This window comes from Rutilus rutilus, assembly GCF_951802725.1.
Source record: "Rutilus rutilus genome assembly, chromosome: 10".
In the NCBI taxonomy this organism is placed as follows: Eukaryota; Metazoa; Chordata; class Actinopteri; order Cypriniformes; family Leuciscidae; genus Rutilus; species Rutilus rutilus.
In genome coordinates this window covers 5,932,941-6,077,119 of record NC_140215.1, presented here as the reverse complement: position 1 = coordinate 6,077,119, position 144,179 = coordinate 5,932,941, and the positions used below count along the sequence as shown (strand labels likewise).

The 144,179-nt window shown below is 37.5% G+C and overlaps 4 protein-coding genes across 5 annotated transcripts in view; 1 reads left to right on the top strand and 3 right to left on the bottom strand.

The window, feature by feature from the left end:
• LOC311298191 (lactase/phlorizin hydrolase-like) overlaps positions 1-7,976 on the bottom strand; it is a gene marked incomplete at its 5' end in the record, with an annotated part of 9,043 nt that extends 1,067 nt beyond the window's left edge. The window contains 14 exons of the mRNA XM_084420915.1: positions 403-534; positions 624-730; positions 819-1,021; positions 1,136-1,334; positions 1,429-1,719; positions 1,850-2,118; positions 2,618-4,171; positions 4,579-5,224; positions 5,315-6,005; positions 6,087-6,171; positions 6,256-6,355; positions 6,535-6,618; positions 6,713-6,783; positions 7,385-7,976. Coding sequence (XP_084277041.1) covers positions 403-534; positions 624-730; positions 819-1,021; positions 1,136-1,334; positions 1,429-1,719; positions 1,850-2,118; positions 2,618-4,171; positions 4,579-5,224; positions 5,315-6,005; positions 6,087-6,171; positions 6,256-6,355; positions 6,535-6,618; positions 6,713-6,783; positions 7,385-7,976 — 5,024 coding nt within the window. The remainder of the gene's footprint in view (positions 1-402; positions 535-623; positions 731-818; positions 1,022-1,135; positions 1,335-1,428; positions 1,720-1,849; positions 2,119-2,617; positions 4,172-4,578; positions 5,225-5,314; positions 6,006-6,086; positions 6,172-6,255; positions 6,356-6,534; positions 6,619-6,712; positions 6,784-7,384) is intronic.
• A 537-nt stretch (positions 7,977-8,513) lies between these two features.
• On the bottom strand, positions 8,514-18,144 carry gjc4b (gap junction protein gamma 4b). The gene is made up of 3 exons (XM_084420857.1): positions 17,913-18,144; positions 10,018-11,176; positions 8,514-9,769 (listed from the first exon to the last, which is right to left on the bottom strand). The coding sequence occupies exons 2-3, from the start codon at positions 11,144-11,146 to the stop codon at positions 9,756-9,758; spliced, it is 1,143 nt and encodes a 380-aa protein (XP_084276983.1). The 5' UTR covers positions 11,147-11,176; positions 17,913-18,144; the 3' UTR covers positions 8,514-9,755.
• Positions 18,145-50,774: 32,630 nt separating this feature from the next.
• Positions 50,775-122,682, top strand: slc4a3 (solute carrier family 4 member 3). The gene is made up of 23 exons (XM_084421963.1): positions 50,775-51,400; positions 65,120-65,273; positions 82,521-82,677; positions 86,716-86,963; positions 87,975-88,150; positions 90,322-90,542; positions 100,871-101,013; positions 103,151-103,331; positions 104,165-104,300; positions 108,809-108,974; positions 110,966-111,068; positions 111,264-111,448; positions 112,501-112,723; positions 112,806-113,024; positions 113,524-113,672; positions 113,824-114,018; positions 114,562-114,765; positions 115,060-115,149; positions 115,361-115,527; positions 115,655-115,908; positions 117,121-117,290; positions 117,785-117,958; positions 118,072-122,682. Exons 2-23 carry the CDS (start codon positions 65,220-65,222, stop codon positions 118,147-118,149), a joined length of 3,693 nt encoding a protein of 1,230 aa, XP_084278089.1. The 5' UTR covers positions 50,775-51,400; positions 65,120-65,219; the 3' UTR covers positions 118,150-122,682.
• Positions 122,683-126,878: 4,196 nt separating this feature from the next.
• Positions 126,879-135,573, bottom strand: LOC311298756 (uncharacterized protein). Of its 2 annotated transcripts, none has more exons than XM_084421961.1 (4): positions 135,435-135,573; positions 133,120-133,192; positions 132,745-132,916; positions 126,879-127,715 (listed from the first exon to the last, which is right to left on the bottom strand). In XM_084421961.1, the coding sequence occupies exons 2-4, from the start codon at positions 133,178-133,180 to the stop codon at positions 127,463-127,465; spliced, it is 486 nt and encodes a 161-aa protein (XP_084278087.1). In that variant the 5' UTR covers positions 133,181-133,192; positions 135,435-135,573; the 3' UTR covers positions 126,879-127,462. The 2 variants fall into 2 exon arrangements, with proteins under 2 accessions (XP_084278087.1, XP_084278088.1); XM_084421962.1 differs by having other exon boundaries at positions 126,990-127,715; positions 135,440-135,507.
• Positions 135,574-144,179: the final 8,606 nt, after the last annotated feature.

The window sequence follows — 144,179 nt, the reverse complement described above, 5'->3', positions numbered from 1 at the left end:
TTTAAAGCTTGGGATAACAAGAAAGATTATAAAAATAACCAAATAAGAAGAAGTACAAGTGTCACCTTGTTTTAGATTATTTTCATGCTTGTTAAAAAAAATTATTTATTTTAAATAATTTTTTGTCATCTTGAGGCTCCCTTAGAAGTTTGTTGAGGCCCCCACGTTGAGAACCACTGCTATATATAGGAAATCTCAACAGTGTGATTGCTTGTATCATAACAAAATTTAAACTATATTATCGCCCAGCTCTACTTTGCTAAATGTGACTGTAAGGCATGAAGATATTAAGATATTATAAACATTAACATCATGATTTTCTGTAAAGCTGCTTTGATTGATTGTTTTAAACAAATTGGGCCTGAAAGAGTTTGACAATGTGGATTAAAACTAAAAGGCTACCTGTCTGCATCATAGTGCTGGAGGTTTTCGTAGTCCATGTTATAGGCTAAGACAGTGGTGTAGTGGTTGAATCCAAAATAATCATGAGTTCCCTTAATCCTCGCCACTTCTGCAGGGGTGAATTCTGGAAGCCTGTTGAATGCAAATGTAAAAGCATTTATAAACACAGAATCTTTTGAATGCAAAGCTTCAAATTACTCACAAACAAGATAACATCTTACCTCGACTGAGGCCGGCCAGCTGCTAAACTTCTCTCTCGAATTATGTCTTTCATTAAATCACTGTAATCTCCATTGAACACTGGATGAGCAAACCAACCAATCTGGAACTGTTTCGAGAAGAGAAGTGGCTTATTGTTTATTTAATGCACATGGCTACTACAGACATGTTTATGTGGTCGAACTACAAATCTGTACCTGAACTACACGCACGGCAGCATCCACATCTTCCTGTTTGTATGGGTTTCTTGGTTCAGCCCAGTCAGAGTTTATGGTGATGCCAATAATGCCACCATGTTTTGCACGATACTTGTCATTATACAGATGCCAGGCCTCAGCATGAGCCTTGATGAGGTTGTGTGCCACAATATATGGTGCAGTGCCCGGTCTGAAACTTATACCTGGACACCAATAGATCATCAAGAACCTTATGTTGCATTATTAACGGTTAACACTGAAACTGATAAGTCATATAGTACAAAGAGTAAAAGTATAGTTCTTAAAGCGAACAATACCTGGTGCTGCACTTCCATAGCCATGGCCGACCATTGCAACATTGTAGGGTTCATTTATAGTGATCCAGAACTTTACTTTGTCCCCCAGACTGTTAAATACAACATCAGCATAGTCTCTGAACCTGTCGACAATAGTGTCATTCTCCCAGCCACCAACATCCTGGAGTGCTTGTGGGAGATCCCAGTGGTACAAAGTCACCTGTCAGATGATTAAAAGACTGTCAGAAACGAGTTAAATTCTTTTAGGTTACCAAGGCAATTTTTTGCATGCAAATTATTTCAAAACAGTCTACCTGTGGCTTGATATTGGCTGCCAATAGAGCATCTACTAGTCTATGATAGTAGTTAAGTCCAGCTTCATTCATTTTTCTGTTTGTTCCATCCGGCATTATTCTGGGCCATGAAACAGAAAACCGGTAGTGGTTGACCCTCAGTGTTTTGAGATTTTTGATATCCTCAGTGATCTTGTTGTAGCTGTCACAGGCAATGTCACCATTTTCATCCAGCGATATCTTTAAAGCAGTGTGTGCAAACGTGTCCCAAATGCTGAGACCCTTTCCATCTGCTCTCCAGGCACCCTCTATCTGTGGTGTTAGAGCATAAAATGAAACAAAAATGTCCTCATTTGATAATATATATATATATTAAAAAAAAAAAAAAAATGTAATGAATGTTAAAATGTAAAAAAAAAAAAAAAAGTTTGTTGAATTGTACCTGATATGCAGCTGTTGCTGTGCTCCATATAAATCCCTCTGGGAAATGTCCATATAACATTTCTTCCTCCACTGGCAGTGGAAAGCCGTTATTTCTCATTATATCAAAGTAGAGGTGAGCTGAGCGTTTTGGAGTTCTCGGCTGATTTGAAAGTTTAAAGTTCACATGGTGAAGTCCATACCCAACAGTGTAGCCATTCAGCCACTCAAAGGAGTCCATTAGAGAGCTAGCAATGTAACCCTTAATGCGTACTCCATCCAAGTTGTGCGCTAAAAAGTGAATACATATAAATGTGCGTCAAATTAACAATTTAACACTATTACAAACATTAAGCCTCATTCATTATTAATTTTGTACATTTTTTGTATTAATAGCGCAGAAAATGTTTATGCAAAATTCCCACAGGATTAACAGGTGCAAACGCACATAACTTTGTTTTTACCCTCGTTCGTTAATATGTTGCTGAATCTGGATTATTCTAAATGTGGGAGTGTGTTCACACATCTAGTAATTTGCAAACAGTTATTCCATTTATACTTCTCATAACAAATATTTTTAGAAGAACAAAAACAATACAATAATATTTAGTTATAATATAAATAGAATATAAAATATTCTTATAATATTCCATTTTTTTTATTTCATTTTATTTTCCCATATGTATTTGGTTCAACATTTAGAATACATTTCGAAAGATTTGTAAGTAGATTACATGCAAAAAATACATATGTATGCACTGTTAGAGAAAGATAACCATTGTTAACATACCTTTAAGAGCCTCGTCAACATAGGTCTTCAGGAAGAATATTCGATCAGTATCATCAACCGTGATGGCAGTGCCTGTGGCCACACCATTTTCCGTTACATAAATCTCAGGGTCTCCATACTCTTCCTTTAACCAGTTAAGAAGTCTCCTGAGTCCCCAAGCAACAGCCTTCTGCTCATCAACAGCTGTATTTTCAGAGCCATCTGCATTGTCCTTCTCAACATCCTGATCAGTCTCATAAGACACAATATTAAGTCTGCTGGTCACATGGCGCACGACTTTGGTTGTGTATGTGTTAATGCAGAATACATCAGCTGTTCCTTGGATAAAGGCTTTGTCTTTGTCAGTGAAAGAAGGCAAGCGGGATTCTGTCAAGCCTTGAAGTTCACTCTTGCTGCCAACCTGCCACTTCATGGCGTCAGGGTAGTCACCATTTTTATATATAGGATGTGCAAACCAGCCTAGTTGGAACTGAAGGGCTCGATCAGCTGCCACCACCTCTCGAGGAATGTTGACATCTTGGGGTTCTGCCCATTCAGCATTTAGACTAATTGATACCAGACCTCCTTGAGATGCCCTGTATTTCTCATCATAGGTATGATACGCTTGTGCATGAGCTTTTATTAGGTTGTGTGCAACCCTGTATGGAGCATCTCCGGGTTGCTTCACGTTAGGTGGAATCTGACCTAGTCCATATCCCGACCATGCAATTGTCTGGGGTTCATTAAATGTGATCCAAAACTTCACCCTGTTTCCAAATGTTGCATAACAGAAGTCACAATATTCATTGAATATGTTAATCAATTCAGGGTTGTCCCAACCGTTGATGTTCTGTAAAGCCTGTGGCAGGTCCCAATGGTAGAGAGTCACCATGGGTGTGATATTGTTTGCTATTAGACGGTCTATGAGCCTGTTATAGTAGTCCACCCCCTTCTGGTTAAGAGAAGATTTATAACCACTGGGAAAAATTCGAGACCATGACAAGGAGAATCTATAAGTCTTCACTTTTAGGGCTCTCAACATGTGTAGATCCTCATCTATTTTATTGTAGCTGTCACATGCAACATTACCATTGTCATTGTTTGGTATATTACCAGTTTGAGTAAAATTATCCCAAACACTTGGTCCTTTTCCATCTGCATTCCAGCCACCTTCAACCTGGTATGCTGAAGATGAGACACCCCAATGGAATCCCTCTGGAAATGTTCCATAGTGATAAAGCTGTCTCTCAAACTTGGTCTGAGGGGAGAACTTTCCCCAAACAACCTTGGATTTTGAAGGAACTTCAGATGGCGGCAGACTAGGGAGTCTTGAGCTCTCAATTTTATTTCCATAGGTTTGCATCTTAGGGCTTGCTGCAGTCTCAGCAAATCCGTTACTCTCAATCACCTTTGAATAGTAATATGCTGATTCTTTGGGGGTTCTTGGCCTGTCAGGATCATCAAAGTTCACATAGTGCAATCCAAATCGTTGACTGTAGCCTTGAGGACCCTCAAAACCATCCATAAGAGACTGGACTGTAAACCTCTGGACGACAACATCATCCAAATGCACAACTGTTTAGACAGAAAGAAGTAGTTAATGGGCTTTAGATAGTGATCGTGTAATACTGTATATAGTCTGATGTTAAGGTTTGGCAAAGGTTATGTGAAATTGGTAGAGGATTGCTTTAAGGTCAGTCTGTGTCAAATCCGAAAAGGCTATGAACAAATCCCCCCATGTTTGTTCATAGCTTGCTGCTTTGTTGTTGGTAAAATTATTGCAGATTCTAACATTTCCATATTTTCAACCCCCCTGAAGAATTCATTATTTCCAGATCAAAATCTTCTTCAATAAATATCTTACAGACCTTGGTTTTAGGCCATGCACTAACCTCTGATTTCACACAGACTGACCTGTTATCTCTAATAAGACTAACATGGTCTTCGTTTTAAACACTGACCAGTTCTCTTAAAATACTGACCTTTCATTGCTTCATTAATGTAAGCTTTGAGATAGTCGACACGCTGAGTGTCATTGAACACATCACCATTGTAATCAGTTGGCATTCCATTTCCTGTGATATAGATGGGCACCTTTGTTATGGATGTGTACTCTAAAAAGATGTAGTTCAATAATCGCCGAAGCCCCCACGGAACTGACTGGATCTGGTCAGAAGCTGTGGAGGGCCATGTGGGGTCAATATGAGCCTGAAAGTCCCCAACATGATTTGGTCCAGCATCACAGCTATTCAAGCTCTCGCTAATCAGTCGGGAAGTGTGGTGGTTAAGTCCGAAGAAATCAGCTGTGCCTCGGATTCTTTGTTTCTCAGCCTCAGTGAAGACAGGGAGTCTTGCCAGCTCTTTACCACAGTCATTTTTCTTTTTCTCAATTTGTTCCTTTAGCACGGCTGGATAGTCTCCATCTACAAATATGGGATGAGCAAACCAGCCCAGCATGAAGTTCAGATAACGCTCAGCTGCTGCTATATCCTGATCACTTGAGGGATTCAACGGCTCTGCCCAATCAGAGAGAAGAGCAATGCCCACTTTTCCACCATGCAGTTTCCTGTATTTATCATTATAAATATGCCAGGCTTCAGCATGAGATTTCAGAATGTTATGCGTCACCTGTGAAAACAAGCAAAGCTTTAATCATATCAATATATACTTTCTAAAACCATGAAATAGATGTTTTTTTTCTCAGATTGACTGACACACCTTGTAAGAGGCTATTATTGGGTCATTCATACTTGGGGGATGTTCCTCTGTTCCATACCCCAGGTTGCTCACTACCCAGGGGCTGCCAAATGTGATCCATGTTTTGACTCTGTCTCCATAACGAGAGAAGCAAAAGTCTGAAAATTCTTTGAAAGCTTCCACAATAGAGTCATTAATCCAGCCTCCTGAGTCCTGCAGAGTTTGAGGAAGGTCCCAATGATGCAGGGTAACAGTGGGCTTGATTCCTGATTGTAGAAGGGTGTTAATCATCTTGTCATAATAAGCAGCCCCCTTTTCAACCAAACTTTCTCTGCGTCCAGTGGGAAAAATGCGAGCCCAGGAAATTGAGAACTGATAATTTGGTGCCATCATGCCCCTAAGCAGATACACATCATAGTCCACCTTGTGATAACTATCACAGGCCAAATCAGTGGTCTGGTTGTCAAAGACGTGACCCTCTTGGCTAAAACGGTCCCATATGGTCTCACCCTTTCCGTGTTCAGCCCATCCACCCTCCACCTTGAAACTCTCACTGGAGACGGACCATTCAAAATCAACCTGGAATGAACCACTCAGGAACTGATCACGCTCAGCTTCGGTTTGACTTCTGAATTTCTCCCAGACCTTCTGGTATGAGAATGCAGAAGCTGATTCCTGATGGACAACAGCTTTAGTATTTTCCTCCTGCAAACTGGATGAGAACATTCTTATTTTCACTTAAAAAATGGTCATTATATACTGCATATATGTACCTTTTTGGTCTCAGCTTTACCTTGTGAGTGTTTCTTCCTGATCTAGCTTCTCAAAAAGCTGTGTGATGTCACAGCCTATGATGTGAAGATCTTTGTTCTGTAAAACTGACATCAATAAATAATACTAGGTTACCACATGGCATTTTTAGACTTTGGACACATAACTTAAAGAAATAAGCTAACATTTACCTTCAAGAATTGTAGTAAGTGGCTGGAAATTATTTTCATTTCCATCACAGTCCTTGACTGTCAACTGATACATAAGAATGGACTTTTGACCACTGCCAATCTGAAACAAGAGTGTCAGTGTAATTTTGGCGACCTGAAATGTTTTCTGTCACGTCAGGCAATTTGAATATTAAAAACCAGTTGAGTTATGAAGTCTAATGAAATCTGATGGCTATTTACTGGGCTGATCTATTGCGAAGATGATTATATAATCCTTCAAGAGCCATATAAATCACATACCTGTAACTTCTTCAATTCCTCGGTAAGAGCTGTCTGCAATTTGCAGTTGTACTGCACGTGTACAGTGAGGAAATCCACATATGCCTGACGGTGAGATAAGAGAAGTATGTGATAAATTACACAATATTAACTATTACATGTAACTATATATATATGATAATCTGCCTTGAACTTTTACCATGATTTTTGACCCCGCTTGAGAAATCAAGGTAACATCATTGGCTCTGATCCCAAGAGACAAATTAAGTGCTAAAAAAAAGAAAAGAAACCCACATCACTATGAGTGACCATCATTGCACTATTATAAAGAACTATGTAATATGGAGACAGAGGTTAGTTGCTACACTTTTGTTCCAGTGAATATGATTAAAATAATATAAAGTTTATTTTGAAAGTCTTGCCTACAAAAAGCTTTTGAACATTTCCAACACATTTCCATTGACCATGCACATGCTTCAGGTTAAGGTTAAATTGTCACAATGGACCATAAAATTAGCTATTTAGTGGTTTTCAGCTACATTTAAACTATAAAACAATTTTGCACTTGCTATTTATGCATGCTATGCTACTTTTGTATGCACCATACAAAAATAACAAACCATTATATTGTTTTACAGAAATCATAATAATTTGTATAAAACTACATTCAAGATGCATGTGACAACCTGATTGGGGACTTGAGGAAAAAACTTGCCCTAAGGAACTTTTCAAGCTTTCATAATAGTGTGCTTTTATTGAGTTGTGTAAATTGGACTTTTAACTCAAAACCTACAGAGATACTGAGACAACTAACCCTGTTCTGTTTTGTGTAGGCCTACATATTAAACAAATTAATAAACTCAAGTCTTACCTTCAGACATTTGATGATAGACATTGTAAATGTTTGCATGGGACTGGAGCGCATTTTGAAGTTGCACTTCATTATGTAGCTCATGGAGGTGACTGAACGTGACAAATGTGTCCACAAGATCCCTAAATGTATTGAACACAAATCCTGCATACTGCTCAAACATCTGCACCAGTAATGGATTCTCCCAGCCTCCATATCTGGCTCTGAAGACTTCTGGTACAGCAGAGTGGTGGAGAACCAGCAGAGGTTTGATGCCCAGTTCAGTCAGCTGCTGCACAAGTGTCTTGTAGCATGTCACAGTGTCCTCATGTGGCTGGTTGGAGTCACCTGTGGGAAGGATGTGTGACCACGAAAGGGGAACTTTAAAGTGGGTCACCCCTCTGCTCTGAAGATACAGAAAGTAGTCTCTGGATTGTTGTGGAAGTGGACCTCCGCAGTTAAACGTATTGTCTTCCTCTGAAGACCCTAAAGGTAAAGTTTGTCCGGTGGTCAGAGGGCCTGCGAGTAACATGAATTCCTGTTGCTCTGCATGGCTGCAGCTCCAAAAAACAGCCAACCAACCTAGTGAAAGAAATCCTACCAGGACCTTCATCGTGACAGCGTTACAAGTGGAGAAGAGTTCTTTATAACCAACTCTGCTAATCTAATAGTGAGGCATTCAGTGTTACAATCATGCAATTCAACCCTAATCCAATTTATGGCAGTCATTAAGTTATCACATAGACTCTGGACTAAGATAGGCGTGATAATACTGTAAGGTTATTTCTAAAGAAACACTGGGGTACTAACATTTAAATTAAGTCTTGAAAACCCTCACCTCTACATCAATCTTTAAAAGAAATTTCTCCTTTCCATTCGTGCAAAACTGAGTAATTGTGACAATGCCTATCAAAACATTAGGGTAATCACAAAAAAAAAGCAATATATTCAGTGTGGGCAAAGACATACCAATCCTTATCTGGCAAAATCGATATCCAAGTACTTTGTACTAGAGTGACACGAAGAGGTTTACAGATGGCTAGTGGATGGATTAATGGGACATATACACATATGTGTATCTATCTATATCTATATCCATCTGTCTATCTATATCGAACTATATAAGAAGCACAGAAAAAATAAACAATGACACATGAATGCAGTTTTTAGACCAAAGGTTTATTTTGGCATATTACAAAATACATTTTTACAAAACCTTACAAAAACATTAGAAAATGTAACAAAATTGAGATGCTGGGAAAAAGTATCAAAAGATGGAAAACCTGGCTGTTAACAGACATGGGTGGATTATACTCCTATACTTTAAACTGTTTCAAGATGACATTGCATTGGTACCATGTATAAAACTTTAGGCTTTATGGCTTTCCTTATTGCTATTCAACGTAAACTGCATTTGGACCAACTTACGGTTCGCATTTGCATAAAGGAGGCAAAGATATACACTAATCTGAACAGAAACTATTTAGAGAAAGGATGAAAGTGAAAACCAAATGAAATGAAACGCTCTTTATTAGTGCTTTCAAATGTGTAAAGAATCTCTGAAAACTGAGTTTGCCTCTCTAACAGTTGGTCAAATTAAAAGCCAAAGAAAACCAAATTAACTTAAAGCCTCACAAAATGTGAAAAACTGAAATGATAGTCTACGGAGAAGCTTCCTCAAGTTAAGAGGGGTATCAAAATACTATTCATTTACATCGAAACCACACAATATGCAAATAAAATATCAAAAGCATCTTTGTAGATCAATAATTGATTCACAAGTATTCAAGCATTTTCCAGGTTTCCATTTTGTTCATTACAAACATACACTAATTGTGGTCCACTACTCAAAACACAGCACTATTCTAAATAACTACACTACATTTCTGACGTGGCTTTATACTGGCTCATCCATCTCTTTTTGGAATGGCAAAGGTAATATGTAAACTCCAGTTTAAGGCATTTTTGAGATGTAACCCTTGGCACTTCATTAGAAGTGTGGTAAACAAATGGAAGAACCACTGATTTCTTTTTCCTATGAAAAAAAAAAAAAAAAGAGAAAAAAAAAAGGGAGAGATAAGAGTATCAGGCAGACTGGCTGATGTCAAGTATAACTGGCTGGTGAGATGCTGCTTCTGAGATTTTTGACTCAACGTTCACTTGCCATAATACTGCACAACACATTATCACAGATTCACCAGTGTGCATACAGACACAGGTTCCACTCAGTCTCACGATGCTTCACACAATGTTCAGCAGCCAAAAAAAAAAAAAAAAAAAAAAAGCACAATACACGCATACAGACTCTTTCCACTTTCCAAGATGAGCAATTCCAACCCCACTTGGGCCGCTTTGTTGAACAGGAAAGCAGTTGATAGTCTCTGAGTCTCAATCAAGCACGGATCCCTATGAGAGAGAGAGAGAGATATATAAGACAAAAAAAGAATTAAAACACGTACACATCTTAATTCTAAGAATATGACAACATTAATCTCCATTTGCACACTTTTCTTGAAATGTAAAAAATAAAATTAATTCAAGAAAAGTGTGTGTGTGTGTGTGTGTATGGATGGTTCACATTTACTCTATTTCTTTGAAACCAGAAAGCTATTGTGTGTGAAAAAAAACCCTTCTCTTTCACTTTTCAGTCTTACCTTTTTCACATGTGCTCCCCTGCTTCTCCTGAGCGAAGTTGAGTCTGTTTTGCTCGACAGCGGTGCCGTTGGACTCTGGGCTGCTGCTGCGTAAAGGACTGTTCTCCCCGTTCTGATAGGCCATATCTAGATGCTGCTGGGCCAGTTTCAGGTGTTTACGCAAGCGGTCCATATCTCGCGATGACGACTCATCACCAAAAGACTCTCGACAAGAGTCCAAGTTATACTCCGGTTTGATTCCCATGGACAGCTTGTCTTTTTTCAGGGCAGTGTGGTACCCTGGCGGGGCAGTGGGCACCTGTCTGCATATGGCACCACGTTGGCGTGAAGCGCTTTGTTGGCGCGCACGTCGCCGGAAAGCATCACGGATTCCACTGAGGCCCAAATGAAGAATCTCCAGCACCGTGAGAGACAAGCAGAGACAGCTCACGGCATACATGATCAGCAGAAAGATCGTTTTTTCCGTGGGACGTGACACAAAGCAGTCCACCGTGTGCGGACAGGGGCTGCGAGTGCACACGTACGAGGGGGCGACCTCAAAACCATACAGGATATACTGGCCGAAGAGAAAGCCCACCTCAAAAACAATCCGTGCCAAAAGCTGCAGGATGTACACCTTCATGAGCCCATCGCGCTTTATTCTCCGTCGTCCGTCGTGTTTAGGGGCTGGTTTCTCTGGCGCTTTCTCTTTCTCTGGCAGGATCTCCTCTGTCATCATGGGGTCTTCCTCACCATTGTCCTCAGCCTCCTCATAATCCCGGTTGGCTCCGCGGTTGATCATGGGCATGCGTTTCCTGTTCCTCGGCCTGTACTCGTCATCATGCATGCGAGCGATCTTGTGCATAGCAAAGCCCAGGTACATAATAGTAGGGGTTGTGATTAGAATGATCTGAAAAATCCAGAACCGGACATGAGAGAGCGGTGCAAATGCATCATAGCAGACGTTCTCGCAACCAGGTTGCTGGGTGTTACACGTGAATTTGCTCTGTTCATCGTAGTATATTGATTCGCCGCCCACAACAGTCAACACAATGCGGAAGATGATGAATAACGTAAGCCAGATCTTGCCCACAAAGGTGGAGTGGTTGGAGATTTCATCCAACAGCCGTGTAAGAAAGCTCCAGCTCATGGTGCTCCGAGAAGAACGGCTGTCTCAGTCCTGCACGAGAACAAGACATTAACTGTTAGTAATTGAAAACAAACTCAAAACTAGAACTAAAAAAATATATATATAATAATAATTATACATTACATCCAATGATAAACATGTCATGAAAATAGCGTACCTTCCTATAACATGACTGACAAAAGCTGTATCACTAATGAGAGGAAATGAAGTGCTAATTCAATAGTAAGAACAAATTAAATGGTAAACATCAGGAACAAAGCAAATGTATAATTTCCCAAGGATTCTAGAAAAAATGTTGAGACAATGAAGTCTGTTAAAGGTGCCTTCCTCCATCAGGAAAAGTTGAAAGGTCACGTGAGCACATGAGCCTGGATTAACCAGCTAGATCCTCTAGATGGAGCTAAAATGTTACTTTTCTAACAAGCTCTTTCACAGAAACACCAAGTCGGCTAAGACCAAGTAAAAAAAAATTTTTTTTTTTTTTTACAAATTAATAACTACATTTAAACCATTTAATAAAAAATAAACTTTTGCTCTTACATGAAGAAACATTTAAGATTAAATGTGATAAAACATTTAAAGTTTGATGCTAAAATTCACCTCACTTTGTATACAGGCCTTCAATTAATTAACTCCAAAATAAAACAAATTAACCTAAATTAAATTTGGATAACATGGATTAAAAAAAATAAAAAAATAATAAAAACACACTACAGTAAAACATACTTTAAATATATAATTTGAAGGAGGTATTTACTACCTTAGTGTTAACTGACCTCTAGTGTGTAACACCTACTTGTCAGCAAATACAGCAGTGGTTCCCAAACTTTTTAGATTGGCAAACCCTCTGAAGCATTTCCACTTGAGCCCCTTTCACACAGAGATTCCGGAAAATACACGGATAATGTGTCCCGGGATCGTTTGAATTTGGTTCATTCAAAATGCCAGTGATTTTCCGGAATCTGTGAGTGCGTTCACACACATCTCGTGAAGACATGTGACGTCAGGATGTGACGTGTTACATACGCGTCGAAAACATGTACACTAACGCATCGCGTACCATTCCACAAAGCTGGCGAACCCTCAGCTTCAGTGCGGATAGTAAGGAGCGGGAACGTGCGTCACTAATGTTACTAGGTTCACATCCCGGCATCAATCGCGGGACGTGTTTGCGTTCACACAGAAGGCACTCTAGCAATTTTACAGCAATTTCCCGGGATCAACGCGCTGTGTAAAAGGGGCTTTAGACTGCAGTCACACCTTTTCCATTAAAAATATTTGCACCCTTAAATTGATTTTGAGGTGCATTTTTAACCTTTATAAAGACCCTAGTAAATGCATGTCATGTTTTGTCAAAATCTGAAAATTCCACTAAATTATTAATATAATAAAGCAATAAATTAAATCAAATTTCAATCAGTATCAACAAAAGCCATCTTTGCACTGGCACAAGCTGCATTTAGACTCATTTACACAGTATAATGCTGCCTCATAGGTGCCCTGAATGCAATTACAATGGCATAACTGTTATGAGATATTTGAAATAAATAATAATGGTAAAAACAAAGTGATACTTTTAAATTAAACTAAACTTTGCACGCAACCTACCAAATGCACGCTGCTTGGGTGGATGCAGTCAGTTTCGACCACAAAAGATGAGGCAATTTGTTTAGAGTCATGTATTTGCACTACAATTTTCCCGTTTTCACACTAGATGCTGCATTTTTTCTGTTAGAAATACACGCTTGGTGTTAATGTTATTTTAGGGTGGGGTAGAATTAAATGAATGCCAAAACTCAGCATCTTGTTGTTTGCATACCTTATCACCTAACGTTCCCCCAGGGGTATGTGTACCCCTGTTTGGGAACCACTGAAATGGAGCATGGGTCTTATGTAGACCTCAGACTCAGAAAGAAAATCATTTTCCCATTTTGGACAACCAAAGGCCTGTGGAATTGGCAGCTCTAACAATGTAAATTCGAAACAGGCAACCAGTTGAAAATGGTTTGGTCACAAACTTGAGTAGAGCTACTTTAAGAGAGGATGGGGTCATCCACAGGTCTAATCAAACTGTGCAATCCTCACCGGCTACAAGTAAACAAAAGATGCTTCAGGCATGGCTGTGACTTGATTTTTCCACAAAGTTGTGTGTGTGAATTTACCAAAACATCTGTTAAGACACTCTGGGGTTCTCACCACTATTGATCATTGATTTTCTATAACTTGATTACTGGATGTGGATTTTAAAAATTAAGCACTACATTAATTTATAAATGTACACATTTATAGATTTTACTTGTTGTACTTTACAATGCTGCACTATAGAAATGTCTCCAAGAAGACCCCCCACCCCCAAAACAAAAACATACATAAAAAAAAAATATTTTGGCAATCTTGAATTTATGGCAATCTATAGGAACTGGTGGATGACATGTTGACAATAGCCACAACTTCTGTCCAAGGGCTTATTAGAGACAGTTGCATAAGTGAGGGCCACGCTGTTGTGGTAGAGAACAGAGATTAAGAGTGGCATTTAAAGGCATCAAATCACTGTAATTTGTACTCAGTACAAAGGGGTCATATCCGATTGCCAGCAGAACAACAACCGTGTGGTTGTCGTTTTGAACATTCCACAGCTGGTGCTCAGTTGGCCCTCAAATTACACTTTAGCAGGGCCCCAAAAAGGCTCTACACACTACACTCATAACACACCTAGCTTAGAGATCTTATAAAGGTGTGATGTTACAACAGAGTGCATGCAATTTTACATGCCACATAAATATTAGACAATGACTTTACACATACACATATACATATATACATATATACATTATATATATATATATATATAAAATGTAATGTATAACATTTTTAAACAAAAGTACACAATCAGTATGGTAAGGTTTTTTTTAAAGACTAGCAGAACTTAAAAGGCTGTCCATGTAGTTAAAAAAAAAAAAAAAAGAAAAAAAAAAAAGGAAGAAGAAAATTCTGTAATTATTCAGGCAGTCCCTGACTCAACTTTTCTAGATGACTACTGCTCATTTAAGCCATTAGTTGGGCGTTTATATTATTCATTTAATTACTTAAGCTCAAGCGCATACAAAAAGCTTGCAGCAAAACTAATGATTATGAAATGAAAAAAAAAAAGTGTCTGAACATTAACAATTCATTAATAAACTAGTGATTTCGGAGCAAGTGCCGGCTGCAAAGATGAAGTTGACGATGCTGGCTTGTCATCTCCACAGATGGACGTGCATTTAGAGAGAAATGCACATTAAGTTAATGTCATGCAGTAAGTGTGGGATAGACTTGCTGTGATAGTCTGTGTCATCGGTGTTCAGCCGCAACACTGGTCACATCACATGCCCACTGCGGCGCGGCAACGCTCTCCGTCATTTTGATTTTTTATAGTAATAAAATTTACTTCAGTTAGAGAACAGACACTCCAATTAAAAACTGATGCCGTCTGCTCAATTCAACGTGAGGCGAACAAGAGTCGCAGTACAGATCAGCCATCGACAAGTTAGTGTGTCTTTTATGAGAAAACGCTTCCCTGCCATTGACGAGATTTTACAGCTCTCTGTGTTATCACTGTTATAAAGTAGGGGGCGCTATTACTGATCTCCTGAATGAGTACAGCATCTCCAGATCAGGCAAAACAGGCAAAGAAGCAGCAGAAAGGATCTACATGAAACGGTGCACAAAACTACACAACAGGATTTCTTATCATCTGTCGTCATCTTGTCTTAACAACACTCATACCACACAACACACAATGCCGATGGGGCAGAAACTACAAGATCTTGGCCAAGTGGCAATCCCGAACAACTACAGAAAGACGTTTTCTCATACAAATTCACATAAGACATTAGAGAGCTGCTCCTGTTAGCTGTCCAAGTCATATGTGCAGAAAAAAAAGATGAGACAAAAAAAGAAAATTGGTCAGAAATACACATGGGCTGGCGGTCCATGTCTGTTCAGCAAAAACTGATGGTAGAAAATATATCAATGTTAAAGTAGAGTGCAAAGACCACTTATTTATATTTTCAAAATATATATTTTTATTAGCATAAAATAATTATGATCAAATTGTTGCCTTGCATTCATATACATGAAGGTGCATGATATTATTAGAGCAGTTTATCATATTGTCTCATCGCTCGCACTACAAGATCACGTGGCGATAATAATCAAACAGGTTTGAAAATATGACAGCGTTTGTGACTGCTCGAGACATGCTCATCATGTCGAGCACTGATTTGGCCACGATTCAAGGGTTTTGTCACAGACCTTGGAAATCTGTCTGTGACATGAAAATCCAGCCGATAGCTGTGTAGTGTGTAGGGGTGGAACGGATCGCAGTTGATCGGTACGGACCAGGCCCCACGGTTCGGCACGCATGTGATTCGTGGATTAACTGCTAAATTTAACCATCATAGAGTGAAAGTTTAGAATTTGGACATGTTATGTCTTGCCAATATATACATCCAAACTATTTTAAACGTAGAAGCGTCGAGAAAATCGGGACTCGCACGTTATCGGTTCGCACAGTCGCAGCGCGCGCAGAGAGAGAGAGCTTGAGAGGCACGTTTCAGACAGCTTTAACAAATATGAAACTTTATTTAAATTTCTATAGTGAACAAATAGTGTTATTTTACACTTAGGCTTAATTAATGATTTCTGTACCTGAATACTATAGACTTTGTAACTTTGTTATTTAGTATTCATCTCTGCTTGTAATTTGTGTATTTGTTCTTATTTTATTACTGACTGTTCACTTGTTTCAAATAAAAGTGTGAACTTTATTTTTTACTGGTCCGATAAATGATCCGATCCGAGGCTCAAAAACCGTAAATGATCCGTACCGTGATTTTTGTGATCTGTTCCACCACTAGTAGTGTGAGCCTGCCTTAAGCCTACTCTCATCGACTAACATTTAGTCGACTATTAGTGGGCAGCCCTAGTAATTAACTGAATCTGTACGACTTTGGAACAAAAGATGTTATTTTAAAGAATTAACAACATTGGCCCAAATTGATTTTCATTGTATTGACATTAACTTATAAAAAAAAAAAAAAAAAAAAAAAAAGAAGCTTTTGTGTCTTTTAGCTAACACAAGTCCCATAGCTATATCTTTGGAATGACGTGAATGGGAGAACTATCCCTTTAAGTTGTTAAAAGATTGGGAGACCCTCAGCAATACCTCAAACCTAACCCTGACCTCCTCTTCAGTCAAGCAACTCCACACAGAGCAACCATTACCACGTCAGACATTAACTTCAAGAGAGAGAACAGAGTGGCTTTGTGGAGACATCTGAGAAAGAAGTTATCATTCCCATCCAGATTCCTTCAGCTCTGGTGGAAGGACAGGAGGCTGGTACTTCAAAACAACATCTCAGTTTCAAAGACACTTAAAAGCACTTTGAAGCAGCCAGACTTACCTGGCCCTTGGAAATGAATTGATCAAATGATAGCCACAAACATGCATTCGGTGTAAAATGAATTTCTCCCATGCTTGTCTTAAGTTTCAAAATAAATCACACATCACTAGCCACATCCCCAACACCAAAAGAAATTCACTGAACATGAGCTTATAAAGCAATGTGGCAGGATGAAGGGTAACTTTGGCTTTTAAAACATGGCTTTTAGTGTAATATCTGTAATATTCTTGATCAAATAAACAAAGTTTTAAAACAAACACTTTAACTGTCCTTATATGATAGGGTTAGCAGAGAAGTATATAATTAAAGGCCAGTGTAAACCAATGTCCATAAAAAGATTGGTCCATAAACGGTTTGACATACAGACAAGCATTATATAAAACCAATATTTTACGTTTTTTTTATCAGTAATTTAATCTTTAATATCAACAAATGAGTAGATTTAAACCTAACAACATAAAAGGAGGCTAACTTATTAAACAGTTAGCCTACATCATAAATTGCATTAAAACTTTAAATAACCAATCACTTTAAGGAAAGAAATTATTTAAGCAAATACATTTGCATAAAAATAATATAGGCTAAAGATAGTTTTTAAAGTTTGTAGGTTAATTATGCCATCAAAAAGTAGTAGGCTACAACAACTATTGAGTTACAACTATTTCAGTGTAGGCTATCGGTTAAGGGGCAAGAGCAAGATGCAAAATTATCTGTATCTTGTATTTTATTTGATAAAAATCGACCTATAAGACATCATTAAATACTGAGCATATTGTTTTGAGGATTCTACTGAGAAAATTGTTCGAAATATTTGTCTCTCGTCCAACGCAACGTGTCGACGTGAACGCGCGAATGGTGGCGCGCTTTACCTGAGGTGAATCTTTTTCTCCTGTCGAAGCAAGTACAAAAAAATCCAACATCCCAAAAAAAAAAAACAGCGTGGCGGTTCAACGCCGCTTACAGAAGAACGTGATGCCGACTTAATATCGACCACAGAGACGTTTCATCGTACAGTTACGAAAGGTTTGTCTGTTATCCATCCACATTTCCAAGAAAAATCCCATCCAGCTGTGCTTAAGTTTACTATTGTTCTCCGCCTGACGCAAGAAAGACGCGACAGTTCCTTATAAAACAACTTAAAGGCACTAGTTAAACACTAATTGTCTTGTTATTTGAAAAATACGCGTATAAACTTCTCACAAAGCAACCGATAAATAAGATAACTAGTTATTTTGCTGTGTGTGAGCAAGATGTCACCAAAAATCCGTTGGCCGAGCCACTGTCGAATTTCAGTCAATTGAAAAGCGGGGGAAAACACATACCTCGTTGAGTAGATTTCCACACTTTTCCTCAGCTAATGTTACGTCCTTCGAAATAGTTTGTACGAGAGCATGAAAGATCACCACATCTCAGCTATCTTTGACGAAAAAGCCACACTCTTTATTAACCCATTCGGAGTATGGCTGGATGTGAGTCCTCCCCTCACGCCGTCGTCGGGGTTCATATAGAGTAGGACAAAGGCCCCCGAAAAAATGCGCTGGTCCCGCCTTCGTCTGGGCACCCCACCCCCTTTCAGGATTTGAGTATGAAATTTGTCTGATTATGCTTTCCACGATTTTTTATATTTTTTATATATCATACCCACTATCACATCCTTGATTTGCATCCCATCACATTTTTGGATAAATGTAAATAAATAAATAAATAAAATTAACAAATTCACTGCGAGCCCCTAACTGGATATGTGAAAAAAAAAGAAAAAGAGATGAGATGGAGGAAACAATATTTGGCTGCATCCGAAATCGCATACTTCCCTACTATATAGTAGGTGAAAAACAGTATAATAAAAGAGTAGGCAAAAAATACCCATGACCTACTTCTTCCACCGAGATTCTGAAGTGTGCATACAATGGACATTTTACTATCCCATGAGGCCATGGGAGAGGATTTATGAATGGCAGTGAAGCAATGTAACTAATGCTGGTTGGTCACATGATAATGACAACACTGTTAATGTAGTACGTCTAGATAACATTTATACTATAGCCTACACACTATAAAGGAGTGTAGAATAGAACATACTTTTTAGCGGTCATGAAGTAATTACTTATAAGTAAGTACCTACTCAAGCGATTTCAGACGCAGCTTCCGTCGATGCTTTTGTGTTCTCTCGCAAATGTTTTGCATTCCACCGCGAAACTTTGCGTTCCCTTGCAAAAACGTTTGCGTTCTGCAGAGAAACTTTGCGTTTGCTCGGAAAGAGCTCAAAAGCGAACGCAAAGTTTCTCGGGAGAACGCAAATGTTTTGCGAGTAAATGCAAAGTTTCTCAGGGGAACGCAAAACATTTGCGAGAGAACACAAAACCATTGACTGATTTTCCCCTGCCATCTATAGGAACTATACTCTCATTCCTGCGTAGTAATCAAGAAACATTGCTGCAGTACCATGGGTAAAGCAGGCGTAATGATATGACGCAGCACCTGATAATAGTCCCCAGCTCAGTAGCCTATTATCAGGCGGCATGTGCTGCGTCATATCATTACGCCTGCTTCACCCATGGTACTGCAGCAAAGTTTCTTGATTATTACGCAGGAATGAGAGTATAGTTCCTAGCCACATCAGCCTAGAAAATCGCAACTTTTCATTTTCTGTCGGTCTTTGTACACGATGTAACTACAGAAGAGTCAAGTTTTAAATAGGAAAAATATCGAAACTCTTTGTTCATTTTTTTGAGAGAGATGCTAATGGTCTTGTCCGGTTCAATTCATTATGCTAAGCTATGCTAAAAGTGGGACCCCCAGACCCGGAGATCGGCTGAATGGATTCGAAAACGGTTTGTAAAATGAGCCTATTTCCAAAAAAAGTGGAGTATCCCTTTAAAGTGACAAAACTTGACTTTTATGAGGTGGCCGTTTTGTATGAATTTGTGCGATGTGATTAGTGCGATTTTTAACAGATCACACAAAAACGTACAAATAACATTGTACGAATTAGCCACGAATTTGCTGAAACGTAATATAGTTACAAATTGCCATAAGAGTGTGTTGAGTTTCAAATTAAGGAACTACCTTGATTAAAATGTTTACATGACTTGGGCAAATATGTGTTCCATAGAAGAAAGGAAGTCAAATAGGTTTGGAATGATGTAAGGGTGAGTTAATGAATACAAAATTAAAATTTTTGGGTGAACGATCCCATCAATCGCAGTACTGTCTTAATCACATTACAAGGGTGTATGTCAAGATAGCCAGTATGACTATATATTTTACAGGTCCTAACTGTGTCAGTGTTTTAGTCATTGAAAAATTAGTCATTGAAAAACCAAAATTGTTTGACAAATTATCTGTTGCTTGGTACGTTTAATTCAATGAACCATTGTTAATGTGGGGTTTTTTTTTTAACGAGATTGCATGCAGTATTTTTTTATGTCATTCTTCCTTTTTCCTCTTAAGTTTTACTGTTGATGTAATTTTTGATTTTTGCTTCCTTCTTCACTTTGGCCCAGACAATAAACAAAACTGAAAATATAAATCTAGACGATCAATCACTCCTATTTCAATGTGATACTTTTTCCGTCAGTTTGTTATGTGATGACAATGATTATGGAACAACTTACTCATGCCACTATTCATTTTCTCAATGCATGTTATGTACAAGCAAGAAATTTACTGTCAATCCTTACAAACAAGTTTGGATTGGGAAGGGACTAAAGTCCTATTCTAAGAGCTATTTAATCCATTTTTGGTTTATTTTTATTTTTATTTTTTACATTTATTTAATACATTTCATTGTCAGTGAAACCCTGTTTATAAAAAGGAAGGATGAAAAGAAATATCTTTAAAAGCATTGCCTGAATGCAACGTGTCATTGAATGTAACCAACAGCTTTCCCTTTTCCTGCCGAGGATAGTGCTCGGAAGTTGTTGTTATTGAAGATCTTTCCTCCATTGCGTTTTCCACAGGATAAGGCTTTAAGGGGGGCTTCCCTTTCTGAGTTCTGGGTATGTTTTTAACATATCAACACATATTCAATACTACCAAGTGTGATTTGATAGACTTATAGTTGCCTGTAATCTTCAACTAAAACTTTATGTAGAAACAGTGCACCCAACTTTCGAAGACTATGGATAAACCAGCTGTGGCTTCTGGCAGCATTAACCACCAATCAGATGAACAAATGCAGACAATTTACATTTGTAAGGCAATGTGAATGTTTGTTTAATGCATTATTTTCATCTTTATCTTTGCAGAAAAACTACAGAAATATATTTAAAACACAAAAAAAGCTCAGACTTCATACTTTTTATCACAGTGCCATACCAACAGAATGACTGAGACTGAGCTAACTGCTCATCACAAACAACATTCAAGAAATAATTATCCCTAAACAAAATGTCAAGCCTTTTATTGAGCCTTTGTCATAATACTCTCTACGCTATATGCATCCGTTTCTGTTAACTATAGACCAGCAGTAATTTCATAGAAGATTCTTTGGCTCAGGGACCTTTTTTCTTTTGCCAGAGCAATTTAGAAATCTATTTCAAATAAGTCTCTTATAGTGCTGGGTCATAGAAGAATCTGATACCCTGCCAGTCAGATAAATGCAACTGTCTAATGTGGTTTGTTTCATGGTATTTTTTACTGCTAACCACAACGCTTTTGTCAATAAAACAAACTTCCATATTCGAAACATGTGCGGATCTAATCACTTGCATCCTAAAGTGAACCTCCACTGCAGTTTTTCCCAGAGGTTGGTTATTATTTAATAAACACAAATGGCCTAAAACACCTTAAGTTGCAGTCGCCATTCAATGCTAGTAATTAACTTATGCCATAAACATACACACAGTTGTTAGAGCTTAATTTACAGTTCTGCAGGGAAGTGAAATAGGTGCCAACTGCCGTAATGTTTACCACCTGTGTTGTTAAGCCTAATTTGTGCTTTACCAACTACTGCTTACTTTACTGTAACATAAAATACTTTTACAGGTCCCTCAGTCTTACACCTGTAATTTTTCTGATGTGAAAATTTCATATTTTCTTCTTAAAATAAGAATTATGACTTTTTTTTTTTGTAATCCACTCCTGAAATAATGAGTGTTTTATATTATGTTTTTAGTGCTGTTCACTTTGACATTGTGATTGTAATTGAAGTTGCTTTTATTTTTCTCAGTGGAACACAAGGATCAATTTTGAAGAACCCTTTGTGTGGGGATCAAACTAAAATGTAAGTGTTTAATCACTAATGATCTTCCATTCTGCCACAATCTCGTTTGTGTTTAAATTCAGGTTTATAAAATGCACATGGATTCATCAGGGTTGGGGTCTTTGATGTAAGATTGCATTGGTTTGAGAGGTGAAGATTTATATGAATGCCAACCTAAAAGTTCTATATTGTTTTTCATTAGAAGACTTTGAAGTGCATGGGATGAATGTTTTTTTAATCTTTTTTTTTTCTGTCCTTTTTAGAGCTTGACAGGTCAATTAACTGTCCTACCTTGTGTGTTAGATGGAAGAAGAAATAACATGATTTTGGAATGGGGGTGAGTAAATAGTTTTATTTTTGAGCAAACATTCCTTTAACCGAACAAAAGAATGTTAACATACTCATTAAGCTCTAAAACAGATAAGAAGGTTGGCCAAGCAAATGGTATAGTTCCCCTCTGGCAGGGATTTTCAATGTGACTGCTTAGCCATTTGGGGGTTGGGGTACAAACCAGTGGATGGGGGTTGGGCACTTGTGCTGTTTCACCCTTGTGTTAGATGACGAAAGAGGTGGGGGATGAATCTCCTATTTCAATAAAGGTAAAGGGAGGATAGTGTAGTGAGACAAGTACTTCTCGGATACAAGGTGGAAAAAAAAACAAGACTTGAAAGCCCTCAAACCCCTAAGTAAAAGCCATAGAAACAGACAGATCTGGTGTCAAACTCCCCCGACATTGTAACAGATGGTTGGAGGTAGAGTCGTTTGGGGGGGGGGGGGGGGGGGTTAAACCAGCAATTTCTCAAAGATCCCCATTAAAAGTTTCCTTCTTGTACAGCTCTTCTGCCATTGAGTCTAGTTACCTGTAAAAAAAGAAAGGGGAGGAACAAACTAGACAAATGTCCCATTTGTTAATACAAATGGGACATTTCAAAACCAGGACATTTGGTAAACAGTAATTCAACAATTTATTTGCATGAGCTACCCAATTTCAGTAACCATACTATTAACCTGGAAACACCTAACAATACATGTAATCTATCTCTGTCTTCAATTTCCTGAATCTTGTTTGTGATATGGAACAAATCTTATCACTTAGAAGAACATATTAGTGTTGACAATAATCTTTATTTCCTTCTTCCTTTTTGTGGTGAAAAGCAAGCTTTTAATGTTTCAAATCGCTGGTGTTTCTGACGTCACAAAATACCTTGTAACCAGTCACGTCAACGTGTGATCGTCAACGAGTGGATCTCTGAGCTGGTGTGAGTGAGTGGAGGCGGGGCTTGCATGTTCATAGAACCACGTATACTTAATGAGGCATGGGTGGAGAGTCACATTTCAGCTATTTTAAGGCATGAATGATGTTTTTCAAGGAAAAAACTTTTAAAGATGTAATTTTGGTGATCAAAGATTAGTTTTCAGGGATAAAATGATTGACTACAGGCCAGGGGAACTTTAACACTGCTTTTGAAATTTAGTAATGCTTAACCCTGCCCAAACTGTACACAACATGGATGTATTGTGGGATAATCCACTAATAGTCGCTAATAATGTTTTTTGGATGCCAAACAGCTTTGTCTAATCTGTAAGTAAATTATGTGGGCACCATCACAAAGTCCTGAAATTGTAAGGGATTCTTCAGAGTGTCCCGGCCCAGTGTGATTCACATCTCAGTGAAACAGTTGCACAATCGTTGTGAGATTTAGATCAAGAGTGGAAGTGTGCAATGAATTTACTTATGTAAAAGACACTTTTATTAAACGAAACTTACAAATAAGAAACATCACAAACATGTTATTATACAATGGAAGACAATATTGTGAATTCCTCAAGTTTTAAGAGAAGGCTAGAAAAGCCTTTTTTTTTTGGTTAAATTAATTAATATAACGTATTTGTGGGAAGTGATTGTGGCTGTGCGTTAAGGTAAGAATAACACACATCATGTTGAATAATGGTCAGAGATATGATGTATAGGGTAAAATAGTGTATGTTCATAAATTAAAGGGATAGTTCCCCCAAATAATTAAAAAATTGCCAATATTTACTCACTTTCATTCTTCTGTGGAACACAAAAGAAGATATTTTGAAAAAAAAAAATCTTTCTTTTTTATCATGTAGTGAAAGTCATTGGGATCCAGTATTATTTGAACCCCATCGATCTTCAAAATATCTTTTGTGTTCCACAGCGGAAGAACATCATTCAGGATTGGAACAAATAAAAAGTGACAGAATTTTCATTTTTTGTGAGAATTATCCCTTTAAGTGCCAAGTATACATAAAAATAGCATCAACTCGATAAAAAGTTTTGAAAACCAGACTATATGTAACTCATTTTTTCGTGATGATGTCAGGTTCATGCTTCTGTCAGTGAGTGGGCAGCGAGGGGCCTCACAGAAGCCTTTAGTTACACCGTGGTTTATAGGTCAGCTTTGACTGGAGAAAGCACATCCTAAGGAAAACATTCACACACACAAAGCACCTCTGTTTTAGGAGACAGTCTCAATTTCCAAAGGTATGTGGAATTTTTAGAGAAATGGTTGCATCTTATGGACAACAAGACAACAGTGTAGTGGCACATTATTTGCAGTTTAAAATGATGCATCTCAAAAATACTTGGACAGAGAAAGTGACTGTGCATGCAGGAATGGAAAAGTTGATGACTTCCATCTGGTACACAATGTGCCGAGAGGGTGGGTGTGAGTTTTGGGGTTGACTGGTTGTTTTGTCATGTTGCTTAAAATTTAATGTCAACCAATTTTGATATGAGTTAGTTGTCTTAAATATTTAAGAGACCCTGCTTTTTCTCACAAAGACTATTATTATTAAATAAATAAAAAAGATTATTACAAGATATTTGCTTTGGCTAAAAAGGTATGCACAAATGGATTTTTTTTTTTAAATGTCTGGTCATGTCTAAACTGTGAAAGAAGATGTGTTTTCATGCCAAAGTGCTAGGAGCACGGCCACTGTCTTCTCTACAGTGTTTTACGTAACCAAGCCTAAAGTTCATTAGTATTACAAAAGCTGAATGAACCTTGTCAGAGAAATGTCTGAAACAATCATGTTGTCCAACTAAGCAGCCATAATGATGGGAAGCATGTAATTGGGTTAAAGTATTTACACCTCAGTGCTCATCGTTCACACCTGCTTTGGCAGACAACGGCCCTATTTTATGCTTTCGCAGTTGAAAGGCTGTGCAAACACATACGCATAACAGAAAGCCACATGGTGCAGATGCCACACTTAGCAAACTTGAACTCATGAAAGGACAATGTTAGCACAGCATTCAGTGACGTGACCTGCTTTTGAATACACTGAATATGGAGGAGGAAGGGTTGACGTTTTAACAACACAAAGAATCTTGACAAATGTTGAGGACCCCTGTTCAATTGAAGAGGTCACTTTGGGTTGAGACTTCGCACCTTTTACCCCCACTCCTCAACCAGAGGGTTGAAAGCCATGTGGCTCCATAACTTTGCACCGTGAAAAGAAATACCTTCGAATTTTAGCACCAGACTGGAACTTGTAACAATAGCCTTTAGAAGCGAATTGCTTTGTTGCTTGTGTCGAGGTGGAAGAAGTTTATATCAACGAAATCACAACTACTGTTCATTGATGTTTGATTTTCAAATAATGTCTCAAGTTTGTCTTAAACTATGGGCATTACTCGTATCAATCAACACCATTAACCTTGTCATTTTAAGTGATAAAAGTTAAAGTTCAGTGCTCACAAACACATACCAATGTTTATTGCATTCTTACTTTGCATTGTCTGAAATTTGGGTCCCCTCTAAAGCCAATCTGCTGAACTTCCTTTCAAAATTCATGCAATAAAGTTTAATGATCAGTCTGCAAGCATCTAGATGATTATTGCTCTCCACAGGTCTTCTTCATTTAACTCCTTTAAGGACTTTCAGCTCCTAAGGCTTAAGTTCCCACTGTCCCAACAAATTCCAGTGGTTGTTAGGTTTTGTTGGATTAGTGTCTTAATCCAACAAAAAGCTGAGGCAGTGTAAACCAGCCTTTGGTCTATACACAGCGATTTCTGTGCGAAAAGGTGTTCCTTTTTAGTTTTTTGTTTTGTTTTGTCTATCGTGTTTTGATGAATATACTTTAAATTTAGACAAATTATTCAAAATTTTGAAATATTAAACAAATGTATCATAATTTAACAAACAAATGTCATGTGAAAATGTATGAATTTTTTAGGTGGCATCTTTTTGCAGTGTAAATAGTCAAAGCTTCTTATCAAAGGCTATTAAGAACTGATAAGAATGTAAATGTGTACCTTGAAATGCAATGTAAGTCGCTTTGGATAAAAGCATCTACCAAATGCATAAATGTAAAATGTAAAAGGTATTTCCTCAATCCCCGCTCAGTTTTTTGTCTTTAGTACAAATATTCTGTTTACAATTTGTGTGAATAGCATTTATCATTACTTGCACTTAGTGTAAACAAGATGCTATTTGTTTTTATTTGTACTTTGTGTAAGTATCTACCACTATATTCAGTATAAATATAATTGACCATTTTTTTTGTGTAAACAGCCATAACAATTTGAATGCTTTATTTATTCATTGTCCTTATAGATATGTTTTATTATCCTGTCACGCAAAGGATGTGACTTACACATTCTGACTAGCACATTCCTTAGTTCAAGTTTAAATGTATTTCTCTAATTTTCATTAAATTAAGTAATGTTTATGTTGTCTATATATTTGATTAAATTCATATGTGTGTTTAAGTGAGCAAATTAACCTTGTAGAAAAGCGCTTCAGTTTACCAGTGTTCATTTACATTTACATTTAGTCATTTAGCAGACGCCTTTGTCCAAAGCAACTTACAAGTGAGGACTAAATTAAACTAGTCATCGTGAAGAGGCAAAAACAATGCAAGGAGTGCTCAAAATACAAAGTTCAGGCATTGCTCAGAGTAGCATAAGCCAAGGGAGGATTAAAGGAAAAGGAGGATTTTTTTGTGCTCACGGAAGACCTGAGTTTTCAGTTGTCTTTTGAATGTTGTCAGGGATTCTGCATTCCGGATGAGGGTGGGGAGATCATTCCACCAGCATGGAACCGTGAATGAGATTGTTCTGGAGAGTGATTTTGTGGCTCTCTGTGATGGTACCACGAGCCGTCGCTCATTGACCGATCGTAGGCTTCTGGTAGGGATGTGGACTCGTAGAAGCGAGTGAAAGTAGGAGGGAGCTGAGCCTGTGGTAGTTCTGTAAGCAAGCGTCAATGCCTTGAACTTGATGCGAGCAGCGAGTGGTAGCCAGTGCAGAAAAATGAACAGAGGAGTGGCGTGGGCCCTTTTGGGCTCGTTGAAGACAAGACGAGCTGCAGCATTCTGGATCATTTGTAGATGTTTAGTTGCACATGATGGAAGTCCAGCCAGAAGAGCATTGCAGTAGTCAAGCCTAGAAATGACCAGGGCCTGAACGAGAAGTTGTGTTGCATGCTCAGTTAGGAAAGGCCTGATCTTCCTGATGTCGTGCAGTGCAAACCTGCCCGATCGAGCTGTCTTTGTAATTTGGTCTGTGAAGGTCAGCTGGTCATCAAATATTACTCTTAAGATTTCTGACCGACCTTGATGGGGTGATTGATGATGAATCTAGCTGGATAGTGAAGTCGTGCTGTAGAGATGGATTGGCAGGGAGGCAGAGAAGCTCAGTCTTTGCCACACTCTCAGAAAAAAAGGTACAAAAGCTGTCACTGTAGCGGTACCTTTTCAAAAGGTACACATTTGTACCTAAAGAGTGCATTTTAGTCCCTCAAAGGTACATATTGGTACCAAAAGTGTACATATTAGTACCTAAATGGTACATATTAGAACCCTTTTGAAGGGTACTGTCCCAGTGACAGCTTTTGTACCTTTTTTTCTGAGAGTGCAGGTTGAGCTGCAGGTGATGCTTGAGATCACCTTGAGATACGTGTAACTACTGTGGGATCATCTGATTGAAATGAGAGGAAGAGCTGTGTGTCATCAGCATAGCAATGGTAAGAGAAACCATGTGCCTGTATGTTGTGTCCCAGTGATGTGGTGTAAATGGAGAAGAGGAGGGGTCCATGAACTCATTAACTGTTCAATTACAGATCACACAGCTCAATCGGGTCAATTCCAGACATTTGACTTTGATTGAATTAATTAAAAAATATATTATTTCTACATTTTTCTTAGAAAATATTGTTAGTGCATTGTATTGCATTGTTCAAGCCCTTCACTAGTGACTTATGGTATAATTAATATTATTTACAAAATTGCACCTTTTTTCCACTATTGTCTATTTTAAACATTCCATGTTCTATATTATGACTGTATTTCAAATTATGTGTTTTTTTTGCCATTTATTTTAAACTGCTCCAGATTACTCTAACAGTCTTCTCCCAGGCATGATGAAACTTTAGCCCAAGTCTGGAGAAACAGCTGATCTATTTGCCTTGGCTGTAGCTTACCAAATGCTGAATGTCTCCTCAGTCCTTCAGTGCAAATTAAGATGCACAAATTAAAATGCACAAATTAAGATGACTTCATCTGAACAACAGCCAAAATGCATCATTTTCCTGTTATCACTGCAAAGCTGCTTTGAAACCATCTGAATTGTATAAAGCGCTAGATAAATAAAGGTTGACTGCATGTCAATTCGCTGTTTGCTGACTGCCTGCATATTGCACAAAAAATGGCAGAAAATGGCTGAATAAAGGTATCAATTTCTTTCAAAAAAACATTCTTACCAAACCTAAACATTTGAATGGTAGTGTAACGTTGGCTGTTTCGGAGGAATGAGAGCGGGATCCAGATGCAGCAAACATTTATTCAAACATAATAAAAGTAAATCCAGGCAAAACTGATGGGCAAGGGCAAGGGCAAGGGCAAGGGCAAGGGCAAGGGCGGCAAACCAAACTGACAACAAGCACACACATAAGACCAAGCCAGACCAAGAACAAGAGAAACACTTGGGTATACACTCAAGGGGAGAACAAGAACAAGACACGAACAAGACACACCTGGGAACAATCATGAACTAATCAACAAGAAAAACTACAAAGGACTACAAAACATGGCACAGAACAGTCCACACAAGACAGCAATCATGACAGGTATATATCTGTATTAAATCAGTTGTCTGAATTATAATCTGTACATATGACATTTGGATGGACAGAAATTCAAATAAAAAAGTCTACACACATTTCTGCTATAGATCCTGCAATGTTTGATTTTTGTGCAAACGCTCTGACACTGTCTAAACTATTTAGATTGATGGCTAATTCAGATTAAAGTCTATTTCATTGTATAGGATGGTGTTTAAATTGTAATCAGCACAAACACAGCGACTAAGCTGACAAGATGATGCAAAACTGCAATTGCTCATGGGAAACAGCAAATGCTAGACAATACATGCTTGCTTCATCAGTTTCAAGGGCTGGTGATGAATAAATGGTGTTGAATGCAAGGGCTCATATTCACTTTATCATGGATCTGAAGTTACCACGAGTGACAATGCAGTTGTAATAAAGGCTTTGTTATGTAGGGACATTAGTGACATAGGTGAGCTAAAATTCCCTGAAGCATTTCATCTGAGTACTAAATAAAGATGTAAAATCCACATCCACTGACCTTGCCAGTGAAATATTACCAACACATAACACAATGCTCTTGACTGAAAACCCACCCTCTCCTTTCTTCTTCTTTGCTGTGTTCCAGGTCACTGAAACCGAAACGAAGACTTGTACAAATGTTTCAAGAAATAATCTACCCCAAAATTTTGTCATCATCTATTCATCTTCATGTTGCTCTAAACCTGTATGTCTTCTTCTGTGGAACATAAAAGGTAGTGTTTTAATTACATTTTTTATTATAATAAAAGTGAAATAGGGCTGTCAAGCTTAAAAAAGGATGCAAAAACATAAAAGTTGTCCATAGTCTTCCAAATCTTCAGAAGTTATACTATAAATTTGTGACAAACAGACATTATTCACTGATAATATTCCCCTTTCCCTTTTTCTGATAACTGATGTGACCAGATCATTAAGTTTGTGAGTTAAATTTAAGAGCCAAATCAATTTGATTCATAAACTGCTACCTGATGGATGGTGGAGGTTGCAGGTGGATATGCAGATTTTCAATTTCTCCTGTGCTTTATTGTTGCTTTTGTCCTTTTTAGTGTTTGACAGCCTTGATCATTGCTAAAAGACCCATGCAATGTTCCTTCAAAATATTTCATTTTGTGTTCCACAGAAAATACAGCAGAATATGAGTGTGGAAAGCTATGAGGGACAGTAAATTATCAAACTATTTCTTTTAGATACAGTTGAGGTAAAAGGTAAAACAAATGAGCAACAAGAACAAGAACTTCTGCCCGCAAGGCTCGTACATATTACATTTATATTAACTTTCTTTTGAAGATGAGAATACTATTTTCTAAAGGATTTTCTCTGCTGGCTGAAGACACAAGGTAGAAGATAAAGAGATTGCAGTCAACCCTAGCCAAGTCTATTCTTTCTTGATGAAAACCGATACGCCCTGGAGTCCAGGAATGGGAGTAAAATAATAAAAAGTGATTCCCTGAAGAGCTTCTCATGAGAAGTGCATCGTGGGTGATATTATTCTAACCAGGTATGATTACGTCCAGGTCTACTTTCACAGGAGGAAACTGAAGCTGGACCAGAGGAAAGCAGCCGAGCGTGAGAGAGGGAAAAGTATCTAGCCAGGCATAACTGATCCAATTTAATTTCTTTTTAAGATGTACCATTTCAAGCTCACTGGTGCCAAATAGTAAGCACAGATCCTCAAAATACCTCCAAACCACCTCAAATGGTTCTTAACAAATCCAGGTCCCAAATAAATTTGTGAATATATTTAAAACAGGAAGGATTTATCTCTTTTAGAGTTTTCTAGCATTTGATGTTTACTGCAAAATGTACCGAATAGGCAGATCCAACCACTGTCGACTTTACTATCTCCAACCAAGAGGCTATTATTTGTCAGCCGACTTGTTTATCACGTTTAGGGTGTGTAACAACTCTTTTTGTCGCTTTGTATGAACGGAATACAAAAGCACACACCTGTGAAAGAAAAGAAAATAGAAATTCATTCTCATCAGTCGATACCAATTTGAATTTACTGTTAAAGTCAGCATGAATTTCCATTTGCAACTACTTTTACTTCCTTAATGTGATGTATTTTCCATTATTCATTAAGAAATGTTTGGATTGTGAAAAGTGGGCATTACAAACCAAAATTAAGTCATAGTGAGTTTGCTAAAACTATGCCTATGTATCATCCAATAATCTGTGTCACCTAAGTGACGTCAGGAAGAGGAAGAGACTACATTTTGATTAAAAACAATGAAGCCATAATGTGCACCAATTAATTGTTCAAAATAAACCAGAGATGTGCATTAAGGAAATAAATAGGTCTATTATGAGTTCATGATGACTTTAAATTTTGATTTAACAGAAACACCATGTTCAGCCAAATAGCTTACTTCTAATAAACTGTGGGGAATATACTAAAAGAAAGAGATTCCTCATTCAGGGAAAAAACAGACTAATTTACAGCCTCAATTTGATACCAGAGTTTTACATTGTTTTAATTTATTATGAATTTTATTACTCAATGACAAATAGATTTTTATTTTGGCTTGTAGAAATCCTCTGAAAACAAACCCTTCAGAATGATTCACTGAAAAGAACTGGATCTTTTTTAGTTGTTGGCAGTGAAGATATCCAGCACTGCCATCTTTGGATTTATCCCATTTGACTACAGCTGTTTGACTGACACTAAAAGCCATGGGAGGACAAGCTAAATAGGTTAAACACATGAATCTCTGCTTGTGTGCTAATCCCCCATGCCCTGCACCACAGCAAAATATTCCTTCCTAGTTCCTTATCAGTCGAGGCATTTTCCTGAAATCAGACCAAAAAAAGAAATAACACTTCCCTTTGGCCCTGAAACTTTTGCACCAGTCAGACAACATCTGCAAAGTATCACACAAATCAGGCAAACAGTTTTGTCACTGTCCTAATAGATAAATATCGTAACAGCTGCACTTTAACACCACTAGCATTCTGAAAATGCTACTCATGAATGCATGCTAAATTGTTTTGGGCAGAATGGTCACACTTAGACTACAGTAAATGTATACTGGCAGGGTTGTGCACCATTCATAATTGTTGTTTTTTTTCTTCCTAAATTTGAATTGAGGTAGCAAACTGAGTCCAATTGAAAAGCAACTATAGCAACGTGAAAAGATTGATGGTTTATAGGCCATAGATTGATAGATCTCTCAGTCTCCTGCATGAGCCTGTCAATAGCATGTTTTGAAAAGGACTGCTCACCTCCATGCCAGGTGATATGGAAGCTTGTGTCCCTCACAGAATAAACCATTTTAAAAGATAATTGCGACTTTTTATCTCACAATTGCGAGTTTACATCTCGCAATTCTGACTTTATTTCTCAGAATTGCGTCATATAAAGTCGCAACTGCGTGTTATAAAGTCAGAATTGCGAGATATAAACTCGCAATTGTGTGTAACAAAGTCAGAATTCTGACTTTTTTATCGCAATTGCGAGTTTATTTACTTTACTGACTTTTTTTCCCTTAGAATTGGAATTTATAACTCGCAATTGCGACTTTATATCACACAAGTCTGACTTTAACTCGCAATTGCGACTTTATATCACGCAATTCTGAGATAAAGTCATAATAGCGAGATAAAAAGTCGCAATTACCTTTTTTATTTTTCATTCTGTGGCGGAAACAAGCTTCCATAAAGTGATGCTCTATTGTAGTGAATTCAAAGTATTCAGTTAACAGTTTCATTGGTTTACTGGGAATCACTGGTGTTGCTCTTCAATGCAAACGCATCTACTATATGGCTACTTAAAATATGGTCTCAATTTCTTTTAGAAAGAAAAACAGCACATTCAGGAGTGTTTACCGGTGACTGGCAACCTCAATTTCCTTTTTAGAGGAACGTGGTCTGGAAGTTGTTCATGGACATGCAGGTTTTGATGGACTCTTACGTAAGCACAATTGTCTTCTTGTTATGCAGTTGAGTAAGAATCTATTCCTCATGTTGTCAGATGTGTCCACTTTGATTCAGAGAGAGAGACTAAACAGAAAAGTACATACAGCAGCATTACATGTAGAAACATGAAAAGTGTAACAGACAGCAGATAAGCAATGGTTTTAAAACATAAGACATGAAGATAAAATAAGATGTAACAAACATGTCTCCCGTCATTCATGTTTGGATTATAGTATTTGACTTCTTGTTTGAATTACCCTTGTGATTGTATGTTCTTGAAATAAAGACTGCTTGCTAAGATCCTCACTTCTCATCATCCCCAACCCCGTGACAGAACGACCGCCCACAAAAGCATGGATCTAGTAGCAGTTTATCTTTTTAGTCTTCGTCTAGGCGACCATGCCATAGAGGATTTTGTGAACGATTTTTGATTTCTGATATGGCGATCAGGTTGAATCCAGTGATCTTAAGTCCAGTGGTCTGAGCTCCACCAAGTCCGGTGGTCTCAGAGTTAATGCCACTGTCCTCTGCGCTGCATGTGGCTACCGCCATGTGTTTGGGCCACTCACAGGTGGTGACGACAGCTACTGCTCCTCTTGAGGTGCAGGCAATCGCTACAGCTCCTCCTGATGCAGCGGTGACCATTTAAGGTTCTCCTGAGGTGGCGGCGTCCGCTTGTGAACTCTCTGTTTTACCTGTGCTCCCTTTTATCTCTGTCACGGCCAAGGAGGCCGGACACGAACTTTCTCTCTGGCCTGTCATGGCCAAGGAGGCCAAATATGAACTCACTGAGTCTTCAGTCCTGTCTTCTCCGCAACTGTGGTCTTCTACTCTGCCTGATCTGCCGTGGGGGTCTTCAGTCTGGTCTGTTCTGCTGTGGTGGTCTTCTGCTCCGCCATGTCAATCTTCAGTTCTGTCTGCTCGGCCGGTCTTCCTTGAAGATCTTCGGCTCCACCTGCTCAGTTTTGGGGGGTCTCCTGCTCTGCCGGCTTCACCCTAGTAATAATAATAATAATAATAACTTATATTTATATAGCGCCTTTCACGGGACCCAAGGACGCTTTACAGATAACTACAGAGATAAAAAAATAATAATAATAATAAAAAAAAGTAATTCAAGGTTAAATGCCTTTTTAAAAAGGTGGGTTTTTAAAAGTTTTTTTAAAATGTCCAGAGAAGGGGCATTTCGGATGTCTGAGGGGATGGAGTTCCAGAGGGTGGGGGCTGCGACGCTGAATGCTCTGTCCCCAAAAGTCCGTAGTCTGGTGTGGGGGACAGAGAGCAAGCCCTTGTCAATGGACCGTAGATTCCGTGAGGGGATGTAGGGATGGAGAAGATCCAGTAGGTACTGGGGGGCAGTGGCATGGAGAGATTTATAGGTGAAAAGGAGGATTTTGTAGGTGATGCGAAATTTGACTGGGAGCCAGTGAAGCTGAGTGAGGATTGGGGTGATGTGCTGCCACGACCTAGTGTGTGTGAGAACCCTGGCCGCCGAGTTATGGACATATTGTAGCTTGCTGGGTACCCCATACAGGACAGCATTACAGTAGTCCAAACGACTAGTGATGAAGGCATGAATGAGTAACTCTGCCACAGAGTCTGAGAGAGAAGGTCGAAGTCTGGAGATATTTTTAAGGTGGTAAAAGGCAGATTTGGCAATGAGTTTGACATGTGACTGGAAGGAAAGGGTAGAGTCCAGAATGACACCAAGGTTGCGGACTTCTTGGGATGGAGAGATGGAACAACCATCCACTTTGAGGAGTAAATCACCTACCATCGAGAGCAGCGGCTTGGGAGCCACTACCATTAGCTCTGATCACTCTGATCACTCTAGTCACTCTTCCTTGGCTCCATGAAATGCCAGCTTCACCTTGGCCCACTTCTGCCACATGGGTCTGGCCCTCCTTACCTCCCCCTGTTGTAGACAACAAATCAGTTTTCTTGCCACTGCAAACAAACATTTTGGAAGGAAAAGTATAAATATAAATGGAATCAGTACATACAATGCTTGTGGCATTTCAGGGCCCAACCCACAATACTTTATATTAAAGATGAACGAGAAACAGCGAGTGCTCTTTGCCATCATGGCTATTTATCTGCGGTAAAAGCGCACATACCGGTGGTCTATCTGGATTCCCAAAACCATTCAGGCTTGGAGCGAGCATGGTGAGTGCCACCATATACGTACACAGAGATATATCATAAATTATAGGAAAGTTGCACTGCTAAAATTAACTTCTCCATCTTGCCTCGACACTTCACTACAGGATGTAGTGACGATCATGCTCTCCACTGACTTTACTCCTATAAGTTGTCACTCCCAAAAGTCGCTCTTCATGTGCATAAAGTTAAACATATCTCAACTTTGTCGTGTCACCAATGGTCACTATTGCTTGTGTCGCCAGAAATCACCAGCTTTCCATTGAAAGCTTTGTCGCTGGTAGTTTAAAAGCAGTTTTAATCTTAGAGTTGCTGTTAGACGGTGTAAAAGTATGTAAGAATCAAAGTATGAGTAATTTGCACACTATTAGTTCAAAAGTTTGGGGGCAGATTTTTTAAAGTCTCTAATGCCCATCAAAGCTGCATTTATTTGATCAAAATAAATACAGTAAAAACAGTAATATTGTAAATAACCATTAAGTGATGGCAAAGTTTAATATTTCACCATTACTACAATTATTTTCACTGTTGAAGACAGTTTTGCTGCTTAATATTTTTTGTGAAAACTATGGTACATTATTTTTCAGGGTTATTTGATGAACCAAGTTCAAAAGAACATCATTTATTTGAAATAGAATCAGAAACTGCCTGTCTGTCTTGACGTTTGAGGTCTTTGTGTGTGTGTTTAATTGTCTTGACTTGTTAGGCAGACATATGTTTCTAATCTACTGTAAAACATCAGTATAGGCAGGAAGAGCTGCAGTGACTCGTTCTGCATTCGTGTTGTCTGAGCCACCACAGATTAGTTGTAACATGTCAAATCTAAGATAACTGATGGCATTTTATAGAAAATCATCCGAACCATGCGTGATTCAGCAGTAATGCTCTAGGCTGAGCTAAATCTCTGCATTGCCTAAACTATATGCAGCATGGACTTGTGAATGAGAAAGCTGAGAGATAACAAGAGATAAGGTTAGATAAGGTGGAGAATTCATGTGTATTCATGTGGACATTATGTAACTATTCTGTACGTCCCATTTTATAATCAATCAATAGTGATTTGAACATTAAGGGCATCTTGTTGTATACAGTGCTAGAAACAAAGGGCAAACATATTTGAATATTATGAAATTATTCTATGAATTCACCTACAGACTTAGCTGTTGCAACAGTTTAATTTTTAGATGGATACTATGAGTCATATTTCGTTCTGAGCACCTCATTGTCACACTATTACTGGAGCTGAACAGTAACATTTTAGGTTAACAATACGTTAACAGACTTGTTGAACTGGAAGATCGTTGATTGCCTGATCAATCACATTAATCAGAGCACTATTTCTCATGCTCTAAAACAATGATGTTTTTGAATGACTACATTAATATGGATTAGGGTGACAGTATAAAATTGAAGATACATTTACACTAAACCCATCTTTTTATCCTTCAACTAAAGATATTGCAATAAGTTGCATAATGCCACACAGGGATGTATGCGCAAGTGAACTGTTACTTTTCGATCCAGTTCATTCACATGATCCGATTCAAAATAACAAATCTCAATCTTTGCACGCTTAGGAATTCTGCCTAGTACAATAAACATGCTCAAAGACGAGCGACTCAACCCTGGGAAAACAAACATGATTATTAAACATTAAAATTACAATCATTATCCACACCTTAACAAACAGAAAAGCTGATAGATTCCTATTAACTTGTTTAAGTGGTTCGTCATGTGTGTGTGTGTGTGTGTGTGTGTGTGTGTGTGAGTGTGTGTGTGTCTCTCTGTCTGTCTGTCTGTCTGTCTGTGTTGAATAGATGGTTTAAAGGGTTAGTTCACCCAAAAATGAAAATTCTGTCAGTAATTACTCACCCTCATGTTGTTCCAACCCCGTAAGACCTTCGTTCATCTTCGGAACACAAATTAAGATATTTTTGATTAAATCTGAGAGCTGGATCACTCCTCCATAGGCTTCTAAGACACTATAACTTGCTGGCCCAGAAAAAGACATCGTTAATATAGTCCAAGTGACTACAGTGGCTCAATCTTAAGTTTATAAAGCGACGAGAATACTTTTTGTGCGCAAAACAAATAGCAAAGTGTAGCAAAACAAACTACACTTTCACGTAGTGTTTAAGCGTAGCGCGTCTGTGTTGCACGTCACCACGTATCACACACATGACCAGCGTCGCCCAATAGTGAGCCTACGTGGTAACGTGCAACACAGACGCGCTACGCTTAAACACTACGTGAAAAGACTCGAGGCCCAGAGAGAAGGAAATGAAAAGTGGAATAAAGTCGTTATTTTTGTTTGTTTTTGCGCACAAAAAGTATTCTCATCGCTTTATAAACTTAAGATTGAGCCACTGGAGTCACTTGGACTATATTAACGATCTCTTTAACATTTTCTGGGCCAGCAAGTTATAGTGTCTTAGAAGCCTATGGAGGAGTGATCCAGCTCTCAGATTTAATCAAAAATATCTTAATTTGTGTTCCGAAGATGAACGAAGGTCTTACGGGGTTGGAACAACATGAGGGTGAGTAATTACTGACAGAATTTTCATTTTTAGGTGAACTAACCCTTTAAGTTAAGGAGTGACAATCTCAGTTTTTGGTACAATCTAAAAAAAAAATGGTTCTTTGCATGTAGTAACAGTTCTATTTAGAACCTTATCGTCCTGAAGAACCCTTTAGTTTATATGCTGAAATGATTATCTGTGTTGGGTTTTTATTCCCGCCTTTTTGTTTTTCAAATCTGTAACCGTCAAAGCCACCTCATTACTGGTTTTCTGGAGCTCAGCTATACCTTTATAGACTCGGAAGTGAATCTGGAGCTGCTATAAAGCCAAAACAATCTCCGTTTCTTTATTTTCCTATTATCAATGTAAAGCCGCTTTGGAACAATCTATATTGTTAAAATCGCTATATAAATGAAGATGACTTGACTTGACTTGATCTTATGCGCCAGAGAAACGAGAAATCGCTCTGTATATTTCTATGGCATCACTGTCCTGGAGTAATTAGCTTTTGAAGTGGATTTACTTAATGTAAAGTTAACAAAAGTTATCATGAGGATTGTAATGTTTCAAGCAGATGTCTTAACAAATGTCAGTAGACCGGGAAGATTTTAAAACGAGTCGTTAATTCACAAATAGGCCTACGCAAGATCGCTGTGAAAATACGCGCAGCGCTGAAAAGGGGCGGGGCTACATAAGGTCTATACAACTACAGACTGTCAACATACTCTCAACAGGTAAATTATTTCTTTCTTAAAATGTCTATAAATTAGAACTTTAAAAATTGTAACTGGTTTCCTACCAATAATGTCTTTTCTCTTTTTAGTTTAACTGAACATGTAGCCTAAGTGTGAGCAGCTCTGTTCAGTTAAGGATACACTCATCTTCTCTTCTCCACAAAGTAAGTAACAGAGATATGGAATTTATGATCCATAATGTGTTTTTGTTAGTTTTTTTGTTATTACTTTATGCCTAAAAAACATTAAAGCTATCCCATGACTCTATATCACTTTTTCCTTTTAATACGGTAAAGAGCTCATACTGTCCATTGTTTGCTAATTTTGGCCTTCATGAACATAATTATTTTTACATGATCAAATGGAAAAGTAACTCTAAATGTAACTCTAAACTCAATTGTATATTTCAGATGCTGTCACGTATCTTACCCTCATCATCTGCAGAGAGAAACTGCTATTTAGAATAAACACATAATAGAGGACGTAAAGACATCATAGGGGATTGTGAAGATATTTCACTGGAACTGGTCTTCATTAAATCTATATTGTGTTCAATGTCAATTGTTATTATTAATGTAGGGTTCTATTTAGCACCAAAAAGGGTTCTGCTATTGTTACAAGCCGAAGAACCCTAATTTGGTACTGTTTAAAAAAAAAAAAAAAAAAACTAACATTTTTCTTATGCAACCAGTGAATGACCAGGGTATTCTTTCAGCCTCGGCCTGAACAGCAATTGGATTGCTGTTTTAGGAAGTGTGTCCACAAGCTTATCTGATCTAATTGACTGAGCTAAAGCAAAGCAAACAGCTCTGACCGTGTCAGAGAGGGGACAACTCAGAAATGCTGCCAAATTGAATTAGATTTTATTCAAGAGCTGTCTGAACGGTGTTTGAGCTCATATAGACTGCAGCTTTTAAAGAAGTTATCTTATAAATTTCACAGAAAAGATGTCTTCGCGTCTGTTGTGCTTTTCTGTTACATTCCTGGCCCTGGAATAAACAAGTCTCCCATTCAATGTTTATTTAAAAACATTTTGTGCTACTAATGCACCAAGGAATGTATGCACATGGAAGTTAAGTAATAAGAGACAACGCACATGGTAAATACAGACTGGTTTAGCTGGTTCATATAGTCTACATTTAGCTTACATGTAAAATGTGAGTCTGTATAGTCATGGTGACTTGTAGTTTCTCAGGAACTACAGATTCTCAGGGTTATCTTTTGTAATAAGCCAGTCATCATGACATTCCTTTACATGATTTTTCATGAACTAGTTTTCTTGTAATATATTGCTGACTATATCTTAAATAGTTATCTTACAGTATACAGTTTGTATTTCAGATTTATTTAATATTTAATATATTTAATTACTGAAGTTTAATACTCAAGTTTAAGGGTAGAGATCTATAATTGATATTATTGGTTTGATTGTTATATTGTTTGCATAAATTATAATTATGCTTTGTACATAGTAGCCATTCATGCTTAAAGGTAGGGTAGGCAATTTTTGGAGAGGTTAGCAATAGCAAGCATAAGATCCCACCCTCCCTTCAGAGCGTCTCCAAAGTCACGCAGACTTTGCAAAGCACCACGAGAGACGACAATAAACAAACACATAAACAACTTAGGACCCTATCATATATCTGGCGCGATGTTGTGCCAGGTGCGACGCAAGTGTTTTTTGCTAGTTTCAGCCCGACGCAGTTATCATTTTCACGTCCTGTGCCATGTTGTTTAAATAGAAAATGCATTTGTGCCCATTTGTGCGCCCATGGGCGTGCTGGTCTGAAAATGAGGTGTGTTCAGGCGCATTGTTGGCGCGTTACTATTTTGAGGCAACTGAAATAGATTGCGCTACTGACCAACAAGTATTTCCATAGCGGTATACTTTATTTTGTTATTTAAAGAGCACGTTAGTAATATGCACATTGTATATGTACACTTCGTCCCGTAGATGGTCTGCTTGCGCGCTTTAACCTCGTGCATGAGGAGTTCCATTTCCTCGCTAGAGAAGCATTCAGTTTTTCCGCTTGCAATTCCACCATGTAAACAGGGAATCCGCCATGCCGCAAGCACAACTGGCTTTTAAAGGGAATGGGAGATAAGAATCTGATTGGTTTATTGCATATTACACCCAAAACACACCCATTATTCATTAAGAGAATAGGGACAACCCTTTTAGACAATGCGCCGGGCGCACCGTCCATTTTTCCCGTCGTTAAACTAGCCACTGTGATTTAAAAAACAACACATTTCAGTGCTAGATCGCCGTTTATTTAAAGGAACACTCCACCGTTTTTTAAAGTCTTTCCTACATTTAGATAGGTGGGCAAATGCATTTTTGTCTCAGTGCATGCATTGTTTTAGTTTGGAAGCGCCACCGCTAGCTTAGCTTAGCATAATGAATGGAATCCTTTGTTGCCAGCTAGCATGTCATGAGTAAAAGTGATAAAAAAAACGAATAAAAAAAAACGAATTACTTCTTGTGGCCTGCGTATTCACAACGAGTACAAATGCACAGGCGAAACACTGCTACTTGGGCGCAGAGATTCATTCATTATGCTAAGCTAAGCTATCGGCGGCGCTGCCAAACTAAAACAATGCATGCACTGAGACAAAAATGCGTTTGCCCACCTATCTAAATGTAGGAAAGACGGTGAATAAGCCCTATTTCAAAAAACGGTGGAGTGTTCCTTTAACAAACAAATGAAATTAATGCTCTGCTAGTTAACTGGATATGTTTTATTTATTCGATTAGGTACATCCGTGCAGCGAGATGTTTCAAAAAGTGGTGGGGACAATATCACTTCACCGTCCCACCCGCAAATTATGCCTATGCTTCCAAATGATAGTACTTATGGAGTGAACGCTGTTTTGGTTCAGGAGGAACTATAAAAGGTGGCTGCTGTTTCGGTGCTCAGTGACTGACGTCTGTCTAACACTGCAAAGAATGAAACGCGCTGATGACGTGTGATGTATGCGCGAGCAGGAATGAGAATACATACGTTGACAGGCAGGGACCGAATGCAATAATTGGGCGAACATTCTATGGTCCTACGCCAATATATGATATGATATGATATATATACATTTAGACCATGCACTTAACTTAGTGATTGACTTTCAACCAGCATAACAGAATATGTTTCTGGAACAAATCACCTACCCTACCTTTAATATAGCATTACCTAATGATTAAATATGAATTTAATTGATTTATTAACTATGTCATTTTAAACATTAAAAACAATTAAGATTGAAATATAAATAAATATTACTATTTAATTTTACTTTGATAATAACAATACTATTGTCACATTCACTCCAAGGTATGAATAAGGTAGAAAACATATGAAACACAAGTGAAACAGTGTGTAGGCACATACAAAAACCGGACAATGAGAAACAGAGGAACTTAAACACACAAGGTGATGAGCTAAAACTACAAACAGATGTGCTCTAATTAGGAACAAAATGAGTAACCATGACAACTGATGAATGACATCCAAACAGGAACATAGGCAGACTGCAACAAAGAGAAACATAATAAAAGTCCATAAAAATTGAACTAAAATAACTATTTAAAATGATTATTTTATTTTAATAATGCATGTTTTTATTAATACAATGTAACAATTATAAAATACTTTATAAAAAGGCAAAAAAAAGGCAAAAAAAAAATAGCACATTTTACTCTTTAGACTTTAGGTGCTCGAAAGGCTTGGGAAGCTACTCGGAATTTTTTTTTTTTGGTAATGCTAATTTGAACTTTTGCTCTCTCACGTGAACAGATCTTTGAATATGCCCTGTAAGCATGAAAATGAGGCGTGATCCAGGATGATTGTCTCAGTAATAAAACAGGGTGTGTGTTAAATTAAAGGTTGTATCAGTGATTTCAGGGCCAAAAAAAAAAAAGGATCACATTCATCTAATCTTTCCTAACGATCCGCTAACTGCCCGCCCCATAAGCATGCCGTCAAAAAACGCGTCTCTGTAGGCAGCCTAGGCTCTGAGATCTGCACACAAAAACAATTGGTTTCACCAACCACTCAAAACCAAAACAAATAGTGTTCCAACCAATCACCGACAGGGGGAGGGTGTTGTGAGGTTTTGTGCTCGTGCACGGTGTAATAAAATTATACTTTGTACATAGCCATTCACATCAAATGCTTGATGTAGCATATAATGGTAAAGATTAAATATGAACTGTATTTATTAATTAACTGTAATATTATTATTTACATGAATATATGATGTAATATAAATATATTAAATATTAGCCTACTATAATAATAATTTAACATTATTTTATTTTCATAATTAATGTTTTTAGGCAATATAATAATTATATATATATTTGTGCCAGAAATAGAAATAAAATAATTGTAAAAAATGGTTCAGTGAACTTGTGTGACCTATAGGGAAAGATTCATTTTGCAGTAAAATACATAAAAAAATAAAACCCCTTGCCTGAAGTAGAGCTTTTCTGAGAGAATTGTCCGGCTTTGTGTATATATTTAATATAAGAGGGCTGCACTAAATAAAAAGAGCCACCACAAACTCCTCATACTTGGTTGAACCCTCTGAACCTGTCTCTACTGGAGAGGATTCAGAAGCAATAAAGGGCCTCTGCAAGCAAAAGAATCACTGTAAAGCAGTTCATTTCCTGTTGTTGCTTCTTGATCCACACCGTGCACATTTGCCAGAGTGTGGATTTAGTGAGAGATGAAGCCAGGAAGACTTTGGATATTAGTAAATATCCAGGCACAGTCCCAGTTTCATGAGGAGTGTGCATGTCCCGACAATTCATTACAAAATGTAAAGTATCCTAAATTATGTTCAAGCTGTTATGTTTTCTGGTTCTAAACAGGAGTTTGCAGTTAAGCTTGCCAAGCTGATTTTCCGATACTTTCCTTCTAGTCTTTCATCATATCAGTTTGTAATGTATCTGGTTACCATAACAAAAAAAACGTCACACTCTTGCTGCTGCTCTCTGATGTCCACTCTTAGCTAGCTCGCTAAGCTGGAGAAATGCCCAAACAAAAATGTGTTTTCAACAATAAGCTGAAATAATCTTTCTTCACACATCATCGGAAACTGCATTTGAGGTTTTGCTGTCACTAAAAGTTAATGTTCTTGAAATTGCAGGTCATATTCGGACAGCTGAGCACAAGACACACTGTCCTTTTTTTCTTTTCTTTTTTAAGATAGTTAGCATGTTTTCATTTGGAATTACTTTGTAGTTTTAGGTTTCAACGTTGTGAATATTTTGTGTAAAAAATGAATGAAATGTGATGGAATGTTTTTAAATTTACCATACATTCACATGCAGAAACAATACATTTGTAACTTAACAAATGTATTTGCCTTTGATAATGTTTTAAATGTATGGAAAATTAAAATAGGGAGTTGCCTAAAGGGCTGAAACACACAACCTGCTGAATAAACATCTTAAACCAGCATAAACTTGTTTGCTGGTCTCCTGGTCTGGTTGGTTGGTTCCTGGTCGGTTTTTGGACAGTTAGCCACCCAGCTAAACCAAGCTGAGAGATCGTCTTAAACCAGCTAAGACCACCAAACCAGTTTAAGCCAGTTTAATGCTTAAACAGAAGATATGACACTAATATTATATGCTACAAAAACTATATTGTGAGACAATTACTCTTATTAAACGGCATCTTTTAGGATTAATGTTATTCCTATCATTGTTTCAGATGGTGGGCACAAAAACTCCCGGTTTGAGACCTCACCTGATCTGAGGTAAGCAGGAAATTACAAAAGAAAGGAGGCATTTTGTGAGTTCAAGTCTGAACAGGTTACAGCATATTTTTCATCCCACAACCAGCAGCTCGGGTTCAGATTGGAGGTGTGACAGAATATTTTGTCTTTTTCAAGATGCAGGCCTACCTAGACAGGCTACATAAAAGAATTTTAACAGTAAAAAAACAAACAAAGCTGACACTAATCATTTTATTCTCTGAGACTAATCATTTTACTTTTAAATTAGAAACTTAGTTTAATTGTAATACTGTGAATTTTAACATGGTATTTTCCTTCCAAATAACAAGCTTGCCCAAAAATACAAATTAAGTTGATTTTTTTGGCAAGCTGAGCATCCTGGACAAGAGAAAAAAAATGACATGTCATTAAAGCATTTCTGGCTTCTGAGCAAACACAGACTGTTTTTAGAGACCAGAACAACAAAACCCAGACTCTAGCTCTCAAGAAACCGTGATTTAAGTAGAAATTTACTCACAGATGATATCACTGACGACTCATCTTTGCATGACTTAAGGTTAGTCATGTTTGCCCTAGCTAAAAAACAAAACAGGATTGCTTATTCTAATCTGAGAACAATTCTGCCCTCTAGTGGAAAATCGGAAGTCAAACTCTGTACAGTACAGCAGTTTGTTTTAAACGAACCATAGATATATTGGTCCGACTGCTTTCTTTAAAACAAACTGGTAACCTTATCAAATTTATAAAGTATAACAAATGCTATCAACTTCATTAGTCATTGAGATGCCAAAACAGTCACAATTTGGATTAATTTTCTAAAGTAAAGAGTAAAACTCTCTTATAATTGTTAATACTTCATATTCTCAATATGAAGGTTTTCTCTTTCTTAAAGGGAACGGATGCATAATGGTTTCCACTACTGAAGTGCGCGTAATTATGAAACCAGTCCAGTTTACTTCTCCCATCTACTGCATGAAATTAAATCTGTGATGTAGTGATTTTATAGGAGCATATTTTTGACTGGTTTGTTGCCAAACAACACTTGCTGAAGCTCCTGATAATGAAACCTCAATCACAGATGCCTACAGGCCATAAATACCTGAAGCATCTGTGGTTTGACAAACTAAGACACAAACATCAAGACATTTCATCACCTGGATGTCTGCCTTGACTCTTCTCTGTTCAAGTTTTCTTAGTAACATCACCTCAGTTTTCATGCAGACCTCTCCGACAATGTGCCTACAGACTTTGACCTGCAGTGCATCACGATAGAAGGTCTGGCCTGTGACTCAAACACACAGTGGCTTTATTAACACAAACACATCAATCATGCGCTCTGAAGCGGTTTGAAAGCTGCACTGCAATGGCTCAGTCTCCAACATTTGCAGTCCAATGTAAACAGCACCAGCTGTGTGCAGAACACCCTTGCTTTGACTGACATATGCAAGCATTGCTTTGATTGACAAGCTGTATACTTTTTCAGGGCTCGGATCTTGGCTTGGCAGAAGGATGCAGTAATACCAACCATCCTCCTGCCCACAGTCTGTGCTTCACACTCACTGACGCACTGTCTGCCTTATTGTGGCTGAGTAATGGCAGGTACTGCTAATAGTGAGCGTCTACTCCTCCAGGTCTGTGCTGACGCTGCGTTCCGATGGAATGTTGGAATCGTGTCCTTCTGGGATTCACGTCGGGGGAGGAGGAGATCACCACCACCACTGACAGGCAAGAGACCAGTCTGGGCAATGAGCTCGGAGAACAGTGCTGTGTCACTAACAAGATCCAGATTTGAGACAGATGGCTTTGACAAAAGGAAGCAAAAAAACAACAACCTGTGAGCAGAAAAGAAAAGGATTTTAAATTTAGAATAATGGGTCTGGAAACTGCAGCTCCTCCACTGTAATATAACTGTACAAAATAACAACTGTTCAACGATGATAATAATAATAATAAATGTTTCTTTAGCAGAAAATCTGAATATTAGAATGATTTCTGAAGGATCATGGGACACAAGACTGGAGTAATGATGCCGAATAAAAAAAAAGAATTGCTGCTTTAATGTAGGCCTATGTTTGTGTAACAGTTAATCTGGTTTTGGTTCTGTGTATGTCTTTGTTTTGTTTGCTGTTTAGTTACGTTTTCTCATTATTTGATTAGTTTGATTCAGGTTTGTCTTGTGCTCTTGAGTAGTTTGCTTTGGTATTTAAGCTCTGTGTTTCTTTCAGTTGACTGTTTGTTCAAGTTGCGTTTTAACCGGTTCTTCTGGTCGTGTTTTATGCCTAGTGATTTGTTTGAATAAAGGACCGGCCACTCCTATCCTCTCATATGTCCTTACCATTATTGCAACCGATTGTGACAGTTTGATCAAATAAATGTTGCCTAAGCACAAGAGATGTCATAAACACTAGAAAATGTTAAAGATCTCTAAGTTTTGATTGGCAGTGTAAAACCTGTTTCAACCTCGGAATAATATTAGTCCTGTTTATGAGATCTGCAGTTGTGAGATACAAAGACGCAAACTCAAGAAATAGTCACAATTCTGAGATGTAATGCCAGTTTAATGAAAAATATTTAATAAATAATGAAATTAGTTTAATCCCTTTTACTCAAATGCATTGATCAGATGATGAGTCAACAATGATGCAAATTACTCAAACTAAATTTTTCACATGCAAGGCACACTCGTTATTTATTAGAAATAAAGGTTATTTATTGGCATCTGGTTCCATGAAGAAACTTTAACATCCATGGGAGCTTTCCATTGCACAAAAGGTTCTTGATAGTGGAAAAGGGTTCTTTAGATTAATAATGTTACACACACACACACATTCTTGTACATCTATCTTTATGAGGACATTCATTGACACAATGCAATCTCTAGCCGCTTACCCTAACCTTACCCATCACAACTAAGTGCCTAACCCGAACCCTTACCCTAAACCTACCCTTAACCTAATTATAACCTTATCCCTAAAACCAAGTCTTGACCCTCAAACAGGCCTTTAAAGGGGACTCAGAAAGTGAGGACCGGCCAAAATGTCCTCACTTTACTCTCTTTGTCTAAAACTCAAACTGGTCCTCACAAAGATAGTTGTATAAGTACTCTCTCTCTCTCTCTCTCTCTCTCTCTCTCTCTCTCTCTCTCTCTCTCTCTCTCTCTCTCTCTCTCTCTCTCTCTCTCTCTCTCTCTCTCTCTCTCTCTCTCTCTCTCTCTCTCTCTCTCTCTCTCTCTCTCTCTCACACACACACACACACATTTATGGTCTCTCTAGCTTGTTGTGATTTAAAGATATTTTGTGTCACAAGTGTCCCTGTCTCTCTTACATTGATTATGTACTGTGGGGCCCTCAGATTGCTGTAAAAGGATCTTGGCAACAATTATGCAAAAGCACTTTAGAAATAAAACTGAGTTGAATTATGTTCAATCCACAACTTAGATGGATCAGTGTTGAGAACTGCATCATAATATTAGCATAATCATGTTTTTTTAGTGTTTTTCTTTTTTTGTGGGGACGTTTGTTGATAACATATATTATCGGTCGTATCAGACAGGGCTTTCCAGCTCATCTTACAGACTGAAATATTCCCTGCACTGATGGCAAAGAAAATTACCATCCCTCATCTAACAAAATTTGCTCGTCTTTTAAAAGCTCATGAATATTTTAGAGATTCTGCTGACACAGGACATTCATCTTCGGAGAGTAAATGTCAACTAAGTTTTTTTTTCATTTTCCATAAAAGTGAGAGCTTAGCAAAACAGCACATTTCTCCTATCATTTGTGACAGTGCTGTGTATAAATTAGTGATAAGTCAATTTGAATGTTTAGGGGTTTGTTCAAATCTAAGTATGAGTAATAGTAATAGTCATACTTATGATACTTCTCTCTATATTTATCATTCCATATCATTACACTTTGAAAACATGGTATACAAATACAGTCATTCACATATATATTCCACAATCAAATCATTTCAGATTCTGCTATGAAAATGACAACGTTGTATCCACAAGGAGGCAGCGTGATCTGAAACTGTACTGAATCTTACAGTAGGCTGTGCATCTTTCATACTGATACTAATTTAGTAATTAATTTAAAGTCATTTACACAACTCACAGTGAATATGCAAAAACACACGATTATTTAAAGTTTGGATATCAAGAAAAAGGATTAGCTCAACCCTAGTTTAACCATTTCAAGTGTAAAAGGTTTGTCGGTTTAGTGAAATTAGCCATCAATAGAACAAACAGAACACAGTGGGACTCTGAGATCATAAAATAAAATAAGCATATCGGGGTCAGCATCTCCGTCTGAAATACTTTTCACAAGACATGCGAGCAACCTCTTATGACTTATTTATTATTGAATAACACCTAAATAAATAATCATCCTCACTCTAAAACAAGACTGTACCTTATCAGCAAAACTACTACATCAGGTTTATCCAAGGAAAACACTCTATTTCCATCTCTCACTTATTTGATAAACCAGCTGTTGTGTTACAGCATGAGACGAACATTCTGCCTTTGAGTTCTGCAGTGACAGAATGAGAGAAATCAATGACAACAAAACAAGTGATTAGGGACAAGAAAATAAGCAATGTGTGTGTTTGGAAACAGTCCAAGTCATGAATTTATCAGTCCAACACTGCATTCATTTCAGACCCTCTGATATGCTGGTTTCATTTCGCTGCAAGGCACTGAATGGGAAATGAGTGTTATAGCCTATGTCTGGCAGGAAGGAGTTGATATGTAGGCCTACAGGCTCTCATCAAATCTGACAGGTCACAATTTCTTATTTTCAAACAAGCAAATGTAGGGTACGGTTGAAAAGAAAGGCTCGCAGATCTCGAAATGAGCAAAAGGATCTGTAAGGTCATTTGCAGAAAAGCAAGACAGTTCAATATGGGCCCAGGTTATTTCATTTTAACTACTAGTCTATACTTGCTGTTCGTTCATTTAGTACATCAACTCCCATTTAACACCAGGAACTGTTCTTGGCGTATTTCGAGTAAAACCCACACTGTAAAAAGGTCCGTGAAAATATGGCACAATGTAGGCTACCGCTACTGTATAAATATGAATTTTCTGTATTGGTATTTTACAGGTGTATTTTGAATTACGCATTGCATTGTGTTGTGCTTTCAGGTTAACATATACATTTCCTTGAAATTACTGGATAATGTCCTGGCAGAAAATTAGGAAAAAAGTAGGCTACATTTTGTGCTTTTATTTTTTTTGCAGTGTTTGAAAGCTATAAACTGCTCTTTCATTCGTTCATATTAAGAAAAATGTTTTATTCACTCAAAAGAACCGACTCGGTAAGCGTCATTATTAGTACACAGGCGGCGCTGATGAGAACCGAATCACAAGAGTCCTTCAGTTGGGAGTCGGGCCAATGCTATCGCACGACCAATTCGTACGAATTCGTACGACCTCAAGCCGCCTTTCCATTGCACACAACATTCGCATTCGATTGCCGCATTTCGCTGTGTAAATGGTCACAATGGTAAAATGAATGATTTTAATGAATATAGCCACACAAAACAAATGACCCTCAATACATCTAATATAAAAAATAGTCGATTTTATAGAGCTAATCAATATAAATATTGATTTAATAATGATAAAAAAATAATAATAATCTGCCATAATTATTAATAACCGTCATTTTGCAGGATAATATATTGGTAATTCTAGCTTCGCATAGTTTTGTTCAGAATACATCACATCCGGTCGACCGGTCGCATATGGTCTAGCCGCAGAAGTTCAGATATTTCAACGAATCCGAAGCTCAAATCGGATCCGAATTTTCCGCATACGCATATGATCGGAACTCCCCGCAGCTCCCGTACGCAATATTTTTTTTCCCAGGATGGTAGGGGAAGACTCATGAATATTCATTAGGGAAGTCATCCCTAATTGGTTAACCCCAGTGACGGGTAGGTTTAGGGGCGGGGTTAGGGGTAGGTCATCAGACCCCCAGTGGCGGGTAGGTTTAGGGGTGGGGTTAGGGGTAGGTCATCAGACCAATCAGGGATGACTTCCCTAATGAATATTCATGAGTCTTCCCCTACCATCCTGGGAAAAAAAATATCGCCTCCCGTACGACTCTCCATTGGAAATGAATGACTTCCGGTCCGACGGCTGTCGTTTGTCGTGTGCAGTGGAAAGGCGGCTTCACTTGTACGAATTAGTACATTTGTCTAAACCCACGTGATGGTTAGGTTCAGGGGCGGGGTCAGGTGTAGGTCATTCGCACATATTCATACGAATTGGGCAACTCGTAAAATGTGTACGATTTAGCAAAAATCGTACAAATTCGTACGAGTGAGGTCGTATGAATTCGTACGAATTAACCTCCTCGTAAAATTCGTACGAATTGCCATGAGATCGGGTTGGTCCAACCACATCTGATTCATTTTATGTTTTGTTTCGCTAAAAAAAAAGAACTGGTTCACAAGAGTAGATCATGTGGGAATGTGACACTGGTTGAGCTGTATGTTTTTAATTTACTAAGAGTATGTTTACCACGACAACGATGCACTTAAAGCGGAAACGTTTTTTTCTTAGTACAGATAATAACAATGATATCAAAACGATGCCCATTCACACTGATCTGCAAAAACGACTATATTATGCATGTATTTATGCATACCAGGCCATTAGTTAGTGACGTCACTTTGAAGAAAGACTTCGCGTCTGCGTCACTGATCTATATAGAATGACATTGACATGTCATTATATAGATCAGTGGTCTGCGTACATCTCGCGCCAAATGTCCGTGCAATAATAGTCAAGCCTGCATCTATAAATTATTCATTCAAGAACGTTGTGCAAGTTTACTGCAACAATGGAGCCACGAATTTCACATACTTGAAAATCCAGCATTTAGTTGATCCTGGTAAGCCACGAGGGGGCTTGGCATCATGGCATTTGTTTCCATTTTGTAAAGAAATTGAACCTTTTTTCTCGGTTCCCAACCTTAATTGATTATGTTATAAATTAAATTTGACTGAATTAATAATAGAAAAAAAAATCTGAATAAAACTTATAATAAAAAATAAATAAATAAAAACAATAAAAAAACAGATTCACATACATACAAATGATTTCAAAAATATATTAAAATAATATGTCTTTTTAAATTTTAGGAAGGGGGTCCCTCACAAAAGGATGATCATATTTGACGGTCTGGCCCTGATGCGCGCAGCACCCATGACGCGCACAGCACCCATGACGCGCGCACCCCTCAGCATCATCTAGTGGTTGACGCGAGCATCGCTCTCGGATGAGAGAGAGAGATAGAAAGAGAGAGATAGAGCAGCTGGAGCGCTTCACTATGGACCAGCACGGCCGCTGCGCTCTCTGACCCATCGTCTACATTCTCGTTTTGCTTGGACAACTCTCCAAACACACAGGTAGGCGAGCACAACACTGCCCGGGTGCAGATCTTAAGCATCACACACATTCATGATGGCACAATGAGGAATAGCGCAGATCATCTTGGCTATCGTGGATACGGGTGCGTGCATGCGCTCCTTCCTCCAGAGCCTATGGCAGAAATGGGTCTCCCAATGGATATGATGATGACAGGGGTGTGTGCTGAACAACAAAGCCGACAAAACACTCGGTTCGGATGCGTAAAATGCGCGGACAGGTCATCCATATGGATAGGAAGATGCTCGTGCAGTCGTATAGTGAGGTGAAGCGTTTGCAGACGCATTTTACGGATTGGATACAATGATTCAAAGGCGATGTTGTGTGCAGAAATGTTCAGTCCTTTATGCAAAATTTAATAGTGAAAAGACATTCAAATTCATAGTATCAAGAAACCTGTAACAAAGAGCAGAGCGTTTGCGCTCCTGAAAGGGTTAATGCTTGAAAGATGCTGAAGTAGGTTATTTGAGCTAGTCATCCTGAGCATGCATGAAGTTATTATCGAAACCTCATCATTGGTTACTAAATATAGAATGAAAGATTTATGGCAGAAACTGTTGAAATGAAGAGTTCAGATTTTTTTTAAGTTACTCAAATATATATACATTTTCAGAAGATTTAATCTTGAATTAGCCATTGACCCTATCAGTAAAGGAATATAATAATGTTAGTGTCAGATTTTGTGCAATTATAGTTATTAAAAAGTTTCCTTCCTATGTCTCTTTGAAAAGTTGTGTAGTTATCTGGATCAAATGTAGAGTTTAGGATGTTGGTGATCTAATTAGCCTAGTTGTAATCGGGGCTAGTTGTCACAATTATTTTCTAAGTATTCCCCAGGGTGGTTTTATTTTTGAAATTCAGTTTCTGAATTGGCACATGTAGAAAGATACATTACATTTATACCATGCTGATGATGCATGTTGTAACAGTATATGGGGTAAGTTGTCACTGTGAGAATCTAACATTAAATAGCGTATTACAGATTGACATAACAGAATATCCTTGTTTTAAAAACGCAGTTTAAACATTTGGTTAAAATCTATCTTCAACTTGGTGTGTCAAAACCATTGCTTGGGTCAAAACCATTGCACAAATCAAGCATTTGTGCAGCTGGACTCATGTTAGAGATATGGGATATAACCCTGGTCTACGTCTTTACCACTTTTTAAACTTCATGATGATTAAATGTAATATGTAAATGTAAATGTAAATAACTGATGACAAATGAGAAGAGAAAATAATGACAACATTGCATAGTTGGTTTGTTGAAGGGCAAGAACTGGATTGAAAATGCATTTTCATCATTTTTACATCCTTAGATACTGACTCAATGCCACAACCCTGATATTTTACAATTCAAATTTGTGTTAACCAAATTGCACCTGGCCTAATCTTCAGCATGTTGGACTACTTCCTTCAAACAACACTATGAAGGTTAGCAGTGTAGCTAAAGTATTATGTTTTCTTCATGTAGGCCTACGTAAGTGTTAGATCTTTGCAGATGTGCCCTCGACATCGTTTCTCTTGCCCACACACACACATATCCAAATATAGATCCATACATCAACGGATAGGACCTTGTGGATCATGTTAAGTAGGCTGAAAATTATAGATACTCCCAGAAGAGGTGTTGCCCGTCAGAGCCTTTGCAACTGCCTAGATCTGTGCTACTATGGCATTATAGATTCATAAGCTCCAGTATGTATACCAGTGGTTCTCAAGTGGTGGGTTCGTGACTTACGACACAAAAATGGGTCACCGATCTGTTCTGATATAGGGTCGCTGAGAGCAGAGAAAAAAGGCCAAATGCTTTATACATAAGCTAATAAATATGATGATCAACTTTTGAATCGGAAAACCCTTTAGGGTCCTATCATATACCCGGCACAAATCGGCGGCAGGTGTGACGCAAGTGTTTTTTGCTAGTTTCAGCCCGACGCAGTTATCATTTTCACGTCCTGCGCCACGTTGTTTAAATAGCAAATGCATTTGCGCTCATTTGTGCGCCCATGGGCGGGCTGGTCTGAAAACGAGGCGTGTTCTTGCGCATTGTTGGCGCGTTGCTATTTTGAGGCAACTGAAATAGACTGCGCCATTGACCAACTGAAACCTGGTCTTAAGTCAATGACAATGGCACAGTATTTTTTTAGTTAAAGGGCGCATAAGTAATATGCGCCTATAGGCGAGTGCATAACGCGCGTACACTCTGCTTATTACACACACAGGGATGGGCAGCAGCACACAAACTAACCAAATATAAAAAATTGATTAATTAATTAATTAAAGGATTACAATGTAAAATAATAATATTGTGTACATAAAGATATGGTTAATCCGGCTTGTCCCGTAGATGGCCTGCTTGGGCGCTTTAACTTCGTGTACGAGCAGATCTGTTTCCTCTCTGGAGAAGCGTTCAATCTTTCCGCTTGCAAATTCCGCCATGTAAATAGTGAATCTGCCATGGCGCGAGCGCAACTGGCTTTTAAAGAGAATGAGAGATGAGACTCTGATTGGTTTATTGCACGTTACGCCCAAAGCACACCCATTACTCATTAAGAGAATAGGGACAACCCTTTTAGACCATTCGCTGGGTACGCCGACCATTTTTTCCCGTCGTTAATCTAGCAAAAGAGTCGGACACTCCCTAAGTGCACTTGCGCCGTACACTTTAGACCATGCGCTTAGATCATTAAAATAGGGCCCTTATTCTTTGTTGTTGAAGACAATATTTGACACATCACACTTTTTCTGTCCATGGATTTACAAAATTGTCCATTTTACTATTCTGCCTATAGTAGTTAATGTAGTAGTAGTTGCATATTGCTGAATGGATGCAGTTCATGATAATATTAATTCATCTTTATTTACAATAATCTGTTGTATTATGTCGCCACTTGATGTCCATTGTAATATCTGGATCCTGAATCAAAACCAGTTGAGAAGCACCGCTGTAACATAGACATGCTTGCCTTTTGAACCTCAGGTTTGATAGATTTGACGGCCACTAAATGATAAATGTAATTCAGTCAGTCACACTGTAATCATGCAGAAGAAACTGCTTTGTTTTTTCAAATCCTTAACATCCAAAAAGGGTTGAATGGTGTTGAGTCTTGACTCATCGATGCATCATAGAGCCAGCTGTCTACTTCCAACACAGCTGCAGCAGACAACGTACATTTGTACTGTCAGGATTGCATTGAAACATCTTCAACATCTTCTGCTGGAGTCCTTTAAATGATCAAAGCTTCAATTGTAATTAGGTCTCATCTGTTACCCGGATAAATGCCCAGGAATAGCTGCAGATGTGCTCGTTTTTAAACAAGCACAAAGTAATGCATTAATGAGGAATGAGTAAAGTAAAATAAGATGCAGGGAAGTTGGGCTGACGTAAGTGTGTGACATTAGAAGCGTGTCAACCGTGTATTGATTTTGCTACACACATTAGATATATATTCAGTTGTTCTTCGGCCTAATGTTTGTCATTCTTCAGCTGTCAGTGGTGTGTTTATCATCTGTATAGATGGTAATGTAAACAGTGTTTCCTCAGCTTGTTGTTTGCTTGTTCATCTGATGCTTAATAACTTAATTGTTATTTTGAGACAACAAACTGAAGTATGTCTGCTGGAGCTAGTTTCTTTCTAAATCAACACGCAATAGCTGTTTTATTAACAGTGTCAAAGCAATTCCTTGACATTTAATCACCCCCTTAATTATGTCAAACAAAAAACATGCAAACACAAACTAGAATAATTGTAGTAGAATGATTGTTTGCATTGATATTCAGCAGAGGCCAAGACTGCGGGTGTGCAACTGAAAGGGATAGATCACCCCAAAATTAAAATTCCATTATTTACTCACCTTAATGTTGTTCCAACACACAAAAAGATAAATAATAATAATAATAATAAAAAAAAGTCAAAACTGTCTAATGGTTTGGGGTCCAAACCATTAGACAGTTTTGACTTTTTTTTATTATTATTATTATTATTTATCTTTTTATTTATCTTATTATTGACTCTCATTGTATGGACAAAATAATTCTTCAAAAAATATTTTTTTGATGTTCCCCAAAATATAGAATGTCATACAGGTTTGGAGCAACATAAGGGTTAGTAAATGAGTAAAACAATTTTTGGGGAGGTGTACTATCACGTGCAGAGGTGGGCTGCGTCCGAAATCACATACTCTCTTGAGTAGGTATTATTTTGAATAATTACTTCACAACCACTAAAAAAGTATGTTCTATATAGTATGATTGCGTGTTGTATGAGTGTAAACCGGACGTACTACATTCACCATGTTGTCATTATCATGTGACCAACCAGTGTCAGTTACATCGCTTCACTACCATTCATAAACCCTCTCCCATGGCCTCATGGGATAGTAAAGTGTCCATTGTATGCACACTTCAGAATCTTGCCGGAAGTAGTAGGTCATCCGGGTACTTTTTGCCTACTCTTCGGTCTCATATAGTATTTTGTCACTATATATAGTGGGGAAGTATGCGATTTCGGATGCAGCCATGGTCTTATTAGTGGGAGATACGAGGATCTGGGGCTCTACCATTGGAGAAAGCATTACAGCCAACTTGGATCACATGTGCCTTGATAACCAATCACATTACAGCCGTGACGTCATTGAATTTCATTCAGAGTTGTGCGACAGTCAATCACTGTTTGCGGAAACCATAGAAACGAATGAGAATGGCTGTAAACTGAATCTCTTCTCTTTTTACCATTGTTTTCGGTGTAAACTAAAAAAATAGATCAATCTAAAACGAACGTCTAAGAGGAAAAACGTGTTGAAGATTATCTGATGGGCGGTCCATTCATTAAATGATAAGCTATTTCCTCCTGTTTATTCAGTGTAGTGAAGCCTCTCCTCCATTGACATCCATTAAAAAACGGCCTCTTGTCTCCTTCCCTGTGTACCGTAGCGTTACTGGCATTACGGCTAAGTTTGCAGGCTTGCCTTCAGGTGTCTTTGTCACATGGTTTCTGTCTCTGTCACAAGAACTTTCCGTCTTAGCTGGGTTCAGTGGAAGGTGTGTTATTAAGTGTAGACGGGCCGCAGTAATCTGTGATGTGAGGGTGCTGTGCTGCGATCACACCTGTTAGCACAATAGCAGAGGCTCAGACAGGCTGAGAACAAGACACTTCAATAAAACGGCCTCTTTAACTGATTGAGCCTCTCACGAGGGATGCTTTGGGTTTAGCATCGCCGGCTATGTGTTGCTTCACACATATAGAAGTCTGTCCCCGTGATGTAATTTCATTTTGTGAGAAGTTCATTTAATTCCTGAGGTTGGCTTACTGTCTGCACGCATAGGCTTAAGCATGTGAATTGACTCTCCTCTTGCAGACCCGGTTAATTATAGAAATAACTGTGGAGTTGGTGTGCTGAACCATGAGGTAAATAGCTCTTTATATATTATTGCATTACGATTGGTGGCATCAAATTAAATTTCTGATATCAAATAATGTTTGATTGAGTTACCAGACTACATCTGTGGTTTGCAGACCATTACATTTGAAAAGATGGCAGATGCATGGCAGTTATTATATCCAATTGTAATATTACTATAATGATTTCATAAATATAATGATTTAATTAATGATTATAGTAATTAATATTCATAGTACACACTCTGAAAATTCACCTGCGTAGATTTAGCATACATTTTTTATGATTTGGGATGCACTAGTACTATATAGTATGGATATAATCATAACTTTTTTCTGTTTTCATTTCACCACTATTGAAATATTTTATCATTATAGAAATATTTTGTAAAATAAGTGTTAAATATTTAGAAAATACTCAATTAAATACCAATATATATATATATATATATATATATATATATATATTGGTATTTAATTGAGTATTTTCTAAATATTTAACACTTATTTTACAAAATATTTATATAAATATATGCTTAGTTTTCATAATGTAATTGTAATGAATATCGATTTTTTTCAATGTTGTCCATTACTGAAACAAAAATAAATCACTTTAAGTTTTTGCAAACATTGCACAGGGTGGAATGACGCTAATATAATATAATAAATATTAAAATACTTAATAGAATATTTATGTATTTTTGGTCCACGTTCCATTCACACTTTTTTATTTTAAATTACAGTCTATAGTGCTGAGATTGGTGTATCGGTGACATTTTTTTTTAGTGGTGGTTGGTTTTTTGAGGGAACCAGGGTGATGCTAACTTTTGGGTTGGAATACAAAAATACATCATCACTGCAGAGCTCTATACAATATTAAAATATGCATGTCTAAACTGTTGAAGCATCCTAAGTGTTTTCTTAATGAATGACAACAAAACCATAATGTATTGAACTCCTGACTTTAATGATTTGTTCAAAACCACTGATTCGTTCATGAATTAAACATTACTAGTCTACTAGGGTTGAGACTAACGCATCAGTGACTTCTATTACAATACTTTAATACTCATTCTTACCAGTTTTACAAAAAAATTTCCTGAGTAAAAAGTTTAAGATTTATAGACCTTAAGGACAGACAGACAGATAGATAGATAGATAGATAGATAGATAGATAGATAGATAGATAGATAGATAGATAGATAGATGAATAGATAGATGGATGTACAGATCTACATACATAATTTCTGTATGTAAATTATATGTAAATTAGACTCGTTATGCAAGTTGCTTTGGATAAAAATGTCTTCCAAATGCATTTTATGGATTATAAATTTATAATATAGAAATTTAGGCATAAATGTAATGTAATTTTTAATTGTTTTGTTTAATTTCATTGTGTGCACTTTCTGTTGATCGTGGCAGCAGCTATTAATCAAATGATGATAAAATGATGGAGAAGAGCATTATAACCAGGTGTATATCAAGTGTAGAGAAGAAACATTTTAGGTGAATCAAAATCATTCCCCCATGCATCTTAAAAGCAGACAGAAAAGGAATGAGGATAGTGGATAGTTACTGTGTCTGCTGGTTTTAGAGTAGTGGAGGTAGGGCTCCGCAGAGTCTGTGAGCTGTGTGCATTGGGGATTTCTTTATTTAGAGCATGTTGGGTTTGGGGGATCAAGCATGCCTGTGATTAGCCTTTGGATGAGCTCTATTTAGACAGCCAAAGCTCTCTGTGGAACGACGCTGTAGTAAAATCCAGAACCCGGAGACAGCTGGAAGACAAGCTAACAACCAGAATCGCCCTTGAATACAGTGCTTCTGAACTCACCACTCTTATCTACATTGAGCTGAATGTTGGAAGCTGCAACTAAGCCTCTGCTCAGAACGTAAGCTAACTGTTCACATCCAAAGTCAGACTGGTGCTTAAAGGGCGCCTAAAGGTGGAGGCATTTGTGGTTACGAAGCTAGAAGCAGTTTGTTTCTATAGAGTCCATGGCCCCAGGGGCCATTAGCTAAATCTGCTTGGGCTCTGCGTGCCTAATTGTTTGCGATAAGAGGCTATTAGCGTTAATAATTTACCTAGAGCTCCCTCAGAAACAAACATCTGGTCCTGACGTACACTCATTTGTGCAGACCTTAATGTGACCCACACGTTCTCTGGTGTAAAAGCTGCATGTGGTCATTTGTTAATCCAGTAATGGGTGCGTGCATCAATGGTGATGGACCCTTAAAGACGAGACTCCAGATTTGAACACTTGTGCACACTGATTTAAATCAGGCTGGATGTTGTTGTTGTTATAACTTGTATGTTACATTTTTAGTTTCGTTTTCACCCTGTTTGCTCTGGTCCTGTTTGCCTGATTTCCTAGTTAGTTTCCCTGTTTTTTTTTAAATAATTAGTTTCCATCGTTCCTAATTCCACTCATTCCCTACAACGTTTCCTTAGGTCATTTGTCCATTATTGTCTTTGTTGAATGTGGTTGAGTTCTAGTTTATCTCCAACGATCCCTGAGTTTTCTGTGTGGATTCTAATAAAGACTGTTTTTGTATCTAGTCCTTCGTATATATATATATATATATATATATGTATATATACACTCACCTAAAGGATTATTAGGAACACCTGTTCAATTTCTCATTAATGCAATTATCTAATCAGCCAATCACATGGCAGTTGCTTCAATGCATTTAGGGGTGTGGTCCTGGTCAAGACAATCTCCTGAACTCCAAACTGAATGTCAGAATGGGAAAGAAAGGTGATTTAAGCAATTTTGAGCGTGCCATGGTTGTTGGTGCCAGACGGGCCGGTCTGAGTATTTCACAATCTGCTCAGTTACTGGGATTTTCACGCACAACCATTTCTAGGGTTTACAAAGAATGGTGTGAAAAGGGAAAAACATCCAGTATGCGGCAGTCCTGTGGAGGAAAATGCCTTGTTGATGCTAGAGGTCAGAGGAGAATGGGCCGACTGATTCAAGCTGATAGAAGAGCAACTTTGACTGAAATAACCACTCGTTACAACCGAGGTATGCAGCAAAGCATTTGTGAAGCCACAACACGCACAACCTACAACAGCAGAAGACCCCACCGCGTACCTCTCATCTCCACTACAAATAGGAAAAAGAGGCTACAATTTGCACGAGCTCACCAAAATTGGACAGTTGAAGACTGGAAAAATGTTGCCTGTTCTGATGAGTCTCGATTTCTGTTGAGACATTCAGATGGTAGAGTCAGAATTTGGCGTAAACAGAATGAGAACATGGATCTATCATGCCTTGTTACCACTGTGCAGGCTGGTGGTGGTGGTGTAATGGTGTGGGGGATGTTTTCTTGGCACACTTTAGGCCCCTTAGAGCCAATTGGGCATCGTTTAAATGCCACGGCCTACCTGAGCATTGTTTCTGACCATGTCCATCCCTTTATGACCACCATGTACCCATCCTCTGATGGCTACTTCCAGCAGGATAATGCACCATGTCACAAAGCTCGAATCATTTCAAATTGGTTTCTTGAACATGACAATGAGTTCACTGTACTAAAATGGCCCCCACAGTCACCAGATCTCAACCCAATAGAGCATCTTTGGGATGTGGTGGAACGGGAGCTTCGTGCCCTGGATGTGCATCCCACAAATCTCCATCAACTGCAAGATGCTATCCTATCAATATGGGCCAACATTTCTAAAGAATGCTTTCAGCACCTTGTTGAATCAATGCCACGTAGAATTAAGGCAGTTCTGAAGGCGACAGGGGGTCAAACACAGTATTAGTATGGTGCTCCTAATAATCCTTTAGGTGAGTGTATATATATATATATATATATATATATATATATATATATATATATATGTGTGTATATGCGGTGTGTGTGTGTGTATATATATAAATTATATAAATTATTTATATATATTCTTTATTTTCTTAATTTTTTTTAGATTTAATAATGTAATTGCAATAATTTATATATTTTTAAAATGTTTATTTTGTCAATTACAATGTAAGCTTAAATGTATGAGTTTCTTTCTTCTGTTGAACACAAAATAAGTCATTTTAAAGACTGTTGGTAACCAGACAGTTGACGGTAGCCATTGACTTCCATAGTATTTTTTTCCCCCTACTATGCAAGTCAGTGGCTACCGTAAACTGTCTGGTTACAAACAGTCTTTAAAATATCTTCTCTTTATTTCAACAGAAGAAAGAAACTCATACAAGTTTGGAACAACATACGGGTGAGTAAATAATGACAGAATTTTCATTTTTGGGTGAACAATCCCTTGAATAAATGACTTTTTACAAGATAAATATCTTATAGAAAAGTCATTTATTCACAAGGTCCAATTTACATACATATGCAGTATTCTATGCCGTTTTGTAGTATAAATAGTGTGATTAGTGCGTTCACACTGAAAATGTGCATTTTAAATACTCATGCACTTAATTAACCAAAGTAACGAAGTTATGCATGACATGAATATTAAAATACTTAATATAACATTTAAACTATTTAAAGTCTGACACAGTTTCACAGTTTATTATTATTTATTTTTTACCCAGCCTGAGTGGTACACTACAATATTGATTGTTGTTATGTGCTCTATTAATATAGGCAGTCATAACTGCAGCGAACATCAAGTGACCATTTCTTTTGCTGATCTCTGTTTACAAAGGACGACTCTGTGTGCCAGTGCAGCTCATAAATCATTTGTGGCGCTTTGAAGGCTCGGTGAAGGGAAGAGGAAGTGCATGATGAATGCTGGTTAGACACACAGGAAGCAGACAGGGATACTTATCAAAATGATTCATACATCTGTTAGATTCATCTTCACATGAGGTTGAGCGTTAACCTGACTTGAGTTTGCTGGACTCAGACCAACAGCAGGACGACAGTGACTAAACAGCTGAGAGAGAAGTGACCCTCAAGTCAGGAAGATGCCCAGGGTTTTCATGGATCAGACATTATAGAAGTGTTCACAAGCAACTGCTTTCCCAGGTGAGCGACATGTGGGACTATTATTTTCTCCCATGATGCCCTGTGTGTTCTCTCATACATTAATAGCAGTTTCCCACTTGGGTTATTTGCAGAAGGCAAGTGAATGATTTGATGAAATATTCTGCTGCTGCTCCATAAATATGTCAGATAGGCCATTTCCTGCTGATGTGTGTGTGTGTGTGTGTGAGAGAGAGAGCAAGCGAGAGAGAGAGAGGCGGTTGAAGACCCCAAAACATTGTTATGCTCCTGAAGAGTTGCAAGCGAACAAGATTATATAAGGCATCCTTTAAGCAAGTAATACAGTAAGAGTAAACATTTATTTTAACGATTTCCCTCAATCAACTAAATATTGACGTATTCATGCCCAAAGGAATAAAATAAAGCACAAATAAAAGCTCTTTAGTATCTCAGTTTTTCCCTAGACAGCAATGAGTTTAAAGGGATAGTTCACCCAAAAATGAAAATGTAGTCATCATTTACTCACCCTCAAGTTGTTCCAAACATGTATGAATTTCTTTCTTCTGTTGTCGAACACAGAAGAATATATTTTAAAGAACGTTGGTAACCAGACAGTTGACGGCACCCATTGACTTCCATAGTATTTTTTTTTGTTGTCCTACAATGGAAGCCAATGGGTGAAGTGAACTATCCCTTTAAGTCTCTTGAGAAAAAAAATCACAGAAATCTCACATCTCTTCTAGAGCAGTTTTTCTCAAACAAGGGGTATTTGCAAACTTCCAACGGTGCAATAAAATGACTTAAAAAAAAAGAAAAGCTACGAATAATGTTAAAGCCGCTCAAGATCTAAGCCTTAAACATCATGTTTCTGCAGCGCTGAGCTCTCACTCGGACACTTTTTCACTGTAGCGCAGAGGTCTGCGTGGATTGATTTTTTTCATCCCACTACTGCGAGTTTCATTCCACACCCGCCCACTACCGCCGAATTCTACTTTTGAGTAGGTACACTTGATCCATGTTTGCAGTGAATCTATTCTCACACGGTCCTGCTTAATTTAAGATCCGTAACTGGAGTCCTACATTTGATTTATTCATCACATACACAGCTGTTTATGCTTTGACTCAAAAGACCAGCGTCATATCTTTATTGCAGATACGTTTTTTATGTTTTCTCATATAAACTGTTGTTTTTAATTTAGAATCCTCTTGAATCCTGCCATTAATTATGATGAATTACTTTGGGGTTGGAAAAAAAGGACTGTCTGGTAATGGAGTCCAAAAGCTTGAGAAGCACTAGAGTTTCAGAAGTGATCTGAACAAACAGTGCTCTGATTTGCCAAGATATCAAAGTCTGCAATTGAAGGTCAGAGATCTCATTATGAGCTCAAACATTCCTTCCAAGACCAAATTATCTTAAGTATGCTATCCACATTTATTACTGTACATCAACAACTACTTTTAGCTAGTTCGTTCCGATTGCATGCTTACATGTGACTTTTGTTATTCCGACTGTGCAACTAGTCCAATGAATAACTATAGTCCAATGGATACAAATGGATTTTTAGGCTCCATATAAACGCAGATATTGTCTCATTTTTCATCTTTACCAAGGAGTTTTTTTCCCCCTTAAAACAAGGTAAATTTAATTGACAAACTGTGCAACAGAACAGGCTAAGACTTATTAGCTTTATTATATATCATAAAATGTATATATAATTGTTTTTTTATACTCCAATTGGCACATACTGTAGATTTGTCTTGTTTTAACACAATTTTAAAGGTCAAATCTGCTACATGATTACATGTAAATGTTTATGCTTAATATAAAAGCACATGAAATGTATTTATTTGTTTCAGCCTGAGCTATGAAGGAGCAACTGTTCCCATGGGAGATGATTCCAGCTCAATGATGAAAAACTAGTTCTTTTCATTTCGGTCTGATTGGGATCATTGTTCCTAGATTTGTGTGGATTCAAGACAGCAGAACTGTGACGTTTCAGGCCAGAGACAAGGTGTTTTAATCTCTGATGCTGGTACATGGAGATGCCACTGTCGTTTTGCAGCTGCGTTCCTGAAGAATGATATCCAGCTGGGTGCGGTTAACACGGCATAAATGAGACGTATGCTAGGGCTGTCTGCAGTGACGCAAACTCAAGACATGAGTCATCATCAGCGCTGGATTCCCATAAGAGCTGTTTATCATATAATACAGCAGACTCTAGACTTACAGTTGCAGAGCGAACACTGTCACGATCGCACAACCACACAGCAGACTCACACCATCCACACTCACATGTTGTATGGCGCGGTATTACATCCATGATCTTTGTATAACAATCAATTTATGAAAAGATGAACGAAGAACAGTTTTACTGCAATGTTGTTTAGTATGTTTAGCATAATAAAGCCCATTCATACGGAATTGGTTTATTTTGTGTTAATAATCTGCTTACTGTACCATATTATGTTTAATACATGACTGTTTATCAAGTAAATAAATACACAGACATGAAACAAGGATTCAACTTGAAATAACTGTATTGCCTGGCTTGTAGATTAGCTCAAACAGTCGGCCTTGCAAGAAAATGAGCACATTAAAAATATTTATTTTGTATTATTATTACTCTGAAATCCATGTTAAGTTTTCTCTGGACTAGTTTGCTAACTTGTTATTATAGTACAATGCGACATGTCTAAACTTTTTTTTATCAGCCGAACTATTATGAGTTAAAATAATTACTTGAAGTAGCCCTTGGAATTTTTACATTCATATTTCAATTATTTAACAACACATTTTCATATTCACGGTTCTCTGATATCGATTAATGATCACATGCAGGTAAACAAATAAAGGTAACACTTTACAATAAGGTTTCATTTGTTAACATCAGTTAACAGTGAACAATACTTATACAGCATTAATTAAGGTTAATCAACATTTATGAATACACTTTTAAGATCAAAAGTTGTATCTGTTATGAACTGTGAATTAGCATGATGTGTGTATATATTACTGTATGTGTATGAATACACATTTTTTTTTTTACTGTTTCATGTAAATGAATCGATCTTACCAACCGGGTACAGACATTTTTCTCATGATTAACATGGTTGTTTCATTGATTAACAGTTTAACACAATCAATATTATGTCAGTTGAGTTCATTGGCTATTGATGAACCCCTGCGTTGTAACTTAAGGACTAGAAAAGGATCTGTGTGTTTCTTCTTGATTTATTCCGGAAATTCTGCAACTAAGTATTTCTTTCCCACGTACCCTTGCTACTCTGTTTGTTTTGGGATCTGGTGGCCTAATCTAATCTAAAAGAGGGATCTCGCTCTTACAGGTTATGCCACCCCACAGGCTGACTGGAAATCCAGCCGTGAAAGAGAAGGGCTGATCCCAGACCCCCTCGTGTTCCCGCAGCTGCGCCCCTCCCTGTCCCCATGGCGACAGGAGGTCATGCCCCCGAGACAGATGTGTTGATCAACCTGCATCAGGTGAGAGATGTGAAGACCCTGCCTGTTGTTTTCAGGGTTTGTGAGTTTTAGTTATACTGCTTTAGGCCTGTTACACTCTAAGGTTCCCAAAGGTTTGTTGAAGTGCATGTTGAAGCAGAAGCACAGCTGCAAGTGGAGTTTCAGCATTGAGCCTATTTTTGCATTGCATGCTCAGCAGAAAAATGCACTAAAAATCATTATTTACACAGTGTTTTGCAGTACAAGCTTTAATGAAGCAATATAGAATAAACTACTCACATACTGGTTTTCATATATGTTCCACATATAATTACAGATGCACTCAAGCACTTCCTATTCAGTAAATATGACTGAATCCATATGATTCAAGCAACAAATACCTATAATTTGAGTTTTGTTTAGATTTATTACCATTTTGGATGTAAATGTAACCCCCTTCCTCATGTAACTATATTTCATGATGCACAAGTCTGTAATAGCTATCAATTTATCATTCTGATAACTTCTTTTTATGTGGACTATAGAGTGCATTAGGAAAGACTTTAGGTATAAAATGACGGTGCACTCATATTACTATGAATGGGAGAAAATGCAACGCGCAATATGGCGGAATAAGTCCCGCCTTCTAAGTAAAAGAGCCAATCGCCAATTGATAATGTCATTGCATCACTGCAGCTGACGTTAGAAGCTTGGTTGCTAAAGAAACAGTCAGTGTTCTAAGACGTGCGCATTGGCAGCCTGAAAAATGTTTTTTTTTGTCATGATTTGAGTGTTTAGAAACTACATTTATGAGACCATTGTTGTCAGATTTCATTGCTGATTTCAAATATGAAATTGAATCATAAGCTTGGTGAACAGCTTTGGAGAAGTTTATGTTTTCCCATTCAAAGAGATAGGAGCTGCATTTGCATGACTGAAATCATTCAAGAAACATTTCTTATTATTTTCAATGTTGAAAACAGTTGTGCTGCTTCATATTTTTTGTGTGGAAAATATATGGTAGAAAGACTTGTATATGGTTGGATTTGCAAATGGTTGCTATTTGGTTTCCTGAGCAACGGCAGGTTCGGGGCTGGTGGTGCAGTGCCAAGCAGGGAGGCGCAGGTGCTGGGTTACATGTGATGAAACACACGGGCCGTACACAGGACAATAGCATCAGTCTGACCTCCGTCTCGTTTGACACTTGGGATGCACGGATCTCAGGCAGTGTGTGTATATTTGAATGGCCCTTTTTGTGGTTGCCTGCATCTAATGTGTGTTTGTGTTGTGTGCGATAACTAATTTATATCAAGTTAATCAGCCAAACCTTAGTGAAAAATAAATGTATTTGAAATGCATTTATTTTATTTATTTTATACAAATACATTTGCATATTTATGTACTTAATATAAATACCCTGCAATTGTACTTTTGGTATACTAAATTGGTATGCAAGTCTGCTAAACTCATTTTGTTCTTAATGCAGTTTAGTTATCCAGAAGTAGTGCGGAGGTCCAACTAAAGATATACTTAAGTGTATTTGATTGTGCTGAAGTGGAACTATTGCATGTATACTTTAGGTACACTTTAAATATCTTGCATTTAAAGACTGACATTATACAGAGATTATACTATATTTATTAAAACACATTTTAGGCCTAATATTATGAAATGTGCATTGTGCAGTAATGAAGCACTCCAAATAAGTAGGCTATAATTATAATATTTATACCAGTAAGTGTCGAGCGATATGTCAGTAAATATGTTAATATATTTGTAGTATACTGTATTTTAAATACATTTTAGATTAGGCTTTTTTCACTAGGGCTTTTAAGCCAATAAACAGTTTGGCCTGTTTGCTCTCATATATGACACAATTTTCATATAATATTCAGACGTAGAGCAGTAGCACAAAAAAAAAAGAAAAAAAAGGTCAACCTCCATCGCATTGCTGTTGCTTACAATTTTGCAACCCAGTATATTCAAATAAAAATGAAGGCCGACTGTAACTGAGAAAATCTGTCATGTTGAGAGAAGTGTAAAAGAAATTCTTCATCTTGGGCTCAATAAAAAGGAGACGTTCTGCTGTTGCTTCTGCAGTTGTTCAATTTGTACTTGCCCCGCCAAAATTTGAACTATTTCACCAATATTTTGACCCATTATAGAGAAAATACACATTTTATTTTTTACAACACATTAGTCAACAACATTGTAATACGTTGTTTATTTTTCAATATACTATTATTCAAAATATTGACATTTTTGACAGTTTTTTTTAAACAGGTTTTTAGAAAGCTTCCTTGCTGCTAAAAGAAACAGACACGTGTGGTTTATACAGCCACATTCATTTATTTTGATACTGTACCATCATTTATTTAGCATTCCATTTAATCTAAGTGATGGCATTCCGATCCACGTAAACAGCAGAGCAATTGAGACTTATGAAGACCTTGAGACCACCTGCAGTAAAACTAGAGCCATTACTGATAGTTTACATGTTCTTAGATGTAAGCAAATGCAATCAGGGCCGGTGTTTTAAAAGAACTGTCTCGTCAGAGGCGTCTTGAGATGTGCTAATTGGTTGATGTTCACCGTCGTCCTGTGGTGCTGTCAGCTCAGAGAGCGGTGGATCCTCTCTTATTGATGTCAGTCTTTCAATGGGCTTTCTGAGGGGGAGGCACACGACAACATCTGGCATAAAGCCCTCCGATATTAGAGAAAAACACAGCAATGCTTACATTTTCTAAATGATTCTTTTATTTAAATTAGTTTGGTAATAAAATTATTACCATTTTCCACCCTCTTATTTAAAGTCCTCCTGCAGTGAAAATCAAGGTTTTAATATTGTTTATATGTGGTGTTTTTAATATGCTTTGAGACAAACCCCGTGTAAATTCATAAGTCAACACCCTTGTTGAGTATTTTCTCCTTAAAACTGCAGTGAACCAAAGACAGTCCCAAAATCATGGTTTGAAATTGCGTCAACATGTGATCATCAACGAGTGGATCTCTGAGCTGGTGTGAGTGAGTGGAGGCGGGGCTAATTTGCATATTCATAGAACCACGTATACTAAATGAGGCAAGGGTGTAGAGTTGCGTTCAAGCTATTTTAAGGCATGGATAAAAAATAAAAAAAATCACAGAAAAAATGCTTAAATATGTCATTTTGGTGACCAAAGATGAATTTTAAGGGATAACATGATTTACAGGGACTTAACCCTTAGAATTAAAGGTGCAGTAAGTGATTTCTGAGAAGCATTGTTGAAAGTGGATCGGACTGAGCACCACAACAAACTTGTAGCCAATCAGCAGTAGGGGCCACTCATGATGGGGGAGGAGAGAGAGTGAGTTTCTGCTCCATATGTGAGTAACATTGGTTTTGCTATGTTTCACAGAACCAATATGCTATTGTTGTAGCTATAGTTACAGGACAGTTTTGAGTGTCATTGTTTGGCTGGAACTGGTGTGCTTCTGGCAACTAACAGCCAACTATTGCTTGAATTTTTTGTCGTTCATTTGTCATCTTCACTTTATGATATAATAAAGAGAGATCAACTCTTGCATTGCATGTTCATGCATTTGGGGGCGAAGCATTGAAGGGAGAGGTGTTTGTTTGGGTTGAACAGTGTTTCTCAGAAATCACTTACTGCACCTTTAAATTGGTCATTATGTGATGTTCCTTTAAAGCATTGATGTAAACACCTAATTCACACATGAAATTATCATTTTACTCTAATGTGTTTATATACTTCCTTCATATTACCGCATGGTGGCTGGATTGGCCAAGTTTCTGAAAACTCTATAGATGTTGCTGTGTTGGAATATATTCATCTTTTGTATTGCAGAATTGTATAAAAGTTCATAATGAGTCAATTTAGCAGCTCAGTTTTAATAAATGCTCTTTTTTGGACTGGGTTGAGGTTTTGAGTTACAGTTTAGAGTTACATGTTTTCTTAGCACAATGAACTCTCACAAGATAGGGAAAATCTGATTCCTAATGACATGAGCCCTTTAAATACATCATCATTAGTTGTTAGAAAGGATTCGGAGCATACATCTATTAGTACCAATACATGGAGCCTCACCAGAATTTAGGGCCTGTTTCCATGAACTCTGCTGACATATTGTGAGTAAGTGTGGTTGGATCGTTTTAGGCAGCAATCTGCTCACCATGGCATCAGATACCAGATTAATTGCCTGGTGTCGACCTGCATGCGGATGGCCATTTGGTATGTTGTGCCTGGCTGTAAAGATCGCCATATCATGTTTCAGCAAAGAGAATTGAATGTTTAGTAATAAAATAGTGTGCAGGAGACATTATAGTACAACCCAGACAAAAGCAACATGTTAATGCTGCACATTACTTTCTTGTTTTCTAAAGCAATAATCAGCATTCCGTATGTTGATGCAGACTTCCCACAAGCAACACCTCCTCTTTGAATTGACAAAAATCAACAGAGAATAAAGAAATCAATAGTGGTAAGCGAGATGATTTGGCCAGTCTGAGTAAACAGAAAGTGTTCAGAGATTAATGCGCTGTTTCAGTTTAGCCCAGAATTGCACACTGATGTCCCACATGCAAATATTTGACCGAGTGTTATTTATACATCCCATAAAATCCAGTGGCAGCAGGACACACACTTCTGCATGCATACTGCTGCGCAATGTGGTTTTTGAACATTTAACAGAGCTTTTCTTTTGATGATGGTGATGAACATTTTCAAAAGTAGAAATAAATTATATGCCTTAATGTTTGGGTAACTCTTTATTGTGATGGTCCCTTTTGAACATTCTGTTGAGTAATTTTGCAACTACATATCAACTAATCTAATTAGAGTTAGTAGACATGTAGGTGCAGCATTACTTATAGTCAACAGAAAATAAAAGTGTAAAAGGGACCATCAAAATAAAGTAAAACCAATTTTTGCTGTGTGACTTCAGTGTGAACAGACAGGACAGACCAAATTACGTGCTTGATAACAAACTTATGCAATAATACGATTTTTTAAGTGTTTTTGAAGGAAGTATCTTATTATGCTCACCAAGGCAGCTCATTTTCAACATCATTACTCCAGTTTTTAGTGTCATATGATCCTTTAGAAATCATTCTAATATGCTGATTTGCTGCTTAATTATTAATAATGGTTCTTATTATATTAGGGCTGTCAATTGACAACAAATAATTAATTGCAATTAATAAAAAAATTTGTTATTGTATTGTATCTGTATTGTAGATGTTTTTATTTTATTTGCCAGGTGTTTTTCTATTTCTTCAGTTTCAGCGCGTTGAGCTTTGTGTTATTTGCAGCGTGTTTCTGTATTTGGTTGCGTTGTGAGTATTTGCAGAGTATTTGCAGCACGTTTCTGTATTTAGTTGCGTTGTGAGTATTTGCAGCACGTTTCTGTATTTGGATGCATTGTGAGTATTTGCAGTGCATCTCTGTATTTGGTTGCATTGTGAGTATTTGCAGCACATTTCTGTATTTAGTTGCGTTGTGAGTATTTGCAGTGTGTTTCTGTATTTAGTTGCGTTGTGAGTATTTGCAGTGTGTTTCTGTATTTGGTTACCAAGTTGTGAGTATTTTCAGCGCGTCTCTGTATTTAGTTGCGTTGTGAGTATTTGCAGCGCGTTTCTGTATTTGGTTGTGCATTGTGCATCTGCATTTGCAGAACATGTGTTGTCAAACTGATGAAGACGTTTTCTTAATTTACTGGTGTTTTTTCAATTTTCTTCAGCTGCAGCACATTGAGATCTCTCGGCAACCGCAGATTTAACTAAAACAAAGGAAAGAAATATTACAATGTGGCCGTGATTTAGAAAAGTGAGGGATTGAATTATTATATTATTATATCATTGTTTTACACAATGTTTAATGCAAATATGGATATAAAATGAGTTGTAAGTAACATTTCATGTTGACTTTAAGGAAATAAAACAAAATGATAAACTACACGTAACAGAGAGGATGGACAGAGAGTGATCAATGTACGAATCTAATCCTATTATGCATCAGTCTGTTGCATATAGTCATCTAACTGAGCAACAAACTACCACCCATCTTTTTCTGTACAGTAAACCACATGCTGTACATTTTTAAGCAGCAGATCAATGTTGCCCCACCCAATCTGAACAGGTGGCATCAGGATAGAGGGGGGCGGTTACCCCAGCTGTATACAGGACTATGATATCATCGTCACCATGACAACCATGAGCTCAGACCACTGAGAATAGAGATCCGTCTATCCTCGACCCCGTACAGTGCAAACACTGATAAAGCAGCGTCTAGCGGGGTCCTCAAGGGACCGATTAGGGCCAGACATCTATTCCAGGGATAGTCCACCCAATCTCTTATTTCGCTCATAAACACACTAAGGCTTGGAAAAATGTGCATGTATGTTCAGCAAACATAAACGAGCAACATCTCATCATTGACCTGCTATAACAAAAATAATTTATATAACTATATAGACTGACAGACTTTTACAGACACTAGTTTCTTCTACTGCACTGTAAAAACAAAAAACAAACAAAAAAAGAACCAATCAAAGCTGACAATAAAACAAAGCTTATTGGAGTACGTTTTACAGGAAAATCAATATTTTATACTTCAAAATTTCATTTTTAATGTAACGTGCTACTTATGAAAGCTAATGGAATAAAAAATAAATAAAAAGGTAATTGTGACATTTTATCTTTATCATTGATTTATTTTTCTCTCAGAATTGTGAGTTTATATATTGCAATGCAGATTTTATAACTCACAACTGTGAGTTTATATGTCAAAAATAAAAAAAGAAGAAAAGTCAGAGTTACTTGCCAGACCTTTCACATTGTTTGTGACATTTCTGTAAAATTTACTAGCAATTTCTGTTTCTACACCTTTTTTTTTTATTATTTTTTTATTGTGCTGCTGTCACGGTCCGGTGGTGATAAATGCAATGAAAGCAAATGAAGTTCAAACTCAGTCTTTACTTGATATTCCACAAGATATATAACAAAGAAGGCAGGAGAATGCACATCACGTGTATACACTGACAAGACAAGACAATGAACAAAACAAAACAGGGAGTACTTATGCTAGAACTAAACGAGGGAACTAAGTTAATAGTTAATAGAGTTAATAGATGAACACCAGGTGAGCTAAATGATTAATCAAACACAACAGAGAACTGGGTCAAACTAGCATACAAAGAAGGCAAACTAGCATACAAAGAAGGCAGAGTAAATACACAAAGAAACATGACAAAACAGAACATACTGTAACTCTGACAGCTGCATGATTCATTATTTTGCTATAATGTTCCCTGTGCTGCTACTGAACCTACATTGCTATGGCAAAAGAAATTACATTTTACCCATATTGCAAAAAACAGCAGAAAAACAAGCAAATAATAAGAAGACAATAAACAGACAACACATTTTATTAGTCGGATCAAATCACAAAGTCTGAGTCATAATGAATGACTGAATTAATCTGACTCACTTTTTGACTGGATGTTTTTAAGGCATCAATACGCAAAAGACCTTGTTGTAATAAATGCTAATTAAAAAAAAAAGAAAAATTATACAAAAACAGTATTGCGTGTGTGTTGTTAGGGCCATTTCATGTGTGTCAATAGAAACACTGTGCAGCTATAATACACTATTTATAAAATGTTCTGTCGTTTTTCAAGAGAGTTCAACAGTTTCGAGCAAGAAACGCACTGGCTCACACTCCTCCATTCACAGGAAAGCTTCGCACATTTGTCTGTATAGGGTGAAGGAGCATTTCTGACTCACCCTTTTGGACTGAAATGCAGACGCGGGTTTTAGACAGCTTTATTTGTCTTTGCATTTCTTGTGCATTCGGGAAGCACTGTTTAAAATCTGAGAAGAGAAGAGCATTGTTGCCTCTGTCCATCCTTGCCAAGGCAAGGTTTTTAAAGGGTTAGTTCACCCAAAAATGAAAATTCTGTCAGTAATTACTCACCCTCATGTTATTTCACGAGTTCACATCTACATATAATAGTACAATAAGTTTATGCGTATTTGGCGTGCTGTCCGGGGAGAGGGCTCCGAGCTCGGAGTTAGGCCCGAACCCAGAGTACTCCCCCCAGTTGGTAAGTGTAGATGGAACTGGAAGTGAGGAGATGGGGTGGAGGAGGGATGCTGACAAACTTTCAATGAACAGAGATAGGTCTGCTGTGAATTTATACTCTATCATTGAGTTGATTACTGATTAATCTCCAGCTGTGCATAATTTGGTTAATTATCTGAACCTGCTCCTCCCGAACTTTGTTAATAAAACATCATTTCATTTCCTTCTCTCTGGGCCTCGAGTTAGTTCACGTAGTGTTTTAGCGCGGCGCGTCCGTGTTGCACGTCACCACGTAGGCTCACTATTGGCCGACACTGGTCATGTGTGTGATGCGCGTGACATACAACACAGAAGCGCTGCGCTAAAACACTACGTGAACTAACTCGAGGCCCAGAGAGAAGGAAATGAATAGTGGAATAAAGTCGTTATTTTTGTTTGTTTTTGCGCACAAAAAGTATTCTCGTCGCTTGATAAACTTAAGATTGAGCCACTGTAGTCACTTGGACTATATTAACGATCTCTTTAATAACTTTTCTGGGCCAGCAAGTTTCAGTCCCTTAGAAGCCTATGGAGGAGTGAGCCAGCTCTCAGATTTAATCAAAAATATCTTAATTTGTGTTCCGAAGATGAACGAAGGTCTTACAGGGTTGGAACAACATGAGGATGAGTAATTACTGACAAAATTTTCATTTTTGGGTGAACTAACCCTTTAAGTAAGTTTTTCATTGCTTTATTTCATTAGTTTATTTTATTTTAACGTAATCTCAAATTCAGTTTAAAAAAAATAATAATTTTTAACAACAGCAACACTGCAATTAGTGAGTCTTTTTTACTTTTTCATTAAAAAGTACTGGCTCATTTGTTTGTGAACCACACCATACTGGTCAATGTTGCCGCATGCATGTATTGAAAAATGTATTGTCCATTTATTGAATTTATATAATTTTGGAGCACCTCATCTTTATCTCTCAGCCCATTTGGTCTCAGTAAATGAAGGTCACAACTAAATACTTTTATGGTTACATCCTTTATTTTGCTTTGTCACTGTATATTCAGTCAGAACATGTTATTTTTACAGTTCCCGAATGGCTCTCCATTCCCAACTCTATAGCTGCCTTCAACACTTCAGGAACGTACGTTTGACCTGCTATTGACACATATTTGAAATCCTGGAGAGAACGAAGCAGAACCTTTTTTTTTTTGCCTGTATTCACCTCTCTTTTCAAAAACATGCCATGAAATTTTTTCCATAGTGACAGTGAGTCATCGCTGGTACTGTGGGAAAGGGCAGATGCAGTGAATCCTGTCGTAGTGTGCTAGTGAAATGCCAGCTGTGAGCTGGTTGATCTGGTGTTTTTAAGCAGAGGAAGGTGTCTCTGCCTGCAGCTCTTTAATGACACAAATTGAGTTGTTTATAAGCCAATGACTCACGATTACAAGCTTAAACAAAACAACTCATTTACATCATTCCCGTCTCCCATCACTCCTTGGCAGCATCTGTGAGCTTCATTTCTGACAACAGTCTCTTATCCAGCTCTCGTGCAAGAGCCACATTTGTAGAGCAGCTCGCTTCTTCTTTCTGCTGCAAGGCAAGTTTATTTATGTAGCATGTTTCATACACAAGTTCTTTGTATTATTAATTTTTATTTGATTATGTCATTCACAATGCTTCATGGGATTGTTCTTTATTCCCATTTTTTTCAGTCGTCTAGGCCTTATAGTCTACAGGCCACATGTACATTAAGTTGTTGTTTGTTCTGGGAACATTTGTGAATGTCACTGTTGTTGTAGTGAGACCTGACACACATCACTGAGAGCATCAGTGGGGCTCAAGGGACATGTTGTGTTTTGTTCACCAAAGCTAGATGGAGAATGGTGATTTGACATTGTGGCTGAGGCTGCAGAGCTGTCACAACACTAGAATTTCAGTAGTCTTCGTTAAACTCAAAAAATGTAACTACGGCATATAATACATCAGCTCATCAAATACTTTCACTTCAAACCCGCTAAATCCCAGCATCTGCTCATTCAGGAACCAGAAACCTCTAAACACCACTTCCCTTGGCCAGCAAAAGCCTCTAAGTTCAGAGAACCAATCAGAAGACACGGATCGAATCATATGATTTCAAGATGAATGACATTGTGCGTATGAGCCAGTGTTCTGCTGAATAATGCTACCTATCAGATTGTGCTACCAGGTTTAGGGTAGGGGTAGAGATGGATGTTAATAAAGCCTCAAACTGTATGAATATGATGCTGGTAGCACAATCTGATAGGTAGCATTCTTTGCTGTTGAAAAATGCAGGTTGTGTTTAACACACACACACACACACACACACACACACACATATATGCAAACATAAAAGAGTGTGCGTACATAAACGAAATTGCTAGATGCAATCAATCACGATTAATAGATTGGACAGCAATTATATCCTATATATATAATATATATATAGATAGATATATGAAAACGTCAGATATATATATTTTAATATTTTTTTTCCTTTAATAGTTTTATTTTAATTGTTATATATTATAAAAATAATATATTATAATATAACAATATGTTATATTATTATATAACAAATAAAAAAATATAATCAAATACTAAATAATATGTATAAATATAATATATTATTACACACAAAGAAAATACCATATATATGAATTATTTATTCAATATAATACAAATGAAAGATTATTTATTTCAAAATAAAAATGATATAAAAAATACTGAAATATTAAATGTATTAATATTAAAAACAAAAATTAATTTCTCTGAATTTCATAATTCAACTTCCTTACATTAATTATTATAAAAAAAAAAAAAGAAATGTGTGTGTGCTACTTTAATTCCAGTTCAGTTCTGAATGGCGGATAACCCTGGTGTAAGTGTTAGTCAGGGATTGTCTGTCCCTTCTTGGCTGCCTGAAAAGGTCAGTACTTTTGGGAAATAGTGGGACTGTGAGAATGAATGAGTATCCTGTGCTTTCACAAAGAGCTCAGGTGGGCCTCCACAGTCACCTGATACCCAGGCCAGACTTAGCAGGCATACCTGCAGCTTTAGACGGCACTTCGAGCACCAGAATAGCTCCTTGAGCAGCCTCCAGACAAAGAATAAGTGTAACCCCATCGGTTCTACTCGCAGCGCTCCGGGCGGGATTTCCAGCATGGGACGCGGGCACACTAACAAGGACGCTGGAGACCGTAGCGTCTAGCGTCAGTCGCTGGTGTGCCTCTTGAGGACAGGGGAGAGAGGTTTACTCCCACAGCTCTCACTAGCTGGCCTAGAGAAGATGCAGTTCACTCTCTCTCAGCTGAGGCACAAATTTCATGCATGAGATATCAATAGCATGAGTATCTTTCGAGTTGATGCTAAAGTTAAAAATGTAATGAAACCACATTTCCTGCAGAGTCATAAGTACTTAATGCAGACTCAATTTGATACCTGAGGGCTGACTGCATATTTGTGTGCTTGCTCTTTGAAGAGTTTTTGGGCCTCGAGGAAAAAGAGAAAACCACGCAATGTGTTCTTTAATAATTATTACACGGCTCACGTGGAACACTTGATTCTGATTGGTCAATCGAGCCATCCAGTGGTATGTTATTCCCAGATAACAAACGGTAAAAAAACACAGGGATCATTGCGACGATTGTTTTGTACACTGTACTGGATTATAAGATAACAAACAGGCAATATTTTAAAACAGTTTGATCTCAAATCAGTATCTCCTATCCCCATAATTATTTATGTGGTGAAATGCCGTAGCCTATAGCTTAATAAGTGGTATGACTGTACCGTATGTCCGTATCCCTTAAATGTCTGTCTAGTTTGCATTTATTGCAACTGCTTTCTTCACGGAAGCTTAGCGTTTAAAGACTAATAAAATATTTGAACTGAAGTCAATATCTTGTGTCTAATTATTTACTTTATATAGCCATGTAATAAGTTTCGCTTTGGTGTCCTGATCCCCCTGTCAGGGTTTATTCTGTGAAAACAACCGGCTGGATGCACATTATCATTTACTTAATGTTTAAACTTAATGTAAAAAATTTTTTTTTTTTTTTAAATGTTAACAAACTGACCAAATTACTATTACAATTATTTTTTAAAAAGTGAAACGGCTTCTCAAACAAGAAACAAATGTTGGGCGGGACTTGATTTTTTCCATGGACAATTGATTGGACCGTTGGATTGTTTTTGCTTGTTGTTTCTGTGAGCTCATGTGGGAACTATTCATTACAATAACCATTTCATTAGAGTCATTATTCATTCAGATGTCAAACGTACACTGGCCACGCAGTATGTTTTCGATTCACTTAAAAGAACCGGTTCCTAAAAGTAATTTTTTTGTGCATTGAACTAGACTAGTCACACAATATGTTTTTGATTCGCTACAGAGAACCGGTTCATTAGATTCATTTGTTTGGGAATCAGACTGCACCGGACGCACTGTCTGTTTGATTCACGAAAAAAGAACCTGTTCCTTAAGAGTCATTTGCTTATGAATCGAATCAGTTACCATAGTTTGAATCACTAAAAAGAACTGACTAAAGTCATTTGTTTGTGAATCATACTTCATTGCTAACGTCGTATGTTTATTTTTGTTCACAGCCCGTGGAAATTCTATTGAGACAACTTAATAGAAAGACGTTTCTTCTCATTTTTGCAGCTCACACTGGTTTTTAAGTGCTTAACTCAAATTCACAAGATGCAACAGGAACGCTGCCTCTGAAAAGTGAGAGGAAAATACACGCCATTCATTTACTTTTGTAATGAACAGAATCCTGAAATTTCACTGCATTGGAATCGACTACTGAAATGTTGGTATCATGAGAAGCCCTTAGTATCTCGGCAGAGCGGGCAGCCACCTATGACGTATGTAACTCTATCTACCGTTTACCCAGAGCACTTTCTAACAGCAAGCAAACACATCTGCAAGTCCTCACTGAATTCCCATTGTCATTCTGTTCACCTTGCAGTTAAAATAACCCGTAACCTTTATTGGGAGCGCATGCACTCAGTCTCGTTCAAGCCATTAACATTTGCACAATCAGAGAACTGCAAGAGCAAATGCTGTTTGGGTCCTTTGTTTTACATTGAGTAGAGAAACAGTGGGAAATGCTGTTCAAATAGTACTATTCTAAAAACCCTGCTGTTGTTTGTTTGTTTTGTTCTTTTGATACATTATGGTAATTAAGAAGGGGCAATTACAGAAGAGAAACCAAATGAGTGAGGGAGAGGTGACTGAACAGAGAGGTAGAGAAAAGGGATAATATTACATTGCTGCTCATGAAAACATGACCAGGTTTCACCCCAATTTCATCCGAGTCTATTTGCCTGTTTTTAAGAGAATTTGCATTGGGACATATTTCCAAATTACTCCAAATTCTCATAATGCATCCTCATGTCTTCTGAGCTTATATAAATAATACAGTATATTTATTGTAGTAAAAAGGTATTACATTAAAATAATAAAACAATATACGGTAGTATATTCTTTATAGTAAAACATTACTGTAATATAATAAGGATGTGAATGACGTGAGGTTTGGGATGAAATCCCAAAAAGAGTCAAAACAAATAGGGATAGGGAGACAAATTTCAAACAGTTCAGATTTGTGACATAAACTCGCAATTCTGAGAAAAAAGAGGACATTTTTTTCCCCTTGCAATTGCAATTGGACTTTCTAACTCGCAATTGCAAGTTTATATCTCAAAATTCTGAGAAAAGATGTTACAATTGTGAGTTTACATCTAGCAATTCTAACTTTATAACATGCAATTGCGACTTGATGTAAACTCGCAGTTGTGAGATAAAAAGTCACAATTATCTTATAAAATGTTTTATTCTGTGGCAGAAATAAGCTTCCATACAAACAAGCCAGCAGACTGGTGGGACTGGCCTTGGACAGCAACATGCCCAGTGCATTATGGGTGCTGATGGTTTCCTACCTATTTGGCAAAATGGAAGACAGCAGCCTTTTTTCTATATTTTCTCTAGTCAGGTAGCACCAATTTCTTCTTTTTTTTACTTTTTTTTTTTTTTACATATCTGCTGTATAGGCAGCCAAGTTTTGTTGAAAGCCCATTTTGCCAGCAGTAAAGTACCCCTTTAAGAGGTTGGAAAAGCATCATGAAAGAGCAGGAATCGTGTGATACAGCAGAATGGACTTCTCCAGTGTCCCAAACTGGCTCATTTCCAAGTCTCCTGTACTATCAGAGCCAGCCGTTTATCATTTGACTTCACAGGTCTTCATTAAAGTCACCACTTCAGCAATGATAAAAGAGTGGCGCACAGCGTGCAGACACTGAGAGCTTAATGAAATGTTGTCCTCATTAATTTACGCAAAGCTGAGGGTCACAGACAACAAAGAAGACTTTGTTTCCTTAATTAGTGCCTCATTCGTTCATCTCATTTCAGTTTTGCCGAATTTGCCCCATCTGCTCTGATTAATTATGCAGAGGCCTGCCATTTGCCCGTGCTTATTTTCCTGAAGAATTAAAGAAAATGTATTTTAAAAGATTCATGTTTGTTTTAATGCTTCAGGGTAAATGATTTGTTGGCTTTTGTGCTTGCTGAGGTTCAGTTGGCCGTTCTGAATATTGGTACTTGTTGGACATGACAGAGGTGCTGTTGAATGCAGTTGTATTTGTTAATGGGGGCGCTGCAGGGCTGCTGTCGACTTCATGCTGACACCGTGACATTTAGTCTGACTGATCTGCGAGCCTTGTAGCCTGTCAGCATGCTTTATCCCACCCGCGCTCCTCAAAGCCTTCTTCTCACGAGCCAAACGTTAGATGCCTCCCATAGATGGAACTGTGGGCGGGGCCATATGGGCAGCTAAGATATGATTGGCCCTTCCAGTGTCCCATTCAACATTCATTCCCAGTAAATAATTACTGTCTTTCAACGTTGAAATATGGTGAAAATAAGTCGGTCCGCCTTGGCCTGGATTACGACGTGATTTCAACGATGTAGTTTCGGCCAAACTGTTTGACTACGTGTTTTCATCTAAGACAGGATAAGTCTGTTATACATGCTAAAATAACGGAGAAAAACAAACTACCAAACCATGTTTATTATTGTCTCAAATAAATTTAAAGAGTTTTACATATTCCATCAAGACGTTGAAGATCTACCTGTTTTCAACGTTGAAAAGTCGTAATTAGATGTTGAAGATTTACGTCTATTCAACGTCTAATAGACGACCTTTTGCTAGCTGGGTTGACGAAGAGTTTTGTTTTATTTTGATCATGATGGTAATGAGATCATTTTAATGAAGACATACTCTTGATACTGTAAGATATTAACAATGCTCTATATTTTGCGAACTATTCTAAGGCCCTGTTTACACCTGGTATTAAGATGCATTTTCGTCGATCGGATCACTATGAGGGAGACACATTCCCATTTACATCTGGTGTTTTAATTCGTCTCTTTTGTCCACTTTCAACCACTTCTGTCCTGATTTCTTCGAGGGGAGGGTCAATGTGTGGGTAAATGTATGGGCTTTTTAAGGATCTTTCGATCTAATGGATGAAGTAAGCTCACACAATTTATATATGAACATGCCTGGAGATGATGGAAAAACATACAGAGAGCATCAGCTTTCGTTTCTGTTCTGACAGCCGCAAGACCACGCCGAATGCTGTGAGTGTGTGTGTTAGAAATCAGGAATGGTGAGAGAACATCGTGCTTGGTACGTTTTTCGTCTTCAAACCGGGTCTTCAATCGACAAAGTTTAAATCCCGTCTAGCTAGCGCGCTTCCCATAATGTTCCCGCATTAGGCCAGTAGGCGGAGAGTAGACGGTCTTTTGTGGCTGTTCTGACTCATTCCACCACATGTGCGTTTACACTACGAAAGCAATCCAGTCGAATGCGTTTTTGACTACCTCTGGAAGTGGTCGAAAGTGGACAAGCGCTAAACATTTTAGACTCCGATTACACCGTCCACTTGTGATCCGATCGACCAAAATGTATCTTAATACCAGGTGTAAACTGGGCCTAACTCATTATCGTGAGTGCAGATGGGGAATCTGTTGAAGTGCAGTGGAGAAACAGACACATCGAATGATCGATGCTGTGAAACAGCAAATCCGTTTTTATGAATTAATGACTCTCTCTAACTGTTGTTCTGGTCTTCGTCAACACACGCTTGCACCACCTGCTGGTGAGGTAGATTTACAGCAGATGAAGATTATGCATCAACACTCTACTGCATTTCCTGCAGTTCCTGATGTGCAGTGTTGAATTTTCTGTCAAATTTGAACCACTGAATTTGTGTATAAGGGAATTTGTAAAGCGAAAGAAATTGACAAAAAATTGCCTGTCGAATATAATAGGTTGTATTTTTAAACAGACCAAATATTTTGGAAGTGAAATCTAAAGAGTGAATATGGATTATTGAATTTTTAATAATGAAATTGTGTGTGAAATTAAATATACCACCATGTTGAATTTCAGCCCATGAAAATGCAAGCCCTAAAAATAGCCTACAATGCATTAAAATACAAGCATGATCAATGCAATGCATATTTTTTCAATTAGTTCAATTCAACAAGCGTTTTTGTTTCAGATACATTTGGCATTATTTTACTTTCATCACAATCTGTGACGTCACGGGATTGGTTTGCTCCGCTGGATTAATGAAGATGAACACACGTTTCTATTCTGGTCTGATTTTTCTGTTCAAGCTGGGTTCACACTGTGCGATTTTGGCCACAAGTTTTGAGAATCCTAAAAAATTCTTTTGATCCTAAGCCAAAATCTGAAGTATCTCTAGTTTGACATGTTCGGCGACAGCTGATTAATGACGAAATTCTGACAGTGTCAGAAGATTTTGACTTTTCCAATAGCAGCGCCGAACCTGATGACACAACTAGTGAGACAACAACAAACCACCTAGAAAAAAAACATGCCTAGAATCTCCAATGATGCCTCTCAATCACCATGATGCCCTGTTCTTCATGGCTGATAACCCATCCAGAATTGCGGTGCACTGGGTGAGCGCTAATGGACGTGTGGTTGTGGTTCAATCTCGGAGAACATAAAACATCTGGCCGTAACTGCTCAAACTCTTCAGAGCATGCCAGAAGGAATCATTTGGCCTCAAGTTTATTTCCCATACTTCCTCAAATGTATTTTAGCATCTGGAACATCTGTCTGGCACTTACTGTGTGGTTTCAAATGATCTCATCTGCAGGTTTTGTTGGAAGAAGAGAAGGACTCCACAGCAGGACAAGAAGATGAGGAATGGGAGAAGGCCTTGTCTGTGGAGAGGTTCGGGGACATCATTACTGAGTCTGCCATCAATGGCGCAGACAAAATGGGCCGCAGCTACAATGAGAAAGACTTTGAGTGTAAGTACTGTCTGACGTATAACCATAATTATATGTGCTCTCCATTTTAAATAATGTTTAGAAAAGGTTTGAAATCTGACTTAGATGATCCGATCACTAGTGTAGTGGTCTGCCGAGAAAGATTTTGATTTAATAGACTACATCATGTGTTTTTTTTTTTAAAGTGTGAAAAATTTACACTGTTGTGTACAAACATATTTTAATATTACTATAACAGTGTTGTTAAGAACATTTCAAACTATTAAAAATCTATTTTGTTTGTACAATTAACTTAAACTATTAAAAATTATTTTGTTAATTGAAATAATCCTGAAATAAAATAAAATATAAATATTAGATGAAAAACTTAAACGTAAAAACTTAAAACGTAAAAAAATGTTGCCTTGGTAAACCGTTTGTGTTAATTGAAATAAAGCCTATACATATATATATATATATATATATATATATATATATATATATATATGAATAATAGCTGAAAAATGTTCAAAAGAAATGAACAACAAAATTGACAAAAAAATTTACTAAAACGCAAAAAACTGAAAATATAAAATAGAAGCTATTTCAAAATATTACTAAATACTATAATAGTAATACTATAATATAAAAGAACACTCTACAAACATTTCAAGTATAATGCTTGCTGTTATTCAAGTCCCTTTTTCAAATGATGGTTATGTTTCATGCATGCATTTTTTACGTTTAAACCTCTGAGGGAAATTGGCTTCAAAGTGTTTTGATTGAATTCTTATTGATCTGATATACATTTTCACACTACATTTTCTACAAACACCACACACTACAAAACCTGTCTGTCACATGAGAGATCACTCTCTAAGAGTCCCAATCAGTTTCAATGAGATGCATTTTGCCTTTTTGCATGGCAGTGTTAAGAGCTGCGTTTAGTGCTGACCACTTGTGACCGGATTCTCAGAAACGGATGTTAATACGAGGTGCGAATAAGGTCAAAGATATATTTTTTCAAACTTTAGGGGCAGTTTACACAACACCATTTTCAACTAAAAAGAACAACTTTGTGTGCCTTTTGGCTGTTCATTTACATGACAACGGCATTTTGGGGGCCTGACAACCTTTGAAAACCAGATTCAAAGTGGACGTTTTTGAAAACAATACCGTTTATCATCTCCTTGTAAACTACAAGAACGTGAATTTGTGAAAACGGTGACGTCATGCGCATGCGTGTTACGTGTTCAGTCTATAGGCGCAAAGTGTTTATTCGCAAAGTAACATCGCCAACTACTGGCCTGGCAGCAGAATACAGCGTTTTTAGTCGTTTTCGCGGATCTGTGTGAACGGGGATCGATTTGACAACGTTGTCATCTGTACGCGAAAAACGCAAAAACTTTTCTGTTTTTAGTGCATTATTGTTGCTGCTGTTGCTGAAAGTGTCAGACTGCTAGAAGATTCCATGTTTAGATACATAATTCTGCAGAAGGTGTACAGAACATGGCAGCTCAGAAGTACAGATAAGACTTTTTAATGGCTCTCTCACACTCCCTGGACTCCTGTGGAGCTGCGTCTGTGCCAGTCGCTTTCCAGACCCTGATAAATCAGGGCCTACATTTCCTTCTACATGTCGCGGCAGTAGTGGGAGGTGTAAACTAGCCTGTGATGCATTCACAACAGAGGCACCCTGAACACAGGACAAATCACACGTTAACCGCTCTGCAAGGGATGTCAAATTACAATTAGAATTTCGAACATTCGTAGAATGTAAAATAAAAATCAGAATTGCAAGATATAAACTCGGAATTGCGAGTTACAAGGTCATAATTATGAGATATAAACTCGCAGTTCTGACTTTTTTTCTCAGAATTACGTTATATAAACTTTCAATTGCGAGAAAAAAAGTCGCAATTACCTGTTATTGTAATGTTATTCTGTGGTGGAAAAAAGCTTCCATAGAACCCACTTGATGTTGTTCATTCAAAACATTGCAGAAATAAAGAAGCTCATTGCGTAGATCTTGGTTATGTCAAAACCGTCACCAAGCCTTTCACATTAAACGCATTTTCTGCGCTGCTTTTCTATTGTTTTCTATGTAAACATGCACTAGACAGACATCTTTGATGCATGTTTAGAGAGCCATTTAGGAAGCCATGTAAAGTTAAAAGGAGTTTAACTTTTAAAAAACATTTCTCAAGAGACATTTAGGTTTTTTTTACCCATTCCACTGCATCTCGTGTTTTTAAATGCAAAAAAGTACTCTGTGTGATCGGCTCTGTGTATTAAACTTTGCATAAATACATGATGCTGTTTTGTTCATAATTCTTTATGCAATTTATGAAATTATACTGAACAAAATTATAAACGCAACACATTTGTTTTGCCCCCGATACAGTAAAACTGCACATTTTAGAGTGGCTTTTTATTGTGGCCAGCCTAAGGCACACCTGTGCAATAATCTTGCTGTCTAATCAACATCTTGATATGCCACACCTGTGAGGTGGATGGATTATCTCGGCAAAGGAGAAGTGCTCACCAACACAGATTTAGACAGATTTGTGAACAATATTTGAGAGAAATAGGCCTTTTGTGTACATAGAAAAAGTCTTAGATCTTTGAGTTCAGCTCATGAAAAATGGGGGCAAAAACAAAAGTGTTGCGTTTATAATTTTGTTCAGTGTATATTTGATTTATAAACGTTTTTTTTTTTTTTCACAGACAAGACATGTTATCTCAGGGCTCAGTGTGCCCATTGTTATTTAAACTACTCACGTACAGTCAACGTGAAATTCACAAACACAAATTTACATTTACATTTATTCATTTAGCAGACAAAAAATAAAAAAATAAAAATTGTATTCCTTTTGTCCTAGTACACGTTCCTGATCGTTTTGTGCACGATTCATCAGTTGTTCCAAAGAAAAAAAAAGTGTCTTTGTGATCGTCCATCAAAAACATGCTCTGCTTCTGAAGCGACTTTCGTTTTCAGCTGATGTCACAAATCCATCATTATTTTCAACCCCTCCCTCTCCTCCAACCACACATTCTGATATGTAATTCCCCATTTTCAAATTACAGGTCAGTTAAAAAAAAAGGTATCTAGAACACTCACACTTCCATGTTTTTGATGTCACTTATGCTCTCCAAGGCTGCATTTATTTAACAAAATCCATTTATTTAACTGTGATATTATGAAATATTATTACAATAACTGTTTTCTATTATAATATATTTTAAAATGTGATTTATTCCTGTGATCAAAGCTGATTTTTCAGCATCATTACTCCAGTCTTCAGTGTCACATGATCCTTCAGAAATCATTATAATATGCTAATTTGCTGCTCAAGAAACTTTTCTTCTTATTATTATCAATGTTGAAAAGAGTTGTGCTGTTTTATATTTTTGTGGAAACCGCAATGTATATTTTTTTTTCAGGATTCTTGTGAACAGCAAATTAACAGCATTTATTTGAAATAGAAATCTTTTGTAACAATGTAAATGTCTTTACTGTCACTTTTAAACATAGTATTGTTTTATACAAACAATTTTATACAAAGTAATACTAAACAAGTATTACTTTATTTAAAAAAATTACTTGCCCCAATCTTTTGAACTGTAGTGTATAATACTGAAATAAGTCTGCACATCATATTTATGAATTGCTGTAGCTTGTTAATTTTATGTACATTTTAAATGCAACATGCAAGATTTAAGCCTGTGAAATAAGAGATACCTGGTAACAGAGAAATTTGAGTAAGAGGAACCATCTATCTAATGGATATGTTGCAATGGCAGCTTAATTATCTGTGACCTTTTAAAAGACCTTGTAATTGCTTATTACATGGTTCTCTGGAATATCTCTCTGGAAATTCTCTTGATTCTGATTGATGGTTTGATCAATGGTGGCATTCATTGGTCAAATGTGTTTGTATAGTGTCAATAAACTGAATCATTGACCTGTGCTAGTCTCTCGTATCACTCCGCAGTCTCTTTCTTTTGCATCTGTCAGCCGTTTGCAGTCTGAACATCATCCTTTACTTAATCTCTCTCTCTCTTTCTCTTTATGGACAGATCACCGGCACACCTTCCACCACACGCACCACCCCCTGTCCACCCACCTCCCCCCGCAGCGTTTCCGCAAGAGGGTTCTCAGTATGGACCGCCGGCGAAAGAAAAAGAGGAAGAAAAAGAAGACGTCCATGCCCCCGTCAGATGTCACGCCCACTATTCATGAGGTGGATGAGGAGGAGGCGGAGTCTGAGATGGAGGGCCAGTGCCAAGCAGCCACGCCCACTGAGCCATCTGAAGAGCTGCCACAGGTTACTTCAACTCACAGTACTATTATTTTTGTAGATTGAAGTATGTAGTATACATTAATGTTTAGTACTGATGTACCTGGATGACCTACTTCTGCTGGTATACTGTATCAAACAATGCAATGCACTTGACTAGACCTTCCTTTTAATATGAAATATGAAATGGAAATAATGTCTCTTTCTTGACTCTTGTGATTGGACCATCAGAAGTTAAGAAATTTTTTGATGGGGGCAACTGATGATTATTTTGATAATCGGTTAATCTTTTGATTATTTCTTTGAATAATCCAAAAATAATTATTTATTTTTTTAAAGAATTCTTATTACACATTCTGTCCGATGTTGTCCTCCAAACTAATTTGAAGGAAATGAAAAGAAAAAGTGAATGTATCTATGAAGGCTCTGTGCAATTAAAAATTATGTGAAAAAAGGTGGTTAAAATTAAACATGGTAAAAAATGCGTTTTATTACATAGTATTTTTGTCTTGTTTCCAGTCCAAATATCTAAAAACTCTTAAAATCAAGATTTACTAGATGAGTAAAATGCCATAAGATGTTATGTATTGTTTTCTAAAAAAAAAAAAGTAAAAAAAAAAAAATGATTTTTTAATCAAGCAAAATTATCCGCAAATGGTGTAAGAAAAATAATCTTAATTCAAACAGAAACAATATTATTTTTCTTACCCCATTGGCAGATCATTTTGCGTGTTTTTTGTTCGATAATAGCTTGCCATTTTACTTGTCTAGTATGCATCTTGATTTGAAGACAAAAAATAACCACCTGGACAGCACTTGCTAAATTAAGCATGCAATATATTATAATGAGGTCATGTAGAGTACTATTGCTTGAAGAGTTTGTCATTGCATTCAGTTGCACATACTATTAAAAAAAAATGCTGTATACAGTATATACTTTTAGCACAGTTTCCTTCTGCACTGCTGGATATGTATGGATATATGTGTGAGAGATTGCAGGATAATAGGGAGATGCTGACAGATGCTGTGATCTTACAGCTCAGTTTGGGAAGTGAAGAGGACTTGGCGGCCGACCTCTCTCTCACCAGTTTTCATCTGGAGAGCGAGAGACCCCCGAGCAGTGAGGAGACCCCACCCATCCCCGCCGGAATGGAGGAGCAGCAGGAAACACAAGAACGACCGGATGGAGAAGAGGAGGAAGAGATTTCAAACAGGTATTTCATTAATAAATGATAGATCTACACCTGAATGAGTCTACAACTTATGAGTTGAAATACAATCTTCATTTACTCACCCTCATGTCATTCCAAGATGTGTAGCCATCAAATGTATTCAACGCTATGTCAGAAATAATCATTGTAAGCAATCAATTGCGTGCATTTTATTTAGATCATATGCAGAGCTAGGTTTTATTAGAGTAATGAATAATACATAATACATTCAAGACATTAGTGTAAGTTCACTCATTTCTTAAGTGATTCATTTGAACGGTGTATTCACAGCAGGATGTGCTTTCAATGGAAAGGGCATCATGCAACTTTTTTCTACAATGTGCTGCTGTGAAAAGGAGATGACTGCTTGAGCGTGAGCTGGAAAAGTTGTATTTTATTGCCCTCTGCTGGCTATCCTGCTTCTTGCAGCTTATATATGCATATTTGGTTAAGGAAAATGTACTAATAAAACATCATTAGGCATGTATTTATAGCATTGCCTGCCTTATTTAAATTTTGCAGTGCTGTTGCTTTGAATAATGAGACTTTTGATTGTAAATTTTGTCTGGGCCTCCGACTTTAATTTAAATGATTGAAAATGCTCCAAGTGATGCGCAATGATACTTTAGTGAGTTTAATTGAACTTGGGTCTTTTTTTTTATATATATATATTTTGAACTTGGGTCATTTTTAATGTATATTTTTCATTTTTTGGCTCATTTAATTCGGTGTACAATTTCTGAACAACACACTGATTGGGATATATGGCCAGCATTAAATCAAATTGATGATATAGTGGCATTTTATTTATTGACATTAATCATGCTGCATTTCATTCTCAGTTTGATAAAATTATAGTCGCTGATGCAGCTTAGTTTTTTTTTAAACTGTTTAATGAGTGTATTTGCCCTTTAAAGTGCCCCATTATGCTATTTTAAAGGTTCCTAATTTTTTTATGGAGGTCTCCTACAACAGGTTTACATGCATCAAAGGTCAAACAACACTTTAATTTTAGCATAATATACATTGCAAATCATCAATTTTTTTTAAAGAGTCTCAAACGACTAGTCCGAAGATTCAGTCTCTCTAAAACCCTCCTTTATGAGAGCTACTCTGCTCTGATTGGCCAGACAGCTCAGTCTGTTGTGATTGAACACTTCAGCTCCCAAGGTTTTCTCAGTCCTCAGCGATTGTACACACTGTAAAGACAGTAACGATGGCGTAATTTTTACCATATCAATCCGAGCACGAGTCAGATGATGAAACATTGGAAGAACTAGTTGTTCAACCCGAACCTCCATCGCAAGGACGACTCGAGCAGGGCGTTTCTCAGTGATGCGCTACTCAGTTTGACGTACATTATGAGACGTTGCAACTGTAATTCCTCACCATCAGCATTAACAGATTACATGTGTATATTTCTAATTTATTGCGGTTCACACGTGGGAACTGTATCATTAACTGCATCACTAACTGCGCATACGTTAGCCTAGCATTAATGTGAATGACTGATGTGAGAACAACAGACAATCTGCATTAATGGACACAGTTTTAGGTAATAGTGGCCCACAGCTGATTAGCAGAACTATTTCAGTAAGACTGTAGTAACATGAGTTAGCCAGTTACTGGCTCTTCACATCCTCATCCTTTGGAAATGCATACAAAGAGAATTTGCTTTTGCAGAGCAAAAAAAACAGGGTCTTCTCGACATGTACACAACACCAACCAGCTACAGTGTTAGCGGGCAGCCAATGAATACCACAGGTGGGCATTATGCTAATGTAAGGTACAGAAGTAAGAATGGAATTATACCGACGACTCATTTCGGCGGTTCAGAATCGATTCTTTCTTTTGGGAGACTTTATTTATTTATCGTGCACTTTAATCTTTAAAACCTTTGCAGACCTTTTACATTCACAAACGGCTATATTACACACTGCATGAAAGGTAATATCCGAAAAAGCATAATAGGGGCACTTTAAATCAAAAGCTAATATTACTTTTAATTTGTTTTAATCCTTTTCAGCATAGATGTTATGTGGTTAACCCAGCCACCTATAATCATGCACATATTTCAGTCCCAATGTAGTCCTGTTCATTTCATCCTGCTAATAAGCATAGGTCAAAAAAACTGTTTTAAAGGCAGTGTTCAATTGTAGGTTTCTTTTTAACAGGTTTAGCCCTTCTCCAGAACTTGCCAGTATGACAACACGAGGCTGGTTTCGCAGGAAGCCCGTCCACCGGCTGGCTGGAGCCCAGCGGAACAGCTACGACCTACGAGAACGCATCTGCATAGGCAGCATGACAGCCATGGAGACTGCGGTCTACCAGAAAGTTCCTACAGACGAAGCAGAAGCGCAGATGCTCGCCAGCGCTGACCTGGATGACATGAAAAGTAAGCTAAATCAATTCTGAAGGAGTTGTGAAAATAGCGGGGCGCTACGTATTGAGTTTAGAGACATGGAACCAATCATCTAATCAACCTGCTATTAGTTTTGACATTTCTACACATATCAGAGTGTTATTATGACTAGAATATTCTAATGCACAATTTCATTTTTTCTCAGTACAACAAAATATTAACAATAAATAATTATTTGTACATACATTATCTTTATTTTGCATTTGCCCTTTCAGAATTTGGAGGATGCAAATAATTTATCATCATAATATTGGGGCCATCAAAATTGCAATTGTTTATTTTTGGCATTTTATCTTAATTATTTAGTCAGTAAAAATAAGATATATTTGAGATACTTGAGAAGCAACACTGCATGAGATATTAAGACTTATTTTTTTATGAATATAGCTTTAATATGATTGTATTTTTATGACTGCACTGGGAGACTTTTTCAAGTGATAAAAAACTAAAACCTAATACAGATAAATTATACACTCTCTAAAAACAAGTCTTAATATATTGTGCAGTGCTGCTTCTCAAGTAAACTGAATTTCTTTCAGGATTTTTTATCTGGAAAACAATACACGTATAGTCGTTTTTTGCAGTGTAGTAAGCATAAATCTTTCGTAGATGACTAGTTTATTCAAGAAAGCATTATTTCAGGCATAAATCTTTCATAGATGACTAGTTAAAACAAGGAAGCTTTATTTCAGGGTCTGATAACGACAGGCTGACTATATGACTATTCCTTAAAAATCTCTTCTTCAGTGCTTAATTAAGAAAGGACGACATTTTTATGATCTTATTTAAGGTTTCATCTATAAATTTTGTTCCTGGATTCTGCAAGGGGTGTGTAAATTTATGAGCACAACATGCAACTGTAGCCTTTTGTCTCGAGAATCAGTGCATTTACTGATTTGAGTTTTCAGCGTGTGTAGCCATGATGATTAAAACAAGGATTAAAGCAGACAACTTGCATGTTGTTTGCGGTCGTTCGATCTTAATTGAAATCAGTGCAGTAACTCAAACAAAATTAGATTGGCGTGTTTGATTGCATGTGTCATTGGAACCACACCAACGACCGAGTCTCGGGCCGATGGTTTAACTTGATCTTGACAAGCCAAAGCCTGTAGTCCCTCCAAATGCTCATTAAAATCTCACTCTAGAGGAGGGGAGTGATGACAGGGAGTGTTTGTATAGTGGACTTAGACGTTCACATTGGCAAGGTTTCTGGTAAGTTTCGGGGCGCTGGGGTATTCGTGTCCATACTCATAAATGTGTTTTGGTGGAAAGCAGAGCAGCAGGATCATTGGCTGGCCATGGTCAGCACTTGGCCTGCTCTCTGCTTCCTTTCCCTTGGTTGTAAACAAGACTTTGAGATGTTCAGATGTGGTCAGGGTCACTGGATCTACGCCATTCACCAGAGTGCTTCCCGCTGTTTTTACATTAATGATTATTCTTAATAAAGTAAGCTCTACTGATTACAGGGTATGACAGTCCAAGAATACTACTACTCCTTTAAAAACCCTTGCAAGAGTGTAATTGGCACTTTCCACAAATAGAATGTCCCATTACTTAAAAAAAAGAAAGAAAGTATTATAAAGACAAATCCAATGTTTTTATTTATTTATTTTTGGTTGGGCGAAATGTTAAATAAACTGTTATTTAAAGTCCCCCTGTAGTCAATAATTTTATCTTTAGTCACCAAAATGACATATTTAAAAGTTTTTCCCTGTGAAAAAAAATTCTTCATGCCTTAAAATAGCTTGAATGTAACTCTACACCCTTGCTTCATTTAGTATACGTGGAGATTCAGAGATTAGTATACGATCAGAGATTCACTCGCTCAACTTATTGAGGTAAACGCTGCACAATGATATCGCTCTTTGCAACGTTGGACACATAACGCCAATTAATATGATTAGCCTTTTATCAGCTAATAATGTGTTGCTAAAGTTACACAAACCATGTTCCCATTCGCCATTCCAGAGTCAGACAGCTGCCTTCTAACAATCATCAGAAACACTATGAACAACTTAGAATGCCATTGGAGAAAGGCATATAATTCATCATAACATCGTAATATACATCATACACCCGCTATATTGCTAAATCTACCCAATTTTTCATATCATAACTGAAAAATACACCAGAATAACCTTGCTTCTCTCGAGACTCCCCTGCTAGATTGCTGTTAATGATATGCTAACCTGTTGGTTACAGGTAGTTTGTGACGTCAGAAACACCAGATATTTCAAATCGCGTTTTTGAGACTGTCTTTAGATCACTGCAGTTTTAAGGAGAATATACTCAGCAATGGTGTTGACATGTGATTCATGGTTTGTCTTAAAGCATTATTTAAAAAAACAAACAAACACATAAGACATATAAACAACATTAAAAACTTGATTTTCACCACAGGGGGACTTTAAGATAAAATGAACATAATATAAAGAATAGGTATAAAATATCAAATGTCTTTCGAAGTGTTGACCGCAAAAGTAAAAAAACAACAAAAAACCCTGTTTCATTTCCAATAATTCATAACAATGTCAGGCTGAGCTGCAACCTATTTAAGCTATTATACCCCCCAGTATATAAAACGGTAAAATACAACCGTCAGTCAATACATCTTACTTCTAATACATAAAACTGAAAAGGAGAACTTAGTACTTTTACCGGAGTAATATTTTAATGGGTATCTGTACTTTTACTCTAGTACTTGATTTGTGTGCTTCGTCCACCACTGATAATATTTAGTTTGACCTGTGTTGCTGTGGATCAGTTTATGAAGGTTAGGCACCTCATGTCACTAGCATTTGATGAAAGATAAAAAAGTTTTTACATTTCTCTAAATAAAAATGATTAAAAGTAAGTTTAAGGATCTCTTTGGCACCCTATTTGTGGAAAGTGCAAATTAGTATTTTATCCTGGGGAACGTCACTGAAGTCATTCCCGTACAGTGTCTGGGAGGATCCCTAAAGATGTGTTGCGCATGACTATGTTTTCTTAGATGCAGCATTGTAAAGTTCTTCCTGACGCGAGGGGTTTGTTTTAAATGGGCTCCCATGCCCCAGTTGGCCTCCCAGCTGTTCCTCTGTGTCATGTGGTGATTTTTCAAGCCATGGGAATGGCTAGACACACTCTCTTTTATTGAGCCAGATGATTTTCACAGAGCCTAAGTTTAGTACCTTGTTCATTTGAGATATAAAGTCCCATCCATAATATTTGAATCCATAATGTTTGCTCATGAATGGTGCTGAAATGTGGTTCTTGTGATTTTCAGCTATCTTACTAGATGAAATGTACTGAATTTATTTATGTATATATATATACTACCAGTCAAAAGTTTTAGATAGGTACGATTTTAAATGTTTTTAAAAGAAGTCTCTTCTGCTCACCAAGGCTGCATTTATTTGATAAAAAAAAAAAAAACATTAATATTAATATTGTGAAATACTATGACAATGTAAAATGACTGTTTTCTATATATATATATATATATATATATATATATATTGTGTGTGTGTACAATATAGTGGATAAACAGGAGTAATTTTAAGTTGCTATCATTATTGGTTCAATTGTTCAGTATTGTTTACATCATTGTATATTATTTTAATATATTATATCATATAATTAATATTGTTTTTTATATTGATATATTAATAAGTTGATATTATTGGTTAAATTGTTCAGTACTGCTTATTATATAATAAATACTTTAATGCTAAAATGCCTGCAGCTGGTTGGGTTTTGAAGGATGCATAGATGTTTCCATCTGGCGTGCCGATACATGCTAGTTTCATGAATGATACTGCTGTTTACTCTACGTGACGTACAGTGCAGCTAATATGGCTAAATTAGTCCCTGTGAATGAAGGCCAGAGTCCAGCAGAGTGCTTTTAGGTGAGGGCTGCAACGGCTCTGTGGATGAGTCCCCTCCAGCTATAATTAACTTCACTGTTCCAATTGATTATCCTTCCCAGAGACCCGCCCGCAGCCTTTCCTGCTTTTAGAAAAGCGGAAGCATTGACTGCTCTACCGCAGCAAATTACAAATGAGGCCGCCACACTGGAACAGGCCATTGAATTTAAGCCTTGCATCACACTAGCTTGCTATAAACGGCTCATGTCTAAGTCTGTCCCGCTCCATGCCACTGTTTTCATATGTGTGACACCTTTATAGGGCATTTAGATACCATAAATGTCCGAATGCTCACTTGTGTAAACCCCATAATTGATTTTCCAACTTATTTTTTGAATGACCCCATTGTTTGGTTTTTATTTGTAGAATAGTTTGTAATTGCTTGTCGAATAATCTCAAATGGCATATTTTTCATATCTCAGTTGTTTCTCCTACAGCAATGTGATTACAGTACAATTACAGGGAGATTTTATTTTATTATTTGATTTTATTTAGATTTTTTGGAATATATATTCTATACATTTAAGTTTATTGAATGACCACAAATATTGTCTCACTATTCCAATTGTATCTCAAAACAATGTGATTATAGTGCGCTTATTTTATTATATATATATTATATATATATATTCATCTTATTTTTATGAGTTTATAACCTCAAAAAAAGTCTCAATATCCCATTGTTTTTTCCTAGTCAGCAATTACAGTGCAATTACAGTGAACATGTTGTGAAGTTTCTTGCATTCTCCTGAGAAAAAAAAATACCCCATTTTGTCCTAATATTTCTCATTAAATTCTCCCAAAAATCAGATGATCTGAGCGCTCTTTTATCTTATCTACATAATAGACACATTTGAGTCTACATTTGTTTCTTCTAATGAATTAAAATTAGAAAGTTCAAATCTAAATTAAACATAACTGAGATCTCCCTTATATCTCATGATGAGCTATGAAAGAGCAACCTCTGAGCAATAAAATGTCCCTCTGATATGCAGACAAATTTAGAAAATGTCCTGCTATATAGGCTATTGAACGCATCTGAACTGTGATTGGCTAATCCTTGTGCAGGTAACCGCTTGAAAACGAGACAGGGTTGAGCTCTAGAAGCAGCCATGGTTTCCATGGAGATCGGTCATGTGGAGACAGTGCTGTGCAATGTGTGGCACCATGTTGTGCACTTCATCTGCACCGATGTTGTTTCGGATGGAGGTTTTCACCTCTGCTTTGTGATAGGGTGCTGTAACCAGCTCTGTACCTGATGGGGGACAATCCGCACGGAGGACCGCATCTCTGTCCCTCATGCAGCCGCGGGATCAATCGACAACGTCATGGAAAGCACAGAGGCAGCCAATAGATCTGTGCGAGTCCTCAAAAGTAGTTCAGTTGTATCAACATTTCCTCTGGATCATCAGCCAATTCCAGTGATCCCTGCTGTTCGCTTGCGTACATGCGGACACGTCTCGCAGAACTACTGCTTGGAAACCCTGAGGCCAGACACCATTTTCTTATCAGGCAGCCAGGTGGATCTTACAAACTCTCTTTGGAATGAGGGCCTAGCTGAGAGATTATCCTTTTTCCTTCTTTTCTTCTTTAACTTGCCATTCTTGGACAAAATTTGATCGCAAACCACATTTCTGGTCAATCCATAGTTTTAGAAATTTGTGCTTCCAGGATATACTCGGGATTAGACAGAGTTTTTTTGAGTTCTACTTTGTAGAAGGTACAAAATAGCATCGCGGAAGAGGGTGGCATCCTGGATGATCCGGAGGCACCAGGTTTGGAGATGACAGACGTGGAGAAGGAGAAGGATAGCAGTGGCGACTCAGGGGAGGAATGCCCCGATGCAGATGCTGGAAAGGGGCATTGTGTGGATCAGGAAAACCCTCTGGGAAGCTTTGCATTGGTCGGCTTTGAGGACTTTGAGGAGTTTGTGCTGGATTTTGACGATTATGACCTTCTGGAGTCCATCCACTCACACCTTGGCTCCCCAGTCGAACCGATCCGTAAGTGTGCTTACTGTAAAAAAGTTGGAAGCGTGATGAAGGGTAATATTTTCCAGCCACCTTAGTTTTTGCAAATGTCACAGCGACCTCCACTTTGCTTCACACTTACATCATTTTTTGACAGAATTTTGCCATTGTCTTTGACAATTGTAGCTTAGGTTAATGAATGGCAAAAAGCCTTGAAGTACGCATTTGCACTTGAATGTGTAACAGAGAGCTCTTGATTAAATCCGATAGGATTTTCCGTTCACATGACTGCGGTTGTGACATTGTAAAAATGCACTCCACTCTCTATAGATCTTGCTCACATTGGAAATTGATTGCTGGGGATTTCGAACTGAGTTGTTTTATTGATCGCGTAGGGAAATACAAGATAATGAATGTCAAGCTGAGTCCATGCAAACAATTTGCTGACATGAAACATTATGGCCTCCGGTGTGATGTGGCATGTTTGAGTGGATGGCTTATGAAGTTCCATATCCACTCCTGTTGACACATATAGTACATGTGCAGCCAAGTCTCCACATGCACAAATCATCTCAGGGCAGAGTCATATTACGCAGTAACTTGATTCAGACATAAAGTATAGTGATTTCTATTGATATTCCTCATGCATTATGGTTAGAGGTTTGTTCGTCTGTAATTTATTCAGACTGAACCTTTTTTGACCTACAGTACCGCTCAAAAGTTTGGGGCAGTTAGTCAATTATTAGGTTTATTCAGCAAGGATGCATTACATAGATCAGAAGTGACATTACAGTTTTTAACATTGTTCCAAAAAGATTCTGTTTCAACTAAATGCTGTTCTTTTCAACTTTCTATTAATAAAAGAATCCTGAAAAATGTTTCACGACTTCCACAAAAATATTAAGCAGTCCAACTGTTAGGTTTCTTGAGCACCAAATCAGCATCATAGAATGATTTCTGAAGGATCATGTGACACTGAAGACTGGAGTCGTGATACTTACTTTTAGTTATCTTAATATTTCACAATAATACTTTACTGCATTTTTGACCAAATAAATGCAGCCTTGGAGAGCAGATGAAACTTATTTCCAAAAACATTAAAAAAGTCTTACCAAAGTGTACACTGATTGACACAAGTGGCATCATTACTGTATATTCATACTGAATTATGATTGGTCTTCGTTCTTACATCTATTTGGATACTGAATTGTGAATGCTCTTTTCTTTCCTGCATGTATAGCCACTGAACAGTGATTGTTCGATGAATCTGATGTGCCACCAAAAGAAGATGTCTTTGTTAAATTTGCATATGAATCTGTCATCTTTCTTATATCAGCCATAAGCCAAATCAATAATCAAGAAGCTAATACTGACTAACTTTCATATTTTAGACACAACATAGTTAAAAAAAATCCAAATTAAGTGTATGGCTTGCGTTTGTTTTTCAAGCTTGAATGCACCCCCTCCCCCCCCATTCACAATAATTGCATGCAAAAAGCAACCAATGCATTATCCATTCTCTTTTTTTGGAAGAAAATCAGTCATACTGGTTTGTAACAACCTGAGTAAATAATAACAAATGTTACTGTTCCTTATATAAAAAGTGATGGGTCTGAAACATTCCAGTTATCAATCAGAGTTCAAACACTGCTTTTCACTAACAGCCTTGTATTCTGATAAACAGTAAAACCCTCAGGCTTTAGCTTTTGTCTTTGTGTAGACTGTTTACTAGTGCGTTGCCCTCAAGGCCTTTCCCTGTCTGTGATTCTCTGCAGTCCCTCGGGAAAATATCCATCTTATCTCTCTGTCTCGCTGTTTCTTTTCAATAATACACACAAACTCTGTGTCATAAAGGTTTTATAACTGCAATTTGCCTGCATTTGGGTCAATGGCAAATCACCTAGTTTAAATGAGGCAAGTTCTTAGAAATTGTAATTATGCTAGTTTAATGTGTTTTTTTTGTTTTGTTTTTTGTAACAAAAACACACAAAAAAGTCACTAAATCTCAACCGGTATAACCATTAAGTACTATAGTATCCTTGTCTTTGTGAGTCATTTTGTTGGTCCTCATGAGGAAAACAGCTAAAAAATCATACTAAGTGAGTGAAAATATAAAAATGCTAATAGTTTTCTGTGATGGGTTTAGGGGATATAAAAATAATTATGTCTATGGAAAGAAACCCAACGTGTGTGTGTGTGTGTGTGTTTTATTCGGTGGATAGTTTTTCAAATATTAATGAAATTGTATTACATTATAATTATGTATTATTAACATACATTAATTATGATAACATTTTCTAATATTTTATAGTTTTCTTCTAGAGTTTCAGAGGTGTATTCAATTTATTGTCTGCATGAAATGCATTTTAAATGCATTTTTTAATAGATCTTGTGCCTGTGCCATTGAACCATTTCGAGAGTGTGTTTGAAGGTGGTAAATAGGTAATGCTAACAAAATAAGGGAGGACAGTTCAAATGTTTGAATTGAGATTTCAAATCAGCACTTTTGTGCGTCAAACACACATTTGCGGCCTGAGTTGGTTTCGTCCTGTGGTGTTTTGATGAAAACTTGGCTGTTTTGGTCTCCTCTAGGATTTTTGCTCTGCTGCCATGAAAAGCACAACCAGAGTACAGCCAAAAGGCACGGCCACCTTATTGTTACTCTACCCCTAGGTAAAGGCCCATCACCAGTGTGTGGACTTTTTTGTTTTTGTTTTTAAAGGGGGATGTGGGGGTTAGAGTCATGTGCGAGGCTAGGAGAGAAAGGGTAAAAAATTTACTTTGTTTAATGAACATCCCCGGGCTATAGGACAACACAAACCAGCTGAGGCCTTGGGCGTCCTGGCAGGCCTCAACCCTTGGAGAGTCCTGGCCTTTTACTTGGCACTCGGAACAGCTGGAGAGAGAGGGTTTCTCATAATACACCCCTTCAATTATCCCAAATTCAATAAAAACCTCGGTTTGTGGGCTAAAATGATACAATATTAAATCACAGCAATTTTTTTGGAAAGGCCTAGCATCCAAAGTACGCCTCTTAGTTGCACTCAGCTGAGAAGGCCTGGGATTCTCTTGTTTTTCTAGGCCCGTTTTTACTCTCAATCACACAAATGTATGTAATTTCATTGCTACAGTTGAGTAAAAGCTACGTGAACCCTTGGATTTACCATGTACTTTTGTATAAATTGGTCATATAGACAATTTGTTTTGCCATGGACATGAATATCAAGGCTTGTGGGTGTTTTTAACCCTTTTCAGCTTTATGCAAGTCAACGATTCTCAATGTTATGTTTTCTGAGATCTCCTTTTCAAGACATGGATCAGACAATACTTGATGCAAATAGAAAAAATCTAAATCTGTGAGTGTTTGTTATAGGGCAGTACAACTCTGACCAACACCTCCAGTCTGGCTTTTGCAGCCTTGACCACTTACATGACATTCTTTCTGTATTTGGCCTAAGTGTTCAAGTGGGTAGAACATTTAATTACCTGATGGAACACACTTACAACATATAGGCCCGGTTTCACAGACAGGGCTTAGATTAAGCCAGGATTAAGCCTTAGTTCAATTGGGGCATTTAAGTGGCTTTTATAAACGTGCCTTAGAAACAAACATTACTGGTGTGCATCTTGAGACAAAACAATGGCACTGACATATTTTAAGATATATCAATGCAAGTTGCTTTCAGTTAAAACAGCTCAATAATGCATTTTAATCTGGGACTAGCTTAAACCTTGTCTGTGAAACCAGGGTATAGTGTTGTAAAAATGCAAGTAAAGTTTTTACAGGTCATCATTTTTCACATATTTAGATTTTTAAAACTATGCACTTTAAAATAAACTCCTACATGTCTGTACAGTATTCCCTATTTAAGAGACGAAGCCATTTAGTTAGTGTGATGCTTCCAGTAAGTGATAACAATAAACATGCTCTGCACCAATACAACATGCAACACTTTACATTTACTACCAAATTACATGTGGAATGGAAAGTTTTCCTCGAAGTCTTGCGATTCCGGGACACATGAGTTCCTGGGATACACTTAACCTCAAATACCGTTCCAAAGTCAAAACTTTGACATTTATCGGACCTGGAACAGTCTTGTGCTCTTATTTCCAGTGGCTCGCAAGGGTGGGTGGGACAGGCCCGTTGTTTGGACTCCAGATTAGCTGACTCCGATTAATTCAGATCATTCATCTAAGGATTTCTAATTTTAGTTAATTGTAATTAACCTGCTATGAATGTTTACACAGTGCGTTCAATAAAGACATGAAAATGTATCTTTTTTTTGTGTGTGTGTGTGTTATTTGTTAAAGCAGACTGTTAGTTTATTGTTGGTTCACTTTTTTTTTCTGCATCTGCCTTTACAAAACTGACAGTTTCATTTATTTTATTTGCCTAACCTCTTCCTCTTTCTTTCACTTTAAGGTCACCGTTTCGAGGACAATCCTGGGGTTAGACGTCACCTTGTCAAGAAATCATCACGATGTCAAATACCACGATCCAGCAATAGCCCACCTCCTCTGTCCAGTCTGAAGAGGAGAAAGAGGATGAACAAGAAAACTCATGAGGTGAGAGCTGAGCTTCCTGACCGCATGGAGAAAAGAAAAATGAAACCTAGTTTCGTTCATCCAGACAGTTTGTTCCACATTATAACTTATTCTAAGACAAAAACTAACTAAAATGCAAAGTGACCAAACACAGTTTAGGTTTCGTTTATGAGCAGATTGATCAATAATAGAACAGCATGGACAAAAACATAAAATAATACCATGGCAGGCTCTCACAATATAGTAAACATTGAAAAACTAGCCAAAAATGCGTATTGATTTTGAGATCTGAATTTCAGTGTTGTTCCTCAAGAGGTAGCTCAAAGTAAAGCCTCCATTTTCCCTAGACTGACATTGATACTGATAAAGAGGAGGTGTTAATAGAGATAATCAATCTAGAGGAGCAGGAGAGACCCTTGATTCAGAGATATTTCCTCTGGTCTGCTGATACCTATTGATCCGTTTCATCCTGTGGGATTCACTAAACGAGCGAGATCTGTGTCTCTAAATCAGTTGGATTAATTACATAAGGCACTTAGTCAATCAACACTGGAGTATGTGCTATTCATGTGGCTTTATCTGCTGATCTATGAGCTCTGAATCAACCAATGGAGGAGAATCATTTGTCTCACTGGAGTACAGGATTCAGTCCTCCATAGAACGCAACAGTGAATTTGCATTTTTTAAGCACCTCAGTTCCAGAAGCTTTTTTCCTTTTTCCTTTTCTTTTTAGCCATTTTAACAGTTTATTCAGTAAATTGTTCTTCAGCCAAAGGAATCACCAGAGTTGTAATCAACATTACATTGCATTGATTCAAAGAAAAAGCTATTTGGAAATCTGAAAAAAAAAAGAAAAGAAAAAAGACAGTGCTTAGTGTTTTTTAAAGGAAATAAACTATTAATCTCTTTGCAAATACCAATCGAATCTGAATTTACAGTACAATTTAAAATAATTTACTTCTTTATTTTTCTATTATAGTACTACATTTTGAATTAGCTTTTTTTTTTTTTTTAGGTTTTGTTTTAGTAGGTTATTCATTTTAGTAGTTATGTACTTTTGTTATTTTTTATTAGTTTTTGGATTTCATCATGGTTATTAAGTTATTTTTAAGTTAAAGGAACTGTATGTAAGAAATGTATTTCAATTAATCATAAAATGGCCCTGATATGTCACTAGACATTAAGAAATCATGTTCATTTCAAATGCTTATATCACTGACAACAGTAGTCCGGCCAGGATATTGTCATTTAAAAGTGAAGTTGCAGCCCTCAACTGATGTTGATGTTGATGTTGTCATCTTGTGTTTCGGCCTGATGCTCCACCCATCTACCAATCACGAAGTCAGTAGTGTTTCAGCATCCGGGTTGCCAGCTCTGCTCTAGTTACCACAGCTGCAGCTACAAACGTTCCTGCTGGATCCTGCAGACTATCTGGCAACCTTGAGCCAGGGGGGAGGGAGAGGGGATACACCACTCTACAGTAATTTGAAAGTGATTGCAGTACCAGTTTTGGCCACAATCTTACATACGGTTCCTTTAAGTTTTTGATCTATGTTTTCTAATATTTATATTTTATTTCAGCTTTATTTCAGTGAACAAACATGATTTTTAATAGTTAGTTTTAGCTAACAATACTAACTCTGATTTATCTAAAGTCATAAGCATAAAATACCAAATGTTTCTGAATGCATTTATAAGGTTCAATATATACTGATATGTAAGTAGTTTGACTGTGTAGGTAGAATGATTCGATTGCATCATTTGCAATGCTTCATTCAGTGTGAAAGATCATGTAACAACAACTTCTCTAATTGGTTGATATCTTTTTAGGATCGTTGGTAGCACTGCTCTTAGCCCTGAGAATTTGGTTATGAAACTGTGCTCAAAGCTCATAGTAGGTCTGTGTTCAAAGGTTTTCATTTATCTTTGATAGATCCATTACCTGTGCTTTTACTCTTAAATAAAAAAAAATACTAAAACAAAAGAAGATTTATGATATTGCTGTCATATTATTTCAGTTTTGCTCCCCTTTTAGCTAGAGGTGTACTTGTTTGCCTGTTTCCTATATGAGCTGCCCTGGGAATTACCTTGAAGCAACTTTGGTTATGATCCTTTAAAAGTGCTTTATGACGTGCCTTTGACATTGTGATCACCGTAGGTGTTTGTGGAGCTCAACGAGCTGATAGTGGATAAGAACCAGGAGATGCGCTGGAAAGAGACGGCACGTTGGATCAAGTTTGAGGAAGACGTGGAGGAGGAGACGGATCGCTGGGGCAAACCGCATGTGGCCTCGCTGTCCTTCCGTAGCCTGCTGGAGCTCCGCAGGACCATCACACATGGTAAGAGTCGAACGCTCTGCCAGCCCACTCAACCCTGCGATCCTGGTCCAATCCTAACATCCATGCGCTGTTTCTAGTTGACAAAACCGTGTGACTGACAGAATTCAAATGGACACTTAAATGATATAAATGGATTAAACCCTCTTGGGAATATCCACTTTTTGACCATGAAAAACTGATAATTTTCCATTCAAGATAAACAGTTCTTTAGTTTTGAAAAATGCTTTTGAAAAAGCATGACTCCAAACTACAAATCCAAACACATGTCTATCAATGAGAAGGTTTTGGTAAGTTTCAGTTCTTGTGGTTTTGGAACCAACATGACAACCCTGACAAAAAAAACATCTTTAATGGACGGCAGTGATGAACGGACATGAGGGTTTGGAAAAACAATACTATACTGTGGTTATGTAGAGTTAGGCGGTGTGATCAGAATATGAGAAATTTAATATCATAGTTACAATATATGTCGTGATATATTTATTTATACTGAACATTTGATTGAAATGTGGTGCAGTGCTATTTTTGGATAATCCAGTGTATTAAATACTTTACAAATACAAGCTACTTTGAAAATGTGCATATATATATGTATGTGTGTGTGTGTGTGTGTGTATTGGTGTTGTTTTATAATATCCCATTGTATTATAAAAAAAACTGTAATACATAATGAGATTTGTCCACATTAGAGATTATTTGAATTGTGGCATTAGAAGTGAGAATATGTCTTTAGTCTTTAGAATGATCCCACAATTTTACATTATTTCATTATAAGCTGACAGAGGTGTATGATAAATGGAGCGATGTTACAAACACTGTGTTTTGTTACCCAGGTGCCATAATGCTAGATCTGGATCAAACCACACTGCCTGGCATCGCCCACTTGCTGGTGGAAACCATGATCATCTCGGACCAGATCAGAGCCGAAGACCGAGCCAACGTGCTGCGAGCGCTTCTGCTCAAACACAGGTGAGTGGAGGTCAGACATCATTACTCCAAACAAAGCTCATATTGATCTTCTCTGCGGTGGGCCTTGACGCCAATGTCCTGTGTCAGAGCTGCCTCTATTGGTTTCCTGCTAAATGAAGAGGCGTGATTACACAACAAATATACTTCGTATGACAGTGCGCCAGGCCGATGGCCAATAGAGTTTTTAATGGCGTTTTGCTATTGCAGCTGCAGAGACATCAGTGTTTAAAGGAATAGATTGTTTACTCATCCTCATCTCATTTCAACCTTGAAATAATTGTTGTCTTTCCTTTGTTGCAGCAAAATTGATTTAAGCCCCCAAAAAAGTCTATAAAACCACTCCAAATGACTTATTTTAAATGTCCATAGCTACAGTATATCCCATATCTCTCAAATCTAATATGCTGTCTAAGTTTTCCGGCACTTGCCACGCCGCAGTTGCATAATTTTTTTAAAATAAAAAACAGTGTTATTTTAGTATAATTGAGAAATCATTTAAAAAAAAATGCTTTTTATATGTTTTTCTTTCTTCAGTCAAAAAGAAATTAAGTTTTTTGAGGAAAACATTCCAGGATTTTTCTCCATATATTGGACTTCAACGGTTATCAACGGATTGAAGGTTCAAATTGCAGTTTCAGTGCAGTTTCAGTGCAGCTTCAAAGGGCTCTACACGATCCCAGCCGACGAATAAGGTTCTTAATCTAGCGAAACGATCTGTCATTTTCCCAAAAATAATCACAAATGCTCATCTTGCAGAGCTCTGCAATGCGCCACACTTTACGTAATCACGTTGGAAAGGTCAATCGTGACGTAGGTGTCGCTATACTGCGGTACTTTTGGTCATGCGTGACCTTTCCAACGTGATTACGTAATGTGTGGCGCATCGCAGAGCTACTGAAAGACGAGCATTTGTGGTTAAAAAGTATATACATTTTTATATTTTTTAGAAAATGGATTATTATTGAATTATTCCTCGGTTGGGATCGTGTAGAGCCCTTTGAAGCTGCATTGAAAATGCAATTTGGACCTTCAACCCATTGGTTGCAATTGATGTCCACTATATGGAGAAAAATCTTGGAATATTTTTTCCTCAAAAACCTTAATTTCTTTTCGACTGAAGAGAATGAAATGGGGCTTCCTGAGTAAATTATCAGGAAATTTTAATTATGAAGTGAACAAATCCTTTCATTTTGGTTTCATATGATTTCAGAAGACTTGGAAGTATAACGCACAAGTAACAGACTTTTTGTATGATGCTTTTAAGGTGCTTTTTTGGGAGATTGGCCATATAAATCATCATGCACTTTTTAGCTCACACATTCATCATTTTCAAAAACAATACAGGGTCAGAATGACAGTTTTCGATTTTGGGTGAATTATTCCTGTAACCCATTCCCTGTGTTTTTGTTACCTTGCTTACCTTACTTCTGGACTATTTTAAAGCTGCTGTCCGTAACTTTTTTGGGTTAAAAATGATCCCAAATAATTTTTTTAGCAAGTACATAACCAGCCAGTGTTCAAAACTATTTGTTTGCCTTAGCTTGATTCAAAACAGTAAGCTTGTAAAAAAATAAATTAGTTCCAGTGGTGCTGGTGGATTTCCGCGGGAAATTCGAACATGTCTTTGCATCATTACGTCACATCTGTACACATAAAGAAGGTGTCTCGGCTAGTAGGCTATATTGCGTGTGAGGATGTTGGAGGTGGAGATTTATAGCCTTTTCTCACAGCACTTGATATCATTAAACTTATCAATTTGATGGCGGATCCAGAAAGGTTCAAACGACAATCACCACTGACAACTGGAGATTCACCCATTGTAAAATGCAAAAGACTTCGGACTTCGGAGTGGCTACAGAAAAAAAGAGACTGCAACCGGGCCCATGCAAAAAGAAATAAATATCGGAAGGGCTTTTGAAAGGTACAAATTTGATTATATTCCAGTTTTAAATATACATCTGATTACAGATAGGTGTGTTTGTTTTTCAAAGAGAACCAGATCTAAGGAACATTAATTTGTTAGAAATTAGACTGCACAGAAATGGAAACTCAACTACAGGTAGCCCTTATTAAATGTAGTCACGCAATGCCGATGTTGTTAACATTAACAATTTGAGAACAAAGTATAATTTGCACGGTTTGACGTGATATGATAAGCGATCGTTAGATTTAATCAGCGTGATTTTCTGCAATGCTTTTTTTCCCCTTAGTTGGTTAGAACAAAAGTGGATGTTACTTACTTGTTCAGATGACATTTTCCGGTGAAAATTCTTATCTTGGTCATACTTCCAAAAAGTAGAATCTGTCATTCCGAATGACAGTATCCACACCTGTGACTGACGGCCACACATTTTCCTCAAAACATTGGATTCATCCGCGCTGTGCCGTGCCGAGGCACAACCCACGTAAAGATGATAATTCTGCGAATAACTGCAATTGCAGGTTTCGAACAGAGATGGCGACAAAGAGGAAAAACTACGGACTGCAGCTTTAAGTTTAGTGCTGTTTAAATGCAGTATTTAGTATGGCTCAGACAGGCCTCATTTCTTGAAGGATTGTGAAGTGCCGTGTGTTTTCTTTGTTAAGCTCTGCTCAGCCACAGGACCACACTCTGAGGTCAGAATGGTACTCTACCTGAGTGCTACTGCTAACAGAATTAATATTGCATGACCAGACATGTGGGTTGCATTAATGGTTTGAAGATGTACCTTTTTAAACCCCTTTGCATTAATATGACAAAAGATATTCATAAAGTGGCTCCAAAAAGTTTTGGGCACTCAAGCCACGTTTGAATGTCTTCTTTCAAAAACATTAAAAAACCTTAACTCAAACTTTTGAACGTTAGTGCATAATGCAAAGACATTCATATATTTTTTAGGTGTGGCTTGAATGACTAAATAATTTGTGGGGCGACTGCATATGTTTGATTAAAAAAAGTATGTTTTTGTGATTAATCATTTATTCTTGTTCTTAGGCTAAAACTAAACATCACTTTAATTTGTTACCAATACATGTTAAGGATAACAAATGTTGGCATCTCTTTTATTTTTTGGAATCTCTTTTGGCAACTTGAAGTGAGTGCCACAAAAGTTCAATACCAGTTGTGCTTGCTTCTTCTTGTTGTCTTTTTATATCAGTTAAGGGAAGTTGGAACTACTCAGAGATGCGTATTTCACTCTGCCAGGCTATAAAACAAACACACACTAACACATGATGCAGTCAAAAACTAGATTAAACCTCTCTACAGCATTTCCCATCATCTCAGATGCAGCTTTCCATGAGAATACATGTCAAATTAGTCACTAAAAAATGTCTTTGTAATGTGGAAAAAAATACATCAAGGTGCTCTATAAGTTAGGTCATTAGTTACTTAAGTTTTGGGAATGTTTTCAAACACAATTCAATGTCACACCTTGTGTTTGGGAACCTTTCGGTGACCAGTTTGGCTGGAGCGTAACAAGATCTCAAATTAAGCTTAATGAGCGTACCGATGTCAACCGCTGGACGCGGTCACGGTGACGTGTGTAACAAAGCCTGGCAGCCACTCTTTAGTCTAACTCTTTACTTTTTTTCAGTACACGTAGAGCACCAAGAGCAAACCAAGATTAGTCTTTTTGTGAAAAATAATAAAGGCATTTATTAATTCATTGGACTACCTCTGCAGTCAATTTTTTAGAGTTCGAATTCTGTTTAAATATTCCCTGATATCATCTAGCCGCATGTTGCTTTTCTGTTGTCTTTAGCATTTTTTACTGATTGCTTTGGCACGTGTTTTTTCAAGCGAACAGGGAATGTGGTTTGGTTTTGCAGTTTGGATTCTGATATCCTGACATGTTGGGTTTTATGTTTGCTTTGCAAATATTGCTAGCGAAGATGGAAAATTGCCTTTTTGGACATTGATAAGCAAGGAAATTGCTGTACCCGTGGAGCTAAATAAACACAAGAGCAGGGATATTTGTCTCACGGAGGAGAACAAATGGACTCGAGTAGCTTGACAGATTAAAGAAGTCATAACATTTCCACTATTAAAGACATATTTCACCCAAAAAGAAAGTGAAAATACTGTCATTTATTCACCCTCTTGTCATATGATCCATATGACTTATACTTTCATGGATGCTGTTTTTTGTTTCATAAAGATAAATGGCAAAAAATGAGGACACAATGAGGATGAATAAATAATGCGAATTTTCATTTTTGTGTGAGCTATCCCTTTATTGCCTGATGTTTATAGAATAGAGTTTACTTGAGACAAGTGTACTTGAGAAGAAAGAAATGTATATTATATTATATTATATTATATTATATTATATTATATTATATTATATTATATTATATTATATTATATTATATTATATTATGCTGTTTCACATTTATCTTGGTTTAAGAATGTTTACAGATTTAAAAAAAAACAATCAAGAAAATTATTTTATAACGTCAGTATGCTTTTAACATTCTCACATGAAAAATTGCTCTCTAGACTTCACAAATTACTTTCTCTTGTCCAGTCACCCCAATGATGAGAAAGAGGGCCTTTTCCATCGGAACCACTCGGTCAACAGCCTGGGCAGCTTCCGTCACAACCACAATCATGTTCATGACACCAGCTTACCTCTGGTGTCCCAGGACCACGAGGAGATGCATGACAGCAAAGCGGCAGAACACGACAAAGAGGTGTTTGTGGCATTGTTTGTGAGTTGCTTGCTTCCATTTGTGTGCATGTCGTAGTGAGCATCCAGGCTTCCAGAAAATTGCCACCAAATTTATTGAGCCAGTGATGTGTTTACCTGTGAGGACACCATCTTTGACCTCCATGAGGTAGTCCTTGGTCTATTCAGTATGCATTGCACTGAAGGCCTACACCCAAGCGATGTAATGTACACGTTTTGTTGGTTAGAACCAGATCTACTGAGAAAAAAATTCCTTAAACTAGCCTACGGTGGTTTGCCGGTCTTAGTTGACCACAAATCTGACCAGGCTGGTTTGTTTTATTCGTTTTAGACGTGTTTGGATACTTGTTGTCAGCTGGTTAGGCTGGGTTGACCAACAATACTAAATCAATCTAAACATCAGCTTGAGAAACCGGCTAAACTAGCTTTCCCAAAAAATGGGAACATCCAGAATTTCCAAAACTCTACTCATTACGTCATTTCTTTATTTAATATTTTGACTTATTCAATTATGCTTTCAGCTACCAATAAAAGTGTAGCACTGCATTACTCTGTGTAAATACACTCCAGAGAATCACACAGATTTTAACCAAAATCAGTGCAGAACACTGCAAAAAATTATTTTCTTACTCAGTATTTTCGTCTTGTTTTCCAGTACAAATACTTAAACATTCTTGAATGAAAAGTCTCGTTTTATGACACTGGGGTGAAATCTTTTTATCTTTTTTACCCCATTGTCATAAAACGAGACTTTTCATTGTCAGATATTTTATTGTTTTTGACAAAAACTTGATAAACTTGATAAATCTTGATACATTTTTCAGAAAACAAGAAATAATGAAGTAATTCTGCTTCTCAAGTAAATGTATCTTAATGGAACAATAGCTATGTTTCCACCCACCTGTTTTAATGTGCATTTCATCATTCGCATAGAAAAAAACGCTGGATGGAAATGCCAAAATGCTCATACATTCTAAAAATGCGCATAAAAACTCTATGCAAATTTCTCTATGCACATCAAAAAAGTCATGTGACTTTGCGATGGGACTGCATAATTGGACCAACCAGTGGACCGATCTCATTGCACAGCATCTGAAATGCTGTCTTGGTCGTTCTGATATGCCTGAGCAATGTCTGTCATCAAAGTGGTTCGGTATATTTACCTGCCAGAACTGCCTTATACAGCAGGCATCCACCTCTGAAAGCAAGATAACTTAAAGATAAATTAAAGTAATTTATTATACTGTATACAAAAATATTATATACAGTGGCTTCTCCTACTGCAGGAACTTCCATTTTTCTTAGTGATATTAGCAACAGTTTATCATGAAGTGACAATTTTGTTCTCTTCGACTCACTGGATGGAAACTGTGCTTTATTTGCAAATGTTTTATGCGACGTTCCAATTTTGCACATAAGTTATATTTGCAACTTTGGATGGAAACATAGCTATTGTTTAGTTATTTGTACTGGAAAACAAGACAAAATATTAAGCAAGAATACATGAAAATGCATCTGCACATTCGGTCTGGGTCTGGTTAACAGCACTGCTAATGCTTGGATCATGTAAGTTGCTCTGCCACATGTGCAGGATTAAGCGTAATAGTGAGTTTACAGGTGCTTCAAGTTAAACTTTTGATACATTAGCTGTGAAACTATGAATGTTCCCCATGGCTAAAAATGTTGGCACATTCGAAACAGCCCATATAAAAAGTAAAGATGTATTGTGTTAAATTGATTTGAAGTGATTTACCATTTGCTTTTCCACTTTGTCACCTGGAACTGTAGGTTTAGATTTGTGCTCGGTGATGCAAAACAGGCACAATGGTTCATTAAAATTCACCCTGTCACCCGAACACATGAACGAAATGGAACAATAAACAATCAGAGTGAGAGCAGCTATGCATGCGCTATCTGCCAAAGCTTTTCTGCCACAGCTTGAGGCTGATGTGTGGCGTTCAAATGGCACTAACTATTTTCTTCTGTCAACAAAAGAAAAACCTCCACCCTGTCTCAGCTGAGGGACATGCTGCCGCCAGATCTATGAAACTTTTGGCAAAGATTCCCAAGGATGCCGAGGCCACAGTGGTCTTAGTGGGTAAGCTAAGGAGCGTTTTGTTCCAGCGTTTGTTGTTTTCAGGTCCAGAGATGATGCTGAGTCATCGCACCAGAGTTTTCCAATAATGCCTCAGTCAGCTAAGCGAAGATTAATGCTTTCTGTTGTGTTTGATTTCTGTCTCTGGATCTCTGTTTGTGTGGTTTTTGATTTTAACCGCAATATATGTGTTTATAGGGTGTGTGGAGTTCCTAGAGAAGCCCGCGATGGCCTTTGTCCGGCTGAACGAGGCTGTCCTTCTGGAGTCCGTTCTGGAAGTCCCCGTCCCGGTTCGGTTCATCTTTGTGCTGCTGGGCCCCACGCAGACCAACATGGACTATCATGAGATTGGGCGCTCCTTCTCAACCCTAATGTCTGATAAGGTTCATCTTCCGAATCATACAATATGAATTATGGTTTGATAAGAAATATCTGGATTTTTAGTTGGTTTACCTTATTTTAAATATTTTAAATCCTACTAGACCACGGCCCCCTGGTTGAGAACGACTGCATAGTGCCATAAAAAGTGCATTTTATTTTATTTTATGATTCTTAGGTCAGTTCAGTTCAGATACATTTCTGGCTAGATTTTTGCCTAGGCAAACTAGGGTATCAATGCCTTCATGTATTAAGAGGGCTTACACAGTTACATGGCATAAAAATTAAATCCAAATGCCTTGGCCTAAAATTACAGTTCTGGTTTACTCATACTCCTTAAGTAAGTCAAAATATACCCCATTTGTCAAGTTTCACCTTATTACTTGGTTATGTTTTTTGGTAGTTCTGCTGCAAATTTTGTCCAATCTTCTCCAAAATTGGGTAAGATAATATTCGGATCAAACCACACAAAAATCACCGAATGGACTTTCGATATTATTTCCCATTCTCCAATAAATCTCTAACAAATTTTATGGCAAAGCCTTCAAACAGAATATGTGCATATATTTCACCATCACTTTGGCAAACTGAAACAAAACTTTATGGGTATCAATGGCATCATGTCCTAAGTTTTATGGCATAGAAATCAAATCATAACTTCAGAATGCCTTTTGATTCTGATTCTGGTTAACTCATATTCCTCCATTCTGTTATATGACACCCCATTTGTCAAGTTTTAAATTATGACCCGTCGGCCATATTGAATTTTATTGAAAACTGTATATTTTTGAGAAGATTGGACAACATTGGTTCAGATGATTTTTAGACCAAGCCTCACCAAAATAACCATAAAGATGTTTGATTTTCAACCCTTTCTACAGTAAATCACAAATAAATGTAGCAACAACGCCAATACATTTTTTTTTACATAAAACTTTGCATGTGTCATTAAGACCATGAGAAGTTTCAGAGCTGCAACCGACTTGTCAAAAGTTGCTAAACGATACTCGTAACTTTTAAACCACTCAGTTTCACTGTTTTTCATGACCTTCCACAGAACTTCCACGAGGTAGCATACTTTGCTGATGACCGTCAGGACCTGCTTAATGGAATCAATGAGTTCTTAGACTGCAGTATTGTAATTCCACCATCGGACGTCGAGGGAAAAGACCTGCTGAAGACCGTGGCCTCCTTCCAGAAACAGATGCTACGCAAGCGCAAAGAGAGGGAGTACAAAAAATGCGGCAGTACTGTTACAGGAGCTGAGCTGGAGACCAAAGGTGAAATACTTATTACATTTGAGATTCACATTTTCCAGTTTGTCTGTTTTGTTAATGTTGACCTGTACTCTTTGTGTTATAGACGCGAGTACGGATGAACAGGAGGAGGAAGATCAGTTTGATGTTGACCCTCTCAAGCGCTCTGGTATTCCCTTTGGAGGTGTGATCCATGATATTCGCCGCCGTTATCCACGCTACCTAAGCGACCTGAAGGACGCCATGGACACACAATGTTTTGCTGCTGTCATTTTCATTTATTTTGCTGCTCTTTCGCCCACTATCACCTTTGGAGGTTTATTAGGCAAGTGAAACAGTGATGCTCTCGTCCCTCAACTCACCTTCTATCTTTGATAGATGAGTCTGTATAATATAGAAGCCCTGAATGTGAAAGTCAGGGTCATAATAAGTCATAATATAGAAAGTCATGAATATGAGATACGAGTGTCATAATTTTGACTTTTATATCATAAATATGACTTGTGTCATATATATGACTTTTTATCTCATGACTGACTTTTTGTAACTTTGTTTTATCTCATAATTCTGACTTCATCTCAGTTATGATTAGCATCTCATAATTTTGACCTTTTTATATTATAATTTCATCATAATTTACTTTTATGTTACAATGACTCTTCATTTTGATTAGTCAATTTCCATTTTTTATCTCATAACTATGACGTAATAAGTAGAATAAGTAAAAAAAAATTACGATTTATCAGAGCATGATTTCTTTTTCTAGTGTGGCGGAAATGAGTTTCCATAGTATGATTTGATGCTTTATATTCTCATTTATTTAGGTGAGAAGACACAAGGCATGATGGGAGTCTCTGAGCTCATCATCTCCACGGCGACAGTGGGTGTGCTGTTCTCACTGCTAGCTGGACAGCCCTTGCTCATAATTGGTTTCTCTGGACCACTTTTGGTCTTTGAGGAGGCTTTTTATAAGGTACTTTTTTGTCTTTATGGTTCAAACATTATGAGAAAAAGGATGGAAGTTTCATTTCATTAACATTGGTCTGCCTTTCTATCTTCCTGTTTCTCTCTTTTTCTTCTGCTATCTTTCCTATTGCGCCTTCTTTGTTCTTTCTCATTATCAGTTCTGCCAGGCGCAGGGCTTCGAATATCTCACAGGCCGAGTGTGGATCGGGTTCTGGCTCATCTTCATTGTCCTGGTGATTGTGGCAGCTGAGGGGAGCTTCCTCGTGCGCTACATCTCCCCTTTCACCCAAGAGATCTTTGCGTTTCTCATCTCTCTCATTTTCATCTTTGAAACCTTCTCTAAGCTAATTAAGGTACAGATTTAACGCCACCAATACCAGCATGTGCAAAGCCATCGTAGGTGTGCTTCAGATGTTTAGACTGTTTTAAAAGGTCTTCTTTTTGCCAAATTCAAGGGCATCTTTGCATGTGCTTAGAAGGCAATCCCATAATACTCTGCAACAAAACTTCTTCCAAGGTGAATAAGAGAAATGTTGATTATGATTACAAACTGATGATCAGATAGTGTCAATAAAATAGTTAGTGTTGTGCCTTAGCTTAGCAACATGTTAATGGAAAACTCTTTTTAATCACAATTTAAATCAAGTCTCCCATGCTGCTCTTATATGGTTCACATTTTGTATGATGCACAGAATTTGGTGCCGGGACTGAAATTAACTTAGGATGCTACCTATGTAAGGTGGTAGACAGCAAGAAACAAAGTTATTGAATGCTATTGGTAGTTTGCTGTTACTGTAAGGTGTGAAGAAACCTGTTTATTTATTTACATTTATTCATTTATCAGATGCTAGAATCCAAATGATGGTTACATAAATAAATGTGTTATTTTTCCTCAGGTGTTTCAAGAGCACCCTCTGATGAAGAGCTACCCTACAGCTCCTGTAATATCTGTCTTCAAAACCATAGACAAAGGTGTGATTGGGGAACCCATCCTCAACCAGCCAAACACAGCCCTGCTATCCTTAGTACTCATGATAGGAACCTTTTTTGTGGCCTTCTTTCTGCGAAAATTTCGTAACAGCAGATTCCTTGGTGGAAAGGTAAATATAAAGCAAAATATAATTGTTAAAAGGAATATACAGTATTTATTTGAAGCAAATCAATCAAGAGAAGCAAGCTATCTATCTATCTATCTATCATTCTGCAACTTTGCTTTTCAAATAAATGAATTTCATTTTAATGATGTTTTTTCTGGAAAGCAACAAAAATGCTGATTGCAAACATGATTTTTTCCAGTTATGATTCCTTGTGAGCAAACATTTTGCACTGACTAAAAAGTTTGCCATCCTCTGTTTGTGTGTGTGTGTTTTGTGTATCATCTGTCATCATCAAAGGCCAGACGAATCATTGGTGATTTCGGGATTCCTATCTCTATACTGATCTCCGTGCTGGTGGACTGCACCATCCCTGATACATACACACAGGTAACCACACTCTTAAACTCTCACGTGCACCATACATTACCGCAAAGAAACTCTTCTCCCATGCAACGTACTCTTCTTATTAAGTAGGGCCTGTAATTGGAGCCAGGTTTCTTCCGAGTCTGTATTACTGTGTGGTTGGTTTGGCAGAGCGCTGTAACCAATGAAGCCTGGGATCTCTGGGATACGAGCGCTTGTGTTTTTGTGGTTGCAGAAGCTGAACGTCCCCTCTGGTTTCTCGGTCACATCTCCGGACAAACGGAGCTGGTTTATCAGTCCGTTTGGAGATAAACAGCCTTTTCCAGTTTGGATGATGGGGGCCTCAGTGATCCCGGCCCTGCTTGTTTTTATCCTCATATTCATGGAGACTCAAATCACCACGTGAGTAAGCTAACATTACATGTACAGTCCTTTGCAACACATCTTGAGATGTTAAATTTAACCTCTGGAAATGCAATCATATTTGTGGCTCATTGTATTCATTCCAACAATTTCATCCTGTCTGCAGCTTGATAGTGAGCAAGAAGGAGAGGCGTTTGATCAAGGGTTCTGGCTTTCATCTGGACCTGCTTCTGATAGTGACTTTGGGAGCTATCTGCCCACTCTTCGGCCTGCCCTGGCTGACTGCCGCCACTGTGCGCTCGGTGACTCACGTGAATGCTCTGACAGTCATGAGCAAAGCCACTGCCCCTGGAGAGAAGCCCATGATCCAAGAAGTTAAAGAGCAGAGGGTGACAGGGATGTGTGTGGCTATCCTAGTGGGTAAGAAACACTAAAAATAAAATACATAACAGATATTGATAGATTACTGACTCTAAATTCTACGGAGCCCCTAAAGGGACCTTTGCAAAAATAAAAAATACAGACTTTCACATGCTCACGAGAAACTTTTGCATGTGCACGAGAAAGTCTGTATATATTTGTTTTTGCAAAGGTCCCTTTAGGGGCTCCGTAAAATACTCATTATCACACATGTGACCACACATTCTATATAAACTGCTGTTCAAAAGTTTGTGTTCCTGAAAATAAGTCTCTTTTGCTCCCCAAGACTGCAGTTATTGGATCAAAAACATTTCAAATAAACTGTTTTCTTGTTTAAAACATTAAAAAATAATAATTTATTCTTATGATGCAAAGCTGAATTTTCAGCATCATTACATCAGTCTTCAGTATCACATGATCCTTCAGAAATCATCATTATTATCAATGTTGAAAATAGTTGTTCTGCTTTATATTTTTGTGGAAACCATTATATATTTTTTTCAGTATTCGTTGATGAATAGAAAGTTCAAAAGAACAGCATTTATTTGAAATAGAAATCTTTTATAACATTATGTAACATTATGCCTTACTGTAACTTTTGATCAATTCAATGCATCCTTGCTAAATAAAAATTTCTGAGCCCAAACCTTTGAACAGTAGTGTTGGTGCATTCATGTTCAGCCATGACTATAACCATGTTATTGATGACAGTGAAATATTTCATCAGTACATTAATTCCCCTACATATTAGGTTGAAGAAGTGATAAATGCAATAAAATAATCAAATAACACCAATGGTAAGTTTAAGTAATTAACTACCTGCTCGAGGCTAGTGCTGTATCGTGAATTACTCCGCTTCGCGTCGTGCCTAACAACGCCCTTCAGCCGTGACTTATTCACGATACAGCACAGCCTCTCGTTCCTTATTGCCTACTTATATGACATCCCCACAGCCAAAAGGAAGAAGTCAGAGCTTGCAGTTGCAATTATACGTTTTTACTACTTCAAAACGAATGAAAATGAACACCAGAAATGCGCCAAGATGCTGTGTTGATTGGCAACCATGAACATCCTGCATTTAGAGTAATGAACTGTTGCTCGGTAGAAGAATAGTTTAATCTGATTATCAATATATTAACTTGAAATATGTATTGAACTCTGGTGTCCTTTATCATATGATCAATTGTTATCAATCCTATCTCTTCTGTGCAGGGTTGTCTATAGTGATGACAGATGTGCTGCGTCATATTCCTCTGGCTGTGCTGTTTGGGATATTTCTGTACATGGGCATCACTTCTCTTACTGGTATCCAGCTTTATGAGCGAATCACACTCATGGTCACGCCTGCTAAACATCACCCTGACCACATCTATGTCACCAAGGTAATCAATTCTTCCCAAGAGTTTGAGCTGGTGGTGGTGTTATTTACAAATGCAATGATGATCATCTGTGTTTGTGTTTGATTTTGGTATATGCTACAAGTTTGTACTAAATTGACATCTGGATTCTGTTTGAAAGTTTTTTAAGCACCCACAAGGTGGCGCACAAATCCCCATTGCATTTTGCAGTTTTTCACAGAATCCCCAAAATTAAAATGACAAACCACTTTTAATAAAAATGAACACTGTATATAGTTTACATGCACAGTAAGGGTCCATAAGTCTGAGACCACATTGGAAATCTAGGCTTGAAAATCGATTTTTTTCATATTCTGCTCTATTTCTGTTGCTTATGAAATAAGCAAATTTGTGTCTGACAATATCATTTATGCAAAAATATGATCTATTATATTATAATAGAAAAATGCTAAATAGAAGCATTTTCACAAGTTTTCAGACCTTGTTGTAATTCTAGGCGTAACTTGTTTGACATTCAGGTGAAGACTTGGCGTATGAACATGTTCACCATCATTCAGTTGTTGTGTATCGTCCTGCTGTGGGTGGTGAAGTCGACCATAGTCTCTCTGGCCTTTCCCTTCATCCTAATCATGACCGTACCTCTGCGTAGACTCATCCTGACCAGGATCTTTGAGGAGAGAGAGCTTGCAGCGGTGAGTCCGCTAATTCATGTTGCATTCATGTTTGTCCAATCTCTCCTTTACACCTGATGATCCGATGAAAACCTGGTTTTGATTTCTTTTTAACACATTTTTTGTTCTTGCAGTTGGATGCTGATGAGGATTCGCCCAATTTTGATGAAGATGGACGCGATGAGTACAATGAGATCCACATGCTTGTCTAGATGCAGGTCACATGGCTCACCTCGTCACTGACCGATCGATCGCAGGTCTATGCATAATGGGAAAGGTGTACGGAATCTGAAGAACTCTGATGTACTGCCGTCTTTCAGAATTATTTCATGTGTACTTTGAAATCATATTTTGGATACTTACTATTATTTCTCTTTTTTCTCTTTTTTTTTTTTTTTCTCTCCCAAAAACGTGGCCTACATGTTTGACTGCTGCTGCCCAGTGACCTTTGAATATGATATAATATAATATATAGATATGGCCCGTGCACCTTAGACCTCCCAAAGTGCAATGATGGTGAGACAAATCCAATAAGTTGCGCCTGTAGATCTTTGTTGCCTTGTACTGTACTGTAGGCATTGACCACAGGGGCTGAATATTACAGTAGCATGACCTCTCAGTGCCCTTTAGATTGGTCAATCCCTTTGCTGTGCAGTCCCGTTGCTTGAAAACAGTAGTGCAGTCCCTTTTAGACGTACTTTATGCAGTAGTGAGATTACTTTGATTGATGTATGCAGTAGTTACAATACGTGTAAAGGTGCTATATGGAATAGCATGCAGAAAATGTCCCTGCTTCCTGACAGATATCACTCTCAGCCTGTCAGTCATTTTGAATTAAGTCGCTTTTTGGAGTTAGCGAAACGAACCTTCGAACATGATTTCCCTTTCAAACAGATTCACTGCTAAAAGTTTATTTTATTTTATTTAATTTAATTTAATTTAATTTAATTTAATTTTATTTTATTTTATTTTATTTTATTTTATTTTATTTTATTTTATTTTATTTTATTTTATTTTATTTTATTTTATTTTATTTTATTTTATTTTATTTTATTTTATTTTATTTTATTTTATTTACAACAGATTAATTATCTCTCAGAACATGATTTCCCTTCCAAACAGATTCACTGCTAAAAGTGTATTTTATTTTATATTATTTATTTATGTTATTTTAATTTTATTTATTTATTTGTCTTGAAGTTTCCCAGAGTGACTGATAAGTTTATTTTTCTTTGAGCTACTCAGCTTTATTTTGCTATATATAAATTTAGCATTTAGAACTTATAGGCTTTATTGCCCAAATCTGTTATTATTATAAATATTAGTTCATTCAAGTCCGTGTATTTTCAATATAGATCTTTTCAGAGAACTAATTCCATTCCTTATGCTGTTATACTGCAGTGTATTCGGGAACAGTTCAGCTGAAATAGGTTAAAGCCATAGAAACCTGGATTTCGTTGATTGCATAAATGCTAACTTTTTGAATCAATACGATTCCAAAGGCTGTCAACTGCCAGTGTGTATGGATGCACTTATTGCTACAGTTTAGACTGGAGGCCTTGATGAAACGTACTGCCAAATTGTTAGTCAGGGTCATAGGATAAGGTCAGAGGATAGCTACAATGTGCATGACCTTTTAAAATCCTTGTTAAGCCAACAAATCCATGTTTCCCTTGCCTTGATATAAAGCCTTTAAAGGTGATGTGTGTATTTTCTGTGTTAAAATACTTTCTCCCAACCTAACTTAATATGCAGCAACATATTGAAAACATTGCTCTGTTTGTTTGAGCATCCCAACCAGCCCGACTCAATCAGCCAACGAGTTTAGTTCAGTGCGGGACTAGCAGTTTGACGTTCGAGTCACCTGTTTGCAGTTCCATTTGGATTTTTTATTTTATTTTTTTAAACCTTTACATCTTCATCTCTTTCTTTGTGTTTTGATAAAGAAATTTCCTCTGATCAAAACAGCCTCATATACATAAGGCTCAGACGGACCTGAAAACAGGAAGAATCGTTCCATTACAGTCATGTTTTGAGTTCGGACAATTGCCTTTAGAGAAAGCCGCCCTTTTGGACTGTAAATAGCGTGCCGTCCATGCGTGTATTGAATTTGTTTGTGCGTAATACAGACTTCTTGGTCTTGTCACGGTACACTAGCTCATTTCATCACAAACACATATTCCACATGTGTTTCTTTTTGCTCGTCGTTTCCCCAGTTTTTTAGTGTGAAAACAAGGGGAAATTGTGCAATATAGGAATATCTGTCATGCAGTGCTTTGCTTCTCTGAATAGATGTTTAGTTTCTTGGAAAGCACAAAGCTAAGTGCTGCTTTCGAGCCTGAGAGCGGTAAGGGGAGATCTGTGGTTGCGAATGGCAGGTCTTTGAAGCACTTAATACGAAGCCACACATCTGAGGTGTTTTGCCGTGTATTCTTAGTTGAGCCATCGGATAGCTCTGTCCGGAAGCCAAAAGGGTAAACTGACGGTAAAATGTTGGTTTTCATTTTTTTTGCCCTTAGCATTTATTAGGGATGTAGCTGAGTGATGAAATTTGATGAGGACAAGCCAGCTGTAATTGCTTGAGAATCGGATTCCCGGTGTGTGAAGCCTTTGGCAGGCCCATCGGTTGGTAAGCTACAGATCTTAGTTTTAGCTACATATGTTAGCTGACCAAAGGCAAAATGTTATTGCTCAAAAATGGCTCTTTTTGTAGCTCAGGAGATTTATTGAAGTTCTGAGTGAGGTTTTATGTAAGGTAAATGGGAAATGGCATTCACATTCCTTTTTTAGTTCTGTAATGTGACATCTCTGATGAAACAGGATTTTTAGCCAAAATATAAGGTGGGACTTAATTTTATAAATTAAGAATTGATTGGATTGTGAAAAGTGAGCATTAAATGGCAAAATGGAGACGTGGAGACGCTCAAATATTAGAGTGCTTGGTGATGTCAGCAAACAGGAAAGTCGTTTCAGAGGTAGAGTGAGTTGTTACACTTTGTTTCCTTTGGAATAATGTGCACCGAGGCCAGGAACATGCATTAATGAAGTTAGTTGGATACATTTTGTCTCCACGTTGACTTGGTCTCAGATATTTTTCCAAAAATTACTTAGGAGAAGTTAAATAAAAATGAGATGATTGTGCTTGTTGTTGCTATAAAATTAATGTGGAAAGCAGCTCAGATACTCTGGTCTTGAAAACAAATTGATGAAAAATGTGGAGCATTTGCTCCATTTAATCTCGTTTTCAATTACGCTTAAACCATATGGAGATATTCAAGAGATATTCGGTGTAATTTTTCTTTCCAATCGGGTTGAAACAAAGCACCTTGGTTGCTCTCAGAGCTGATGTTTGCTTGGGGTTATTAGTTTCTTGTATATCTCGAAGAAGTTTAAAGCTTTATGGAGAGTCACTGCCACTGATGCTCATACTGCCGTCACAATCTCTGCAGGCTTGCTTTTGGTTTTCTGAGTTAGTGCGATCCAAGCAACAAAGGAAAGTGAAAGAAACAGAACGTTTTCCAGGGGCTTTTCGATCTTCATCTCCCACTGTGAATTAGCACTGTAAGTACAGTAGGAACGCTAAGTTGCACAGATCTGTCCATTGCACTATTTACATGATTGGCTTGATCCATGGATTGTGAGCATATAGGCCCAACTTTGTGTGCTTTCACCTCTAAGAGTAGTTAAGGTAAGCAGTGAAGATTTGGATGCATCTTATTGTATTTGTTGGTTTTCATACTATTATTTGTCTGTCTATGGCAGCCTTTTAACCAACTTCGAGCTTGTCAGACTTTTTAGCACCTAGTAGATAGGCCTCCATCTTCGATATTTGATGATAAATTGTGCTGCTCCTCTAACTTAATCTGAAGATCATTGGAGAAAATTCGTTAAAGGGACAGTTCATCCAAAAATGAATATTCTGTCATCATTCATCACCCTCATGTGGTTCCAAACACGTATGACTGTGGACCATAAACATAAATGAGATACAGTGGAAGTCAATGGGCTCCAGTGTTGTTTGGTTCACAAAGTTCTTCAAAATATCATCTTTTGTGATCTGCAGAAGAAAAAAGTCACATGAGGCTGAGTAGGCCTAAATGATTTTTCAATTTTGGGTGAACTATGTCTTTAAGGAAAACAGACTGAATGGTTTGGTGGATGGGTGACTTGTCAAAAATGTATTTGCTTACCACTTTTAAACAATTTGACCTAAAGTTAAACCATTTGGCCTCCTGATTCCTGTAGTTAGTTATCTACCATTCTGGTACCAAAACAAAACTTACCTTCAGCTTGAAAATGAAAGAATGGAAATACTAAACTATGGTAAACATCACTTGATACCCTGAGCATTTTTGGGCCAAAACCTACAGTGATCACCAAGTTTGCTGCTATTCATTTACATCGAATTCAGTTCTCTCTTAAATTGGCTCTGATTATTTTCAGAACATGTTGGATAAAAGCTATTAAATGAATGTTCTGTTTTCAAAACCTCTTTCCTGTAGCAGCAACAGCATTTTCTGCTTTCTACTATCAGTCGTGGCTATCTGGTTCAGCAGCAAAAGATTTATTCTAGATCAGAAGGGTGTTGTTTCAAACTGTTTTCAATGACTAACCTAGTTTTGCAAATGTGAATCATATTCCTTCAGTGTTTTGCCTCATAGTTGCTGCAACCAATGTGTTTGACATGGAATTCCCCTTCAGGTTAGGAAATAGCAGATCATTCCTTTAAAGGGTTAGTTCACCCAAAAATGAAAATTCTGTCAGTAATTACTAATCATGTTGTTCCAACCCCGTAAGACTTTCGTTAATCTTCGGAACACAAATTAAGATATTTTTGATTAAATCTGAGAGCTGTCTCACTCCTTCATAGTCTGCTAGGTAATCGATATCTGCCAGCCCAGAAAAGTTAGTAAAGACATCCTTAAAATAGTCCAATTGACTACAGGGGCCTCAACCTTAAGTTTATCATTTCATTTTACATTTATTCATTTAGCTGACGCTTTTATCCAAAGCGACTTACAATTGCTATATATGTCAGAGGTCGCACGCCTCTGGAGCAACTAGGGGTTAAGTGTCTTGCTCAGAGACACATTGGTGTCTCACAGTGGATTCGAACCCGGGTCTCTCACACCAAAGGCATGTGTCTTATCCATTGCGCCACACCACCCCCATCAAGCAACAAGAATACTTTTTGTGCGCAAAAACAAAACAAAATAACGACTTTATTCAACTATTAATTTTCTTCTGTGTGGGCCTCAAAGTTCACATAGTATAACAGCGCAGCGCTTCTGGGTTGTATGTCAGAACGTAGGCTCACTATTGGCCAGCATCACGTGCACCACACACGACCAGCGTTGGCCAATAGTGAGCCTACATTCTGACGTACAACCCAGAAGCGCTGCGCTGTTACACTACGTGAACTTTGAGGCCCACACAGAAGAAAATGAATAGTTGAATAAAGTCGTTATTTTGAGGGGGTTTTGGCGCACAAAAAGTATTCTCGTCGCTTGATAAACTTAAGGTTGAGCCACTGTAGTCACTTGGACTATTTTAAGGATGTCTTTACTAACTTTTCTGGGCTGGCAGATATCGATTTCCTAGCAGACTATGAAGGAGTGAGACAGCTCTCAGATTTCATCAAAAATATCTTAATTTGTGTTCCGAAGATTAACGAAAGTCGTATGGGGTTGGAACAACATGAGGGTGAGTAATTACTGACAGAATTTTCATTTTTGGGTGAACTAACCCTTTAAGCACACAAAAAAAGGTGTTTTAATATTGAATTCTTTGAGCTACAGATGTGATGCAGTGAATGTACATGGAGTGGCGTAGATTTCTTGCACCCACAGAACTGTTACAGTGGTTATAGACAGGTCACTCACCCAACTAACCAAGTACAAGTATCTGGGAGACTTTCACCTGATGTGGAAGTCCAGAAGCTCTCCGTAGTTGAAGTGTACACTTGTGCGGGTTTGCGGGGAGCTCAACAATGTCGGTACCTCACTTATTTTAGGGTCATATGAGAAGTTGAAAGAGGAAAAACACTTTGTGTGGATTTGGTTATTATGTGAAATAATAAAAAGCACTGCCATTTCCTGTTTGTGGTTTTTAGGATGAAAAGGAAACAGTATGAATTGTGCAACCGCAAAATGTGTGTCTGAATGACTACGGTTTTGGTGGATGGTGCCACCCTGTATGTGCAGACCACCCACCCGATGCTATGAAAGATGTGTTTAACTTCATGTCTGATGCCTTTTACACTTGCTTGCATTTTGTTTCATGTTGTGAATTTTAAATGTACACCATTCTTCTTCCTGTTGTGATGAAATGGATGACAATCAGAAATATTTGCAGTCAGATTATATTAATCTCATTCACACCCAACACATTTAACAGTTCACACAGACCACACAAAAGCCAGTGTTTTGGTTCTAACAAAGCATTTTACTCAGTTGTAACAGTTAAGACTACAAGCTGAAGATACTGAGACTCATTACCTCTGTTACATGCTAATTCAAACAGTGCTAATTTTAGATCCAGATGAGACAACCTCTAGATAACACACACACACACAAAAAGAGAGTCATGGCAAATCCTTTATTTTATGTAGTGGTATTTGAGTTTGCAGCATTTTAGACCATGTCAGAAAGACCTCTATTAGATCTCTAAAAGTGTTGCCTGGTCATAATTAAGACGTGTAGTTTGTCTGTCAGAAAATAAGACAAACATTTTGAGTTCATATGGTGAAAATTATGTATTACTTTAGCATTAGCAATACTGAAAATACTATGATGTTATGTGTATATTTAATAGCAGTTCCAATTGCTATTCTGTAAAAAGAAAACACTGTTTTCAGAGCACTGTAAAACAAATTGTTATTTTTTTGTCTCAAAATAAATATTTATTATGTGTTTCAAATGTCTTTGCATTGACTGTTTATATGACTGTACCTATCTGTATCTGTGTGTGTGTATATATATATATATATATATATATATATATATATATATATTATTGTTTGAATTTGAAAGTCTCAGGTTGGTAAAGTTTTTTTTTTTTTTTACTTAATACTTTCATTCAGCAAGGATGCATTAAATTGATCAAATGTGACAGTAAAGACATTTATTATGTATAATAAGTTCTGTTTCTGTTCTTAGTCCACTCCTGTACTGCCTCTACGGAGTGGAAACACACAACTCCAACGCCATCATAACGTTTGCTGATGACACAACAGTGGTAGGACTGATAACTGAAGAACGATGAAACAGTGTGTGCTCTGGTGCCAAGAGCATAACCTCTCCCTCAACATCAGCAAGACCAAGGAGATTGTGATGAACTTCAAGAGACAAGATAGAGAACAGAGCCCCATCAGCATCAACGGGACACCAGTGGACAGGGTCAGCAGCTTCAAGTTCCTCAGTGTCCGTGTCACATGGTCTGTCCACACAGAGGAAGTAGTAGCTCCTCTTCTTCCTGAGACGGCTGAGGAAGTTTGTCTTGAACCTCCGCATCCCCAAGGCGTTCTACACCAGCACCGCGGAGAGCATCTTGACTGGCTATGTCACTGCCTGGTCCGGCAACAGCACTGCCATTAACAGGAAAGCCCTGCAAAGGGTGTTGTGAACAGCTGGACACATCGTTGGAGGTGAGCTTCCCTCCCTCCCGGACATCTACACCAGACGGTGTGTGAGGAAAGCTTGTGGAATCATCAGAGACTCCAGCCACCTGAGCCATGGGCTGTTCATGGGGTATCACAGCGTCAGGTCCCTTACCAGAAGACTATGTGACAGCTTCTTCCCCCAAGTGATCAGACTTCTGAACTCTTAAACTCCCACGTTCAGCCTTTTACAGTCTCATATATACAGACCCTTATATACTGCTCTTTAGATATAGTTATCCTAATTCACCAGTTGACATGATATTAATTCAACTGACTTGAACTAAACGGACTGATCGAACCCACTGTTCATAATCACTTGTGTACTCGCTGCGACAGTTTTACATTATAAAGTATTTTACATTATATATTTGTGCTGGGGGAATATGTAAGGGATAATGTAGAGCGAGGCTGTTGTTATAGCGAATACAACCCCGACAGGCTGATCAGGAATCAGCCCCGCTACATTATCCCGCTTATTACATGGCTACCTACCAAATAAATCAATAATCTGACACAAAATATTGATTTAAAAAGGAGTTTATTGATTTAAAAAACGATTGTATTGCTTCAGTATAGTCCGTTCCGTCTCTACGGTTAGAATCCTGCGTCCATAGCAACGCTCTGTTTTTCATGGCAACGGTGTGTTATACTTCGCAGCGTTCTGTTATCAAGAAATAACAGACCGCACTTAGAATTCAACCAAGCCATGTAATAAATATATTTATATTTACCCTGTATATTTATTTATATATATTCCTGATCAGCCTGTCGGGGTTGTATTCGCTATAACAACCGCCTCGCTCTACATTATCCCTTACATATATACATATATTACATGGCTTGGTTGAATTCCAATGTAGAATGCGGTCTGTTATTTCTTGATAACAGACCGCTGCGAAGTATAACACACGTTGCCATGAAAAACAGAGCGTTGCTATGGACGCAGGATTCTAACCGTAGAGACGGAACTGACTATTTTCTTTAGCGGAAGCAATACAATCGTTTTTAAAACAATACATTTTATGTCAAATTATTGATTTATTTGGTGGGTAGCCATGTAATAAGCGGGATAATGTAGAGCGAGGCGGTTGTTATAGCGAATACATTATCCTTTACATATATACATTTGTATCTTAAGTGTATTTTGTATAATATGCAGTTCATTGAGTATATGTAGGCTATGTATATTCTGTATTGTTGTGCTATAACTTATGTATACCGTGTATACTATATATTGTCCTATCATAGGACTATAGAAAACTTAAAATTGTAATAATATTTCACAATAACACTGTTTTTACTGTTAAACAAAGTAACTCTTGGTCAAAATAAGTGTACATTTACATGAAAATGATGCATTAAAAACGGAAATATTTTTTCTTTGCTTTTTTCGCCCAGAGACAACTACTTTGTCTAAATGATCCACATTCACACGGATCCGTGAAAATAACTAAAAACACTGTATTATGCTGCCAGGACAGTAGTTGGCGATGTCACTTTGTAAAGAAACACTTCACGGCTATAGACTGAACACGTAACACGAATGCGCATGCCGTCACCGCTTTCACAAATTAATTTGTAATTTTGCTTTTTTTGCCTAAATGTTTGAATGACAGTATAGATAGTAAAACATTCCTGCAGCTCATGAACAGTAGAGCAGGAGAGCAAGGCCATGGATTCAGAGATAAAAGCATCTGCCGAATGCATAAATGTAATCTAATGTGGTCATTAGGAGACTTAATAGCCAATCAAATGGTGCTTTAAATATCATTGCAGATATATTGTGAGTGTCAGGCCTTTCAAAACATCTGAGAATACTTTGATTCATTCACATTATCCATTCTAAAAAGTAACACTCTGTCTGATCATTGGTTGTAGTTTGCCAGTCTACACTCATGCAGTTTGAAGTACTGCCAGAGGAACGGTATTATGAGCGGGATGATGGTGCAGGGGACAATGAGCAGCAGCAGGATGGGCACACCTGGATCCTTCATATAAAAGCACAGAGAAAAATACACCTTGTGGATTTCCATCACCACGTGGTGTCTGTAGGGAGCGTGGGTACAGCATGTGTTGTTAGCCAGAATCTCAATGCACATCATCAGGGTTACGTAGTGTCTGAGAGACCAAAAGAAACAGCAGGTGCATTACAGAGTAACTAACTTTTTTTTTTTTACTCTGACACTTCCATACAAAAATGCCCTAAAAACATCATTCAATGTTCATTTAACAATGTATTAATAGTACCAAGAAGTGCATGAACTATACACTGTTAATTAATGTCAACAGTAAAATATATGGGAAATGTTTACTCCCTTTCACAAATTGATATATGACTAGGTATAGAAAGGACAATATATATATATGATATGATATTATATGTCATTATATAAGTTGCATTTTATTGCTTGCTTAAAGCATTGTTTTTTCAGTATAGAACTGTACCCATTTCTTTAGGTCATGACCCACCAGTTGAGAACCACTCGTATAACCTATTCATTAGCAGAAAGTAGGGGCCAAACCATAAAAATGTTGTCCTGCGCCCCGTGAATTGTAGCGACAGCCTTGGCACTACAGAGAAGTCAAGTTGAAGGTACGCTGTAATTTGTTGGCTCATCGAGATACGATGGACTAAATATTTTGGTTTAAGACAACCCACATGGGCTGGCCGTCGTGAAGACTGAAGAGTGTAGAGTCATCCTCTGGGTTTGGCGTTACTGTTCATAAAAATCTGATGTTAAAAAGACCCCAGGGAAGCTTGACTTTCCCATGACTCTAGACGGCAGACTCTCTTTGAGGAGAAGTCATTCAAATCCCTACTGCGGGAAATTTGTTATTTTTGTCCCATTAGATAGATAGATATGTATCCATTCATCCCTATCTACCTATCTATCTATCTATCTATCTATCTATCTATCTATCTATCTATCTATCTATCTATCTATCTATCTATCTATCTATCTATCTATCTATCTATCTATCTATCTAATGAGACAAAAATGGATGGACGGACACATGGACGGACAGGTAGATAGATAATATATGAATACAATTATAAATAAATAAATTGCATGAAATGAAAAGATAAAAATATTAAATGAAATAATAAAATATATTAAAGGAACACTATGCAGCTTTTCAACCTTCATAAAATATTTCCAAGACCCTTGTGATGGTACATCGACTTACAATAGGTTGAATGACACATCTGCCATAGCCTGACGGGGTCTGTATCGCTGTTACTGGCACTACGTAACTTCGGGGTTCGGGTAGTAACCCGAGCACAAAAAGAACTACAAAATTCGACTGCTTTACGGCATACGTCACTTCCCCCACCACTTCCTCAAATTTGGACGTGAGCGTTTATATACTGTCTATGGATGTGAGAGGCCAACCAACGTTTGTTTTCGGCTTTCGTGCGTATGTTTTTGTCATGGGGGCTGTTTACACCTGGCCACTTCATGCGTTTTCTCAGATCGGATAGCTATCCGATCGTGAAAAGACCAGGTGTAAATGCCCTCCGAAACGCATTCAAGACGGATTTGAATCCGATCGCTCAAACCACTTCAGGAGGAGGTCTGTGCCGCATTCCAGACGAAACTGGACAAGTGTATGCATCTGGTTGTTGAAACCACATATGTAAATTGTACTCCTCCCAAAAAAAAAAAAAAAAAAGTGTGAGAGCGTGTTATAGGCTATATGTTATAGCCAGATATGACGACGCTACTGGAATACGCATCACCACAGATGAGAAGCTGAGCATCTATTCATCAAGCCAACGTGCAAACTATCGCAAATCAAAGTGAAAGTAATGCTGGGTACACACCAAAAGATTTTTGACATCTTATAAGATTTTCAAAATGTGACAGACCACAAACATGAGGACAAAAAATCCTAGATTTAAGCGTTTTGCTCCTATAGTGTGTGGTGTGCCATGATGTGACAAAGACAGCACACCACACACAACCAGATTTTCAACCAGGGTCTCGACTATGAACACAGGAAATCTCGCAAAATATCGTGAGACTTCAGAATAAACATGACGGACAACATGCAGGAGGAAATTGCGATAGTGTTTGGAATGATTTTCACAGAAAATTCACGTGAAAAAACCATTGTACCTACCATTGTATATAACCTTTTATACAGAAATATATTCATTCTTTATTGTCTTTATTTATTCTTTATTGGATTTATTGTCTCTTTAGAAAAAGTTATTTAATCCCTCTATAGAACCTCACTGAACCCTTAACACTCAGCTTCTTCTTTTTTTTTTTTAAGAATTACAATTACAGTCAGGGGGGTACAAAGAGTAAAGCCGATAAACAAACATAAAAAGACATATACATAAACAGTGACAAACTTAAAAGTTAAACAAAAATTTGAAAATGTTTACAGATTGAAACGCACTTTGCAGCTTTCTTATTTTTCAAACCCAATATTTATAGGTATTGTAAAATTTCTGCACTTAAAATGAAAAACAAAGGCTTGTTTCCTCGAAATTTACACTTATGAATACTAAATCTTAACATTAAGCTTCCTGCAAGTGTGTGTGTGTGTGTGTGTGTGTGTGTGTGTGTGTGTGTGAGAGAATGACCGTGTCTTCCATCATCTCGCTTTCTGATTGGATATTGTTTTGTTTCACGTGATAATCTCCAGAGCGTGCGCGCGTTTGTCCTCGGGGTTCCCCCCACACATCAGGATTTCTGATCGTAAATATTAAACATGTTTAATATTTACGATTCGCGATCGGAGCGGCTCCGACGATCTTCCGAGCAGGTTCGGACACTCTTAACACACCTCACACCAAGGGAAAATCTGATAAAATAATCTGTTAAACCATCAAGATAATCGGGACATAGCTAGGATTGTCGGAAGGGGGGAAATCGGCCCAAAATCAGCCCGATTATCTTTTGGTGTGTACCCAGCATTAGTCGCAGACGCTTAACACACAATCATCATCATTAAAAGTAAAGAAATGAAATGATCTTACCAGGGCTGTTGCTGCTCTCTCTTATTGCGGTCTTTGATTTTGAAATTTTAGCTGATGATCAATAAAATGCAGCTCATATCTGTTGCTTTCGGTGACGTGCACTCCATTAAATCTGCATATAGCGCGAGAATTGAAGATCGGATTTAAATCCGTTTCGCAAAAACACATTTATGTCACCAGGTGTAATGGAATCGTTTTGATATCAGAGCTATCCGATCTGAGAAAACGCATGAAGTGGCCAGTAAATAAATCTCCTATTTGTAGACTTGTTTGCATTCTATGTTGTATGTTGTTGCGCTTGCTTGTAGTATGTCTTTTTTTTTTACATGCTGTTCATTCATCCATTGCTGATAATTAGACCAGTCCAATAATTTCCACATATGTGGAATATAGCTAGCTTTCGATTATCAGAGCTGTTAACAGACTTTCTAACAAACACTCGTTTCTCTTACGTGTTTTTTGTGTTATGTTTTATTGCCTAGCTTGCCTCACGAACTAGTTTGCCAGCTGAACTCAGGTGTTGTGTGAGGTGTATTTATCACGTAGTCCTGAGGGATATCAGACGACGCTGTTGACGTTGATTCTTGCGATTATCATGAGAACAGTTTTCAATATCTCACATAATTATCAGGACATAAATAAGCCTAACGTAGAGGTTGTAAATAGTGTAAACGAGCACAATTTGCAAACTATGATAAATTGCAATAATCATGTCTTCGGAGTCTATCTGTGCCTGTTCCATGCCTGACGCAGGTACTGGTGTACAGGGTGGGGGGTGGAGGGGTATTTACGACAGTGCGAGTATTCCACAGCGACTCTAGGGGTCGCTGTTTGACAAAAACACAATTTCTACACAGTGTGCCTTTAAATAAATTAAATTAAATTAAATAACAAGGTAAAATAAAATAGTAAAATAAAACAAAATAAGTTTGCTATGATTTGTTGTTGTTGTTGTTGTTCTTTTTAAATATTACTCCAATTTTAGTACTTAAGCTTATTTCAGTTAGTAGCCAAGGCAACCTTTCTAAATTATGTTTAGTATTTCATAGAATATTTGTGATTTAATTTTATTTCAGTTAACGAAAATGTTTTTACTAGTTAAAGATAATTACCCTGTTTGAAAGCTCTAGATCACGGGTACAAAACTCAGGGTACGTTTACACGAAAACGATGTTAAAAAAACGGAAACGTTTTTGCTTTTCGTTTTTCGTGTACATACGACAATGTTGTCAAAACGATCCCTATTCCTACGGATTCCCGAAAGTGACTAAAAACGCTGTATTCTGCTGCCAGGCCAGTAGTTGGTAATGTTACTTTGTAAAGAAACACTACACCCCTATATACTGAACACATAACATGCATGCGCATGACGGCCCCGTTTTCACCAATTCGCAAGACGATAACGTTATCGTTTTCAAAAACTTGCACTTTAAATCCTGTTTTCAAAACTTTGTGTTTCAAGGCCCCCAAAATGCTGTTTTCGTATAAATTAATGGCCAAAACGCATAATTTTTTTTGCGGTTTTAGATGCAAACGGTGTCAGTTCCTGAAGGGCCACAGCCCTGCAGAGTTTAGCTTCAACCCTAATTAAACACACCTGATCAAGCTAATCAAGTCCTTCAGGTTTATTTGAAAACTACAGGGCTGCGTCTGAAATCGCATACTCTCTTGAGTAGGGGCTTATTTCGAAAAAGTAATTACTTAATGACCGCTAAAAAATTATGTTCTAAATAGTATGAGTGTGTGTAGTATCAATGTAACTTGGCTACATTTGCCATGTTGTCATTATCATGTGACCAAACAAGAGTCAGTCATGTTGCTTTACTGCCATTCACAAATCCTCTCCCGTGGCCTCATGGGATAGTAAAGTGTCCATCCATAGTACTGTATGCACACTTCAGAATCTCACCGCAATCAGTAGGTCATCCAGGTACTTTTTTTAAATTCGGTACTGTGAATTCAAACACGCTTCTTTTGTCATACTGTTTTTCACCTACTATATAGTAGGGAAGTATGCGAATTCGGATGGAGCCCAGGTATGTGTTGAAGCAGGTTTGGAACTAAACTCTGCAGGGCTGTGTCCCTCCAGGACCCCTGCTCTAGGAGAAGTTACAGCTGCTTCTGTCAAGCCAATATAACAATCAACTATCTCACCTTCTAGTGGTTGGCCAGGGACAACTGAGTTGGTAGTCAGTGGTTGCCATATTCTGAGTGAACGGCAGAACACAAAATTCATGAACCGTAGCATCATAGGTTACTTGGTCACATGGCAGACTCCTGCACCTTTCTGGCGGCCTCCAGACGCTTTCTGCTCCCTTCAACAAGACTGGGACAAAGTAAAAGAAGATGCATTAGAAAAGATACATTAGCCACTTCTACAGCCACTAAAAGACGTATAATTTACACAAAGGATGATTTCATGTCTGTAAATGGCCATTTCCTTTGGACTAATTGCATTTGCTTGCTCCAGACAGAAGAGGGAGGGTCTGTTGAATCTCTCACAAAGGCATAGAGGGCAGTTGTGATTACCTGCGAACGTTAAACACATGATGAAACGGGCAGAAATCACAGAGGCCTCGCTTCTCTCCATCCCTGAAGAATTCTGGGAAAAGCAGAGAACCTGTGAGTTTTCGTCAAACAGTCCAAACAATGCCTGTATTAATGGCGCGATGCCTTTCAAACAGATCCGTGAAACTGGCCCAAAGGATATTCTTTATCTTGATGAGAAATATAAGCCACGGCAGGCTGAGGAGGTGGAGGAGGTGGTCTCATAAAGCACAATATTTAAGTGGTCTCTTTGTTCGGGCTGACATCGTTATGGCTGCGGTCCATTTGCTCACTTTATCATGTTTCCAGAGCTCTTGTTTAGAGTTCCCCTCTGATGAGTCTCCCACATTTGGTGATTTATATCTTCTAAGTATGCTTGACTTTTACTGACATGGGCAAGATGCACATTTTCTCTTGGCTCTGATTTAATGGAACAATCTTTCCACCAGCATGTGTCTCAGCTGGGCTCAAACAGTGTCAAAATATTCCAAAAAGGCTCATTATTCCCGCAAGCACTTGTTAGCTTTTGCACATTTGTTTTACACCCACCATCCTTCATTATGAAACATGTGTGAAAGACCTTTTATTTACAAAAACAAGGGTTCAGATTACAGTCAAATATATCAAATGGCTTTTGGAAAGTTAGTCTCAAACCCAAAGGAAAATATTGCTCAGAGACTTCTCGTTCATAACTCATGAGACTTAATGGAGAACAAATACAGTTGTGATTCATTAGTGTTACATATGTTTCAAAGGTGGAAATTTAGGAATAAAATGGGACACTTCATGGAGATCTGTTAAATTTCATTAAAGTATCAATTATGTCTCAGATGTTTCTCCTACAAAAAAGGGGGGATTTGTTGACAGGAAACCTCAGAAATCTAGGAGTCATTTACACTACACTATTTTCAACTAATTTTTGATGCGTTTTACACTACAAATGGCGTTTTGGGGAGCCTGAAAACACAAATTTTGAAAATGGATTTCAAAGTGAAAGTTTTTGAAAACGGTACCGTTATCGTCTCCATGTAAACTACAAAAACACAGTGAAAACAGTGACGTCATGCGCATGCGTATCACATGTTCAGTCTATCTTAGTGTTTCTTTACTAAGTGACATCGCCAACTATTGGCCTGGCATGAATTATACAGCGTTTTAAATTTTCGGGGATCCGTATGAAAAGGGATCCGTATTTACAACGTTGTCGGAAAAACTAATAACATCAATAGAATGTTTATTTAAATTTATGATAATGTTCTCGAATGTTAGCATACAAATGTTGCTTTATACATTGTTCATGAAGTGTTTTTGTTCTGAAACATTCTAGTTGGATGTTCGTCTAACATTTTCAAAATGTTACTACTTGTTGCAGAATGTATCACTCAAAATGTTTGAAGAATGATAAAATGGAATGTTGCCTTAAAGTGATAGTTCAACCAAAAATAAAAATTCTGTCATCATTTCAGTTGTTCTAAACCTGTATGCGTTTCTTTCTTCTGTTGAACAGGAAAGGATATTTTGAAGAACCCAACTGTTGCTGGGCCCCATGGAGTATGGAAGTCAATGGGGACCAGGAACTCTTTGGTTGACAACATTCTTCAAAATATCTTCATCAGAACAAAGAAACTTATACAGATTTAGAACAACTTGAGGGTGAGTAAATTATGACAGAATTTTCATTTTTGGGCGAACTATCCCTTTAACGTTTGTATTAACATTTTATAAGAACGTTTTTTAAGACATTGAAAAAAACTGGAAGTTTTCAACGTTCAGAGACCATTTAGAAATAATGCTTTTATAACTTAATGAGAACGTTAGCAAAACATTCTTAGAACATATTTTTGTTTGCTGGGAAAGAGCTATACAATTTGTGACAGTGCAATTCAAATGATTTGGTATTGAATGAATTTGATGAGAATAATTTGAGTTTATTATAATATCTTTGATTCTTTGATCTTTTTGATTGCAGACTTAGTGTTTTTTTGGCAAATGTGAGACATCAAGATCTCTTCTGAGACTTTAGAGGAGACACTTGAAAATACTAAAGTCCTTTTTTTTCCTGGAGAAACATCTGAGAAGCAGGAGAACATTTGCGCTTATGTAATCTCATTGCTAAATGGTTGAGATGTGTACAGCCATCTGTACAACATGGATAATAGTCAGAATGTTAAGACCAACGCTTTGCCATTCCCACATCACTAACAGGTGGACATTTTCTGCATGATCTTTAGCACCACCCACTATTGTTAATATATATATATTTCAATACAAATCCAGCTTTTAAAATCTGCACTTACCTCACCTTCGGAGCAGCCTCTCAGATTACATCACCTACTTATGCTGGAGGATAAATTCAAGTATCTTCAGAGCCTGTGCTGTGATCCACACTAATGGAGAGAGAGAGAGAGAGAGAGAGAGAGAGAGAGAGAGAGAGAGAGAGAGAGAGAGAGAGACAGAGTGCATGTACACAGTCACTGAAACTCTTGATGTTAATTAGAGTGGGAATTTGCTTTCGCAATGACAGCCACTAAGCCTCTGGACGTCTGTTTCCTTTCCCAGGCTCCTGTGTGTCCTTCCCTTTCGTTCTCAGGCGTGTGATCCACGTTCCAGTGTGTCCCAGGCCTGATCACAATAAACATTCACACCAAGTCTGGCTATTAATTTCAAATTCATTTTGCTATATTGGCATGACATATTTTAGTAGCCTAGATATTGCTATATAAACATTTAGTTTAAAGTCAATATGAAACAGCATTTTTGGCATGGCATACTTTAATACATATTGCTAAAGCAGTGCATGACGATAAATAAAATATGTAAAAAATAAGAATAATAGAATGATAAACTATGGATAAATCACTTTGAAGTCAATATTAAACAGCATTTTTGATATTACATACTTTACATATTGTTAAGTGGATAAAATAAAATAAAATAATTGTTGTATTAAAAAAAAACTGAACAAGTCACTTTAAGGTCAGAATTAAAAATGACATTTTAGTACTGCTTAAGCTTTGCAAAGGGGGAAAAATAATAAAAGAAAAGTAGAGATAATAAAATAAGCACATAAAATACTAATAAATAAATAGAAAATTGTTTTTGCTACTGAATGTTTTTTTTCTCTCTACTTTAAACTAAACTTCAAATGTCTTTCCAACCCATTTTACTTCCATAAAGTGTTGTTTTTCTAAGTGAAACAGTATATTTGTAGGATATGACTTGATTTTATCTGATACAAATTCCCAGGACCTGCCTGAGACAAAATTATAATTACTATCATGCACCTATCATTCGAAATAAGATCAGGAAAGTGATTTGGAAAGTTAAGAAGGTCCTGTTGACTTTAAAAGTTGTGTGACATGCACATATTCCCCAGAATCCCCTTCCTACTGGCCACATATTCATGCCATGAAGCAAGTTATCTTTATGAATAATCATGCAGATGTTTAACTCAAATTTACGAGTTCTGTCATGGTGCATGTTGGTCTGCATAATCCTAGAGATGATGATAAAATGGTGCCAGGCACACAACAAAAAAGAAGAAGAAGAAGAAGAAGAAGAAGAAGAAGAAAAGATCAGGGATTCATAACAGCACATTTCCCATCCATGCCATTTTGCAGCATATGCACATTTCATAAATCAGTTCCTGCAGGGGAGACCTTTCCGTGACCTCTAAAAGGAAAGTGGGGATCTATTTGTGTGTGTGTGTGTGTGTGTGTGTGTGCTTGTGGAGGGGAAACATTTGTAAACATGAATTAGGTATGCAAGTGAAACAGCAGAGGAAAAAGGAAAGCTGAATCAGCCGGGTAGTGCCTTGAACCTTTTCCATTAAATCATTTCCCCGAATTCTAACCATAAAACAAGACGGCTGTCTGAAGCCCGGCCAAAAAGCATTAATAACTCCTGGGTTTTGTTTGAGTTTTAATGCTTCTCCAAAGTTGAGGTTTGGGTTTGTACAACAGAAGAACGAGAGTGGAGTTGGCACCCCGTCGCGTTTAATAAACAAAATAAATTGCACATATTTTCAAAAAGGGCAGAATTTAATAACTCAAAGAGCTTATTTTACACGCTTGGTTACAAAATCTTATCTTTCACTGTTCGGTTAAGAACTACAATGTACATTGGCTAAAACGGACATTTCATATTCAATGCTGTATTTTCGATGCACACATTTGTCTTGGCCGTGACAACAGTTTTGCTCTATATTGATGTTCCCAGATATACAACCCCGAATCCAGAAAAGTCGGGAAATTTTGTAAAATGCAAAAGAATCTGTGATTTGTTCATTCTCTTTCAACTTTATTTAACTGACAAAAGTATAAAGACAATATTTCCAGTGTGTTCACTGAATTGTATTTTGCACATTTAAACATTTAGATTTTGATGGCTGCTACACACTCCAAAAAACAAAAGGCAAAATAAAAGTGAAAAGCTTATAGAATATCCAAGTTAAACTCTCTTGAAACAGTCCACAATACAGTAAGTAGGTGAATTGGTAATAGGTGAGGGTATCGGGATTGAGTGTAAAACGAACATCTCAGTCTTTGCATGTAAATATGGGTCATTGCTCATCACTGATGTGCCAAATATCATGAGAAAATTGTCAAATCGTTAAAAAAAATCACATTTCTAAATGCAAGATTGCAAAGAATTTAGGTCTTTCACCATCTACCATACATAATATTGTGAAAAGATTCAGGGAATTCAGAGAAATCTCAATCTGTGTAGGGCAAAGCAGGAGACCTCTGTTGAATGTGCGTGACCTTTGAGCCCTCAGAAGGCATTGCATGAGAAACCGTCCAGCTACTCTGCTAAATATAGCCATATGTGCTGGGGAGTTTCGTGGAAAACCGTCACTTAAAACAGTCTGCTACTGCATCAAGGAATGCCACTTGAATCTCTGTTGTATCAATTCAAATTTTCAGTCAACTTTCTATGCTCATAATATAATTTGCAACGAAAATGCATTTCTAGCATTGGTCTCAGACTTTTGGACCTTACTCTATATAAATGCATCACCCCCAGGAACCCTAGATCAATGTTAACAACATCAGAAGATTTCCCACATACTGTTATGTCAACATTGGAACATATACAAGGCCTCCCATAGTGCAGAATAAATGTAAGTGCCGTATCCATGTCTTAGACAGCATGCTGAAACCTAAACGCGCTAAAGCCTGCTGGAGTCTGACATAATGTCAGGATGGATGTCTTTGGTTCATATTTGAAATTACATTATTTAAGGCACAGTATCCAGAGTTTTGACTTGAGACAAGTCTGGTCTACTTCGCAGATTTTTCCGATCACTAAGTTTTGTTTTTACATGCTGTTTAATGGCAGGGAAATCTGAAATAGATGATACCATAATCAAAGGCACAGCAATCTCAGCATACATTAGTGCAGAAAACAAAATAAATTACTGGAAATATGTGCAAAATAGAGTGCTGGATAGATTGTGTATTTTTGTAGGCTAAAATCCAGAAACGAGTTTGCATTTTAGCCTTTAGTTTTGAATGGGCTTTTGGTTAAATGCCTGAAATAAGGTCTGTAGTTAAAACAAACTCAATATATATTCTCACGTTTTATTCTACAACATGAAATAATGTAATCAGTAATGCCCCCTTGTGATTTTTAAATATATATATGATATAATAATAATAAAATCATTTCATACAGGTTTGGAACAACTTGAGGGTGAGTAAATGAAATAATTTTGGGTGAACTGTCCCTTTAAATTGTCTTGAAAAAGACAGTTGCTAACAAGTGGCTAAATTGGACTACAGTGTCACGAACATTTTATTTTTTTTCTTAGTTTCATTTTCATAGACTTTCAGTTTGTTATTTCCAGTCACATGTTTTCCTTTGTTTAGTTTCCCGCCACATATTAGTTACTATGGGGATTCATTAATCACCACAGGTGTTTGTCATTATTTCCCTCATTTACTTTGTATTTAAGTTGCAGTCTTCTCAGTGTTCATTTGTCCGGTCATGTTTCTGTATAGTGGTTGTCTTGTCTTGTCTTGGGATTATTAAAGACATTATACCTGGGGCCTATACCATGAAGCCGGTTTAGCCACCATACCACTAGCCTGGCTAGCCTGATATGTTTCAGGTTAGTTTGCTCCAACCCTGGGTTTTAGGCACCATGAAAGTGGTTTGGCTTTTAGCAGTGTTCATCGCCATAGTAACTTATGCTCCACGGCTAACCTGGTCCGGGGCAGGTTATGTTCCAGGTAAGAGGTTGCAAGCTGAACTTGGACCAATCAGCTGTGAGCAAAGTGACACATGTCTGATGCGATAAAGTCACTCCACCTGTTTCCACTCCAAATTAAAGATCACTACACAGCAAATGATTTTTAAAGTCAAAATTGTCCGGCTTTTAATGCTTATTTAGAATAATAATTTTGTATGATTTAGATTTATGTAACTATTGTACCCTTAATCGATCACACATGTACAATTTTAGTTTATGAATTATTACTACGCACAGTTTAATTGAATAAATATATAAAGGTAATATAAATATGCTTTGCAATCATAAAATGACTACATGTGAGCTTAAATGTTAAATTTTCTCTACCTTTATCAAATGTATAAACTAACTTCACAACTTTGCACTGCTATAGCAAGACTTTTTATTTTAGTTGTCCTCTTTCATAGACAGCTATTTTCTTCTTGCTGTGCAAATTTGTTTAATTTCTTTATATTTTTTAATCTCGTAATAGTCTGTAGTGAATCGCGCTGCTTCTCTCGTGAGAAATTAATCTCAGTTTCACTCTTTCTCAGCATGTGATTGTTTGTTCGCTATTGATGTCACACCTAAACTCAGTATCAAAGCCTGAGTTGACAGAAAGTTGATGATCAGCATCATGGTACCAGCAAAGCCTGGTTGAATTGGTTTGGTTTTGTCAACTCAAAATTAATCCTGTAACCCTGAGTTTGTTCAACTACCATCATGGTACAGGCCCCTGATCTTCATCTTCATTGTGTGTTCCTTGCAACTGCTGGTGACATACAGAGGTTGTCGGGGACATTAAACATCATGCCAAACAGGAAAACGAATTTACTCAATAGTTGTTACGTAGCAGTGTAGATAAGGGAAGCAATGAAGGGGATCCTTTTAAATAGCAGTTTAATTGAATATCTCACAAGAATCCACAGGAGAAACAAAAGACAGCATAATAGCTTGCATTAACACAAGAACAATAACCAACAAACCAAGGAGGCCAACACAGCTCTATATATACATAAGCAACTGAACAAGAAACAGGTGACAAACATAATCAGTAACTATGGAAACTAACTAGACAATCAGAAACCAGTGGAACTCACGAGACAGGAACGAAAACTCAACAGGAGGTTTCGCACCAGAGGAACCTTTTTATAGTTCTTAACTATTGGCGGAAGATACACGCTTTTTGCCGTGTTTGCACCAGAGAAACTGGAAATGATTTTAGTTCTAGGAACGCCTTTTGGTGGAACTAAATAGCTCAGATTACGGTCTAAACCAGCACAATAGGAACTACCAGTGACTTAAGTGTATGGTGATTGGACGAACGCACTGGCACCCGCCATTTTGAAAAAGCTGTGTAAACATACAGTTTATAACTTACATACTCCACAAACATGGAAAGCAGTGGATCCAGTGGACATGGACCGACACTGAAGTCCAGGCACTTCCCAACCCTTTACACTAAGGAGGAAATCCAAAGCTACTTTGAATGGACCAAGTGAATCCTGGTTATATATTTCTGCTCAGCTAGCTGCATTGGGCATCAACCACACGGTAAACGCTATAATACTTTTTCGTATACCATTTACTTTCTTTGTTTAACAGTTATATCTAATAGCTTTTAGTTAGGACTGTTAAACAGATTGCAAATTAATAAACAAGGAGAATGAGAGCGATGTGTGCTCAGGCTCTGGCGTTCTCAGCGCTGTCAAAATAAATGTCCCACACAACAAGAAGAACGGCAGGACATAAGTAACGGCTTGATTAAGTCAATTCAGAGTTCCTACTGGTGGTGCAAAATAGTTCTCGAGGGACTACCCTTGTGTTTAGTTCCTATAACTGAGTTTCTATAACTACTTCTATAAGCCCCTAAGAAACTAGAATTCAGAAACAACGTGATCAAATAAAACAGAACATAAACCTGACAATAGTCACTTTTACAGTCATGTTGTATTTATAATTAAACCTTTGCAAAATATTCTAACCTGAACTATCAGGGAAAATATTTTTCATATTAAGACTGAAAGAGTTGTCTTAAGCTTAAAGCTGGTGATGCTAAAATGATGAGACCATGGTATTGATCTCTTCTAGCCTAGCTTTTTACTTCAGGTGATTGTTTGAGGTCTCAAAATTCATAAAAGTTGTTGATTTGTGAAGATTATCTTGATGAACAAAACATGTGAGAATCATAAACGTCTGTTGGCCACAGAGCTTATTTTCTGCAATAATCGATCAAAAAAGTCAATGGAAAAATCATATTTTTTTCGAGAGATCCAGGATGATGCGAACTTCTGGATTGCCCTACAAAAATGAATCATCTCTGCAGAGTATGGATAATTTCACAATTTCATGCAAAACATTAAATCCAGTGATTATTTCTTCTTCACAAGCATGCACTCTATTAACCTGCTAGTTTTAAAAACTATTTTTGATGGACTGTGTGGTAACAAACTGCCAAAAGTTGTGTTGCTGATGAGGAATCTAATTGGAGCTTGCCGTTTTCTTGCCTTCCAGTTTTCATTTCCAGTAGACATGAGGCGGTCAGTAATCAGACTGAGACAGAGTGATGTCTTGAAACTAATGAGAGCTCAACATGAAAGGCTCATAATGAATTAGGACATTTTTAGTGAGTGATGCATAACACTTTAAGCCATTTCCTTATTATTAGTTTGTTTAATTATCCCTCTTGAAGTTTAAGGTTTTCAAAGAAGTAATAATCTCACTGAAAGAGTATATTCTGGTAGCTTAACAACTCAGCGAAAACATCGTAAACAAGTGTGTTCGCCTAATCAGGATTTGACTAGTACTGGAATATATTCTGGATTCTCCAGGGTTGAAGAGTGACACCAGGCTTGTCCTTTCTGCCAAACTGCTTTTGTGATTTGCAACCAACTCCGCTGTGTTGAGACCAGGTCCATTCTTCGTCCAAGGTGACCACATTTACCCCACGTTCAGTTCGGTGCTTTCTTTGGAAAGCAGAACAGAGCAGGGCCTTATTGTTTCTTTTAATTTTAAAATGCAATTAAAGTGGAACTGGAAAACATTGCTCACCTCTTTCATCTCATCAGTCCAAGTTTTCGTCCTGGGTGTTAGCAAGGCCAGATGATCCTTTTCTCTGTTCCTTTCAATTACAGTCCAGCGTGAGCAATGGAAACATTCTCCTGCTCCACTGTTAAATTTGCTTCAATGAGACAACCGCTTGAAAGATGGACACCTATAAATGCTGTGAAAATACCTTTCAGCGCCATTCTGAATTTTCACACGGCGTAAAAGTATTTACCTAATGCACATCCATCTGGAGTTGCTAGGCAACATACACATGCTACAATCACAAGCCATTTGCGATGGGAAAAAATTTCCAGGAGTGGTTATATGAAAACATTTCCATTTTAGTGAAATGCAGGCGTAATCCCATTAGCCTCTGAACAAACACACAGGCTGGATCTGCATTAGGACCTTGTTGCAGGTCTCAACAATAAGGATTTTTTTCCTGCTGGCTCAGTCACGCCTGTAGTTTCCATTTTTACTTGCCCTGCCATCATGTTCACTGGCCCTAAGGCACAAATGAATAATTTTGCTACAAGTGTGAGAAGCAAAGTATATTTTATAATAAACACATTGTAAAACATGTCAACCCTCTTCAAGTTTAATTGCTACCTTTAAGTTTTAAGTTAACACTTCGTGTTAGATACAACGATGAAGAAACAACGAACAAAGGTGAGGCAGAAATATTGTGACCAGTTATTTATACCTTTGTTATGAAATGGCGATCGTGAGATGAATCCAATCCGTCGCACTTGGGTAAAATGTCCATGACAAGCGTCCATTGAGAAACATCCAACAACACTTTTTGTCCACAAGAGTTAAATCCATGAAATATTGATATATTGTCCCCTGTTTATGTCAGATTTCACCTGAACGATCTGTCCTCCATCATCGTTCTTCAAGAAATTATCCAAATTACATTTTTCAAAAAGTCTGAAGTTATTCAAAGATTTCTTTAAGACAATTTTTTTTTTATGACAACTTCTTTAACTCTTTCCTCGCCATTGACGTAATGTTCCCTCATTTATGAAACAACGCTTCCCCGTCATTGACTGAATTTTCCCCATATTTATGAGACAACACTTCCCCGCCATTGACAGATTTTTCCCCTTATTTATGAAACAACGCTTCCCAGCCAGTGGCCACTGACAGACTTTTCCCCTTATTTTTGAGACAACACTTCCCCGCCATTGACAGATTTTTCCCCTTATTTATGAAACAACGCTTCCCAGCCATTGACAGAATTTTAAAATTATTTATGAAACAACACTTCCCCGCCATGGACGCAATTTTCCCCTTATTAAAGTCCGCGTGAACCGGAAGTTGAAAACGACTTTTCTCCAGTGTTGTGACGTATTTCCCAGTGAAAAGGAATATTGAACAGAGGGCAGGGTTTTACTCTAGCGCTCCTCCTCTCAACGGTTTGAGGGGAGTGGTTAAGCGTTTCCCAAACCAAGCCGTCAAACCTACGTCATCAGAGAAGGAACGCCATTCCAGACCGGAAGCAACTTTTCAGACTTTGATTAAAGATAATTTTTTTCTGTGTATTAACTTGCACGGATTAATTGTTCACCACAAGACTAGTAATATGCGCTAACAATGCAAATAGGGTCAATTTTGATTTCAGTTGGACTTTAATGAAACAACGTTTTCACTTTTATACGGTAGGGGGTGCTATTACGTTCTGAAAGACTAGAGAATCTCCGGACCAAAACACAGACAATAAAGGAGCAGAAACAAGTGATAAAAGCATTACTTGTGCACA

What these genes read in the sequence shown, in the direction of transcription:
- gjc4b (XM_084420857.1), bottom strand. Translation starts at nt 11,146, where the DNA reads ATGAGCTGGAGCTTTCTTACACGGCTGTTGGATGAAATCTCCAACCAC.
- slc4a3 (XM_084421963.1), top strand. Translation starts at nt 65,220, where the DNA reads ATGGCGACAGGAGGTCATGCCCCCGAGACAGATGTGTTGATCAACCTG. An exon ending in CAACCCTAATGTCTGATAAG is followed by an intron (nt 111,449 to 112,500) that starts GTTCATCTTCCG and finishes GACCTTCCACAG; the next exon opens with AACTTCCACGAGGTAGCATA. An exon ending in ATGGAGACTCAAATCACCAC is followed by an intron (nt 115,528 to 115,654) that starts GTGAGTAAGCTA and finishes TCCTGTCTGCAG; the next exon opens with CTTGATAGTGAGCAAGAAGG.
- LOC311298756 (XM_084421961.1), bottom strand. Translation starts at nt 133,180, where the DNA reads ATGGAGAGAAGCGAGGCCTCTGTGATTTCTGCCCGTTTCATCATGTGT. An exon ending in CATGTGTTTAACGTTCGCAG is followed by an intron (nt 132,917 to 133,119) that starts GTAATCACAACT and finishes ACTTTGTCCCAG; the next exon opens with TCTTGTTGAAGGGAGCAGAA. An exon ending in CCCTGGCCAACCACTAGAAG is followed by an intron (nt 127,716 to 132,744) that starts GTGAGATAGTTG and finishes TTGGTCTCTCAG; the next exon opens with ACACTACGTAACCCTGATGA.